This window comes from Sus scrofa, chromosome 3 (assembly GCF_000003025.6).
Source record: "Sus scrofa isolate TJ Tabasco breed Duroc chromosome 3, Sscrofa11.1, whole genome shotgun sequence".
NCBI lineage: Eukaryota > Metazoa > Chordata > Mammalia > Artiodactyla > Suidae > Sus > Sus scrofa.
Window position 1 is genome coordinate 67,507,762 of NC_010445.4, and position 144,179 is coordinate 67,651,940.

The window sequence follows — 144,179 nt, forward strand, 5'->3', positions numbered from 1 at the left end:
TTTTAAATACAAAAATAATTCAAACACGTCTGCATATTGATTTCAGCATCCTTTCTAAAAACTCTCTTGTAACTGCTCAATCAAAACGCATTTGAGAGATCTGTATAATTAGAATTTTTCTGTTGTATGTTAGAGACAAATTGGAACATTCTGCATATTTTCTTAATTTGAAAGACATATTTTAAAGCTGCAAAGGCAGTTGGGTCCTTCTGGGTAAACTTGCATTGGTGTTTTCTATTTGTTTTAACAATTCTCCCCACTTCTTTCATCACAGAGAAGAACAACATCTTGGGATTTCATTCTACAGAAAAGACCAAAAGTCCCTACTTCTTTCTCCCTTGAAGAAGGAGAACTGGCAAGATGGAGCCTCCTGTTTTCCTCCACGGTTCTGTGTCTGCTCCTTCCTAAGTTTTTAATTCCCCAACCCACCACCATGTGCCAGATTAGGTGAATCTGGCTGAGTGCTGTAGGATCTGGGCTCCTGTGTCTATATTCTGCACAGTGGCAGAAAAACCAGGGAAGGCAGAATTTAAGAAATTTATCTAGAGAGTAATCACCATATCATAACAGAGTTGGAGCTGTGATTTAGACTTCCAGCTCCTGATCTCATGCTTCTTCTAGATCAAAAGGAGTTGTATCAGCGATGTGCTTATAAAAGTAAGCCCTCAGGTACTCAGAGAAAATATGTACAAATGAGATACCTACAGAGAAATATGCAAATATATGTTCCTTCTGCAGTGCAAATGGAGAATTCAAAAAGAATTTTTATTAAAAATGATTAAAGGAATTCCCATTATGGCTCAGCAGGTTATGAACCCAACCTAGTCTCCTTGAAGACGTGGGTTCAATTCCAATCCTGGGCCTCATTCAGTGAGTTTCAGATCCAGTGTTGCTACAAGCTGCAGCATAGGTCATAGATATGGCTCAAATCTGGTGTTGCCTTGGCTGTGGCATAGGCTGGCAGTTGCAGCTCCAATTCAACCCCTACCCTGGGAACTTCCACATGCTGCAGGTGTCACCTTAAAAAATGATTAGATATTCTTGAACACAATTACTATTAAATGCTAGTTTACTATGATTTATTTCACTTTGTTTTTAATAATAGCTGTTTTTCCTGAATAAAATGTAAACTATAGAAAATACAGACAAAGCATATAGTAAAATATGTTATCTGTCATACATCCTGTAGGCATCACCCTATTTAAATCCTTTGGATTTTTTCCTAAATGTATCAAGGTACAAAGATTGGGATCCATATACACACATGATTTTGCCATGTGGGTTTTTTCTACCTAAAAATATGTTATGAGCATGTCATTAAATATATTCACAACAAAATATTGCATCATATGAATGCACCATGTGTAATTTAACCAAAACATATCAAAAGACATTAGATTGTTTCTAAATTCTTCCTTTTGTATCTATATAATTTTGAGATAAACTTCCCCATGAACTTTGGATTTTTCTCTATTTGCTTTAGGTGTAATGTTAGGTTGTTTATTTGAGACTTTTATTCTTTCCTAAGGTGAGACTGTATTGCTATAAACTTCCTTCAGAACTGCTTTTGCTGTGTCCCATAGGTTTTGGATCATCATATCTTCACGGTCATTCATCTGTAGGTCTTTTTTGATTTCCTTTTTGATTTTTTTCAATGATCCATTGGTTTTTTGGTAGCATTTTGTTCAGCCTCCATGTGTTTGTGTTTCTTGCAGTTTTTCCTTGGAGTTGGTTTCTAGTCTCATAGAATAGTGGTTGGAAAAAATGTTTGATATGATTTTGATTTTCTTAAATTTACTGAGGCTTGATTTGTGGCCCAAGATGTGATCTATCCCAGAGAATGTTCCATATGCCCTCAAGAAGAATGCATATTCTGCTGCTTTTGGATGGAATGTTCTAAACATATCAATTAAGTCTATCTGGTCTAATGCTTCATTTAAGGCCTGTGTTTCTTGATTGATTTTTCTGTTTGGATGATCTGACCATTGATGAGAGTGGGGTGTTAAAGTCCCTGGCTATTATTGTGTTGTTGTCAATTTCTCCTTTTATGTCTGTTAGCAGTTGTTTTATGTAATGTGGTGCTTCTATGTTGAGTGCATATATATTTACAATTGTTTTGTCTTGTTCTTGGATTGATCCTTTGATGATTAGGTTCTTGTCTCTTGTAACATTCTTTATTTTAAAATCTATTTTGTCTAGTGAGACACCGACATCATATGCTATCACTTACATGTGGAATCTAAAAAACAGGACACAATGAACTTCTTTGCAGAACAGATACTGACTCAGAGACTTTGAAAAACATGGTTTCCAAAGGAGATAGGTTGGGGGGGTAAGGGGATGCGCTGGGGGTTTGGGATGGAAATGCTATAAAACTGGGTGGTGATGATCATTGTACAACTATAAATATAATAAATTCATAGAGTAATTTAAAATAAATAAAAATAAAAAATAAAAATCACAAAAATAAAAATAAGAAAAATAAAATAAAATCTATTTTTCTGATATGAGTATTGCTACTGCAGCTTTCTTTTGATTTCCGTCTGCCTAGATTGTCTATTTCCATCCCCTCACTTTCAGTCTGTATGTGTCCCAAGATCTGGAGTCTCTTGTAGACAGCATATATGCGGGTCTTGTTTTTGTATCCATTCATCCAGTCTAAGTCTTTTGGTTGGAGCATCTAATTCATTTACACTCATGGTAGTTATCAATATATATGTACTTATCACCATTTTCTTAATCATTTTAGATTTCTTAATGCTGGACTTTTTCTTCCCTTCCTCTCTTGTTCTCCTCTCTTGTGATTTGATGACTATCTTTAGTGCTGTATTTGAATAGCTTTTTCTTTTCTTTTTTCATGTGTGTCTATTCTACTTTTTTGGTTTGTTGTTCCCATGAGGTTTTGATATAGCATTCTGTATATGTATGCAAAATTGTTTTAAGTTGATGATCTCTCAATTTCGAATGCATTTTCAACATCCTGCATTTGTACTCTCCTCTTCTCACCATTGCTGGTTTTGTTATCATATTTGTCAGTGGGTGATTTCCTACCTTTAATGTATGTTTGCCTTTACCGGTGAGCTTTCCCATTCATCTTCTATTTCTAGTTGTGGCTTTTTCTTTTCAACCTAAATAAGCTCCTTTAGCATTTGTTGTAGAGCTGGTCTGGTAGTTCTGAATTCTTCTAGCTTTTGTTTATCTGTGAAGCTTTTGATTTCTCCATCAAATATGAATGAGGGTCTTGCTGGGTAGTATATCCTTGGTTCTAGGTTCTTCCCCTTCATCACCCTGAATGTATCTTGCCACTCCCTTCTGGCTTGCAGAATTTCTGCTGAAACATCAGCTGATAACCTTATGGGGGTTTCCCCCATATGTTATTTGTTGCTTTTCCCTTGTTGTTTTTAATAATTTTTGTCATTTTGATTCATATGTGTCTCACTGTGTTCCTCCTTGAGTTTACCCTGTATGGGATTCTCTGAGCTTCCTCAATGCGAGAGTTTCCTTTCCCTTATTAGGGAAGTTTCCACCTATAATCTCTTCATATATTTTCTCTGGCCCTTTCTCTCTCTTCTCCTTCTGGGACCCCTATGATGCAAATGCTGATATGTTTATTATTGTCCCAGAGGTCTCTTAGACCCCCCTCAATTCTTGTCACTCTTTTTTCTTTATTCTTTCCCATAGCAATGATTTTCACTACTCTGTCCTCACCTCACTTATTCCTTCTTCTGCCTCCGTTATCCTGCTATTGATTTCTTCTAGTGTATTTTTCATTTCAGATATTGTGGTATTCATCTTTATTAGCTTTTTCTTTAACTCTTCTAGCTCTTTGTTAAACACTTCTTATAACTTCTCAATCAATGCCTCCATTCTTTTCTGATATCTTGGATTATTTTTACTATCAACACTGAATTCTTTTTCAGGTAGATTGCCAATCTCCTCTTCATTTAGTTGTTTTTGTATGTTTTTGTCTTGTTCCTTTGAAACATATATCCCTGTCATCTCATATTGCCTAATATCTATGTTTCTGGTCCCCTTGACAGCAGGTGTGTGGATGCAGCAGCTGGTGCCCAGTCCTACAGTCTTGATGGTAGTGGTGGCTCACATGCACCCAGAGCACAGGATGGGAGCAGTGGTATCACAATACCTCTCCTAAAGTTGAGTGGCTGCTAGGGGTAGGTCTGAGAATGAGGTAACAGTGATTCCCAGGACTGCTATTGGGGGTAGGCAACAGTGGTTCCAGTGACCCCTCCCAGAGTCAGGCAGCCCACATGACCACTTCCAGTCACTGGCTCTGCCAACAGCTGCTCCTACAGTCCCTCAGGTTGACAGGAGGCTTGCATGACCACTCCCTGTAGCTAGTGGTGCCAGCCCCTTCAACCCTTCCCAGAGCCAGGCAGAAGCTGCTTGTGCTTTCACTCCTGGAGCTGGTATAGACAGTGTCCAGCCGTCTAAGAGCATGCACAGGGAACCAGGCTGTAGCAGTGGATCCTGCCCCTTCCCTCTTGCACCCCCCAAAAATGCCACCTGGCCTCTGTGTCAGTCTAGGTTTTCTCAGCTTATTCCCTCAATCGTGGTTTCCCTAGATTCTAGGCCCTTTAATCTGTTTCTACTCTGCCAATCCATTTTTTCCTTGCTCAGCCAGTCCCAGTTCTCTCCCTGAGTTTGACCTCCAAAGCCCAAGTTTCCGTTCTCAGCCCCGATCAACCTGCAGAGTCTTCCAGGGCTAGGAAGTGCAGGATGATAGCACTGACCATTTGTGTGGGACTGTTCCCATTTTAATTGCTCCAAACCAATTGCAGTGTTCTCTGAGGCTCTCAAGTTCTTCCTCTGATCTCGGCTAATCTCTCTACTGGTCAGGGGACTTCCCAGGGTGCAGGACCTTTTCTTCTTTTCCAGCTCCCTCCTAAGGGCACAGGTCACATCCCTCTTCCTCTCTGTTTCTTTTCTTTTCTTTTCTTTTCTTTTCCCTTCTTTTCTTTTGTCCTACTTGGTTACACGGAGATTTTCTCAATCTATCAGAATCTTAAGGTCTTTTGCCTGTGTTCAGTAAGTCTTCTGTGCAAACTGTTCCACATGTAGATGGGTTTTTGATGTATTTGTGGGAAGACATGAGATTCACATCCTACTACTCTGCCACCTTAGTCCCTCCTTGAATTCAGTTTATTTAAATGGTGGGATATACTGAGAAGAATAAAACTAGTTGGTACTCGTATTCAAAATAGATATATTTGGTTAAATAAACTTTTCACTTTTCAGTTCTCTCAGAAATTCTAATTACACATCACAGGTCAATATGATACATTTATTCTTACATGGCTGCCTTTTCAAATCTGATACCACAAAGTTTAAGAAATTGAAGCTACATATAATGAAGCTACCTCACACTGTGCTTTTCCAAGGTTATAAAAGGTAGTAATCACTTTACAGATCTTTACCATAGCCCAGACCCACCACAAGGTAAAACTCAAATTGCCATTATTTACTCATTATTAGAGATGTGTCTTTTGTTAGAATCATTAAGCTCAAATATTATTCTCTCTAGGTCATTAATTTGGAAATTTTCTTATGAATGTTAATAATCTACTTAGGTTCCTGTGAGACTTTATAACTACATTAGTTATTTTACTTTCTTTGCTTTGGGCATTTAGGATCTTAGAGTTTAATATCTCTAAAAATTTACAATGCTTGTCTAAGGATATAGCCTTAGTGGTTTAACTTATATGTAAAATAGCAACCAGATTATTGTTAAATTCTCCTCTGTCCAGAACTTCTTAAACTTCAAATTTGTCATATTCCTACCAAATTTTTAAAACAAATCTTCTGTTCTTCAAACACTTGAGTCAAGTATGTTTTTTCAAAGCAATTTTAAAGTTCAAATATAGCACATTTATAACCATCTGCTTCTACAAAACTTCAATGGATATTTCAAACATTAGCAAGTTTCCTGTCTCCTGAAGCTAGGAGCAATATCTGCACATCCTTTCCATAAGAAATAGGCAAGGCTTCTATTTATTCAACAACGTAGAAGTAATGGGTAGGTGATAGGGCACGGAACTGACAAACTATATGTTTTATGACATAAAACTTATAATTATTTTTTCTCAAGATTAGTATTGCATTTCTTTTTATATATACATATTTTTTCCATTATAGCTGGTTTACAGTGTTCTGTCAATTTTCCACTGTCCGACATGATGACCCAGTTACACATATATGTATACATTCTTTTTTCTCACATTATCATGCTCCATCATAAGTGGCCAGACATAATTCCCAGCGCTACACAGCAGGATCTCATTGCTAATCCATTCCAAAGGCAATAGTCTGCATCTATTAATCTCAAGTACCCCATCCATCCCACTCCTCCTCCCCCTTGGCAACCACAAGTTGCCAAGTCCATGATTTTCTTTTCTGCGCAAAGGTTCATTTTGCTGTGTATCAGATTCCAGATATAAGTGATATCAAATGGTATTTGTCTTTCTCTTTCTAACTTACTTCACTCAGGATGAGAGTCTCTAGTTCCATCCATGTTGCTGCAAATGGCATTGGCATTGTATTTCATAATTTGCTAAAATTCAGTTTTACTCTCAAGGAACAGAAAACACCTCTAGAAATACCCTTTGGGTACCAATAGCCCTCCAGTGCTATTACTGAACTGTTCATGGACATTTTGAGTTCTTGACAGCACTCTGACTAGAAACGGCATAAACTGTGTACTAATTTTGCCATTCATTATGCAAGCCTCAAATTAATACGATGATGTTTTTCCACGATGATCTATAATTACAGTCTTTCACTAATCTAATTCATATTGATTTCTGCTATATTAAATACAAAATTGCTGCATTTTACTCTCTATGACAAGCAAAGCAAGGTCCAATCTCTCTTCCAGATAAGTCAGAAACAAGGCTGTGAGAATGGGATGATATGAGCATACTTGAATGGCAGAAACTTAGGGCTATGTTCTGGGAAAATTTTAAAGCCAAGCAGGAGTCTATCTGAAAGATCAATGCGAAAAGGCTAAGTAAATCTCTAGGCAATGGATAGCATCTACACGCTCTTTTTTATATAGCACTCATGGCCTTAATTAAAAATTTAAAAACCTCACCAAAATACGTTGATATTCTTTTTTAAAGATGAGGCTCAAAATTCAAGGTAAATCTCAGCCTAAATTTTCTGGATGTGGACCTAACACTAAAATCTTTGGAGTTAAGTTTTCTCACTTGAGGAGTTTCTCTGATAGTTATAAACTGAAATACACCCCTCCCCCTAAAATTCATATGTTGAAGCCCAAACCCCCCAAAGTGACTATATTTGAAGATAGAGCCTTTAAAGGAAGTAATTAAGTTAAGTAAGGTCATAGGGATGGGGTCCTAAGTCAATATGACCAGTGTCCTTTTAAGGAGAGGAAAGGACACCAGGGATACGAGCACACAGAGAAAAGGTCATGTGAGGGCACAGTGAGAAGGCAGCCATCTGTGAGCAAAGGAGAGAAGATCAGGAGAAACTAAATTTATCAAAACCTTGATCTTGAGCTTCCAAACTTCAGAAGAGTGAGGAAATTAATTTGTTGTTTAAGTCATGCAGTCTGTGTTATTTTGTTATGGCACCCCTAGCAAGCTAAGACATCTGGGCCTACCATATAGATAGTACCCAGTTTTCATATATCCTAAAAGAGATACACTTAAAATATGAGAGTATTTTTTTTATTTACTATTGTGACATGTAATTTCACAAATGTTCAGTTTATATACAAGCGGCTAGTGTTTGTAAAATAAAAGAATTTATTTATAAGCAGTAAAGAACTACATAAGCAAACAGCATTATTATTTTTAGTTGTATCTACATCCCCTGTAACCAGGAATGCTGTTGTAAACATTAGTCACTCTCAGAGTTCCCATTGTGGCTCAGCAGAAACAAATCCAACTAGGAATCATGAGATTGAGGGTTTAATTCCTGGCGTCGCTCCAGAGGGTTAAGGATCCGGCGTTACCATGAGCTGTGGTGTAGGTCACAGAAAACTTGGATGCAGCTTGGATCTAGCATTGCTGTGGCTGTGGCATAGGGCCGGTGGCTGTGGTATAGGCTGGCAGCTGCAGCTCGGATTCGACCCTTAGCCTGGGAACCTCCATATGCCGCAGGTATGGCCCTAAAAAAAAAAGGCAAATAAATAAATAATTTTAAAGATTAGTCACTCTTGCTGTTAACATAATTTTTAGTGGTATGCAAACTAGGGAGTATGTCATCATCACCGCCAGAGCTCTTTAGACAGTGGACAGAAAGAGACAGGATAGAAAGCCAAGGCCACTTTTTAAGCCCTTCAGCACAGAAATGACCACATCATTTCTACACACATTCCATCGGTTAAAAGTCGTCACATAACCTTATTCAGATGCAAGGCATGGTCTCTGCCTGGTCAGCCACTTCCCAAGACCTGAACACTATGAAAACGGAGCACAAATGTTGGCCATCTCTGTCATCACTTCTTTCTGAGGAAAAGACACTGAATAAGAGAGGTTAACAAAAAGTAAGACCTGTGAAGAGCTGTGGGAGGGTGGATCCAGCCAGAAGGAATTTTATATAAAAGCCAAACTCAAGATAGAAAGAGCCTTGGGTATTCAAAGTTCAGAAAGAAGAGGCTGCAGTGAAGTGGGCAATAGGAAAGAAGAGTTTACTGATATTGAGACAGGAAAGGAACAGACCTGTGGGCTTTTCTAGGCCACATTGAGGAATGTGGATTTTTTTTTCATTAATATATCAAAATTTTCTAGTAGCATAATAGTCTAATTTAAGTTATTTTTGAAAAATATTTATCTAGACATCATAAGAAGATTGGCAAGAGACAAGAGATGAGGTTGAAATAAGCATCTCTTATTGTCTAAGCCAAAGGCTCTTGTGCATTATATGAGTGGAGAGACTGTGACAATGGAAGGAACAGGGTCTGGCATCCCCAAGAAGCAGTGGGTCACGTGTTTGGCCAAATGCGCATGTCTTGATCATCTGATGGGAGGTATCTGGCATATGGGCAGCTGCTGAACTTTGCTTTTTAGCAATAGCCAGACATGCCTAGAAGTTCTAGGATTCAGGTGGCCAGAAAGGAAGACCCCACAGAAGAGACCTAAAGAGTAGATGTGGTATCACTGGTGCTCATATTTAGGAAGAAATTCTATATAATAGTGATTTTAGAACATACATATTGACAAACTAGAATGAGAAAAAATAAGATATTTGACTCTTTTCATGATGAACACAGACAAAAATCAATGATAATCTAAACTTCCAGAAGAGCCATGCTTATTTGGTACTTAGACTTAGGCAGAAAAACGTCTTCCTTTCACCCAAACTTTCAGAATACTACTGTGGATAAGAATTAAGTATGTTAGGGATGTGCAGCCTTTATTTGATATAAGACTTTGGTTTTGAAAAGTGAAAATGATAGTGTTCCTTTCACATGTGGAAATATCACATGAGAAAAACCTGAGTATCAAAGGATCTGAGAAAAGAAAGTGAATATATTTCCAAATTGAAGGGGTCAGTAGAAGATGCCCACTTAACAGAATTCAGTGTGTTTGTCTTCCAACTTACCTAGAGGATTATTTAAAAAATTAACTGCACCTGATGAATTTTCTGAGAAAAGAAACCAATCCTCTAGCCTATTTCCAAAATCCATGGATAAGGAGTTTGTTGGTGCTCCAATATATTTCTAGTCTGTTTTATACAACTCAGAATTCTACATGCTATGTGCATGGTGTTTTATAAGAACACAGAAGATTGGTTTCTTTCTTAAAGGGCTAAGATACAGGTGATTTGTCAGAATACTTGCTTACTTGAGACAGGGTTAGTATAAATAGCATAAATGGGAATTAGGAGATTGGAGGACTTTACCCAAGGCATGAAGACCACTGCCTTACACAGAAGCTATTCCATTCACAGCTCTAGGTATACAACAGAAAAAGGAACCCAAAATGGAATTACAGTAATAATAAAAGAAAAATAATCAGAATTTCTAAAAAAAGTCCACTGAAAAGTGAGGCTTGATAAGTCCTTTTGTGAAAATTCTGGATAATTCTACTGGACTTCCTCACTTAAATAGTATTAATGAGATGAATACTTAAAGGAATACTTTGGCAATTTTCATTGAAGCTATTAATGAGGATCAAAGCCATCAGTTTATGAACATGAGCAGATTCTGATTTAAAAGAATGTTTAACGTTTTTTGTTTTTTTACCCAGCTTCTTGGCTTCAAGGACCTCAGTCATTTCGCAAGGACCTTTGTTGAGCTGTTTTGAGAAGAGATTGATTTGCCAAGTACCATTAACAACTGCAAAGTGTTATAAAACACAGGCATTCCTATCTGCAGGCTCCAAACTCAAAGCATAAAGAAAAGATATTTTTCAAAATAAAAGGAAGAGACAAACTCTCTGCTTTCATTCACAAAGCCAGTGCTGTATGCTAGAACTTTTACCCAGAAGGTTTATATTGTCTTGCCAGCAGTGCTACTACACAGTCAGATAGCTTTGGCCAGGTGTTTAACCTCTCCTAGCCACACCTTTCATTTCTACAAATGAAGGAATTGGAATAAATGACCTCTAAATTGACTCTTTTTTGTTCATATCAGAAAGCCTCTCAGACATAGTAAAGGGTTGGAAGCCTCATGGTGAGTGGGCAAAGACAACAGCAAGTGCCACTTAGGAAGGTCATTAAAGACACCAGCAGATTTGGAGGCTTTGTTTTTGTCTCCCTGGATGGGAGAGCCATGGGCCAGCTGCTGAGTTGCAGTGCTGAGCTTCCACCTGCAGATCTAAGCCTGTTACCTATTCAGCATTCCAACCAGCATTAGCGGAACCCATGTGTACACATCAAGGCTAAGAATGGTTCCTATACTTCAGAACTCCCCGGTATGGAGCTAAAAGGCAAACTATAACTGTGATTTAAAGCTTGCCTTCTGAGCAGACTGAATTTTATTTTAGAAGGAATAAAATGTCCCAATTTTATTGCCTCCCTGAGAACACTTATACTTCACCTTATGGGGGAAAATATAATTAGAAATCTTGGTTTTAGTGAATTAACTCCCTCAAAATTATGGCCTCAAAGAACAAAAGAATCTCCCATGGTCTCCCAGTGTTTCTATTTTCACTGTATGCCTTGTCTCACTCATCACATGATGATAATCTGGGATGCCAGGTAACAGAAGAAAATGCAGAACCATTTAAATAATTGTTTTTGTTTGTTTTCACTAAAGTAACACTCACCAAATTAGGGGCACCCTGGCACAGAGCTTTGCAAATCTCAGTCAAGAAATCATTTCAATGGCCTTTGCAGTTTTTTATAAAAATTAATTTGATGATCAGGTGAATACCATCAGCACTCAAGATGCTCAGTTAATAGAATGTGATATGAAAAGATGAGGCAGAACATTAATAGCATTTCAGAGCTTTCTTGGGAGGAATATAATTTTTAAATAGATAGTGAAAAATAGAGAATACATATCATGTAGAAAAAGCTACGCTAAAAGATGTTTCTAGTTTATCTGAATATACAAAAGAGGCCATTTTCAATCTACTGCCTTTTAAATGTCCCGAATTTCTTCTTTTGAATGCAGTAGCAATGACAACTAACATTTATTAAGGGCTTCTCCGTTTAGGGTATCATTTTAAATATTTCATTTATTCAATCAAGAAAGAGTTATTGAGCACTGACTGCTTGCCTGGCACAGTATGAGGAACTGGGCATAGAGAGATAAATCCTACCCTAACTACATGCTCATGGACCACATACTCTAGATGAGGAGGTAGAAGCTGAGTAAATACACTCATCCATATATGATTATAAAATGTGAACTGTGATTTTTTTTTTTTTAATTTCAAGATGCTCTGGGACAGTGTAACCAGAAGAGAGAAGGGTAACTCTCCCTGAGAAAAATCATCATTTAAGCTGACATCTGAAAGTTTTATATCTGGCAGCTAGAGGGAAGAAGAGCATTGCAGAAAGACAGACAGCATGGGCAGAGGCTTTTGAGGGTAAATACTATCCCTATCCCTATTTAAAGAAAGGGTAAACTGATGCTTAGAGAGGTTAATTAATTTTGCCTAAGGCAATGCAGCTAGTAAACGACAAGCTAGGAGCCAAACATATGTTTAAGAGCAGAACTCTGATACTGGAAAATAATTCAAAATTTATTCTCAGTTACTACACTGGTTACTACATCACATCTCATGCTTCAGATCAAATGCCTCTTCCCTGAAGGTATCAGAAAAAAACTTCTCACATTGTATAGAGCATCTTACAATGCCTGGGCAAATCATTGTCATTATTAGTATCTGTCTCCCTCAGAAGCCCCAGGCATTGGAGAATTGCCAGTAACAGGACATATGAGGTTCACTGGACCAGAAGAATCATACCATAAATCCTGATGCCATTTGGAGAACAGTAAAAAGCAAACAACCCATAACATTATAAAGCAAAAACATGAACAAATATCACCTTCCTCCTGAGTATCACAATAAAGTACATTAGATAAATAAAAGGCTGACCATCAAATATAAAGGATACAGAGAATTGACAAAAAACATGTGAACAAAATTAATTCCATTCTCCTAACCGAATAAAACAGATTTCACAGCAAATATCTTTGGAGATTCAGAGGTGGCCTAACCAGGTTCCACTCCTGATCAGTATCTATTTTTACAATTTTTTCCTAACTAGCATCTAAAAATTTAATAACTTGTTAATAGGGGTCTCTCCAAGGTCACAGTCCTAGTTCAGAGCTAAGAATGGAACTTGAGGATGCTGATAAGACTAGATCTGTGCAAAGAGTTAAAGGGTAATTTTCAAAAAAGGTAAAATCCTGATTTTCATACAGATATGAAATGAACACGGGGTAAAGATTTTATTTAGCTGATTACTCACTGAGGGAACTAGTAAGATGGGAAAACTGGTTCAAATGAGAATCCAAAGATAAATCTATAGATAGGAAATAAATAGTAAAGTGAATGTGCAAATGGAGGCAAAACTGGCTTGGTCCCTGGGAGAGGAGGGGAGTCATTTGAACTTCTACTGGACAGGACAGAATTCACATGTCGATAAACAGGAATTATTCTGCATTGCTGTCAGTTATCTATGCGTGTTGAGTAGCAAGCAAAGACATTGGAAATCTAGGATTAGATAACCCTAGAAATGTACTCTGGAAAGTACATAGCTTTCCGTTGAAGTACAAATTTTACCCCTCGCAGACGAAATAACCACTATGACAGAACTGATTATTTCAGGCAGATACTTACATACTAAAAGGATAAATTAAAATTTTAAATAAGAGGCTTAATTCTCCCTATTTAAAATATGGGAAGAGATTGCTCTCCCCTCCTTTTTCTTAAAACATCTGACTTGAAAGAACTTAAAATTCTAAGTACTTTCTTCTCTCTTTGAAACCCATATAAATCTTTTTGAAAACTAGATAGGCCTTTTGTCAGGTTTATGACCCAGAAATATCTTTTTCAAGGACCTGGAAGCCATCTTTCTGAAATGCTAACATCAGTGGAGACAGCACACCTATTTCTATGGGAGGCTAGGAGTCTAACTTTGGTGAGTACTTTGCTCCAAATTTGCAAAACTACTTTTTGTCATAAAGATATGAGAAGTTTTTTTTTTCCCCTCTTTGGATAGAGCCAATTAGTTAACATAGATGATCACCTTAATTACATGATAAAAGTTAGTATGCACTATGTGTGACCAAGGGTGCTGTCAAGTCCTCTTGAGGACTAGTTACAGTTTACTTGAGAACATGGGTAGAATGGGTTTAAAGGGGTGTGGTTCCTTTCTGTCTTTGCAATCTCTAAGCAGATTGCCTGTGATGCACATCGCTTTCTGGCTTAATATTTATTCAGTAATAAAACCACTTTATTTATCTGATACTTTTGTAGAGAGGTTTTCGGGATTGATAGAAGATTCTGTTGTTAATTATATTTCCCCATCAATCATCAACCTACCCAGGTGTATATGAATCCTGGAAGCATCCAGCCAGATAAGAATCCTGTGAACCAAACCACTTGCTTCTGCTAGTCATTGCTTCCTTGCCTCTAGACACAACATGGACCTCTTCTGCAATCACCAAAACTAAAATAAACTAATTGCATCTGGAGTTCCCCTTGTGGCTCAGCAGTACCAAACCCAACGAGTACTCATGAGAAAGCACGTTCAATCCCTGGCCTTGCTCAGTGGATTAAGGATACCAAGTTGCCATGAGCTATGGCATAAGCTGCAGATGAGGCATGGATCCAGCATTGCTGTGGCTGTGGTACAGACTGACAGCTGTAGCTCTGATTCGACCCCTAGCTCAGGATCTTCCATATGACTCAGGTGTAGCCCTAAAAAGCAAAAAAAAAAAAAAAAAAAAAAAAAAAAAAAAAAAATCAAATTGCATCCATCTAAGCATATGATAGTGGGGGGGGGGGGGGGGGGAAGGCCTGATGACACAAGGAGATCCAGGAAAAGGGAAACATTAGGAGCAAAAATAACATTCTTGATTGCTGTTACTATGATCACTGAGCATGGAAAGTTGTCTCCCCAAGTATGACCAACACAGCCTCTTGAGAGACAAATCTGAGTTCATTTCTTACTCCAGTTCAGGGAGAAAATCACCTAGCACTGCTTTGGCAACATCTGAGAAGGGGGAAGGTAAGGTCAGAATGTATTGAGATTTGGTAGTTTAAGGTAGGTCTTTCCAGGAGATTGAGGGGGTAGCTTTGGGGCTTGATTAGAATTGTTAAGAATTATAATACAGCAGTCCAGGATTGGTGCAAACAGTAAGGTGAGGATTTTTGAGGAGACGGGTTTAAAAAATCATAAGGCTTAAACTGTTGATGTTTTCCCTTGAAGAGCTGATGGGTCTTTAGGGAAGTTCCTGTAATGAACAATGAAGCCATTCGCCTCAGTAGTAAAGTTATACTAATAAAGTCAGAGAAAAAGCACAAAGTCATTAATATACACTAAGGCACAACTTCAATTCTCAACTTTCATGTGAATTGGGGTAGATGGATTTAATTATTAGGAGTTCAGACCAAAACTCCAATGTGTAGGAAATACTACGCATCTAACTCGGTTCATTTTTTTGTTTGTTTGCTTTAATTTTGAATCTAGTTAAGTTTTAATACTCATACTTATTAATCTTATCCTGAATGCACACATAAGGTTTCTGAAGAAGAGCAGATTATACATGAACAACAAAAATACAGGGAGATTTATTTTCTCACAGCCTCTTATACTGGAAAGTAAATCTCAGCCCATTCGGTCCATCATGTTACCTTTCCTAGGACTGTATCTAAGTTCCAAAGACTTTCAAAGTATAATGCAAGAGAAGGGAGCCATTTCTGGTTCTCTATGCCATCTCTTCTCCAAGGAACTCTACTATCTGGCCCTGTCATTAATCCACTGGTTACCCCTGAGGGGTACCTCTTCTTCACCTCGCTTGTCTCCAAATCCTTCTCCCTCTACCCCATGCTAAGCGATAACTACAGCTTTGCACTGGGTGTGGACAGTGAGGCTGTCCAACTGTCCTTCTTGATCCAGACTCAACTTGTAGCCCTCCTCTACTACTGAAATGAGAATCTCGGCGATTCGACTCGGGGATCTATTTTAACAAGCTCTCTGCATGATTCTTATGCTGTGTAAAAGTAACTGAAGATTATCCAAATGAAAACAAGCAGAGTTTTAATATTTAGAGCTTATTATAGCAAGGAAATCAGCCACCATCACTTACATTTGACAGACACTCTGTTAGACAGGGGAGTGGAGAAACTTTTTCGAGGGGTGGGGAGGGGAAAAGCTTTATAGTGGGAAAAAAAAGGAAGGCTTAAGACATATCCTGATTGGAGGTTATTGACATGGGGAAGCTGATGGAGGAGCTGGTGATGTAAGCCTGACATCTACTTGAAGAATGAGGAAGAAGGCGACTTTTCCCCCTCCTCCACTTTCCTTAGATTATAAAAATGTAGCCCACCTAATCCTTGGGGCAGAGTCTTTTCCCCCACCTGTTCGTATCTCTCATAAGCATCCTATCTTAATAAATCTACTTCTTGCCTATCACTTTGTCTCTCACTAAGTTCCTTCTGTATTAAGACACAAAGAACCTGAGCCTCAGAAAGTCCAGACACCAGGTGAGTGCTTATAATTTAAAAAACAATGCGTTTGCATCCCAATCTGGGTATGGCTGGGTTCTAGTCAGAGGTGCTTTGGTTTCAGTTTCGCTTCCCAGGATGGGTGCTACAGAGGTGTGGGTCAGGTTCCACTGTCAGATAGAGACTGGCCATTGTCTGTTGGCATATTCCATCTCTCCGCACAAAGGTTTGAGAATCATTGCTCTTTCCTAAATGCTGGTTGAGCCAGGTATTACAGATTTAAAGAAGGTTCTCCTAAGGATCTGATAGTTTAGCAGAGCAAAATGACGTGAAAACTACCTGCCATGCAAACTAACTGAGGCAGAGGACCTTTAGAGAAGCCGAAACTAGGTGCCCCAAGAACAAAGAGGAGGGAGCAACCCCTGTGACAGGATATCAGGGAAGGCTCCAGGTGGTGCAGCCTGAGTGTTGAGACTTGAAGGACCAGTGGGATTTGAATACAAAAAAAGAGAACTAAAGTCGACCTGCTATTTCTAAAAAAAATAAAAGATTGTTAATCAAAAGAGTCTGGAGTTCCCGTTGTGGCTCAGTGGGTTGAGAACCCACAAAAGTGTCCACAGGGTTTGGTTTCAATCCCCGGGCTCACTCAGTGGGTTAAGAATCCAGCATTGCCACAGCTACAGTGTAGGTCACAGATACGGCTCAAATCTAGCATTGCTGCGGCTGTGGTGTAGGCTGGCAGCTGCAGCTCTAATTAGACCCCTAGCCTGGGAACTTCCATCTAATGAAGACGTGGCCATTAAAAAAAAAAAAAAAAAAAAAAAAAAAGGAACAAAACAAAAAAAAAGAGAGAGAGAGAGACCATCTGAAGGGCTCAAAAATACAATCTGGTGTCTTTAGATTGGAGTGGAGGGATTGGTCATACAATTCTTTTAGAATCCCACCTACAGTTCTTCACTGTATCTGGGTCTTTGTACCAAAAAAGACTTAAAGGCCAGAGTCAGTTACAGACCGCTAATTCAGATCCAATTGACCCTTGCCTTTTGGCAGGGAGCATAACTGCCCCCGGCCAGCCCTTAAAGACTACAGATGCTCAAATAGCAGCACAGGTGTAACAGGAGGAAACCTGGGAAAGAGCCAAATCCTAGAAAGAGAAAGAAGGTAAAACTGTCATATAAATAACTTGTGCAGAGAACGAAGAAGGGACAAAGAGGAGGGGTCAGAATGAAGAATGGAGCCAAATGGGGGACAAAAAAAAAGAAAAGAAAAAGAAGCAGCAGCAAAATGTGGAAGGTTGAGGATGGAAGGGCCAGAGAAGGAAGAGCCTTCCCAGAGAGTCCATCATGAGCTCAGGAGGGCAAAGGGAATGAAATCTCCAAGGGGAAAGTAAAGGGGTGATGGACTATGTTATACCACTGGGATTATAGAAAAACCAGAACAGCAAAATCATGTCTCCAGGGCTATATCTCCTCAGTGCAATGTATAAAGTCCTGATGTGCAGATCCTGTTAGACTCATTGGTCTGAGCTGCCCAATGAGTTCAGGAGCAGGGGAGGAGGGAGAAGGAGCAGCAGGGGCAATTACCACAGGGACCAGCTCAGGACCTCCTTCCAGGGAATAAAGAGAATCCGGGAGCCTGTCTCTGCCCATCTCCTCTCCAGAGCCCATAGTTCTTCTGCCTTTCCCCCTTTCATTCCTGAGTATTCAACTCTTATCTTTATAATCTGAGGAAAGCAAAGGGAGGATCCAACTAATCTTCTGAGTTTTTCTCGCCCTCCAAGGGATATGTTAAAAGACAGAGCCTCTTAGATTTTCATCAAAGTCCACATATGGATCCTGCCTCAAATCCACAGTAACATGTTTCCTTAATTCCTTTCTCAACAGAAAAATTCTGTGTCCAATTAAATTTCTTAGTGAGTATCCTCAAGCAAAGAGACACTGCACATTAGTCAGGCAGATCACTGAGAGAACTAGCCCTCAGCCAAGGGGTAAATTAAAAGCATTTAGTCCTTTGAGGGAAAACCAAGGAAGAAAATTAATATTTGTGCCAGGTACTAGGATAAGTGTCTGTATATAAATTCATACTTGATTTGGATAGCAACACTGACGAGTGGGCAATATTACCCATGACTGATAGCTAACTAAATAGAAGTGATGGAATTGAGGCCAGAACTCTGAATACCAATCTCCTGCTCCCTTTGCCTTTATGACAACTTAGCTCTGTCCACCTAGGCGCTTAGCCTCCAAAATGTGTCCTTTGATTTCCTTAGAATCCTGCTCTTTGGAAAGAATTTGTTTGCTAATCCTTTAAAACTGAGTATATTTTCCCAAATGTGTTCTAGAGAACAGTAGTAGAACTATGAGCTTCTGCCAGAGCCTGCTTCTTCCTCTTTATCCTTTTGTGTTTCCCCAATAAATCTCTTGTGCATCTAATCCCATTTTAGCACTTACTTCCTGGAAGACCTGCACTAGCATGGGCTAGTACAGCCAGGCATTCTAACACAAAGTTAGAATCCCTTACTCAGGAAGCATCTTATGGAACACATTCATGCAACACATCTTGGGAAATCAGTGAATATAGCCATATGTTAATTCTGCCTATAGGTAGAGGCAGTTTAGGCACTTGTTGTTGGGGAAAAGAGAGGGGGAAAAGAAGAGCAGAAGGATGGATCTTCGAGTTATCCAAAATCAAACTGGATACCAACTAGCTACCCAACACAGCACATAATGACTGGCTCTATATGACATAATAAATAGATTCTACTGTATTTGGAGACATGAAATAAGCTGTGAAACATGGATTACTCTTCCTGCCTTAGGACTCTGTAAATTTGAATTAGCTTCATGAGAACCCAATTTTCCCTGGTAAGACTAGGAATAAAATGGGGGGAAAGGCAAGGATTGTATAATACCAGTTATCAACCATCTATCCATCAGCTCATTTATTCATTTAACAAATATCGAGTTCTCACTATGCACTGGTTTCATTCCTAGATGAGGATAAAGGTGCAAGAGTCAGATGAAGAAATAACTTTATCAAATGGGATAAAGTCTATACGCGAGAATTACGCACTACAAGAGCACAAAGAAAGAACCTGACCTAACACTGGGAAGGAGTCTTTTAGGAAGACAGAGAGGAAAAGGTCACCCCACACAAAACGAACACTGTGTGAAGACTGGAAGTGTCAAAGAGGAAGCGCACATTGTTCAGAAAGCCAAAGCTGATCATAACGTCTAGAATGAGAGTTCATGACAGGGGGAGACTGTAAAGACAGGCAGAGGACAGATCCCAATCGGCTTCCTATAGCACATTAAGGATGTTGTACTCACACAGGGGTCCCAGTGAGCTTGCTAGACATGGTAAAATAAGTGATAAGGGTTTTGAAGACAACGATGGTAAGCATCTGCATAAATTGATATTTGGGGAATTTATAGGAAAAAACGATTTTAAAAACTGTTGGAAGTATCTACGAAATTTGTACATCTACAGGCTCCATAACACAACAGTCATGTATGCACCTGTATATCAAAATAAAAGTGAAGATTTTTATACTCCACCCCCCAAAAAAAGGATTTTGTACCTCCCATCTTCCCATGCTGAAGAGACAAAGAATCATGCAGTCCTGCTTATAGGTGAGGCACAAACACTTGATAGAAGGAAACCTCCCGAGTGGACTGGGCCCAAACTGGGAGTTGCAAGGCCCTATCGGTTCATGACACGGGAGTAATAAAGCAAGGATGCAGCACATGTGAATGTGCATGGGAATATAGGTGTATTATTGCTTTGTCCCTAGAAGAAGGTAGGCTCATTCCAGTTAAAATCATCAGTACAGAAATGACTTGAAGCACTTACAAGTAATAGCAGTGTCCATGTTTTCTATCATAACCGTAAAAAATACTAACAAAATATGACTTCAGGAAAAGCTGAAATTTCAGGGAGGCCTCTGAATTTTTCTAACAAGTACCAAAGGAAACTGCAGCTTACTAAAATAAGATAAAAGTTCTAAATTTGAAAAAAAAAAAAAAACTTTCAGGGTCCTTGAACTATGTGACTATTCTTTGTACCCTCATTTTACTCTGTGTTCAAAAACTTTTAATCCCCATTTTTAAAACCCTCACATATTTTATGAACTGAGCTTAAATGTCGCATCATCACAAATTCCTTAGATTCTTTCTGCTCAAGAGCTGATCATTAGTGAATTCATTTTGTATTCTAGTGGTTGTCAAAGGCAGTTCTGAAGGTGTTACATTGAGTTTTGACATTAATTGATGAACATTTAAACTCATCATAACTCTGCTCAGATTCAGTACTGCAGAAATTAGAAAGACGAATTTTAGGAGATGAATCTATTGGAAAGAAATGTGACTTCAGAGTCATTACTGTTGAACGCTCAATCAACGTCACACACCACATTAACAAAAGTCAAAAACCACATGATCATCTCAATAGATGCAGAAAAAGCATTTTGACAAAATCCAACATCCATTCATGATCAAAACTCTTACCAAAGTGGGTACAGAGGGAACATACCTTAACATAACAAAAGCCATTTATGACAAACCCACAGCCAATATAATACTCAAGAGAGAAAAGCTGAAAGCCTTCCCACTAAAATCAGGAATAAGACAAGGCTTCCCACTCTCACCACTTTTATTCAACATAGTATCGGAAGTCCTAGCCAAAGCAATCAGACAAACAAAAGAAATAAAAGGTTTCCAAATTGGAAGCGAAGAGGTAAAATTGTCACTGTATGCAGATGACATGATACTGTATATAGAAAACCCTAAGGACCCCTTACCACACAAAAACTACTTGAACTGATCAACAAATTCAGCGAAGTCGCAGGAGACAAGATTAACATTCAGAAATTGGTTGCATTTCTGTGTACAAACAATGAAACATTAGAAAAGGAATATAGCCACTTCAGTGACAAGGCCAAGTCCTTAACCTACTGCAGCACAAGAGAACTCCTGTATGAATTATTTTATATTTTGGATATTAATCCTTTATCAAATATATGATTTGTAAATATCTTCTCCCATTCAGTAGGTTGCCTTTTTATTTTGTTGAGAGTATTCTTTGTTGTGCAGAGCTTTCTAGTTTATTTTAGCCTCACTTATTTATTTTTGTTTTTGTTGCACTTACCTGTGATGTGAGAGTTAAAAATCTTTACTAAGACCTACCTCAAGGGTTTATGTTTGCTTCTGGAGTTTTATGGTTCCAGATCTTATGTCAAAACTTAAATCCGTTTTGAGTTAATTTTTGTGTATGGTATAAGACAGTGGTCTGCTTTCATCCTTTTGCATGTGGCAATTTTCTCAACATCATTTTTTTTCTTTTTATGGCCACACCTGCAGCACATGGAAGTCCCCAGGCTAGGGGTCAAATCAGAGCTTCAGCTGCAGGCCTACACCACAGCCACAGCAACACAGGATCCAAGCCAAACCCACATCCTCAGAGAGACAGCATCAGGTTCTTAAAGCTAATGCACAATAGGAACTCCCCCAACATCATTTATTGAAGATATTTTCCTTTCTCCATTTTATATTCTTGGCTCCTGTGTCATAATTTAATTGATCATATATGTATGGGCTTATTTCTGGCCTCTCTATTCTATTCCATTGTGTCTGGTTTTTTTTTTTTTTTTTTTTTTTTTTTTTTTTTTTGTCTTTTTGCCATTTCTTGGGCCGCTCCCGCGGCATATGGAGGTTCCCAGGCTAGGGGTCTAATCGGAGCTGTAGCTGCCAGCCTACGCCAGAGCCACAGCAACTTGGGATCCGAGCCGCGTCTGCAACCTACACCACAGCTCACAGCAACGCCGGAACCTTGACCCACTGAGCAAGGGCAGGGACCGAACCCGCAACCTCATGGTTCCTAGTCGGATTCGTTAACCACTGCGCCACGACGGGAACTCCTGTGTCTGGTTTTAAGACAATACCATTCTGTTCTAATTAGTACAGTTTTATAAAAGAGTTTGAAATCAGAAGTATGATGTCTCTAGCTTCATTCTTCTTTCTCAAGATTGATTTGGTTATTTGGGTTCCACAGATATTTCAAGATTGTGCTATTTCTGTGAAAAGTGTCAATGATATTTTGCTAGGGATTGTGTTGAATCAATAGATTGTCCTGGGAAGAATGGACATTTTAACAATATCAATTCTTCCAATCCATGAGCATAGAATATTTTTCCATTTATTTATTTATTTCTTCTTCAATTTCCTTAATATGTTACAGTTTTCAGTGTACAGCTTGTAATCCCCTTGGTTACATTTGTTTCTAAGTATTTTATTCCTTTTGATACAATTATAAATGGGATTGTTTCCTTCCCCCCCCCACCCCCCGTCTTTCTTTTTTAGGCCCACACCCACAACATATGAAGGTTCCCAGGCTAGGGGTCAAATCCGAGCTGTAGCTGCCAGCCTACACCACAGCCACAGCAACATGGGATCCGAGCTGTGTCTGCGACCCACACCACAGCTCACGGTAATGCTGGATCCTTAACCCACTGAGCGAGGCCAGGGATCGAACCTGCAACCTCATGGTTCCTAGTCGGATTCGTTAACCACTGAGCCACAACAGGAACTCTGGGATTGTTTTCTCAATTTCTCTTGCTGATAGTTTATTATTCATATATAAAAACCACAACAGATTTTTGTGTATTTATTTTGTATCCTGAACATTACTGAATTCATTCATGAGTACTAACAGGTTTTTGATGGAGTCTTTGGGGTTTTCTATATATAATATCATGGAAACTGCAAACAGTGAGAGTTTACTTCTTCCTCTTCAATACGGATGCCTTTTTTCTTTTTCTTACTTAATTGCTCTGGCTAAGATTTCCAATACCATGTTGTTTTTTTCTTTTGCTGTTCAACTTCAGTGATTTCCACTATTCTTTCAGCTCACTGATCCATTCCCCCATATAATCTATGGTTGATTCCTTTTAGCATATTCCTTTTAGCAGTAATATTTCAGTTATTATATTCTTCAGTTTTGTTTGAATTTTCTTTATATTTTCTCTTGTAAAAAACTTCAAATTTCACACGCTGTTCATCCATTCTTCTCAAAAGTTCTTTGATCATCTTTATGATCATTAACTCAAACTCTATCAGGTAGATTTCTTATCTCCATTTCACTTAGTTCTTCTGGGATTTTATCTTGTTCCTTCTTTTGGAACATATTTTCCTCTCACCTCATTTTGCTGAATTCACTGCTTTTATTTCTATGTATTTGGTAGATTGGTTACATTTCCCAATCTAGGAGAAGTGGCCTTGTGTAGAAAACATACTATGAGGCCCAGCATCACATTCATCTCTGGCAATTCTGTGCTTTAGAGGTGCCTTTTATGTGGTGTGCATGAATTCTTCGTTGTGGTGGACTGACGACTACAGGCATGGCTAACCCTAGGTCTGATTGGTTGCCAGGCCCTGCCTCATGCAAATGCTGCCAGCAACTGATCTGTAGGGCTGGATTCTGGCTCTGCTGACTATAAGGCCAGAGGAGTCCAAGTCTTGGTGCCTGCCTGCATGTAAGTAGACCAGGTCATGAGGCAACTGGTTATGGCAGCCCAGAGGTCCCGAGACTGGTGCTAGCCCAATGGCGGGCAAAGCTATGTCCTAGGGTAGCAGGGGTCAGGGGTCTTGGAACTACCATCAACCAGCTGATGGGTAAGGCTATAGCCCCAAGTAGTCCCAGGCTAGTGTCAGCCTGCCGGTGGGCAGGGCCAATTCCTAACATGGCTAGTTGCTGAGTCTGGAGTGGTCCTAGGATTGGTGTTGGCCTGCTTTAGAGTAGGGCTGGGACTTGGTGCATCCTTAGGTGGTACTAGTCTGCTGGTAGGTGGTCCAGGTCTTGACATAGCTGGGTGCAGGGTCACGGTAGTCTTGGGGCTGATTCCCACCCAATAGTGAATAAAACTAGGTCCTAGGGGCTAGCACAGGCCCACTAATGGGTCAAACTGGGCCCCCAGTTATCTGACTGCAGGGCTCTAGTGGCCCTGGCACTGGTGTCAGCCCCCAAGTAGATGAGACCAGAGTCCAGGGGGTTCTGGTGAGTGATTCATATCCTGACACAGCTGGCTGCATGTCCTCAGTATTCCCAGGATTAATATCTCCCCACCGGTGGGTGAGGCTGGGTCTCAGAGCAAGTGCTGGCCTACTGGTGGGCAGAACCAGTCCTAGGGTCTTTGGCTGCAGGGTCCAGAGGCTCTGATCTTGTCAGCCTTTTGGTAGGCAGCACTGAAGTTCAGAGGGTCCTGGAGCTAGTCCACCATTGGGTAAAGCCAAGCCCTGTAGGTCTTTAGCTGTAGGCCCCTACAGGGTCCCAGAGCTGGCAGTGACCTGACTGTGGGCAATGCCAGGGCCTAGGGATTCCCAGGGCTAGTGCCCACTCTCTGTGTTAGGCTAGGTCCTAGGGCTAAGGCTGGCTCACTGGTGGGAAAAGGCCATGTCCAAGGGCAAGCTTCAGGAGACTTGGGGATCCCAGAGCTAGTGCCAGCCCCACTGGTGGGTGGGGCTGCACCTTGAGGTGGGTGAGAGCACAAGGGATCTTAGGCAGCTGGTGTGAGGTGCCCCTGGACTAGTGCTAACTGGTTACTAGGTAGGGCTGGGTCCATCACTTATAAACTAGAGAGAATTCTAGGTCGTGGTGCAGTGGTTACCGAATCCGACTAGAAACCATGAGGGTGCGGGTTCGATCCCTGGCCTTGCTCAGTGGGTTAAGGATCTGGTGTTGCTGTGAGCTGTGGTGTAGGTCACAGACCCAGCTCGGATCCCACATTGCTGTGGCTGTGGTGTAGGCCAGCAGCTACAGCTCTGATAAGACCCCTAGCCTGGAAACCTCCATGTGCCATGGGAAGCGGCCCTAGAAAAGGCAAAAAGACAAAAGAAAAAAAAAAAAAAAAAAAAAAAAACTAGAGAGAATTCTAATAGGGTTCTTATTAGTACCAGTGTCCTCTTGGTAGGATGAGCTCCCATAAATGGCTGCTGCCAGTGTGCCTGTCCCCAAGGTTTCATTTCCCTCCTATCTCTCCAGGAAGCTCTCTCAGATCAGCAACTGGATCTGACCCAGGGTCCTTTCAAATTGCTGCTTTGGAGTCTCAGAATGTGTAAAATTTTGTGTGTGTCCTTTAGAAATGGAATCTCTATTTTCCACAGTCCTCTGGCTTTCCAGAAAGTAAGCCTCACTGGACTTCAAAGCTAAATGCTTTGGGGGCTCATTTTCCCAGTGCAGATCCCCTGGGCTGGAATGCCTGATGCAGAGTCAGGACCCTTTACTCCTTGGGGAGAACCTCCACAATTATAATTATCCTCCTCTTTGTGGGTACCCTCCACCCAGAAGAATGGGTCTTAAGTATTAGGGGTATTAACCCTAATACCAAAAAGGTTATTATAGGATTAAATGAAATTATGTGTGTGAAACTTCTGAAAATCATAAAGCACAAGAGAATTTAAAGAATCTTTTCATTCAAAAAAAATTTTTTTTAAAAGAACTAACATTTCTTTTTTTTTTTTTTTTTTTTTTTTAAGGGCTGTATCCATGCCACATCTGTACCACAGCTCACGGCAATGCCGGATTAATCCTTAACCCACTGAGCGAGGTCAGGGATCAAACCTGCAACCTTATGGTTCCTCATCAGATTTGTTTCTGCTGCACCACAATGGGAACTCCAGAACTGGCATTTCTAACGTATTCCCAGAAAATCCTGATGGTGCAAGGGCTGTTCTTTAAGATCCAGTGATGTAGATCTTCTTAGCTTCTCTGACATATGAACCTCCTTTCCCCCTGCTTCTGTCCTTCTGTCTCCAACTTTCCATTCTCCCAATTCTTTGCCACAAAAATAACCAAAAATAGAGGCCTGAAAGATAAATTAACTCTCCTGAGATAACAAAGATTGAATTTCTGGTGGGCACAGAAACACGGAAAAACTAAGTAATCTCATAATAATGATCATCATTGTGTAATAATATATATTTTGTGTAAGTTTGCAAACTTACACAGAATATGCAACACCATGGATGAATCTCAGACACATTAAAAGAAACACTAAGAGAAAGAAGTTAAACACAAAATATGACATGCTGTACTGTTTCATTTACATAAAATGCTAGAAATAACAAAAGTATAGTGACAAAACAGATTAATGGTTGCTCAGACTGGAGGCCTAGGGAAGAGGCTGACTACAAAGAGGGAAAAGGGAACTGTTTGGAATGATGTAAATGTCTTAAATATTGATTTTGCTGACGCATAAACTGCCAAGTCATTTATACACTTAAAAATGAGTGAAAGAGTTTACTTGGCAGTGTAGCAGGTAAAGGATCTGGCATTGTCACTGCTGTAGAGAGGGTCACAGCTGTGATATAGGTTCAATCCCTGGTCCTGGAATTTCCACACACCACAGGTGCCGCCAAAGAAACAAAAAAAAAAATGAGTGAAATATATTTCCCCTGATGTACTGAGGGATGATTTATATTAGATAATTTACTTATGTTTAAGTGAAATATACATTATATTTATATTTATTAAATATGTTTACATTTTAATTTAAATTCATACATTTTGAATATATATAGAGAGAGATATTTTAAATGGAATCTTTTATTTTTGGAGATCTCTCATTTCCAAAAATAAAAGATTCCATTTAAAATCAACTGGTTGGGGAGTTCCCGTCGTGGCGCAGTGCTTAACGAATCCAACTAGGAATCATGAGGTTGTGGGTTCGGTCCCTGCCCTTGCTCAGTGGGTTAACGATCCAGCGTTGCCGTGAGCTGTGGTGTAGGTTGCAGACATGGCTGGGATCCTGCGTTGCTGTGGCTCTGGTGTAGGCTGGGGACTACAGCTCCGATATGACCCCTAGCCTGGGAACCTCCATATGCCACGGGAGCGGCCCAAAGAAATAGCAAAAAGACAAAAAATAAAAAAAAATAAAAATAATAAAATAAAATAAACTGGTCAGGAGTTCCCATCGTGGCTCAGTGGTTAACGAATCTGACTAGGAACCATGAGGTTGCGGGTTCGATCCCTGGCCTCGCTCAGTGGGTTAAGGATCCAGCATTGCTGTGAGCTATGGTGTAGGTCGCAGATGGCAGCTCGGATCCCGAGTTGCTCTGGCTCTGGTGTAGTCCGGCGGCTACAGCTCCGATTCGACCCCTAGCCTGGGAACCTCCATATGCCGCCGGTGTGGCCCTAGGAAAGGCAAAAAGACAAAAAAAAAAATCAACTGGTAGATTCTGCCTAAATGTCCTCTGATTAAGAGGTTTTTTTTTGTTTGTTTTTCTGCCTTCTACCACATGTGTGAGAGGACACTTACTTAGACTATATTACACATAATCTGTGTCTGAATTAATGAAAGTAAATGAGGCTTACACTCCTCTCCCTGGCTCAGATTCAAAGAATGGCTATACAATTGCATTTGTGAACTAATGAATACTGGCTACCTCAGTTTTAGTTTGGACATGGTTTACCTAATGACGAACATGTAAGCAAAGCTCAACAAGGGAAAGAGTGGCATTTAGGGCAGATCGTCACAAATCTCTCTGTGTGTCAATGCTTGGTGTGGTTTCTTTTTTTCCATCTCCTAAGGAATAAGTACACAAATTCTCCTTTCTGCTCATCTGCCTCCTTGTGTCAGAAATGGCATCTCTATTGAAAGATAATTGCCATCTGGAATATTCAACTAGCTTTTAATTAAATATCACTCATAAGTATAAGACAATAAAACATATGTCATTTGATCAGACAAAAATTCAAGTATAAATTACATTTATTTTTATGCCGACCTGCACTTTGCCTAATGAGACATTTGTCACCCTGCTATAAAAGACTGTATGTGATCTTATTTCTTTTAGATTTTTTTAAACACCTGCAAGCAAAGTTTAAAAATATATGCAAAACTCATAGTATTTTCCTTATCTCTACATTAATTATTTAGATCAGAAACATTTGTGGTGGGGTTTTTTTTGGGGGGGATAGGGTGGGAAATAGGGTTTATCCTCTCAATTTTTCACTATTACAGGTAAAATTAAGGCAAATACATTTATGCTTAAATCTTGATCACATCCCTGGTTATTTTCTTAGGATTGATTTTCAGAACTTGAACTGTTAAATCAAAGCATTAAGGAAATACCGTAGTCTCAGCTTCTCTTGTCTTTATAGGGCATAGGCAGGCTGGGGGCACATCTCTCCAGGCCCAGTGTAGACCCTGACCATGATCTCCCCATAGGAAGGTAGAGTGACTTATACAGTTCAAGAATTGTGGAGAGTTGATACCCTCTAGCACAGGTATAGTTTCTGTGAAGCACATCCCATGTCTTGACATCTTAATTCACTTATCTCTTGAAAGTAAGATCACAGGGGGAGGGACCACACACCAACGGCAGCACCGCAGAGAAAAGTGACTGCTGTTTAAGCCTCAGGACCTGTAAGTTGTATAGACTGGGAATAGGCAGTAGGAAGTCTGAGTTATCTTATCCCAAGGGCTAGGACTGGAAGAAGAAGAGGCCCCATAAAATTCTCCAGTCACTGTTACTCTGCAGTCCTCTGCTTTAGAACATGTTGTACTCCTTGACTCCATGTGAGACTCCATCTACAAAAATCCAAGTGGAGTAATTAGCAGGATTCAGACAGCAAATTTTTCATTAAACCTTCAACAAAATGATAGAAAACAAGAGCTCAGGGAAGATAGAGCAGTAAATTCACACTTTAAGACACTCCTTATGCTTCAACTAAACAGTAATGATAGGGAAAAAAATGAAAAGAAAATAAACAACAAAACAAGTAAAAATTGTTCAAAAATAAGACATAAATATCTTCATGGGCCAGATATGGGAACAAAATACAAAATGGGAGCTAGGGTCTGGATTAAGAAGCAAACAGGAGCAATTAGGAGTTAAGTTCCTGTGAGGTAATGGGCAATAAAAATGATCCACTAGGCAAGGCAAGGAATCAGAGTAAGACCCACTGCCTAAGAGAGAGTTTAATAAAACATCTCCAAATCATGACAGCAGGCTGAAGAACAATACTATGAATTCTGTCCAGGACTGCAGATTATAGGAACCATTGGCGGCCAAAACACAAAAAGGAAACAAAACTCAAAAAAAAAAAAAATGATATCTAATGCTCAGAAAAACATTTAATAAACCTAATATGAACACATTCCTAAACATGTAAAAGAACAGGTACGTATAAAAAAGAGATATTTAGAAATATTTAAAAATAAAAATACAACTATTAAGAAGTTTTATAAATCTAGAATGAGATAATTCTAGAAAGGGCTTGGCTGGTAATGAAGATGGCAGAATAGAAGGACCTTGAGCTCACCTCCATTCATGAGCACCCCCAAAATCACAACTTACTATTGAATAACCATCAATAAAAAAGACTTAAATCTGGAGTTCCCGTCGTGGCGCAGTGGTTAACGAATCCGACTAGGAACCATGAGGTTGCAGGTTCGATCCCTGCCCTTGCTCAGTGGGTTAACGATCCGGCGTTGCCGTGAGCTGTGGTGTAGGTTGCAGACACGGCTTGGATCTCACGTTACTGTAGCTCTGGTGTAGGCCGGAGGCTACAGCTCCGATCTGACCCCTAGCCTGGGAATCTCCATATGCCGTGGGAGCGGCCCAAGAAATAGCAAAAAGACAAAAAAAAAAAAAAAAAAGACTTAAATCTACCAAACAAGATAGTCTTCATCCAAAGACATAAAGAAGAAACACAACAAAACAGTAGGGAGGGTGCACTTATGCTATAGTCAAATCTCATACCCTCTGGGTTCATGGCCCACAAACTGGAAAACAATCACATCGTAGAAGTTGTCCTATAGGAGTGAGAGTTCTGAGCCTCATGTCCGGCTCCCCAGCTTGCAGGAGGAGGAGGAGCCTCCAGAGCATTTAGCTTTGAAGGCCAGCAGGGCTTGAGTGCAGGAGCACAATTGGACTGGGAGAAACAGAGACTCCACTCTTGGGAGGATAAGCATGAGGGCTCATAGCACTGAGACTCATGGAAAAAGCAGTGACTTCATAGGCTTCTGGGCCAGACCTACCTGCTGGTCTTAGAGGGTCTTCTGGGGAGGTGGGGGGGTGGCTGTACCTCACTGAGAGGACAAAGACACTGGTGGTGGAGGTATCAGGGAATATTCATTGGGGTGAACTTTCCTGAAGACTGCCATTCTGAAACCAAGACCTGGTCCTCCCCAACAACCAGTGCTAGGATGCCTCAGGCCAAATAACCAAAAGGGCAAGAACACAGCCCCACCCATCAGCAGAAAGCCTGCCTGAATTTGTCTTGAACCCACAGCCACTTCTATACATACAAACACAAACACATGGCTAAACAATATGCTGCTAAACAACCAACAGTTCACTGAAGTAATCAGAGAGGAAATCAAAAACGCCTAGAGAAAGGTGTTCCTATTGTGACTCAGTGGGTTAAGAACCCAGCATCATCACTAAGAAGATGCAGGTTGGATCCCTGGCCTTGCAGAGTGGGTTAGGGATCTGGCATTGTTGTGAGCTGCATTGTAGGTTGCAGTTGTGGCTCAGATCCAGTGTTGCTGTGGCTGTGATGCAGGCCTCAGCTGCAGCTCTAATTTAACCCCTAGCCCAGGAACTTCTATGTGACACAGGTGTCGCCATTAAAAATATATATATATATATTTCTAGAGACATATAAATGAAAGCACAACGATCCAAAATCCATGGGACTCAGAAAAACCAGTTCTAGCACCAAAGTTTCTAATGATACAAGCTTATCTCAGGAAATAAAAACCTCAAATAAACAACCTAATCTTACACCTAAAGCAACTAGAGGAAGAACAACAAACAAAATCCAAAGTTAGTAGTAGAAAAGAAATCATAACGATCAGAGCAAAAATAAATAAAATAGAGATAAAGAAAACAAAAGAAAAGATCGATGAAATTAAAAGCCTGTTCTTTGAAAAGATAAACAAAATTAATAAACCCTTAGCCAGACTCAGCAGAAGAAAAGGGAGAGGGCTCAAATCAATAAAATTAGAAATGAAAAAAGAGAAATTACAACTAACGACACAGAAATACAAAGGATCATTATTACAAGAAACAATATGTCAGGAGTTCCACTATCTGGCATTACGGTGAACTGTGGTATAGGTTGCAGATGTGGCTCAGATCTGGCATTGCTGTTGCTGTGGCATAGGCCAGCAGCTATAGCTCCTATTTGATCCCTAGCCTGGGAACCTCCATATGCCGTGGGTGTGGCTCTCAAAAAGCAAAAAAAGAAAAAAGAAACTATATGCCAATAAAATGGACACTCTAAAAAAAGTGACCAATTCTAAGAGAGGTACAACCCCCCAAGACTGAATCAGGAAGAAAGAGAAAAAAGATGGATGGACCAATTACAAGTAAAAAAAATTGAAACTGTGATTTTAAAAGTCCCAAAAAATAAAAGTCCAGGACCAAATGGCTTTACAAGTGAATTCTACCAAACACTTAGAGAAGAGTTAACACCTATACTTTTGAAATTATTACAAAAAATTTCAGAGGAAGGATCACTTCCAAAAATATTCTATGAGGCCAGTATCACGCTGATACTGAAACCAGACAAAGGTAATCACAAAAAATAGAAAATTATATGCTAATATCATTGATGAATATGGTTTTAAAAATCCTCAACAAAATACTAGCAAACTGACGCTAATAATATATTAAAAGAATCAGGAGTTCCTATCGTGGCGCAGTGGTTAACGAATCCGACTAGGAACCATGAGGTTGCGGGTTCGATCCCTGGCCTTGCTCAGTGGGCTAAGGATCTGGCATTGGTGTGAGCTGCGGTGTAGGTTGCAGACACGGCTTGGATCCTACGTTGCTGTGGCTCTGGCGTAGGCTGGCAGCTACAGCTCCGATTTGACCCCTAGCCTGGGAACCTCCATATGCCACAGGAGCGGCCCAAGAAATGGCAAAAAAGACAAAAAAAAAAAAAAAAAAAAAAAAAAAAGAATCATATACCTGATCAAATGAGATTTATCCCATAGATGTGCAAGGATTTTTAATTATCCACAAATCAATCAGTGTGATACATCACATTAACAAATTGAAGAATAAAAACTGTATGATCATATCAATAAATGCAGAAAAAGCTTTTGATAAAACTCATCTACTTATGATAAAAACTCTACATAAAGTAGAGGGAGAGGGAACATATCTCAACATAATAAAAGCCATATATGGCTAATTTAGAGCTAACATCATACTCAGCAGTGAAAAGCTAAAAGCATTTCCTCTAAGATCAGGAACATGACAAGTCTATCCACTCATGCCACTTTTATTCAACATAATTTTGGAGGTCCTAGCCACATCAATCAGAGAAAAAAAAAAAGAAATAAAAGAAATCTACTCCCAAGGCAACAGAAATAAGAGCAAAAATAAACCAACGGGACCTAATCAAACTGACAAGCTTTTGCACACCAAAGGAAACCATTAAAAAAAAAAAAAAGACAACTTACAAAATGCGAGAAAATAGTTTCAAATGATGCAACCGACAAGAGCTTAATCTCTAAAATATACAAACAACTTATACAACTCAACAGCAAAAAAATCAACACCTCAATGGAAATATGGGCAAAAGACCTGAATAGACATTTCTCCAAAGAAGATATACAGATGGACAACAAGCACATGAAAAAATGCTCAACATCACTGGTTATTAGAGAAATGCAAATCAAAACTACTATAAGGTACCACCTCATGCCAGTCAGAATGGCCATCATTAATAAGTCCACAAATAAGAAATGCTGGAGGGGATGTGGAGAAAAGAGAATTCCTCCTGCACTGTCGGTGGGAATGGAAATTGGTACAACCACTATGGAAAACAGTATGGAGGTACCTTAGAAAACTATATATAGAACTACCATATGACCCAGCAATCCCACTCTTGGGCATATATCTGGACAAAACTTTCCTTGAAAAAGACACATAGGAGTTCCCGTCATGGCTCAGCGGTTAATGAATCCGACTAGGAACCATGAGGTTGCAGGTTCGATCCCTGACCTTGCTCAGTGGGTTAAGGATCCGGCGTTGCCGTGAGCTGTGGTGTAGGTCGCAGAAGCAGCTCAGATCCCACGTTGCTGTGGCTCTGGTGTAGGTCGGAGGCTACGGATCTGATTAGACCCCTAGCCTGGGAACCTCCATATGCCATGGGAGAGGTCCAAGAAAAGGCAAAAAGACAAAAAAAAGAAAAAGACACACGCACCCACATGTTCACTGCAGCACTACTCACAATAGCTAAGACATGGAAACAACCTAAACGTCCAATGACAAATGATTGGATTAAGAAGATGTGGTATATATACACAATGGAATACTATTCAATCATAAAAAAGAACAAAATTATGCCATTTGCAGCAACAGGAACTAGAGACTCTCATAGTGAGTGAAGTAAGTCAGAAAGAGAAAGACAAATACCATATGATATCACTTATATCTGGAATCTAATATATGGCACAAATGAACCTTTCCACAGAAAAGAAAATCATGGACATGGAGAACAGACTTGTGGTTGCCAAAGGGGAAGGGGAGGCAGTGGGATGGACTGGGTATTTGGGGTTAATGGATGCAATCTATTGCCTTGGGACTGGATAAGCAATGAGATCCTGTTGTATGGCACTGGGAAATATATCTAGCAAATTACGATGGAGCATGATAATGTGAGAAAAAGAAATGTATACGTGTATGTGTGACTGGGTCATCTTGCCGTACAGTAGAAAATTGACAGAACAGTGTAAACCAGCTATATAATGGAAAAAAATAAAAATCATTAAAAATGTAATCTAAATTGGAAAAGGAGAACTAAAACTGTTACTGTTTGAAGAGTACATGATATTATACAGAGAGAATCCTAAAGATGCTACCAGAAAACTACTAGATCTCATCAATGAATTCACTAAAGTTGCAGAATATAAAATCAATACACAGAAATCTGTTACATTTCTATATGCTAACAATGAAGGATCAGAAAGAAAAATTAAGGAAACAAACCCATTTATCATTGCATCAAAAAGAATAAAACACCTAGGAATAAACCTACCTAAGGAGGCAAAAGATCTGTACTCTGAAAACTATAAGATGATGATAAATGAAATCAAAGATAATATAAACAGATGAAAAGATATATCATGCTCTTAGATTGGAAAAATTAATATTATCAAAATGACTATACAACCCAAGGCAATCTACAGATTCAATGCAATCCCTAAATCACATTACCAATGTCATTTTTTACAAAACTAGAACAAAATAATATTTTTTTTTTTTTGTCTTTTTTCTGTCTTTTTGTTGTTGTTGTTGTTGCTATTTCTTGGGCCGCTCCCGCAGCATATGGAGGTTCCCAGGCTAGGGGTCAAATCGGAGCTGTAGCCACCGGCCTATGCCAGAGCCACAGCAACAAGGGATCCGAGCCGCGTCTGCAACCTACACCACAGCTCACGGCAATGCCGGATCGTTAACCCACTGAGCAAGGGCAGGGACCGAACCCGCAACCTCATGGTTCCTAGTTGGATTCGTTAACCACTGCGCCATGACGGGAACTCCAATATTTTTAAATTTGTATGGAAATTCAAAAGATCCTTAATAGCCAAAGCAGTCCTGAGAAAGAAAAATGGAGCTGGAGGAATAGGCTCTCTGACTTCAGACTATATTAAAAAGTTACAGTCATCCAAACAGTATGATACTGGCACAAAAACAGAAATATAGACCACGGGAATAGGATAGGAAGCCCAGAAATATACCCACACACCTATGGCCAGTTAATCTATTAGAAAGGAGCCAAGAATATGCAATAGAAAAAAAAAAAAAGCAGTCTCTTCCATAAGTGGTGCTGGGAAAACCGGACAGCTATATGTAAAAGAATGAAATTAGAACATTCACTTATTCTACACACAAAAATAAACTCACAGTAGATTAAAGACCTAAATATAAGCCCAGATACTATAAAACTCTTAGAGGAAAACACAGGCAGAACATTCTTTGACATAAATTGCTGCATTATCTTTTTGGATCCACCTCCTAGAGTAATAAAAATAAAAACAAAAATAAACAAATGGGACTTAACTAAATGTAAAAGTTTTTGCATAGCAAAGGAAACAATAAACAAACAAAAAAAGACAACTACAGAATAAAAAATATTTGTAAATGAAGCAGCTGACAAGGGATTAATTTCCAAAATATACAAATGCCTCCTGCAGCTCAATATCAAAAAAAATAAGCAATGCATTAAAAAAATGGTCAAAAGATATAGACATTTCTCCAAAGAAGACATACAGATAGCCAAAAAAATATGAAAAGAAGGTCAACATTGCTAATTATTAGAGAAATGCAAATCAAAACTACTATGAGGCACACCTTATACCAGCCAGAATGGCCATCAAAAAGTCTACAAACAGTAGCTCCTGTCATGGCACAGCAGAAACGAATCTGACTAGGAACCATAAGGTTGCAGGTTCGATCCCTGGTCTCACTCAGTGGGTTGCCATGAGCTGTGGTATAGGTCCAGAAGTGGCTCGGATCTGGCGTTCCTGTGGTTGTGACCTAGGCCGGGGGCTACAGCTCGGATTAGACCCTTAGCCTGGGAACTTCCATATGCCATGCATGTGGCCCTAAAAACACACACACAAAAAAAAAAAGTCTATAAACAATAAATGCTGGCAAGGGTGTGAAGAAAAGGGAAACTTCTTAACACTGCTAGTGGGAATATAAATTGGTGAAATGGCTGTGGGAAATAGTATAGAGGTTCCTAAAAAAACTAAATACAGAACTACCATATTGGAGTTCCCGTTGTGATCAGTACCAATGAGGATGGGGCTTCGATCCACAGCCTCACTCAGTGGGTTAAGGATCCAGCATTGCCATGAACTGTGGTGTCAAAGATGCAACTTGGATCCTTAGTTACTGTGGCTATGGTGTAGGCTGGCAGCTGCAGCTCCAATTCAACTTCTAGCCTGGGAACTTCCATATGACTCACCTGTGGCCCTAAAAAGAAAAAAAAAGAACTACCATGTGATCTAGCAATCCCACTCCTGCACATCTATCCAGAAAAAAAAAAACATAATTCCAAAAGATACATGCACTCCAATGTTCACTGCAGCACTATTTACAATAGCCAAGACGTAGAAGCAACCTAAATGTCCATCAGTAGAGGAATGGACAAAGAAGATATGGTACATATATACAATGGACTATTACTCAGCCATAAAAAAGAATGAAATAATGCCATCTTCGGCAACATGAATAGACCTAGAGATTATTATACTAAGTGAAGTAAGGCAGACAGTGAAAGACAAACATCATATGATATTACTTATATGTGGAATCAAAAAAAAGGATACAAATTGAATTTATTTGCAGCACAGAAACAGACTTACAAACTTTGAAAAACTTAAGGTTACCAAAGCAGATGGGTTGGAGGGGGAGGGATGGACTGGGGGTTTGAGATTGGGATATGAGCACTGGAGTATATGGAATAATTGGCCAATTGGGACCTGCAATATAGCACAGAGAATTCGACCCAATATTCTGTGATAATCTATATGGGAAAATAATATGAAAAAGAATGAATGTGTGTACATGTATAATTGAATCATTCCGATATACAGCAGAAATCATCGCAACCTTGTAAATCTACTATACTTCAACAAAACCTTAAAAATGAAAAAAATGAATGAAATAATGTCATTTGCAGCAACATGGATGGACCTAAAGAATATCATACTAAGTGAAGAAAGCCAGACAAATATCACATGATACCACCTATATGCGCAATCTAAAGTTAATGATACAAATGAATTTATGTACAAAACAGACCCACAGACACAGAAAGCAAACTTATGGTTACCAAAGGTTAAAGGCAGAGGAGGGATAAATTAGGAGTTTGGGATTAACAAACACACACTATTATAGACAATCAACAAGGACCTACTACATAGCACAGGACCTATAATAAATATTTTGTAATAACCTATAAGGGGAAAGAATCTGGAAAATATATAGGTAGGTATAACTGAATCACTTTGCTATACACCTGAAACTAACACAACATTTTAAGTCAACTAAACTTCAATTTAAAAAAAAAAAAAAAAAAAAAAAAAAAAAAAAAGAGTTCCCGTCGTGGCGCAGTAGTTAACGAATCCGACCTGGAACCATGAGGTTGCGGGTTCGGTCCCTGCCCTTGCCCAGTGGGTTAACGATCCGGCCTTGCCATGAGCTGTGGTGTAGGTTGCAGACGCAGCTCGGATCCCGCGTTGCTGTGGCTCTAGCGTAGGCCAGTGGCTACAGCTCCTATTAGACTCCTAGCCTGGGAACCTCCATATGCCGTAGCAGCAGCCCAAGAAATGGCAAAAAGACAAAAAAAAAAAAAAAAAAAAAAAAAAAAAAATACACAATGGGAAAGAAAAGTCTCTTCAACAGATGGTGTTGGTGTTGGGGAAACTGTATAGCCACAGGCCAAAGAATGAAACTGGACCCTTATCTTATACCTGACACAAAAATCAATTCAAAATTCATTAAATACTTAAATGTAAAATTTTTAAAAGAAAATAAAGGGGGAAATCTTCATGACATTGGTCTTGGCAATGGCTTTTTGTATATGAGGCCAAAAGCACAGACAACAAAACCAAAAGTAGAGAAATGGGACTACATCAAACTAAAAGGCTTCTGCCCAGCAAAGGAAACTTTCAGCAGGGTGAAAAGGCAACCTAGGGAAAGTGGGGAAAATATCTGCAATACATATGCCTGATAAGAGATTAATATCCAACACATACAAAGTACTACAGTCCATTTACAAAGCAAAACCAGCCACAACAAAATCAAATAACCCAATTTCAAACCGATAAAATATTTGAATAGGCTTTCTCCACAGAAGCCAACAAGTATGTGAAAGATGCTTCACATCAGTAATCATCAGGGAAATGCAAATCAAAACCAAGAAGATATCACTTCGAATCTATTAGGATGTCCAGTACCAATCAGCCAATCAATAGTCAACAAGTGTTGCAAGGTTGTGGAGAAACTGGAACGCTTGCACACTGTTGGTGGTAACGTGAAATGCTGCAGTTGCTATGGAAAACAATACGGAAAGTCCTTCAGAATTTAAAAATAAAACTACCATGTGATCCAGCAATCCCACTTCTGGGTATTTACCCAGAAGAATTGAAATCAAGATCTTGAAGACATTTGCACTCCCACATTCACTGCAGCACTAATTCACAATAGCCAAGATGTAGAAGCCACCTAAATATCCATTGTCCAATGAATAGATAAAGAAAACGTGGTATATACAGACAATAGAATATTATTCAGCCTTTAAAAAGAAGGAACCCCTGCAATATGCTACAAAATGGATGGACTTTGAAGATATTACTTTAAGTCACAGAAGGATAAATATTGCATGGTTCTACTTACATGAGGTATCTGAAAGGGCCAAACTCATAGAAGCAGAAAGGAGAATGGTGGTTGCCAGGGTCTAGGAGGAGAAGGAACAAAGAGTTAAATTACAACAGGTAAAACATTTCAGTTAAAATGACAAAGTTCTAGAGATGTGCTTTACAACAATGTGCTTATAATTCACAATACTGTACTGTACACTTAAAATTTTGTTAAGAGGGTAGATCTGATGTTAAATATTTTGAGTATATATTTTTTAAGTAATTTCCAATCTGTAGGGCTAACTTGGATGTACTAACTGATCATCAGGACCAGGACCTCCATGCATATTGCGACCCTCTGGTCCCAGGCCAAGGATCTCATCATAGTAAATGCAAGAAAAAAAAATGATGCTGAAAAAATGAAAGCACAAAGGTCCATACTTTTATAGATGCATTTCCACAAAACTGTTTTTAATTGCCAAAGAACAGTGTGATACTTTACTTACAAATAAGACTTATCAAAATTTTTATCTGATAAATTTTGACATAATTTGGCTTAACATGGCAATATATCCATTACTTATAACAAGACAGAAAGAAAAAATAGCTCTATGAGAAAGGAGGCATTTTCCAAAAGATTGACATAATCCTTTTGTAAGTAGCACATTTATCACTAGAGGGCGCTCAGAACCCACTAACCAATGCCTAATAACGCTGACTAAAACATTTCACTAATGGGAAGAAAAAAAAAAAAACAAAACGGCTTAAGTAATACATTGGTTTCCAAAAGTTGGAGAATATTTCATATGCCAATTTTCTTCAGTTACTAACCTCTGAAAATTTAAGTTATTTTAAAAAGGTGAATAATGCAAAGTCTCCTAATAACCAGCTAATCAATAAGTTAGTATTGTAAATAAGTATAGTGGGGATAGATAAGATATATGGCGTTATTCATGCTCTCTGGGGGGGGGGAAATCCTAATATTCATGAGAAAGGGCAAATAATATAAGATAGTGATGATTATGGGTACCTGGAAAGGCTTCTTGCTCTCTGGTTGCTCTTTACTTGTTTCTATCTGTAATTCTAAGAGGCCATCCTTTTTATCTCTGTGCTTTTCTTCTTGATTGTTGCTTACTTGTGCAGTATCATTTCTGTGTAGATGTTACTGTTTAGCTTCCAGAGACAATCTCTTACACAGTGTAGGCTTATTTGTTTTAATTCTTGTTTAGAAAGAGAACTTCACTTTCTCCAGAAAGTCGAAGAGTGGATCCAGTCCAGGATGTGGGCACAACGCCTGAGTCCCAGACAGGGTTTGCACAAAGAGAGCCTGTGAGTGCTGCTCTCCATAGCAGTTAGCTTGAGGAACCTGCGGTAATCTCTTCGCGAGCACCTGCATAAACTGACCTTGCAAAGAGAACGCCGCACATCCCTAGAAACCCCGGGAGACGAGTTGGGTCGTACAGAACGAAAAAAGAAAACTACGCATGCGCATGGCGAAGCCGGCGTCGAAGCCGCTTGGCTCCCGCGCGCTTACGGGGCGGCGAGGCGGGAGGCGGGAGCGTGCGCCTGCGCGGAAGCCGTAGACCTGGTGTGTCTGGGTTCGGTCATGGCTCACAGACCGCAGAGGACTTTTCGGCAGCGCCGAACTGACTCTAGCGACAGCGACAGCGGCCAGGAACCAACTGCCGAACCAGGGGTGCCCGGAGAGCAAGTAGCCCCGGGCCCTGCGGAGGAAGGAATGCTGTCCGAAGGAGGCTGCGCGGAAGTGGCAGAACGGCTCCGCCGGGCCCGGGGCGGGGGCCGGGGCCGGGGCCGGGTCTGGGCGAGTTCCCGGCGCGCGGCGAAAGCGGCTCCGCGCTTGGACCCAGGATCGGATGCCCCAGGTGACACAGGGCGGCGGCGTGGGTGCCCGGGGCGGGGGCGGGAGGAAGACCCCGAGGAGTTAGGGTGGTTTCGGATCTAACCCGGTGCTTACCAGGATGTGGGCTGCATCGCAGGAATAGTAAGCATGACAGCCTGCTTGCGAACACCCGCCCGCTGCTGGCATCTCCACACTGGGCTCCCAGGGGCAGTAGAATGAATCCTGTTAAGTTTGGGCTCCTCTGTTTTGCAACATCAAATGAACCTTCACCAATTATAGCTTTAGTGCTGCACCTGATGCTTATGAGGAACCTAAATCGCCCCAGAAGAGTTAAAAAATTTTCTGATATTTCTAAGTAAGTGGTAATACTTTCTGGAAACGTCCCTAATTGTTTTTCTAGAAAACATCTAACTGGATGGAATGGTACGCTGGAAAAATTTAGGTGACAGGCTTTGGGACATTTTACTTTTTTTAATTTAAACCATTATTTAAAGAAAAGATTATGTCACTAACAGTAGGTAAATGACACTGTAGACTGCCAATAATGATGTTAAATACAATGTAAATTTTGAGATACCTTTGTGTTCCTAAAAATAGGATTCAGGTAGCATCAAGTTGTTTACATAAGGTGTGTTCTTTTTTGAAATGGAGTTTAATAAGAATGGTTAGTCGAGGAAAAAAATTCTCACCACTCTTCGGTGATTTCTTAGTCAGTGTTATAATCACTTGTTTATATGAAGTGTGATTTTTTTTAAATGCTTTTGTATGTTAAGTCATCTGGTTAAACTATCAGGGAGAATTGAGGCCAGCACTTGCTGTTTCACTTGCTTTGTAAAACAGTGGTACTCAAGCTTTTTGGTCTTGAGTATAAAGGGTAAACCTTCATACTTTTAAAAATTATTAACGATCCCAAAGAGCTTTTGGTTCTGTAGATTATTCTGTAATATTTGCCGTATTAGAAATTAAGATTAAATTTTTACTCTTTTAAAATTAATTCATTACATGTAAGGAAAGAAACTTTTTTTATGAAAAATAACTATTTGCCAAAAAAGAGTAAGAGTATCATTGTTTTGACTTGGGGTTTTTTATTTTGTTCTGTTTTTGTTTTTTGTTTTTATGGCTTTTGAGGTTTTTTTGGCCAATCCCGCTGGATGTGGAAAAACTAGAGCCAGGAATCAAAATCTATGCCACAGCAGCGTTCTGATCCACAACAGTGCTCACATTGGGTCCTTAACCTGCTATACCACCAGGGAACTCCAGAGTGACGTCGTTTTGAGTTTGAATCTCTTTAACATCTAGCATAATGGGAGACAGCTGAATTCTCAAAACTATTTCTGTATTCAACCTGTTTAAATATATTTTGTTTTTGATTTTGAAGAAAAGCACAGATAGATGGTTACCAGTCCTCAATAGCCTTTTTGGTTTATGGAGGTTATTGTGCTTTAATGTGACAATGCAGCTCTCAACACGTGATACATTCTCAAAGGTTAGTTTGCAACATGGAAGCTAAAACTCTATCTTCTTTTTTTTTTTTTTGTACTCCATTAGATTAAAATCTTTTGGTGTGTTTTGTACTTTAAAAGAATCTTTTACCCAGGTATGAGTAGTAACATCATGCATTGATTCTTTGAGAAGTGTTGGTTCACTGAGTTGCAGTTTTTGCAGGTGTTGGTATATCTAATTACACGCTATCCAAAAAAACCCTCAATGCTACTACTATATCATCAGTCTTTTAGTATTGGAAAGCTATCAAGTTCTCAAGAGGATATAAGTTTTCTCAAAATTCCAGCCTTCATTTGAAATCAATAATTCTTGAAGTGATATTTTGCTCATTTTGAGAATGTTTGTCAGATATCCATGTCTGAATAAATAGTTTGTCATTCTCTGAAGGCAAATGGTATTCCTGCTCAAATGCAGTGGCAAAGTTCAACTTGCATCTCATCACACAGTGCTTTTTCTTGAGGCAACCATTGCATTTGAGTATGCCCCAGAAGTACTTTATGCATGCTTCCATTTTGATTTACAGAATATTAAAAAGATACGTCCTCAGGATCAAGATTTAATAAAATTTTGCATTGCTTCATTAAGAAACGTGAGTGAAACTGGATGTTTTTATTGCCACTGCATGTTAGCAAAGAAGCTACTACTGCTTCTGTGGTCATATCCCTGTTATGACTCAGACTGAAATATCAGCAGTTTTACCAACCCCTGTTTTTACTTCATTTTGTAAATATCAATGGTAAAGTGTGTGTAACATGTTAATAGTGTGATGGAAGCAGTTTTGGCTTATAGCTGTCTAAAAGTGTTCGAGAGACCTCTAAGGGTTGATGGACTATACTCTTAAGAACCATTGCTTTGGTGTAACTTTTCTTCACTTTAGGAAGATATAGGAGTTGTCATAAATAGCAGTAGCTAAGAAAGATGTAAACTGTAGCTATTTTCCTCTGTCTTTTAAGTTTGGTTTCTTAACTCTAGACTTTTTTGAAATGTATAAGGGATATAAACATCTAATTAAGGGATGTTTTTAAGGTAAAGAGTACTATTTATGTAATCTTGAGTTTTAAGGTTATTCACAAATATGACAAAATAATTGTGAATTAACAAGTCCTTTCTTTGTCAATAATACCATGAATTCCTTTACATTTTGTTCATTCAGTTCTTGAATACCTCTGTGAGAGTTATCATTGAATATTACCTTTAATAGATTAATTGACTGTGTCCTTTCCAGAATCGTACAGTGGAAATAGATTTATGATTTGGTTTGAGACCACAGTGCTCGTTATAGTACTCCTTAACCACCAGCCCTTGATATGTGTCATAATATTTATGAGAGCCTAAATTCCAGAGTTGGATGAAATTAGATTGAAAGCCCTGCTTCTGCATTTAATAACTTTGTGACACTTTGTTATTTAGCCTCTCCATTCCTTAGTGTCCTCATCAGTAATAGCATTTACTTTATAGAATTGCATTAAATGAAACATACCTTGTGAAACAGACTTCAGTATGCCTAGTACATACTAGTGTAGTGTATGTGAAGTGTTCTTTTCTTTTTTTACTTATTTGCTACCACTGCTTTCCTCACTGTCTTAAATATTCCTTCATTTCTTGTCATTTTGTTTCTCCTATGTTCCCTTTCCTCTTTTCATTTCATTCTTTAAGGGAGGATTTTACTAGTTAAGTAGATAGTGCAAATAGGATAAGCCCTTGTACATTTATCAGACCATCTGTTGATTTCAGAAAGAATGGAAGTTAGGGACAGATCTGCATTAGATCTACCTTAATTTAAGTATGTGGAGTAAAATGAAAACACCGTATTTTATATGTGCCATGTATTGTTCAGAATTTCAATTATTGATTCCAACGTCTTGACTCTTTCTTATTATATTTAAAAAATGTCCTCTTAGAATCCAGAACAGTTGATCTTTCAACAGACAGAGAGGATGGAATACATCATTCTTCAGAAAGCAAAGATGATCAGAGTTCATCTTCCAACAGCTCTAGCTCTCTGGAAGAAGAAGAAGAATTTTTATCAACAGGTTGGTAATTTTGGTTAAGAACTTTATTTCTAATACTAGTATTTTATGCTAGTGATTGTTATTATTGGTAAACTCCAGTGAAGTCTAAGGCAAGTAAGTCATTAATGATTGTCAAAGTGCCAAAATTGATTGCTCATTCCCATTGTGTAACATGCCGAAGGTCTGATGGCTTATAGGAGGCATAGCTAGGATTCAGACCCAGGCAATCCTCTCCAGAGGCAATGTTCTTAACTACTGTGCTATACTAGCTGATTCATGCCCTTGTCTGAAAGGTGTTAAGAATTTGTGAGGCTGTTTCAGGTACAGAATGTAGCATATGTAAAACTCTAGAGAAGATAGCATCGCATGTGAAAATTAAAAGTAGTTGTTGGACAGAAAATACTTGATTCAAGTTTAAAAAAGAGCAAAATGAACGCAGAGGAACAAATTAGAGTCAGATAATAGGTTTTGAGGGAACTGCTGAAAATGTTATGCGAAGCGATGACATGACCATTTTTGTGTTTTACAGAGATAAGCCCAATCCAGGGGTTGGCAGGTTACCTCCTGTGAGCCACATCTGGCCCATTATCTGCTTTTGTGAATTAAGTTTTATTAAAGCCATGCTTATTCAGTTATGTATTATCTGTGGCTGTTTTTGCACTATGATGGCACAGATGAGAAGACTTTACGACTTTATGGCCCAAAAAGCTGGAAATATTTACCTGACCTTCTACTCTAGCTCAAGTGTTGTTAACTTGTCTTGTGCTGTGGACTCTCTTCAGTTTCAGGAAGCCTAGACCTCTTCTAAGAAAAATGAACTACAAACTGCATTGCTTTATAAAGAAAACAAGTTAATTTGAAATGTAATTATTAAAATATATTTTTAAGGATTCGTAATACAGTAGTAAGCATTTTATTAACATATGACATAGTAGGAACCAGATGATTTGTCTGAAGTTCACAAGCTACAGGAGTACTTAGGGATGAAGCCAATATAAAGAATTAAAGCCTAGTGGACAAACGAAGCTTTGTCTAGACTGTAGATACAGTGCTGTCCAAGTCCCAGAGAACTCTTTGTGAAGGTTCTATATCTTCACTTTCTAGTACATTAGCCACTAGCCACATGTGGCTATAGACTTTTGAAATGTGATAGTGTGGCTAAGGAGCTGTGTTTTTAAATTTAAATACTCTCATATGGCTGGTCGTTACTATACTGAACAGTGCTGCTGTAGAAGATGGCAGATTAGATAATGTAAGGCAGTCATTGTAAAGTGTTGGTAGCACTGGGAATCTAAAGGAGAGAAGGCAATATTTGGGAGTTCCCATTGTGGCACAGCAGTAACAAACCCAACTAGTAACCAGTAACCAGGAGGATGCGGGTTGAATCCCTGGCCTTGCTCAGTGAGTTAAGTATCCGGCATTGCCATGAGCTGTGGTGTAGGTCACAGACGCAGCTCGGATCCTGCATTGCTGTGGCCATGGTGTAGGCTGGCAGCTGCAGCTCCAGTTCAGCTGCTAACCTGGGAACTTCCATATGCCACATGTGTGGCTGTAAAAAAAAAGCAAAAAAAAAAAAAAAAAAAAAAGACGATAGTCATACACGTTCATATACATTCTAAAAAAATCTATATTTTATATTCCCCTCCCCCATATTTGTGGTTGCCATAGGGTTCAAATATATTGATCCGTAACTATATCTATATGCTTTAAGATAATAAGTCATGCAAGTTCAAACATTCTAAAAACATATATTTTTATATTCCCCTCCCATATTTTGTGATTTTGATGTCCTATTGCTATATGAGAAATTTGCCAGTTTCCAGTTGGCTTTCTGTGAGGATTGTTCCACATGTAGATGTATTTTTGATGTGTTTGTGGGGGGAAATGAGCTCCATGCCTTCCTACTCTCCCATCTTCACTCCCTCCTGACCTCTGCCCCTAGATAGGACGACATGTGAAAATTATGTATGAGTTGTAAATCTGTGAAAACATAGTGTTTTCATTTTCATGAAGCAGTATGCTAACATTAATTCATCCCATGTTTGACCAGCATGTACTGTGTGGGAACCCTTGAGCTAGGTGTTGGATATAGATGGGACAGGATAGAAATCTCTTCTCTTTCTTGTTCGTTTCTTTTCTTTTTTTTTCTTTTTTGCTTTTTAGGGCTGCACCCATGGCATATGGAAGTTCCCAGGCTAGGGGTCGAATCGGACAGCTGCTGGACTTCACTGCAACCATAGCAACTGGGGATCCAAGCCATGTCTGCAACCTACACCACAGCTCATAATAACACTGGATCACCAACCCACTGAGCAAGGCCAAGGATCATACCCACACCCTCGTGGATACTAGTCAGATTTGTTTCCTCTGAGCCAAAGCAGAAACTCCCTGAACTTCTATTTATTTATTGTAACTTGAAAGAAGATTAGCTTTGTGTAACACTAGTATCTCACTAGTGAGTCCATTGCTTGTGATTCATCACTTAAACCCCACCAAGTCAGTCGCAGATAGAAGTTCAAGTATTTCTGTTTCTGTGTTCATACACTTGATTATTTGAACTTAACGTGTATCATCTTAACCCTGGTGGCACGTTAAAATCTCTTAGGGGGCTATAAAAACATACTTCTGGGAGTTCCCATCGTGGCACAGCAGAAATGCATGCAACTAGTATCCATGAGGATGAGGATCCATGAGGCCAAGGGATCCCTGGCCTTGCTCAGTGGGTCAGCGATCCAGCATTGCCATGAGCTGTGGTATAGGTGCCATTCGTGGCTGGGATCCCAAGCTGCTGTGGCATAGGCTGGCAGCTATAGCTCACATTCAACCCCTAGCCTGGGGAGTTCCATATGCCATGGGTGTGGCCCTAAAAAGCAAAAAAAAAGAAAAATACTGTTGCTCATCTCTGCCTCAGAACAACTGAATCTAAATCTCTGGAATGGGAGCCTAGTTGTCATTATCAGCCTTCCCGGGTGATTCTAACATGTAGCCAGGGTCAAGCAATGCTAACTTAACCTGTTGTGGTGGTTTTGAATTTTAATTCCGCTTTAGATTAATACTAGCTATACCTCCTAGCTTTATAGATGTCTTCTTGCCTGAATTCACATCACAATAAAATCATTAGAACAGGCAAGACAAAATTCAGGGCCTTCTTGCAGAACCCTACCATGATAATCTCAGAGCTTCCGGAAATGAGAAATAGCTAGCCCCCCCTCAACAAAAAGTCAGCAACAACACTTGATGAAAAAGAGATTTAAAGGATAAACTGGAGTGGTTTCAGTGTGTTTTCTGATATTTCTAGATTTGGTTCATTTCTCATATTTAATCTCTATCAAAGTAATTATCTTCTGTTATTGATACAGATTTTGAGTCATTTAGTTATTCACAAAAAATAGTGGAAAATGATGTTTTTTTCTTTTATTTAAATGTGAGGAGTGTCTCTTTCTTTTGTTTTCACCATTCTCCTCTTTCTTGCTTTCAGTAAATGTCCCTGATGCAGCTTTTATTCAGGCGGCCTACAGGAAACGTGAATTGGCCAGGGCCCAGGAGGACTATATTTCTTTGGATGTAAAACATGTCTCCAACATCTCTAATATGAAGAAAAACAGTGAAGGTTCCGAAAGTGAGCCTGATGATCATGAAAATATAATACCATTTACCCCGAAGCCTCAAACTCTTAGACAAAGAATGGCTGAAGAAACAAGTACGTTTTTATCTACAATATATGAACATTAAGACTTTTTTTTTCTGAGAATATAATATAGTAAAAAAACACCAAAAAAAAAAAACAAAAGGTAGTGTCTCATATCCTGTTTTTGAGGGTTTTTTTGTCTTTTTTTGCCATTTCTTGGGCTGCTCCTGTGGCATATGGAGGCTCCCAGGCTAGGGGTCGAATCAGAGCTGTAGCTGCCGGCCTACGCCAGAGCCACAGCAATGTAGGGATCCGAACCGTGTCTTCAACCTACACCACAGCTCACGGCAACGCCAGGTCCTTAACCCACTGAGCAAGGCCAGGGATCAAACCCTCAACCTCATGGTTCCTAATCGGATTCATTAACCACTGAGCCACGACAGGAACTCCCTAAGGGGTTTTAAGTTGTTTATTTGTTTGTTTCTTTTTCGGCTGCACCAGCAGCATGTGAAAGTTCCCAGGCCTATTATCACATCCAGGTCACTGCAACGCTGGAACCTTAACCCACTGTGCCAGATCAGGGATTGAACCGGCACCCCTGCAGAGACAAGCGGGATCATTAACCTCTGCCACAGCAGGAACTCCCAAGTTGTTGGGTTTTTTTAATACCAATTTAGTCACTGACATCGTGGCTTCTAAAATACATGTCTGTGTCAAAATGTTATCGTCACAGGGTATGTGTGTCAGTGTTTACTATGATTTGATCTCCACTTGATCTTTCTTGACAAGTTAAAAAAATTGTGGAGTGTCTTATTTTTAATATTGAAAACTCTCATTGTCAGAAATGAATCCGACTAGGAATCATGAGGTTGCGGGTTAGATCCCTGGCTTCGCTCAGTGCGTTAAGGATCTGGCATGGCTGCGAGCTGTGGTGTAGGTCACAGATGTGGCTTAGATCTGGTGTTGCCATGGCTCTGGCGTGTAAGCTGGCAGCAACAGCTCCGATTAGACCTCTATCCTAGGAACCTTCATGTGCCGCAGGTATAGCCCTAAAAAGAAAAAAAACAAAACAAAACAAAAAAAAAAAACTTTCACTGTCACTTTTTTTTTTTTGTTAATACATGGAGGCATGTAGGGATTTCAAGTGTCATATATTATAGTCTTCCCTGCTCTAGTGAAAATTTTCTTCAGCCAATAATCCTTAGATCTCAAAGAACTATCTTCACTTTTCCCATTTGTTAATAGTGTTTTACCAAAGTTTTTGTCACTTCAGGTAATATTATTTCAGAATGAGACTTTTGGTTCCTATTAATTCAGAAATTATTTTTGCCTATTTAGATACTCAGGTAGAATCAAGAATCTGATAAAATGTTTCATTTTTTTTTTCCCCCCAGGCTTTTTCCATATTTTGAGACCTTCATGTTTTGAGTTAGACAGTTTGGTGATGAGTGCAGATTCTGAAATCCAATTGCTAGATTCACGTTCTAGATTCAAAGAGAAGTTATTTAACCTCCTAATATGTGAATGTCCTTGTTTATAAAGTGGGGGTTATAATAGTGCCTTTCTCCCAGAATTAGTATGAAGAGTAAGTTAACAAATATAAAGGACTACTAAGCCAGCCCGTTATACACTTCCCAAAAATGTCTTCTGCTGCTGTTAGAATGGAAAAATATATACTATTTATACATTAACTTTTTTTTTCTAGCAAACAGAGATGAAGAAACAAGCGAAGATAGTCAAGAAGATGAAAATCAAGATATTTGGGAACAGCAGCAAATGAGGAAAGCGGTTAAAATCACAGAGGTAATACATTTTTTTCCTAGTTTTTTTGTTTTTGTTTTTGTTTTTGTTTTTGTTTTTAAGTTTTTTTGGTGGCCACACCGTAGCTTATGAAAGTTCCCGGGCCAGGGATCAAATCTGAGCTGTAGTTGTGACCTATGCCACAGCTGAAGCAACACCAGCTCCTTATCCCACTACTCTAGTCCAGGGATTGAACCCAAGCCACCACAGAGACAACAGCAAATCCTTAACTCAGTGCACCACGGTGGGAACTCCAGGAGTAATAATTTTTTATACCGTGTAATTAATTTCCTGTGGCCACTGTAACAAATTACCGTAACTTGATAGCTTAAAGCAGCAGTCATATATTCTGTCATCGTTGTCGAGGCTAGAAATCTCAAGTGAAAGTGTTGGCAGGGCTGTGCTTCCTTTGACGGCCCTAGGATGAATTCTTTTCTTTTTGTTCCTTCTTTGTCTTTTCACTTTTCTTTTTTCTTTTTTTAAACTGAAGTAGAATTGAAATACAGTATTATGTTACTTTCATGTATACAACATAGTGATTAACTTTTAAATACATATTATGCAAAAATCACCATGATAAGTCTAGTTACCATCTTTCACAAAATATGAATTTTGGACAAAATTTTTGGACAAAAATTATTACAGTATAATTGACTATGTTCCTTAATGATGTATATTACATCATTTTGGCTTATTTGTTTTAATACCTGGAAGTTTATACCTCTTAATCCCCTTCACCAATTTCACCCTACTCCACCTTCCTCCCCTCTAACAAGCACCAGTGTCCTCTTTGTATCCATAAATGGTCTGTTTCTGTTTTGTTTGTTAAGTTTTTTAGGTTACAAATACAAGTGAGATCACATGGTATTTGTCTTTCTCTGTCTTGTTACACTTAGCATGACAACTCTTAGTCCACCCATGTGGTCACAAATGGCACAATTTCATTCTTTTTCTTTTTCGTGGCTAAATAATATTCTGTCCTGTATATATTACCACATAGTCATATCCATTTGTATATCAGTTGACACTATGCATATCTTGGCAATTGTGGATAATGCTGCAATGAACATAAGGCTGCACTATTTTTAAATAGTGTTTTTGTTCTGGTAATTACCCAGAAGTAGAACTACTGAATCATAGGGTAGTTCTATTTTTAATTTTTTGAGGAATCTCCGTACAGTTTTCCATAGTGGATGCACTGGTTTACATTCCCACCAGCAAAGCACAAGTGTTCCCTTTTTTCCACTTCCTTGCCAACACTTACCATTTGTTCTCTTTGATAATAGCCATCCTGACAGGTATGAAGTGTCTTATTATGATTTTGACTTGCATTTCCCTGATGATTAGCAATATTGAGCATGTTGACCATTTGTACATCTTCCTTGAAGAAATGTCTTTTCAGATACTCTGCATTTTTTTTTTCTTTGTTTGTTTTTTTTTTTTTTTTTTTTTTGTCCGTGCCTGCAGCATGTAGAATTTCCCAGGCCAGGGATCAAACCCACACCACAGAAGTGACCTGGACTGCTGCAGTTGACATTGCCAGATCTTTAACCAGCTACCCCACAGGGGAACTCCACTCTGCCCATTTTTGATCAGATTGTTTTTTTAATGTTGAGTTGTATAAGTTCTTTATATAATTTGGATACTAACTCTTTATTAGATGTATCATTAGCAAACATCTCCTCCTATTCAGCAGGGGGCCTGTATGTTTTATTGATGATTTCCTTTGCTATGCAAAAACATTTTAGTTTGTGGTCCCCCAAAATTAGTTAGTTTATTCAAAAAATATTGCTGAGACTGATATGAAAGAACATTCTATGTTTTTTTCTTGGTGTTTTATGGCCTCAGATCTTACATTTATGTCTTTAATCCATTTTAAAATGATTTTTGTATGTGATAAAAGGAAATGATCCAGCCTCATTCTTTTGCATATAGCCATTGAATTTTTTTCAGCACCATTTATTAAAGAGGTTGTATTTTCCCCAAAGATTGCATTCTTGCCTCCTTTATTGTAGAATAATTGGTAATGTTAGCATCAGTTTATTTCTGAGCTCTTTATTCCATTCCATTGATCTACGTGGGGTTTTTTGGTTTTGATTTGGTTTGGTTTGGTTTTGCCTGTACCATACTGTTTTGATTACTGTAGCTTTAAAATATATTTTAAATCAGGGAACTTGATACCTTTAGCTTTGTTCTTTCTCAGTATTGCTTTGGTTAATTCAGGGTCTTTGCAGTTCCATATAAATGTTAGGATTATTTGTTTTAACTCTATGAAAAATTCCATTGGTATTTTGATAGGGATTGCATTGAACCTCCCAACAGAGAATTCTTTCTTGCTTTTTGTAAGTTCTTCTCATTCCAAATATTCCTTGCTTTTTGAGTGCGTAACTTCTGTTTCTGTCTCCATCTTCACATGGCCTTCTCTGTGCCTCTGCTTTGTGTGTCTCTTGTAAATCCATTTGTCATTGGATTTAGGGCCCACTTGGATAATCCAGAATGATCTCATCTTGAGATACTTCACTTAATTGCTATCACAAAGACCTTTCTCCAAGTAAGGTCATATTCAGAGGTTCCAGGGGTTAGGACATAGACCTATCTTTGGGAATCCATCATTCAACCAACTATGCCATGTAAATTATGTTTTTTTCCCAGTAGATTATAAATGCTTCCCACATATTGCAAGCCCCTTGAGGAAACACCTTTTATACTTTTAATTTTATAATAATTGACAACATGTATTATATGGTAGACGATTAAATGTGAAGTTTAAGCAAATGAATAGTGAAAGTTAAAAAAAAATTATACTTTGGGTTAAAAGTCCTGGATTTGGGATTCTGGCTCTACCACTAAAATAGATTCTCCATGAGGTCAAGAATTATTAACTTTTTTTTCAGTATTCTATAATACCTAATATTGTGAGTACTCAATAAATATTTATATAACTTTGAGAAAATCATTCTGTATCAGTTGCCTCATCAATAAAGTGGGAATGATAATGTTACCTACCTGGGTAGGTGGCTGGAAGGCCCAAAATTATAATCTAACTTCAAAATGCTTATAAATTTTATAAATGCAAGTTTTATTTTTAATCTTTTTAATAGCAGTGCTTTGAAATATTCTTTGCTCTAAGCAAGAAAGTATTGTACGATCTTCATGTTATTAAAACTATAAAGCTAAGTAAAGGTAAGTCTTTGATTGTAATTTAGAAATCTCTAAATTAAATAACTAAAGAAATGATTCAGAGGACTTTTTCTATGATTGTAATAGGTTTAGATTCCATTTTTAGTAAACTCAATAAACAGTATGGAGAGTCCTCAAAAAATTAAAAATAGATCTACCATATGATCTAGTAATTCTACCTCTGGGTAATTACCAGAAGGAAAAAAAACTTTTTATAAAAGTTAATGCAGCCCTATGTTCATTGCAGCATTATTCACAATTGCCAAGATATGGAAGCAACTTAAGTTGAATCTTAACTTAATCACATCTTTTGCCGGGTAAGGAAATATTCACAGGTTTGGAATATTAGAACCTGGACATGTCTTTTGGGGGTCACTGTGCAGCCACTATAGCCACTCAACAGTGATAGACCAAAGAGTGTACAATCTTTTCAGGGGAAAGACAGCTAAACAAAACAATTATAGTTAAATCTTACAGGAGTTCCCATCATGTCTCAGTGGTTAATGAATCCGATTAGGAACCATGAGATCACGGGTTTGATCCCTGGCCTTGCTCAGTGGGTTAAAGATCCAGCATTGCCGTGATCTGTGGTGTAGGTCACAGACGTGGCTCGGATCCCTCGTTGCTGTGGCTCTGGTATAGGCCACTGGCTACAGCTCCGATTCGACCCCTATCCTGGGAACCTCCATATGCCGAGGGAGCAGCCCTAGAAAAGGCAAAAAGACCAAAAAAAAAATCTTACAGATTTTATGACATATTTCTGTATAGGATCCTGAGATACCACAGAGAAGCATCTGAGTGGTCACTTTCATAGGCAAGAAGGTGGATGGCGAGGTTTAGGAAAGACTATATAGAAATGGCCAAATTTGAATGAGTCTTTGAATGATGTTTATGATATAAAGGCTTTGAGGATATCAGGAGTAAAATACTTAAGGTTTTGCAATGGTCTGATTAGTTTGTGCATTTGTAGGTATGATTCAAACTGAATGGGAGGCTTGATAAGAATTGATGTGAGAAATGATGGAGTCTCATGGAAAATATAAAAAGGATAGTTAAGCCAATGAGTTGACAGGTGTCTGGTCCACTTCTTCACATGTCCTTTTCTAAAACAGGTGCTTAAGAACATTTTCAATGTTTTAAGCATGATGGCGATGAGTTATGATTAGCCAGAAGACGGTAATGTGAAATGCACAGTGTTACAACATGTATTAGTTAAAAGTGCATTCCTCTGCAAGTAACAGAAAACCCAAATAATGGCTACTTAAACAAGAAGTTTTATGTAGACACCCTCTAGCAGACTTTGAGTTACTTTACTTTGACTACTTAAATTAGGTGGCAGCTTCTATCATGGAAAACAGGTATTGCTTTTTTTGAGAGTATATTACATCATAAACAAACCTAGCTTTAGGAACACTGAGAACCAAGCTTTTCTGAAAAATAAGTTTTTGTAATTTGCCTCTTGCATATGAATTTAAAATTCTAAATTTTAAGGAGTTCTTCTGTGGGGCAGCGGATTAAGGATCCAGCACTGTCACTGCAGCAGTTTAGGTTATTGCTGTGGTGTAGGTTTGATCCCTGGGAACTTCCACATGCCATGCATAGGTATGGTCCAAAAAAACTGAGAATTTTAAAAACATTTTATTACAGCCATGAAAACTGTCAAAGGCATGAAATTTTGAGCTGGTGAGACCTTGCTGTATCCAGTTTTTTTTCATACTATTAATATTTTTAAGATTAATGAATATTGAAAACAGCTTTAATAATAATATTCATATTATTTTTAGGGACGAGACATAGATCTGTCTTATAGCAGTGAATCTCAAACAGTGAAGAAGTTTGATGTTTCTATTTCATTTCCACCAATAAATTTAGAAATTATAAAGAAGCAACTAAATAATAGGTAAGTAATATTAATTTAAAATTCTGCATTTGCCGTAGACATTTGATAATGAAAAAATTTAGCACTATAATCTTTTTAATTATTAAATGTTAGTATTACATATATAGGGAAAAGTTAGCATCACCTGTGTTACCGTACTAACATAACTGGTCTCCTTTTTTGTATTTGTCTTTTAGTGTTTATTACATGTATTATATATTTAAAATTTAAAAGTAATAACAAATCTTGCTTTTTTAAATCATTGTTTTCATAAGCATTTATATACTTTTTGGGTGTGTGTCTTTTTAGGGCAACACCCACAGCATATGGAAGTTCCCGGGCTAGGAGTTGAATCAGAGCTGTAGCCTCCAGCCTAGGCCACAGCCACAGCAATGCTGGATCCTAGCTTCATCTGTATCCTACAACAAAGCTCACGGCAATGCCAGATCCTTAACCCACTGACTGAGTTAGGAATCAAAGCCACATCCTCATGGATATTAGTTGGGTTCATTACCACTGAGACACAATGAGTACTCCGTATTTATGTTTTTAAATAGACTTTAATTTTTAAAAATAATATGTTGGGATTAATGACAGCAAGATACCAGAATAAGAAGCTGCAGACCTCATTCACCACAGAGATACCAACTTAACAATAACGTACTATCCAAGAAGCTTTAATGAATATTCCAGAAATCTCTTAGGAAGTTGTAGTACCCCAGGCAGGACAATATGGCCACTATAAGTATATATGCATCCAACGCTAGATTACCTATTATGTAAAGGGAATGTTGGCAGAGCTGAAGGAAGAAATAGCAATACAATAATACTATGAAGGAGTTCCCATCATGGCTCAGTGGTTAACAAACCTGACTGGCATCCATGAGGATGTGAGTTCAATCCCTGGCCTTGCTCAGTGGGTTAAGGATCTGGTGTTGCCATGAGCTGTGGTGTAGGTCGCAGACTCTGCTCGGATCCCAAGTTGCTGTGGCTCTGGCATAGGCTGGAGGCTACAGCATACGGTGTTCCTATAGCGTGGGAACTCCGTATGCTGCAGGTGGGCCCTAAAAAAACAAAAAGACAAATAATAATAATACTATGAGACATGAGTATCACACTTTGAATAATTGATAAAACATTCAAATAAAAAACCATTAAGGAGCCAGTGATTTTGAACAAAACTAAATAGACCTTAGGAACAAATAGAATGTTCCACCCATCAGCAGTAGAATGTACATAATTTTCAAGCATACACAGTGAAGTCTGCAGGAGAGATTCCATGTTAGATCACAAACAAGTCTTAACAAATTTAAGATTGAAATATATCTTTTCCAGATACAGTGGAGTAAGACTAGAAATCAGTAGCAGAAAGGAAAAGGGAAAATTCATAAATATGTGGAAACTAAACACTCTTGAGCAACGAGTAGACCAGAGAAGAAATCAAAATTGAAACTAGAAAATATCTTAAGGCAAATTAAAACAAAAACACCCAAAGTTATAGGATGAAGCAAAAGCCGTACTGAGGGAAGTTTATAACAATAAACACATTAAAAAGGAAGAAAGAGGAGTTCCCGTCGTGGCGCAGTGGTTAACGAATCCGACTAGGAACCATGAGGTTGCGGGTTCGATCCCTGCCCTTGCTCAGTGGGTCAAGGTTCCGGCGTTGCCATGAGCTGTGATGTAGGTCACAGACACGGCTCGGATCCTGCGTTGCTATGGCTCTGGCGTAGGCTAGCAGCTACAGCTCCGATTCGACCCCTAGCCTGGGAACCTCCATATGCCGCAAGAGCGGCCCAAGAAATGGCAAAAAGACAAAAAAAAAAAAAAAAAAAAAAAGGAAGAAAGAGGGATTCCTGTTGTGGCTCAGCAGTAAGGAACCCAACTAGTATCCATGAGGATGTGGGTTTGATCCCTGGCCTCGCTCAGTGAGTTAATAAGGATCCAGTATTGGCCGTGAGCTGTGTTGTAGGTCGCAGACACCACTTGGATCCAAAGTTGCTGTGGTTATAGTGTAGGCCAGCAGCAGCAGCTCCGGTTCGACCTCTAGCCTGGGAACTTCTGTATGCCACAGGTGTGGTGCTAAAAAATGCAAAAAAAAGAGAAAGATATCAAATCAGCAATCTAACTGTACCTCAGCAAACTTTTAAAAAGAACAAAGTCCAGAGTTAGCATAAGGAAGGGAATAGTAAAGATGAGAGCAATAATAAAGATAATAGAGGAAAGAAAAACAACTGAAAAAAAATAAAAACTGAGTTTTTTTAAAGATTAAAAAAAAAAATTTTGACAAACCCTTAGGCTAAGTCAAAAAGAGTAGATTCAAATAACAAAAATAAGAAAAAGGAAACATTACAACTAATGCCACACAAACAAAAAGGATCCTAAGAGAGAGTTCCCATTGTGGCCCAATGGAAGCAAATCTGACTAGCATCCATGAGGACACAGGTTCAATCCCTGGCCTCGATCGGTGGGTTAAGGATCCAGCCTTGCCGTGAGCTGTGATGTAGGTTGCAGATGCAGCTCGGATCTGGCTTTGCTGTGGCTGTAGTTCCGATTTGACCCCTGGCCTGGGAACCTCCATATGCCGCAGGTACAGCCCTATAAAGACAAAAGACAAAAAAAAAAAAAAAAAAAAAAAGTTCCCTTTGTGGCACAGCAGAAACAAATCTGACTAGGAATCATGAGGTCCTGGGTTCGATCCCTGGCCTCACTCAGTGAGTTAAGGATCCGGTGTTGCCATGAGCTATGGTGTAGGTCACAGACGTGGCTCGGATCCCATGTTGCTGTGGCTCTGGCCTAGGCCAGTGGCTACAGCTCCAATTGGACCCCTGGCCTGGGAACTTCCTAACTGTCTCTGATTTTTGTATAAAGCAAGGAAGGACTTTGGAAGACAAATGCAATCAGTAGTCTTTGTTCCATGGAAACTTGAGAAAAGGACATTTGGCCTAATAAGCAAGTGCTTGTTGAGTTTTCATTATAGAGTAGGTTAGCAGGAGTTTAAAAATTGTTTGATTCAAGTTCAAATACTATGAATTTATTTCATTTGTAGTTAATTTTCGTGTGCTCACTATGTCAAATATTAGTGGAAAATACATTCCAGATATTTTTTGTTTCTTATTCCTCTTATTCTTATTGTCATATATATATAGGGGATAAATGAATTTTAAAATATAAGCAGATGTTGAATTACATTTGAGTTTTTCATGTTGCATTAGTTGATACACGCAATACTCACAGGAGCTGAAAGGAAGTGGGCTGTCTGAACATCAACAGAGAAGTATAGGGCCTACATCAGCAACAGGAAATGAAATATGTCTCAAGGAACATCAAATTCTAACACAAATAAAAGAGAAACTATGATGAGTCACAAAAGGGATATGTTACACCAAATGATAACATGTTCAAAGAAGTTTTAGTACCAGCTAAGATATCCATATTCCAAGGAAGATCACAGACTAATGTAAAAGTAACTCCAGGCAGACTCCTTTGTTTCAAATATTAAGACCACTGATTATTCTAGCAACTCACCTAATTTACACATTCTGATCAATCCACACTTACTAACTTCTCTGAAACTACTATATGATTGGCTCTAGCACCTAAAAACCTCTAAGTGTCCTTTCCTACCTTTATGTTTGAGACCCCTTTTATTGTGGTGTTTTCTTGGCTCTACAAGTTTGCAGGTCTCATAAACCTAGGTTTATATGATTGCTTTTTTCCATGGTTGTCTCTATTAGGTAGCTTTGGACAAGTTTTCATTAGAATGCTACTTACTATAGTAGAAATAAAAGTTTGAAAAATAAAGCAGTTTTTGTCTTTTTTTAATTTAGATTAACATTACTGCAGGATACTCACCGTTCACACCTCAGAGAATACGAAAAATACGTGGAAGATATCAAGACCTCAAAGAGTACCATCCAGAACCTAGAGAATTCATCAAGTCAAGCTCTAAATTTTAAATTCTATAAAAGCATGAAAATTTATGTGGAAAACTTAATTGACTGTCTTAATGAAAAGGTACGTGTCTATAAATATCTAATCATTCCCTTTTTATAGAAATTCTCTTACTATGTCATTATTTTAAACTCTAAATCCCACAACTAAATACTTTCTTCTGGGGTTTTTCCTACACATATTTGACATACTGGGATATTAGGCATTCCCTTAATGTTGGACAATTAGGGAGGGATTTTTTTGTTTGTTTTTAGTTTTGTTTTGTTTTTTGGCCGCTCCATGGCATATGGAGTTTCCAGGCCAGGGATCAGATCCAAGCCTCAGTCATGACCTAAGCCACAGCTGCGACAACACTGTATCCTTAACTCACTGAGCCGGACCAGGGATTGAACCTGTGTCCCAATGCTCCCAGGACAAAGACGTCACCCATCCCTTTGTGCCATAGCAGGAACTCCCAATTAGAGAGTTTTTTGCAAGCATTTTGCAATTATAAATAGCAATACAAAATTTTCTATGTAAGTTTTCTGTTAAAATTCCATCTCTTTAAAAAAAATTTCCTAGAAAGTGAATTAAGTCAAATTGAGGGGCTAAATATTTTTGAGGCTTATGAAACATTGCAAAATTATCCTCTAGAAAGATTGTATCAGTTTCTAGTTTACTACATTTAAAAAAAAAAAAGCTTTGTTTTGTTTTGTCTTTTTGTCTTTTCAGGGCTACATCTGCAGCACATGGAGGTTCCCAGGCTAGGGATCAAATTGGAGCTGTAGCTGCTGGCCTACGTCACAGCCACAGCAACACGGGACCTGAGCCGTATCTGACCTACACCACAGCTCATGGCAATGCCAGCTCCTTAACCCACTGACTGAGGCCAGGGATCAAACCTAAATCCTCATGGATGCTTGATGGGTTCAGTAACTACTGAGCCACAACAGGAACTCCTGGTTTTTGTTTTCACATATTTATTTTGATCTCTAACAAACCCTTTGTTTTATTAACTTATGTAGTTTTTCTTCTTTTGAATTATTTGTGTCCTTTGTGCTCTCCTTTTAGTTCATACAGGATGTTGTTTTTTTTTCCTTCTTTTTTTTCCAATAAATGATGAACAGTTCTTTATTGCTTAAAAATTTTAGTGCTTTCGGAGTTCGCGTCATGGCACAGTGGTTAACAAATCCGACTAGGAACCATGAGGTTGCGGGTTCGGTCCCTGCCCTTGCTCAGTGGGTTAACGATCCGGCGTTACCGTGAGCTGTGGTGTAGGTTGCAGATGCGGCTCGGATCCCGTGTTGCTGTGGCTGTGGCGTAGGCTGGTGGCTACAGCTCCAATTCGACCCCTAGCCTGGGAACCTCCATATGCCGCCGGAGCAGCCCAAAGAAATAGCAAAAAAACAAAAAAGAAACAAAAACAAATTTTAGTGCTTTATCTTGTTTGATGTGGATAAACTTCCCAATTTATTTTTTTATGTTTTTGCGATTTTTTTGACATTAGATGTGTTTTTTGGTTTTTTTTTAAATTTTATTGAAGTGTAGTTGATTTAGTCTGTTTTAAGTTAGTTTCTGGTGTACAGCAAAGTGACTCAGTGATGTATCTTCATATATATCTTTTTTTATTAACTAGGTTCATTATTTTAAAAGAAAATATATTCTTATGGTTTAAAGACAAAAAAGTCAAACAGTGCAAAAGCTTATAGAGAGAAAAGGAAGTCACCTTCCTCAGAAGAAACTGTTGCAGGAAGATTTTACAGGGTTATTACAGGATATTGAATATAGTTACCTGTGCTATACAGTAGAACATTGTTGTTTATTTTATATATAGTAGTTTGTATCTGCTAATCCCAAACTCTTGAGTTAATTTATTCTCCTCACTTTTCCATCAGTAACCATAAATTTGTTTTCAAAGTCTATGAGTGGGTTATGTTTTGTAAATAAGTTCATTTGTATCATATTTTAGATTCCACATATAAGTGATATCATATGGTATTTGTTTCTCTTTCTGACTTAACTTCACTTAGTATGATCATCTCTATGGCTACAAATGGCATTATTTCATTCCGTTCTATGGCGGAGTGGTATCCCGTGGTGTGTCTGTATGTGTGTGTGTGTACCCATATCTTTTTAGTATCCCATTGTGTGTGTGTGTGTGTGTGTGTGTGTGTACCCACATCTTTTTAGTCCATCAGTGGAAATTTAGGTTGCTTTCATGTCTTGCCTATTGTAAATAATGCTACTATGAACATTGGAGTGCATTTCGAATTGAATTGAGTTACTGGATCATAGCAGTTCTATTTTTAGTTTTTTAAGGAACCTCTATAATGTTCTCCATAGTGGCTGCACCAGTTTGTATTTCCACCAACAGCGTAGGAGGGTTCCCTTTTCTCTACATCCTTCCAACGTTTGTTCTTTGTAGACTTTTTTAATGCTGGCTCTTCTGACTGGTGTGAGGTGATACTTCATTGTAGTTTTGATTTGCATTTCTCAATAATTAGCAGTGATATCAGATATTTTGAATTTTTGTGTTAATCAGATTTATGAATCATTCTTTTCCATTGTAATTTCTGGTTTTGTTCTATATGTAGTAATTGAGGTCTTGAGTTGTCCTTTTTTTAAGGTAGACCAATCATTTTAAAAAATATGCTCTACTTTCTGCATCACTTTTTAATAACCTTTAAATTATTACCAAATAATTGGGTATTATATGTCCCCCATTGGGTTTTTTGTTTGTTTGTTTTGGTTTTTTTTGCTATTTCTTGGGCCCCTCCCGAGGCCTATGGAGGTTCCCAGGCTAGGGGTCGAATCGGAGGCTGTAGCCGCTGGCCTACGCCAGAGCCACAGCAATGTGGGATCCGAGCCGCATCTGCAACCTACCCCACAGCTCATGGCAACGCCGATCGTCAACCCACTGAGCAAGGGCAGGGACCAAACCCCGCAACCTCATGGCCCCGCAACCTCATGGCTCCTAGTTAACCACTGCGCCACGACGGGAACTCCTCCCCCATTGTTTTAAGTTAACTACATTTAATATCACTTGGTAGTTACCCTTTCTGAAGTTTTTATTACAGGGTAACTTTCTTCATTCATTCTTGAAGAATTATACTGTCAAAGGCTTGAATCCATAGCAGTAGCTATGGAACATCACTGGCATGGGTGAATTGTTACCCAAGAAATATAAGAATGCTATGAATTAGAGTACAATTCACTCAGTTCACTCATTTCTACCTCACAGCATTCTTACTTGTCTTTGTCTTTTCAAATTTTACCAGTGTCCCCTAAAGTCTGCCGCACTTAACCTGTGAAAAATAATTGCATTCATTATTTCCTCCTCCTCTTCTGCCTCAGAAAAGATTCCTTCTTATCTCTCCACTTTACCCATGTTCCTGACTCCAGCCCATTAGGTTTTATTGTTTATGACATTTATAGCTGTTTAGAACAGTAAGTTGATTTTCTGGTTTTATTAGTTTTAAGTTTTGGCAGGTAGGTATGTTCCTCACGCTGTTCTTTTAATTGATATGTGATGATATTAAAATGTTCTGTATATGAGAACTGAGCATATAATATGCTTATATATAAATATTATTTTTATAATTCACTAATAATGACCCACAGACTTTTACTTATATATGTATTTCAGATTATCAGCATCCAAGAAATAGAATCAGCCATGCATGCACTTCTTTTAAAACAAGCCATGATCTTTATGAAACGCAGGCAAGATGAACTAAAACATGAAGCAACGTATTTACAACAATTATCACGTTAGTGTATTTCTTGTTCAATGCAATTTCTTATTCGTTAAGCTAAACTATCAGGTGGAGGATAATAATATTTTTATTCCATGTAAAAAGTGTTTTTTAAGTATTTTCTTACTAATGTTTATCTACCCCTTCCAAAATTCTCAAACCACTTAAGCTAGGGCTTCAAAATGTCTTAAATTGAGTATAAAACTAGAAAATAAAAATTACAACTTCTAATCATTTACATGACCATTTAGTGACTGTTTTGAGACGACTTAACGTAAACGTAAATATATAGACTGTGTCAGAAATGTAACTTTAAAGTTTCCATGGCCTTCCACAGATTGGTTACGGTAGTTAAAGAAATGTTGGTGGCTTTCAGTATAGAATCATCTGTAAGATCTCATTACAAAAAAATTTGGGTGCTGCTCTTTGGTACTCACTCTGACTTTGTATTTTAAGAGATGTCTGGGAGTTCCCATCGTGGCTCAATAATAGCAAACCTGACCAGTATCCATGAGGATGTAGGTTTGTCCCTGACCTCGCTTAGTGGGTTAAGGATCCAGCATTGCTGTGAGCTGTGATGTAGATCACAGATGCAACTCAGATCTGGCATTGCTGTGGCTGTGGTGTAGGCAGGCAGCTACAGCTCCGATTTAACCCCTAGCCTGGGAATTTCCATATGCCACAGGTGCAGCCCTAAAAAGACTATATACAATGTCTTCCTTTGATTAAGGTGCTGCCAGTGTACAGTGAAATGAAACCATGACATCAAATAGCTGATAAGAGAAAAATGAAAATGATGCAAATACATGACATTTAGTTGGTCATCAATTATGGTACATGGTAAAATAGGAAATAATATGAAAGACTTACTGGTAATGTAAATGTTTCTAGCATTTGAACATTGGGACAAAAATCCTGATGAAAACTGCTGAAAAAGAATATGAGGGAAAGAAATTTTATAGTAAAACTGTTATTGTTCTCGAGTGCTGAACTATAATTCACCACACAGTACATTTTCTTAGGCTAGCAAACTCAATGCTTGTTAGTATTTTGATAGGGAGTTATCACTGCAGTTTCATTGCATGATGAAATATATAATTTAAGGATATTCTAACCTGTGTGTGTTTATATATACAGATGCCTGTATACACCTAAGATACAACTTTTGTTTATTAACAGGCAAGGCTGAGGCATCAACAAATAGAGGCTTGGATGTAGATGAAAAAACTCAATGGATTTTTGAGGAGATTGAATCTCGAAGGTAATTATATAAAATAAAGACAGTATCATTGAGCAAGCATTTTTCACTACTTAAATACAATGAACCATATAGTATAATTAATCATAACCTAGCATATTAATTTGTGAGAATGATATAGAACTAAAATTTAGTTATTCAGTCCTCTACTCCATGATTTAAAGACACGTTATATTTGGATCAGTCAGAAGGAATGGGTAAAATGTCATTTGTCAGGCTGAGAATGGCTCATAACTAGAAGCCAGTCCTAAATATATTGTTAGTACTTCCTGGTCCAAATCTGAATAGCCTATAGGGATGGCTTACAGAAAAAAAAGATGGGGGACCAATTCAGGTTAATAAAACTAAAAATGTCAAAGTATCAAGTGCAATTTATTCCAGGAATGCAAGGATATTTCAGTATCCACAAATCAGTCATACACCACATTAAAAAATTGAAGAGTAAAAACCATATGATCATGCAGAAAAAGCTTTTGACAAAATTCAACATCCATTTATGATTAAAAAAAAAAAACCTCGGAGTTCCCGTTGTGGTGCAGTGGTTAACGAATCCGACTAGGAACCATGAGGTTGCGGGTTCGGTCCCTGCCCTTGCTCAGTGGGTTAACGATCCGGCGTTGCCGTGAGCTGTGGTGTAGGTTGCAGACATGGCTCGGATCCCACGTTGCTGTGGCTTTGGTGTAGGCCGGTGGCTACAGCTCCGATTGGACCCCTAGCCTGGGAACCTCCATATGCCGCGGGAGCGGCCCAAAGAAACAGCAAAAAAAAAGACCAAAAAAAAAAAAAAAAAAAAAAAAAAACTCCAGAAAGTGGGCATAGAGGGAACCTATCTCAATATAATAAAGGCCATATATGACAGACCCACTGCTAACATCATTCTCAGCAGTGAAAAGCTGAAAGAATTCCCACTAAGATGAGGAGCAAGACAAGAATGTCCACTCTCACCAGTTCTATTCAATATAGTTTTGGAAGTCCTAGCCAGGGCAATCAGAGAAGAAAAAGAAGTAAAAGGAATCCAGATTAGAAAGGAAGAAGGAAAACTGTCACTGTATGCAGATGACATGATAGTGTACCTAGAAAATCCTAAAGATGCTCTCAGGAAGCTGTTGGAATTCATCAGTGAATTTGGTAAAGCTGCAGGATACAACATTAATACACAGAAATCTGTTGCATTTCTGTACACTAACAATGAAAGATCAGAAAGGAAAATTAGGGAAATAATCCCATTTATCATTGCATCAAAAAGAATAAAATACCTAGGAATAAAAAGTACCTAAAGAGTCCTAAAGAGACAAAAGGTCTGTATTCTGAAAAATAAATTTCACTTATGAAAGAAATCAAAGATCATGCAAACAAATGGAAAGATATACCATGCTCTTAGATTGGAAGAATCAATATTGTCAAAATGACTACTACCCAGATTCAGTGCAATCCCTGTCAAATTACCAATGGCATTCTTCACAGAACTAGAACAAAATATTTTTAAATTTGTTTGGATATACAAAAGACCCCAAATAGCCAAAGCATCCTGAGAAGGAAAAATGGAGCTGGAGGAAATCAGGCTCCCTGACTTAAGACTATACTACAAAGCTATAGTCATCAAAACAGTATGGTGCTGGCACAAACACAAATATAGATCAATGGGAATAGGATAGAACACCCAGAAATAAACCCAAGCACCTATGGTCAATTGATCTATGGCAAGGGAGGCAAGAATATACCATGGAGAAGAGACAGTCTCTTCAATAAGTGGTGCTGGGAAAACTGGATAGCTACATGCAAAAGAATGAAATTAGAGCATTCTTTAACACCATACACAAAAATAAACTAAAAATGGATTAAAGACCTAAATATAAGACTAGATACGATAAAACTCTTAGAGGAAAACATAGGCTGAACACTGTACATAAACCATAGCAATATATTCTCAGATCTACCTCCTAGAGTGATGACAATAAAAAATAAATTTAAAAATGGGACATAAATAAAAGTTTTTGCACAGCAAAGGAAACTCTAAACAAAACAAAAAGACAACCTACAGAATGGGAGAAAATATTTGCAAATGAAGCAACTGACAAGGGGTCAATCTCCAAAATATACAAACAACTCATGTAGCTCAATATCAGAAAAACTAACAACCCAATCAGAAAATGGGCAAAAGATCTAAATAGACATTTCTCCAAAGAAGATGTACAGGTTGCCAAAAAAAAAACATGAAAAGATGCGTAACATCACTAATTATTAGAGAAATGTAAATAAAAGTATACTTTACATCAGTCAGAATGGCCATCAACCAAAAAAAAAATATATATATACCTCCAGAAAGTGGGCATAGAGGGAACCTATCTCAATAAATGTTGGAGAGAGTGTGGAAAAAAAGGGAATCCCTCTTACGCTGTTGGAAGGAATGTAAATTGGTAAAACCACTATGGAAAACAGTATGGAGGTTCCTCAAAAAACTAAAAATAGAACTACAATATGATTCACTAATCCCAATCCCGGGTCTCTATCCAGAGTAAACTGTAATTCAAAAAGATACATGCACCCCAGTGTTCGTTGCAGAACTCTTTACAATGGCCAAGAACTTAGAAGCAACCTAAATGTCCATTGACAGAAATGGATCAAGAAGATGTGGTACATATTGTATGTGGACTATTACTCAGCCATAAAAAAGAATGAAATAATGGCATTTTCAGCAACATAGGCAGACCTGGAGATTATCATACTAAGTGAAGTTAGTGAAAGATGAACATCATAGGATACTGTTTACATGTGGAATCTGAAAAAAAGGATACAAATGAACTTATTTGCAGAACAGAAACAGACTCACACCTTAAAAACAAACTCATGGTTACCAGAGAGGACAGATTAGGGAGGGATGGACTTGGGGTTTGGAATTGGTATATGCACACTATGATATATGGAATGACTGGCCAGTGCAGGCCTGCTGTATAGCACAGGGAACTAACTCCACCCAATATTCTGTGATAACCTATATGGGGAAAGAATCTGAAAAAGAACAGATGTTTGTATATGTGTAACTGAATCACTCTACTGTACAGCAGAAATTATCACAGCATTGTAAATCAACTATATTTCAATAAAACTTTAAAAAAAGGAAAAAATAAATTGGTTAGTACAGGTCTGAGACCTCTAAAAAAAGTGTATGCATATATGATGGTTTATTTCTGGGCATTTTAAATAAATGATGACTTTTTTACTTTTTTTAAAGCCTTTATTTTCAACAGGAGCTATTTTTCATTTATTTTTGGTTTATTACTAAATATAGGGCACAAAGAAGACAAGCAAGGGCTCTTTCTGGGAATTGTACTCACCAGGAAGGGATGTCTAGTGATGATGAACTGTCTTCAGCAGACACAATTGACTTCCAGAAAAGCCGAGGTAGTTACCTAGTTTCTAACGGGTCTTGATTTGAAGTATTGAAATGATGGGTAATGCTTTGCTATGACTGCCCTTAAATACATAAATAGCTATCTAATAAATGGGAAAATTCAGTGAAAGGGAACAACATTTTTTTTTCCCTTGTAAAACTTGTCCTTACCTCTGAAAAAGTGGGTAAAATGAAGGAGCATCGTAAGTAATCCTTCATCTTTATAATTTTTTTCCTCAGTGTTTTTCATCTCCTTTTATAAAAGAACCATGAACCATTTTTGGTTTCATTTCTCTACTACATACTTTCTATATTGTCATTTTTTATTTAAAATAATTGAATTTAACAAAGTCCATTTTTAGCATTATGAGAGGGTGAAATATGTACAGTTGAAAGAGTGTGGGCTTTGCAAATAGATGAGTTCAAAGAGGAAATCTATTCTGTGTGCTCTTAGGCAGATTCCCTGACTTATGTTTTTTATGAAATATAAAATTTATGAAATTTTTATGAAGTTTCTTTATGGAACACTGTATTTCATATTGTTGTTTGCTTATTCTTTGTAAAAAGGTAGGCTAGTAACACCTACCTTGTAGAGAAGATACTTATGGTGATGTAGTGAGATAATGTAATGTTTTGGCATATAGCAGGGGCTCAATACATGCTAAAATTTATTGGTATCAGTTGTTAAGGTGATTTTTTTTTAATAAAAACTAACATATGTTAATGTCAAAGGAAAGTTTTCAGCTCAGTTGATTACATAAGTTACTATTACATAACTGCATTTATAGAAAGCAAACTTACAGATCAGAAATTTAAAAATGCATAAAATACAAAGACTCATTTTGTTCACAGGTGACATTTTACAGAATCATAAGAAGATTTTTGAAGATGTGCATGATGATTTTTGTAATATCCAGAATATTTTATTGAAATTTCAACAATGGCGAGAAAAGTTTCCTGATTCTTATTATGAAGCTTTCATTAGTTTATGCATTCCGAAGCTTTTAAATCCCCTAATACGATTTCAGCTGATTGATTGGAATCCTCTTAAGGTATTTAAGCTTAACATGTGAAAAAAATGATCCTTATCACCTTAGTTACTTAAATTCTCTTGTTATCAGGTTTGCTATAAAATATCTCACCTTTAGAGTTACAGTTGGTCGTTAGTGCTTTGGAGTAGTGGTCTCCATTTATCTTTTCTTGGGGTCTCTGTTTTTAAGGCTGAGTGACACAACATCAAAGTGTTATAGGAAGGAAACATATTTTTTTTTTATCTTCTATAGTAAGTTTAAGATCACTCAAAAAGTAAAGGGAGGTGCTCTCTTATAGCACAGGAAGTTAAGAATCCAGCATTGTCACTCAGGCTTAGGTTGGTGCTATGGCGCAGGTTTGATCCCTGGCCTGGGAACTTCCACGTGCCATGAGTGTGGCCAAAAACAGTAAAGGTAGTATTAGACCTTAAGAATTTTACAGTCTGAGTGAAATTCAAAATAGGTATCAAGAGTTCTGAGGTTGGATATGACACATTGGGAATGCTTGGTTAGGAAAGCTACAATGGTGAGGAATTTAAATGAAAATCTAAATTGTATGTAGAATTTAAACAGGAAGAGAGAGGAGGGAAATGGTATTTTGTAAAGGAAAATGTATAGGGAGAAATAATTAGTTCAGTAAGCTAGAGACTGCATAGATCCTAAAGTAAGAAATGTGAACTTGTTTTGGTAGATAATGGGAGGAGTGACATGATGAAGGAAATGTTTTAGGAAGCCCTGAGCAATAGGCTAACTTGGAGGGAAGGGAGAAAGAGATGGAGATGTGTACTGAAAAGCTGTTGCCGTAACCCAAGTCCAAGGTGATGAGTTCCTCACATGGGGGGATAGTGACAAAGGGAACGGAAAGTGGTGTTAGGAATTAAGAGTCAGTAAAATACTGAGAATACCCCTAACATATCTCATCAAAAGATGAGCCCAAGGCTGGCCGGTAGCCCAGTGGATAATGCATCTGACTGTGGATGAAAAGATGACCCCAAGTTTTGGATTGAGTTATTAGTACAAATGATAGTTCCATTAGTAGAAATCGTGACTTTTCAGAGGGAAAACGTTTTGAAGAAAGTTTTACTTTAGAGATGCAAAATGATAATAGGATAGCCACGCCTGTTAAGCAAACAGAGATGAGAAAATGAAACTCTAGAAAGAGAGGGGAGTTGAAAATAAAGATTTAACAAAGGGTGAATCCCTGTTGTTTAATCTTCCTCTGCCCCAGTCAGGTGTGCCCATAGGTTCAGGGCCGTACAGTGTTCATAGTATAGGATTCAAGCATATACCTAAGTGGTAGGTAGTTGCTCAGACAGCAGCCTAGTTGTTAACCACTCAGGTCGAATTGAGTACTCTGTTATGCCTGACAGAGAGCTGTTCAGTTATTGAACAAATAATTGGCCGTCTGCTATTTGCTTAGTAATAAGCTAAAGCACATGCAAAGTATACAGTTGTGCCTGAGAACTGAGAGAGCCAGAAGTGAATTTTGCATGAGGTAAGTACATCTTTATAAACAAATTTCATGGCTATTTTAACTGCTATTGTTATAAATGTCTGTTTTGCTGCTTAGGTACTTGCCATGTAGTAGGCTCTGAACACACAGTGGGTATTTCTGGATATGAATGCATGCATGAAATGCAGTTTCTTGTCCTATTGCCTAGACATCAGGTCTTATTCATTCTGCCTAGCCTTGGTGGTCTAGTGCTATATACATTGAGTTAAAATATGGAATTATTCTCCTTTGAATCTTAGAAAAGCTCTTGTAATTACTGCAAAAAGTTAACTATTTATAAATAAATTAATGTTTAAGAATTTACTCATAACTTGGATAATTTTATTTATAAGTTTGATTCCATAGGTTTAAAACAGATGCCGTGGTTCACATCCATAAAAGAATTTATAGATAGCAGTATGGAAGATTCAAAGAAGAAAAATAGTTCTGATAAGAAAATTTTGTCTGCTGTTATCAACAAAGCAGTTATTCCTCGACTTTCAGGTACTGTTTTGTAATCTTGATAAAATTAAATTGTTCTTTGGCAAAGTATAAGATCATTAATTTCTGTTACAGTCACAAATTTTTTTATAAGTTTTTGAACACGAACTATAAAATATAGTAAAAAATCCACAGATGTTATAATTTAAGCTGATTAAAAAATGCTTATTTGGGAGTTCCCCTTGTGAGTCGGTGGTTAACGAATCCAACTAGGAACCATGAGGTTTTGGGTTCCATCCCTGGCCCTGCTCAGTGGGTTAAGGATCCGGCGTTGCCGTGAGCTGTGGTCGCAGATGCGGCTCGGATCCTGCATTGCTGTGGCTCTGGCGTAGGCCAGTAGCTATAGCTCTGATTTGACCCCTAGCCTGGGAACCTCCATATGCTGCTGGAGCAGCCGTAGGGGGGAAAAAAAAAAAAAAAGATATAACTTAGGGTTGCCGTTTATCCAGACAAGTTCAACAAAGCCCAAAAAGGACAGGAAAATTGAGGATGTATGCAAATATGTAATAGTACTGATTGGCATGGATTTTAAACCACATAAAGCGGGAAATAGTCTTTGCTAAAGCCTCAGTTGTTTATATGTGACAAGCAAAGCAGTCTAGTAAGTAAATTGTGCACCAATAAAAATTTTTGTTTCAGACTTTGTAGAATTCGTTTGGGATCCCTTGTCAACCTCACAGACAACAAGTTTAATAAGGCAGTGCAAAATGATTCTTGAAGAACATTCCACTTGTGAAAATGAAGATAGTAAAGGCAAACAGGTAATACTTTCTAGATTTATGAATTTCTTAATTCGTTATAAACCACTACAATTTATTATAAATCTTTATTTATAGAAAAGCAGAGGAAGTCATTTTCAGAAAACTATTTGGGGAAAAACATATTTACCTCTGATGTACAGAAACTAGAATTGACCATTTTTTGCTCTTTAATATGAAAGAATATACTTTATTCCACAGAATATTTCTGAACATTTTAAAAGGAATAGTAATCATTATAAAAGGATACATATACATGCAGTAAGATGCAGATTATTACTTTCATTCTTACTAGATTATTTCTTTATGTTCAGTGGCCTGATTTGTGTCCTCGTGGCTCTTTCAAGTTTCTGAGTATACATTGGCCCTGCAGAGATGAACGGGCACAAATACAATAGTGTAAATTCATTCCTTCAAAACTCATTATCTTTGTTCTTTTGGCAAAAGTCTAATGGTATTCTGGCCTTACCTTAACAATGGTTTTTAAATTAGGCTAACCTTCATTATATTAACTCATCTGTAATCCACCAAAGACAAATAATCTCTTTGAGGATTCAAAGTTCAGTAGAACAGATTCTTATCTTACCATAATTTAGAATTGACTTTTATAAGACATAAAAGAGGAGGGAAATTTTCAGAGGCTATGATGAGAGTCTGTTGAATCTTTTATTGTGTGGTGCTTTGGGTTTTTATTATTATTCTGTTGGTTGGTAATAATATTGTATACTTACACAGTTAAATCAATTTCATGTTGAGCTTTAAGGAACTTAAGAGTGAGATTGACAGACCGTAAGGTACCCAGGGTAGAATCACCAAAGTGGTTGAAAAGCAAGGAGGCATGTCATATTCATATTCTGACCACCAGTAAATTTTAGCACTTGGAATTGTGATCATGAAGGAGGGAGGCTATAAGAAGTAAGATGGAGAAAGATAACAGCATGATTCTGCCTTCAAGAAACATGTAGTCTTGGAGGAAATAAGATGCACATGAACTGTTATTTCAAATAGGAAGTAAGTGGGAAGAAAGAACACTTATCTAATTCCTGCTGTATTTTAGGCACTCTTAGGTCTTTTTCCTATGTCATCCCACTTAATCCCAGCAATTCTATTAAAAATAGTGATGAGGGGGTCCTGTTGTGGCTCAGCAGAAACCAATCCGACTAGTATCCATGAGGATGCGAATTTGATCCCTATCATCACTCAGTGGGTCAGGGATCCAGCATTGCTGTGGTGTGGGTCACAGCCGCAGCTTATATCCCATGTTGCTATGGCTGTGGCGCAGGCTGGCAGCTGTAGCTCCAATTCAACCCCTAGCCTGAGAACTTCCATGTGCTGCAGGTGCAGCACTAAAAAAAAAAAAAAAAAAAAAAAAAAGGGGGTGATAGCTTCATCTTATTAGAGATAAGACTCTGAGTCTCAAAAACTTATTTACAGTAATCCTAAAACTAGGATTTGAACCTTGGTTGGTCTTATTTTAGAGCCCAAGCTCATCTCATGGATCACATTCCTCTGATAAGTGTCCCAGATAAAGTGCTAAGAAACTTCAAAAGAGAGACGAGAGACTCTGCTTTCTACAGTGAAATAATATTTGTTAGAGGTGACTTTTGAGCTGGGACCTAAAGGAAAGAATAAGATTTGAACACAAAGCAACTGACAAAGAAAGGGCATTCTCCACTTAGCTCCAATAGGATAAAAACACAAATGAGATATGAAAATACAGAGATGCAAAAATAGATTCAACTTAAAAAATGTTCATGGAGATAGTAGTTATATTTGAAGAAGGGACAGATTTATTCTGTGTTGTTATAAAGCATAGAACCAAGTTTAGTGGGTAAAAGCTATAAGGAAGCAGCTTTGTAATCTAATCCTCTGTTTTCTTTCTATATGAGATTATGTAATTATAGTCTAAGTGTAAATAGTGCTTTGCCATTTTTAAAACACTTTCACATTATCTCATTTGATCCTCACAACCTTGTAAAATATGTTGACTTTAATTGCAGATAAAGAGGCTGGGGCCTAGAGGGCCAAGTCACTTATAATGATCACTTGGGGACTAAGTGGCAGACCTGGGACTTTGTAACTGCTAAAGTCTTTCAGTAGTATTATGGATTCACTCATGAAGTTTTTATACTAGTAGTTGTTTTGTTTTGTTGTCGTTTCTAGGGCCCCACCTGTGGCATATGGAGGTTCCCAGGCTAGGGGTCCAATCAGAGCTGTAGCCGCCGGCCTATGTCTCAGCCACGTCTACGACCTACACCACAGGTCACGGTAACACCAGATCCTTAACCCACTGAGCGAGGCCAGGGATTGAACCCTCAACCTCATGGTTCCTAGTCGGGTTCGTTAACCACCGCGCCACGACGGGAACTCCATGTACTGGTAGTTTTTATTCTGGGAGCCTTCCTGCTATGAGTGTTGAAAATGTGTTCTTGGAGTTCCCGCTGTGTCACATTGGGATGGGTGGCATCTCTGTGGCACCAGGATGCAGGTTCAATCCCTGGCCTGGCACAGTGGGTTAAAGGATCGGGTACTGCTACAGCTGTGGCATAGGTCACAGCTGCAGCTCATATCTGATTCCTGGCCTGGTAACTCCATATGCTATGAAGCGACCAAAGAAAATGGGTTCTTTGCTTTAGTCGGAGACTAGAACTTTTCTACTTTGGCACTTTTGGCATTTGGAACAGGTAGTTCTTTGTTGTGGGAGACTGTCCTTTGCATTAAGCTTCCCTGGCTTCTACTCAGTAGATGCCAGTAGCACTTCCCAGTCTTCGCAACCAAAAATATCTCTAAATATTGTAAATATTCAAGGCATGGCAAAATTACTCTGAGTTGAGAATCAGCATACTGCCTAATATTTCAGGTTAATAACATAGTTTGCCAGAGAAATCACTCTTTTTTTCAGTGATGTTCATCCTACTAGGTGTCTGCTCTTTTGAGTAAAAATGTTATATGTGCTTTCCTCACAGGCAAGACTTCCCTTGGTATGTTGCATTAATTCTAGATTAAAATATACTGAATGGAGAGTGTCTAAGGTGGTATGGGAAAGATAAAATGTAGAAAAGTGAGATGGAAATCTGAAGAATTTTCATATGGAAAGGAGATGATATTTGTTCTGCATGATCCTGAGAAGTAAATTAGGACCAAGTGTGGAAGGTGTAAGAGAGAAAAGTTTGTTTCTTGTTGTTAACTGAAATCTAGCAGTCAATAGCTGCCGAAACTTGTGGGCAGCCTCAGGAGATGGTGCATACATTGGTTGACTGGTTAGTGGAAATGTGAAAATGACATCATATGGATGTTTAGGTAGATTGGTGGTTTTCAAACTTTTTTGTATCCCCAGAACCTGTTTCATATAAAATCTTACACACCCCTATACACAAACACACACAGAAAAATAAAGCTCCTCTTGCTGTGGTGAACACCCTGCCCTCATTCTCTCCTGACAGCTTCAACATCTGCCCATGCCACCCAGGATTATCTCCATGGATATACATACAGAGCAACATAAAAACTGCCAGCTAGAGCTTTAAGTGCCTTTTAAAGCTATTTTAAAGTTTAAGGGAACTGGAGTTCCCGTCGTGGCTCAGTGGGTTAGCGAATCCGACTAGGAATCATCAGGTTGCGGGTTCAATCCCTGGCCTTGCTCAGTAATGATCCGGCGTTGCTATGAGCTGTGGTGTAGGTCGCAGATGTGGCTCGGATCTGGCATTGCTGTGGCTGTGGTGTAGGCCGGTGGCTACAGCTCCAATTTGACCCCTAGCCTGGGAACCTCCATATGCTGTGGGAGCGGCCCAAGAAATGGCAAAAAGACAAAAAAAAAAAAAAAGTTTAAGGAAACTATATTCAATATCCTATATTATATATAATGTTTTACACATATGTAATAACATATACTACAGTATATAACCATAATGGAGAAGAATGTGTGTGGGGAGGTGTATCTGAATATCTTTACAGCAGAAATTAACATACCATTGTCAATCAGCTGTACTTCAGGAAAAAAGAAAAATAAGAGTCTAATCACAATGCTTGCTTTGGCAGCACACATACTAAATTGAAACGGTACAAAGATGAGTGTGGCCCCTGCACAAGGATAACACACAAATTCATGAAGTATACCACGTTTTTATTATGTGTGTGAAATTTTTGAAAATTTTAAGCATTACAGAATTTAAAGAATCATTTAGGAAAAAATAATGAAGTCTTTATACAGAAGTTGTATGTAGTTAAAACTTGAGAGAACTTTTTTTTTTCACCAAAGAATGTATTTTAATACTTGGAAAAGTTAGTGAGCTCAGAGTTTAAAATATGTGAATTTAGGTTTTCTTCTGTTTTAAACAATTATTTGGAAATAATGGCAAACTTAACAGAAAACCCTCGTGAATGAAAATAGCATATTCAAGAGTTCTTGCTGTGGTGCAATAGGTTAAGAATCCAACTGCAGCGGCTTAGGTCACTGCAGTGGTGCAGATTGGATCCCTGGTCTGGCACAGTGGGTTAAAGGATCCAGCATTGCTGCAACTAGATTTGATCCCTGGCTCAGGCACTCCGTATGCTGCAGGGCAGCCAAAAAAGAAAAAAATTAAAATGGAAATAAAATATGAGTACATACTTTGCAAAATTACAAGCATTTAAAAACCAAAAAAAAAAAAAAAAAGGAGGTCCCCTGTGGCATAGCAGGTTAAAGATCCAGCATTGTCACTGCAGCAGCTTGGGTCACTGCTGCAGTGTGGGTTCACTCCCTGGCTCAGGAACTTCTGCATGTTCCAAGCATGGCCAAAAAAAAAAATAAGTAAAATTAAAAAATAAAAGCAAACAACAAAAAAAGCATAGTTTAATAGGGGTGATGTGCAACAGCACGGATGAGTGAAGTTTTCTTGTACATAATGGATCGTTATTTTGACACCTAAGTCTGTGAGTATGTACAAATTTGCGCTACAGGTTGTTTCTTTTGGTAAATATACTTCTATCTATGACTGCCAGTGATGCTTTTAAATTTTTTAAAAATAGGATTTACTTAAACGCATTGTTTTAAGAATGAAGAAGGCAATAGAAGATGATGTTTTTATTCCTCTGTATCCATTGAGGTAAGGGTTGCTATCTTCTGGATTTTATAAGTTAATCATGTAATACAGATTCACTAAGAGTGTAGTGTAGAAGAAACTAAACATAGTAAGTGTTTGCAAAACACACATACTGTTAAGATGCAGTGGTTTGTTTTTTATTGTGTATTGTTATTTTTTAATGTCATTTATTGTCATGTTTCTAAGAACGTGACAGTAGACATAGCAGAGTGGTTATAAGCACAGATTCTGGAAAGCAGATTCACCATTACAGGATACTTGACCTTAGGCCTTTCTGAGCATCAGTGTCGTCGAATATAAAATGGGACATTAAATCAATGCCTACCTCACAGGACACTGTGAAGATGAAAAAAATGCTCAGAACAATGCCTGACACAGAAAGCCCAACATAAGGCCTGCAACATCACTGAGGGGCCAGAAACTGCATCTGCAAATTCTGTACTCACTTTAAATGATGCAACAAGTAGTATTTGATATATAGTCGTATATTTGCTGAGAAGGTAACAGTTATAGATAATGAGTTGAAGCTATAGAGGACTTGCAGGATGGAAGAGTGCTATGGAGAGAAAAGAAAAGAATTTCTAAGCTTTCTAGTTAATTTGAATCCTGAAGAAATATCTGCATATAAAATGTAATGTTTTAGATAAGTAATGTATTCACATGGTTAAAAATGTGTATGAATGTGTATTTTTAAATTTTATTCATGTTTAAAATGAAAAGTCTTATCATTCCCTCCCCCTCCTGACCTCTCTCCACCCAGTTTTTGCCCTTTCTATACACACACATACCTGCAATAATACTCTCTGTTACTATTTTTTATGGAATTAGAATTAATGCTTATGGAATACCCATCGTGGCGCAGCAGAAACAAATTCAACTAGTAACCATGAGGTTTCAGGTTCGATCCCTTACCTTGCTCAGCGGGTTAAGGATCTGGTGTTGCTGTGAGCTGTGGTGTAGGTCGCAGACACGGCTTAGATACTGCATTGCTGTGGCTGTGGTGTAGGCTGGCAGCTGTAGCTCCGATTAGACCCCTAGCCTGGGAACCTCCGTATGCCTCAGGTGCGGCCCTAAAAAAAAAAAAAAAAAAAGAATTAATGCTTATAAATAGAATGAATACATTTAATACAATTAGAATTAACCTTATTGCCCCTCCTTTTTATAGCAAAGTATATTGTAAACAGTCTTAACTGTTGTTTTCTGCCTTATTTTTTAGACTTCGTACATCTTTGAGATTTTTTTATGTTGTCACATAAGTAGTTTCCTCATTCTCTTTTAAGATGTGCAGAGATGACATTACATAGATATACTGTAATTGGTGAGCAGTAAGTGGTAAACCGTTGCTAACAGTGTGATTATTATTATTCTGTGCATGTGCAGATGTACCTACCAAAGGCATTCTGAGAAATGGGTTTGTTGAGTCCAAGTGTGCGTACATTTGTAATCTTAGATATCATCAGAGAACCTCCATTTTTATTCTGTTAAGGCTAAGTTTGGTTTTAAAAAAAAACAAAACAACTCAATCTTTTAAACTCCCTTTCTGAAAGATGTTCAAAGTCGTTCACATTTTCTCCCTCTTTTGTTTGCTTCAAATTAGTGCTACAGAGAACAGAACATCACCACATGCAAAGTTCCAAGAAAGACAGTTCTGGTCAGGTCTAAAGGTAAGCAGAAAACTGCCAAAATAAGTTTTTGCTTCTTTTAAATCAAGTTTACTATAGAGTGAAGATTGGCAAAATTCTTCTGTAAAGCACTAGAGAGTAAATATTTAGGACCTGTAGGTTATATAGTCTCTGTTGAACTATTCAGCTCTGCCACCGTAGTGCACATAGTCATAGACAAATGAACAGGTCTGTGATTCAGTAAAACTTTATTATGGAACTCAAATTTGAATGTCATATAATTTTTGTATGTCACAAAGTATTCTCTCTTTTTTCAATCGTTTAAAATTATAAAAACCATCTTAGTTCACTGGTTCTACAAAAACAGGCAGTAAGCTGGATTTAACACACAATCCATAGTTGTTTAATCCCGGTCTAAACAGTAAAGGATGAAGTCAGTGGCAATAGGGATGGTTAAGAGAAGATGGATTCAGAAGGTAACTTAGGATGAAGCATTCAAAGAACCTGATGACTGATTAATTACACGTGAAGAATGTAGGGTTCTAGCCAAGTTTCCACCTTTGGCAACCTGATAACTTAGGATGACATTCTTTAAGGGCATTGGAGGGGTTACAGAAGAAGAAAAGATTTGGGAAGAAAGAGAAGATCTGTTTTGGACAAAATGAATTTAAGATAACTGTAGGACAAACAGAGGAATAGAAGTCTTGGAGGCAGTTGGATATACGAGTCTGAATTGCAGGGGACAGATCTGAGCTGGAGATTTGGGAGTTAGCCACATGGAGGCAGTATTTGGAGGATGGTCAGGATTGACTGCCTCTGAGGCGATTAGGGGAAGCATTAGGAGAAGGCTAAGGATAGATGCTTGGGAAATACTGACATAAGAGGCAGGCAGGGAATGTGGAGTCTTCAAAGAAGCCTTAAAATGAATTGTGGGAATTCTCGTCGTGGCTCAGTGAAAACAAATCTGACTAGCATCCATGAGGACGCAGGTTCAATCCCTGGCCTCACTTAGTGGTCAAGGATCCGGCATTGCCATGAGTTGTGGTATAGGTCGCAGATGTGGCTCAGATCCCATTTACTATGGCTGTGGTGGAAGCCAGCCACTACAGCTCCGATTTGACCCTAGCCTGGGAACCTCCACATGCCACAGGTGTGGCCCTAAAAAGACAAAAAGACTGAAAAAAAGAAAAAGAATTGTGAAGCTACGGCTAAGAATGGTCACAAGGGAGTAAGGGAGTGGCATCACAGAAACTAAGCAAAGGGCTTTCAAGAATGAAAACAAAGTATTAATGCCACTGAAGAGAATTAGGAGAAAGTCTGAAAATGTTTACTAGTCTTGACAGTTAGAAGGTCATAGGTAACCTCAGCAAGAATAGTTTTGATAGGTGAATCAGTATTTGTCATGTGGTTCAGTCAAGAAAAAAACTTCAGGGAAGAGGGAGCAACATCGACAATGACATAAAGTATGAAAAAGCATTGCATATTAATACAATTGGATGTAGCTTAGCAATGAGAGCAGTAAGTATAGTACTAGAAAGATACCATGAAAATCACAGAAAGATCTGGATTTAGAGGAGGGAAATGTAACCCATATTAATATTACTAGAATTTCTTAAAAGTATTTTACCCAAGGTACCTCCCAACTTATAGGTTATTATTAGTCTTATTTTCTATATCAGAGTAGTGAGGTTCTTAGGTCTGGTTGAATTCTCAAGGTCACACATTGATAACAGTTGCACTGGCTTTCAAAGTCAGTCCTTTACGAATCGGTGGGTCCTACATTCTTGTATCCAGTGGCCCCAGTCTTTAGGAGAGTACAGATTGAGGAGGAAAATTATTGATCTAGGAAGGCTTCAGCAAGGTTACTTGTTTTTTTGTTTGTCTTTTTAGGGCCGCATCCTCGGCATATGGAGGTTCTCAGGTTACGGGTCTAATTGGAGTTACAGCTGCCGGCCTATGCCACAGCCACAGCCACAGCAACACCAGATCGGAGCCGCGTCTGCGATGTACACCACAGCTTACGGCAACGCCAGATCCTTAACCCACTGAGTAAGGCCAGGGATCAAACCCACAACCTCATGGTTCCTAGTCCACTGAGCCAAGACAGGAATTCCCAGCAAGGTTGTTTGACACAGATTTTTGAACGGTTATCCTAAATAATGAAAATGGATGAGCAAATATATGGAGATTGGGAAGAATCAAGTGTTCATTTAGAAATGTCTTCTATTCTAAAATTGCCAATTGTAGCGAGAGTTTAAAACAGTTTGACCAACTTTTGTTTGTTTGGAGACTCTTACTGTTTCCCTTTGGAAAAAAGATACATAGTCACTTGACATTTCATTTTATTTTAGCTCTTCCACAATATTCTTCTTTGGAATGGACTCATCCCAGAAGACACCTTGCAAGAGCTAGGACTAGGGAAGCTGCTAAACCGTTACCTTATTGTAGCTCTTAACGCCATACCTGGGCCAGATGTTGTTAAAAAGTGCAACCAAGTAAGTTGTATCATTTTATCATTTTTAAAATGTAATTATTAAAAATCAGTTTTGTGGCAAAATAATTAAAATAATAACAAACAATTTAACTAGAAACCCAGAAGCAACCCAATATTAAAAGAATTAGTATACTTGGAGTTCCCATTGCAGGTCATCAGGTTAAGAACCCAACATAGTGTCCATGAGGATGCTGGTTTGACCCCTGGCCTCGCTCAGTGGGTTAAGGATCCAGCATTGTTGCAAGCTGCAACTCCAATTCACCCCTTAACCTGGGAACTTCCGCAGGTGTGGCCCTAAGAAGGAAAAAAAAAAGTTAATGCACTGGTAAACTGTTTACAGAATGAATGTTAGATCCTTCACCTCTAATACCAAAATAAACTTCAAGTAAAGTAAAAATAAAAAATATTGGGAATTCACTGATGACTAGCAATTAAGGATCCAGTGTTGTCACTGCAATGGCACAGGTTTTATCCCCGGCCCAGGAACTTCCACATGCTGTGGGAACGACTGAAAAAAAAAAAAAAAAAAAAAAAAAAAAATTAAGTGTAAAAAATTGAAGCTATGAAATATTGTACTAGGAAGATAAATGACTGTGTCTGATGTTAAGGGAATCCTTTCTGAACATAAAATCAAAAAAAAAAAAAAAATGGGGAAAAGTGCTAGATTTAGCAAAAATGTGAAACTTCAGCCAGCCAAAAAGCATTAACCAAATCAGTGTCAGAATTGTTTATGATTGTTAAAACTGGAAGATGGGTTCATTGGGCTCACTATACTTATTTTCTCCTGTTATTTATGTTTGAAATTTTCTATAATAAAAAATTTAGGAGTTCCCATCGTGGCGCAGTGGTTAACGAATCCAACTAGGAACCATGAGGTTGCGAGTTCGGTCCCTGCCCTTGCTCAGTGGGTTAACGATCCGGCGTTGCCATGAGCTGTGGTGTAGGTTGCAGACGCGGCTCGGATCCCGCGTTGCTGTGGCTCTGGCGTAGGCCGGTGGCTACAGCTCCGATTCAACCCCTGGCCTGGGAACCTCCATATGCCGCGGGAGCGGCCCAAGAAATAGCAACAACAACAACAACAACAAAAAGACAAAAGACAAAAAAAAAAAAAAAAAAAATTTAAAAGGAAGTTGAAAATGGAGAAATTAAGTTATAATGCATAACAAGGATTAATACCCATGTTTTTAAAAGCCCTTTACAAATGAGTTAACAATTTGAATATTCTGATTGAAAATGACCAAAAAGATATGCAACAGACAACTCACCAAAAAAAGAATATGCAAAAGTAACCTCTAAACATGTAGAAAGATTAATAGTACTAACAATCAGAGAACTGCAAATAATACAGTAAGAATATTATTTTACCTATTGTGCTAGCAAACTTTTTTTGCTGTTATTTTCATTATAATTCCCAGTATTGTCCTAAACATAGGGAAACAAGAGCCTCACATCATTCCAGCATCTAGAATGTGTGGTGTGCAGTTCTGGGAAACTGGTCTTGCACTGTGGAAAGAGGAATACAACTCTGGAGACTATTTTGCCATGATTGATATAAAACCTTTAAAGTTCATACCCTTTTACTCAGCAACTTTACTTCTAGGAAATTATCCTAAGTTAAAACGTCAGATGGGGGAGTTCCCGTCATGGCACAGTGGTTAACAAATCCGACTGGGAACCATGAGGTTGCTGGTTTGATCCCTGCCCTTGCTCAGTGGGTTAAGGATCCCGTATTGCCGTGAGCTGTGGTGTAGGTTGCAGACGCAGCTCGGATCCCACGTTGCTGTGGCTCTAGTGTAGGCCGGTGACTACAGCTCCGATTCGACCCCTAACCTGGGAGCCTCCATATGCCACGGGAGCCGCCCAAGAAATGGCAAAAAAGACCAAAAAAAAAAAAAAAAAAAATCAGATGGACATAAAGATTGTAAGTACGAAGAATATCATCATAGCATTATTTATAATAGAAGATAGTAGAAAAGAACCTGAATGTCTGAAAACATTATCATCTATCCATAAGATAAGTCACGGAAAAGTCTTTAAAGAATGTGGGGAAATTGGGAGTTCCCTGATGGTCCAGTGGTTAGGACTCAGCACTTTCACTCTTGAGGCCCAGGTTCAATCACTGGTCTGGGAACTGAAATCCCACATCAAGCCACTCACTGTACACCATGGCCAGAAATAAAAAGAATCTGGGGATATATTTATAGTATTTTTTTTTAATATATACATGTATAACATTAGAGAGCAATTCCTAGGCAACCATCATTTTTCCAGCTGTGGTTTTTACATCCTCTAGATTTTTGTGGATCTTTCCTTTCTTCCTTCCTTCCCCCTTCCCTCCCCGCTTTCCTTCCTGTCCCTTCCTCCCTTCTTTTGTCCATGCCTATGGCTATAGATTTTCCCAGGCCAGGGATCAGACCCCCATGACACAGCAATAACAATTCTAGATCCTTAACCTGAGCCACCAGGGAACTCCTATCATGTAGTTTTAAACTACATTATCTACGAGAAATTTAAAACATCATCTTCCTGTGTGTTTCAGGTTTCAGTTTAGTTCCCTTTGACCATAAGGCCCTACTGTGCAGAAGTAAGGAAGAGGATAGATGACACTGTCTCCACAGCTTGTGGCTAGAAAACCAGGTCAGGATGATGTGGCTTTAAGTCCCAGGATCATTAATGGAAAAGTTAGGTTGATTCCTTCAGAATTTTATTGAGACTTGTGATACAAAACAAGGGGAAAAGCAAGTGCCGGTGACATTCAATTCCAAGCCAGTAAGGCCTCGTTTTAAAACTTAAGAAAGATATAGTTTGTAACAAATCTTATAGGACTTTCTGCCTTAGGCAATCAGTATGTCTCCATTTTTTTTCTGGATAATTGGAAAAGGTGATTAAGAAATAGCATAAACCTTTTTCCTCAAACGTGTTTTCAGTGTTGACCAATAATCAGGTTTATTTTAGAAAGGGTGCATTACAGAACTTTCATTTAACATATTTTATAATATATATGTGGTGCAACTTTCTAGAAGTACTGATCATACCAACTATAACATAACCTGTTGTCCAAGAATTTCTTTGGATAGTATGATCTCAGGTTTTTCCTACCTCCCATTCTCACTTCTTTTTTTTTAATGCTTCCCTCTGCTATGAGGAAGTTTTTCTTCTTCATTCTGTTAACATTTTTCTGTTTTACCAAAACTTCCCTAAAGCATGTATTACCTTTAGCATGATGATAATCAATGTTGTTTTGGGGTTTTTTTCCCCCAAAAGAAAAAAAATGAACACACATACATTGACTGTTTATGCTGCCATGGACATTTCAAGCAATGTATTAAATTAGAAGAAAATCAAAACCATGCTTTTTTTTAATTCAGTATATCTTAGATTATACATGAGGTCAGTTTTATTGTGATACAATTCTAAATGTATCTGTTTTATACAGTTGACCCTTGAACACCACAAATTTGAACTTCATGGGTCCACTCTATATGGATTTTTTTCAATAAATACATACTACCGTACTACACAATCCATAGCTGCTTGAATCTGTGAATGCAGAACCACACAGATACAGAGGACTAACTGTAAAGCTAATACAGGGATTTTCAACTGCCAATGGGTCACTGCCCCAACCCCCCACATTGTTCAAGGCTCAAATGTAGATATGTTGACTAAAAGTGTTTTGTGTCTAAGCATTTCTGGTGTTTAGTTATAAATTATTTTTATATGATTTAATTGCTCAGGAATATATAGTATATAAAAAATACTACAAGTACTAGGAGTATTTATAAAAAGTAGTCTATTTTAAGCTCTTAGTACCAAAATATCTCTTGTTCTTAAATATAAAACTTTGACAAAGAGAAGAGAAATTCTCAGAGTTCCTGTTGTGGCTCATTGGCAACAAACCCAACCAGTATCTGTGAGGATGTAGGTTTGATCCGTGGCTTTGCTCAGTGGGTTAAGGATCTGGTGTTGCCATGAGCTGTGGCTGTGGTGTAGGCCAGCAGCTGCAGCTCTGATTAGACCCCTAGCCGGGGGAACTTCCATATGCCATAGGTACGATCCTAAAAAGTAAAAAAGAAAGGGGAAATTCTCAAAAGTTATGTAACCATGAACTATAAAATGCAAGAATAATACTCAACCTGCATGAGTACTGTGAGGATTGAATGAGATTAATTAGTAGAAGTCCTTAGGTAATAACTAAGGACTATTATTACTAAAATCAGCCATGTTTTTTGATTATCAGATAGCAGCATATTTACCAGAAGAATGGTTCCAAAATTCTGCGATGAGAACATCTATTCCCCAGCTAGAAAACTTCATCCAGTTTTTACTGCAGTCTGCACATAAATTATCTAGAAGTGAAATCAGGTAATGCATATTTTATTTGTGCCTTCATAAGCATAGTTTAGAATTCTGTTATATTCTCAACAGTTTTTAGAAAGATTTGTGCTTTGTGCTTTTTTTTTTAAATGGAAGTATAGTTGCTTTACAATGTCGTGTTAATTTGTACTTTACTTTTAAAAACTTTGTTGAGGCTCAGTGGAAATAAAGCCAACTAGGAACCAGGAAGTTTCGGGTTCAATCCCTGGCCTCCTTCAGTGGGTTAAGGATCCGGTGTTGCCATGAGCTGTGGTGTAGGTCGCAGACGTGGCTCAGATCTGGCGTTGCTGTGGCTGTAGCCTAGGCTGGCAGCTGTAGCTCTGATTAGACCCCTAGCCTGGGAACCTCCATATGCCTCAGGTATGGCCCTAAAAAGACAAAAGGCAAAAAAAAATTAAAAAAAAAAAATCCTTGTTGGGACTGTTTATAGAGTTAGGAGATATTTTCACAGGTTACCTTTAGAATCACTCAGTATTTTGTACTCATACCTCATGCATTTTAGTTCGTATTTTTAAATGTAAATCTTCTCTAAAATAAGCACTTCCAGAAAACTGTATCACAGAGAAATTTAGAATTAAAACTATACATTAAAAGCCTCTTAATAAACACCCATGTTTTTTAGGGAGTTCCCATTGTGGCCCAGCAGGTTAAGAACCTGGTGTGGTGTCCCTGAGGATGTGGGTTCAATCCTTGACCTTGCTCAGTGGGTTAAGGATCTGGTGCAAGCTGTGGTGTGGGTTGCAGATGTGGCTTGGATCCACCGTTGCTGAGGCTGTGTCATAGGCCAACAGCTGCAGCTCCCATTCAGCCCATAGCCCAGGAACTTCCATATGCTGTAGGTGCACCTCTAGAAAGAAAAAAAATAAAATTAAAAAAAGACAAAAAATAAACATGTTTTTAATGTGTTTTTAACTTTCCCGGCTATCTCAAAAACACTTACTAAGTACAGATCTGCATCCTGGCATTTACCCAACAGTAGCTAGATCTCTGTTTTAGATTCCTCACATTCACAGCACTAGATGTTTAAGGACTTAAGTACAGTGGTGATATATGGTAAACCACCTCTCCAAGAAATTAAAACCTCAAATTTTATAGCATTTTGGTGACACCTGTGGGGTAAATACTCCCACTGTAATAGCCCATACAAGCTGTTGCTAACAGCATACCACAACTCAGATTTCTGATGACAGATTTGCTCCGTGCTTTCCGCTTCATATGAAAATCTGCCAGAATACATCCACTAATCATCTGTATTTGAACTTAATGACTGTGTGGGAAAGGTAGCTTCTAAATATTTTAGAGCTTTTTTTGTTTTTGTTTTCGTTTTTGCTTTATAGGGCCATACCCATGGCATATGGAAGTTCCTGGGCGAGGGGTCGAATCAGAGCTACAGCTGTTGGCCTACACCACAGCCAGAGCAACGCAGATCAGGCTGCATCTATGACCTATACCACAGCTCACGGCAGTGCCAGATCCTTCACCCACTGATCGAGGCCAGGGATCAAACCACATCCTCATGGATGCAAGTCTGATTAGTTTCCACTGCGCCACAACTGGAACACCTGTGCCATTTCACATATTGGCGTAAGATAGTTTTTGTTTCAGATTACCAGCTGATGATTCACTGTGCCCTTATACATTGCATTTCTAAGAGGGAAAATGCTTTTTTTTTTTCAGGGATGAAATCAAAGAAATAATCATTATTCTGGTGAAAATAAAGGCTCTAACTCAAGCAGAATCCTTTTTAGAAGAGTATCACCTAGACCATCTTAAATCAGTAATTAAAGAAGTTTGAGTAAACTTTATAGGAAAATACTGAAATAAGATTTTAATGTAGTCACATTTGGCTCTTTTGCTTAGATGTCCACCTTCTGACATCATGAAAGGCTGCCCCTCCTTATTTTGTGGTGTTTGTAGGAATTAAGCACACAGGAACAGTAAGAGTTCAACAAATTTCTGTTTGATTCTTCTGACAACTTTTCCAGCTTAAGAAAGGAGTTGAAGATGGTAACTAAATTTCTAACATTGAGCATGCTGTAAAGTATAAAGAAGTAGAAATACAACGTTGTACACTTAAAATGTATATAATATTATAAACCAATGCTACCTCAATAAAAAATAAATATAAAAAAAAGAGGAGTTGAAGAAAACTTGCTTATAGCTGTTTTGGCTTTGGTGAGTCTTCTCTCCTGAAACATAAAAATATCTTTTAGCCCTCTCGTTTTAACTATCTCTGCTTACAAATATCTTAAAATTTTAACTGCAGTGAATTATTTTTTAACTATGTACTGATTAAGGCATTTTTAAGGCTTTTGATGAGTAATGATGATTGTTCTTCAGAAATCTGTATCAATGTATTGTACCAATTCAAGTGTGAGAGAGGCCAGTGAATCTTCACCAGCAATAGGTATTATCCTTTGTTTTAATTCATTTGCACTTAATAGGTGAAAAAAAAATCTCTTTTTAGGAATTCCCATTGTGACTCAGCATGTTGAGAACCCAATATAATGTACATGAGGATGTGGGTTTGATCCCTGGCCTCACTCAGTGGGTTAAGGATTCTGGCGTTAGCACAAGCAGCAATAGGGGTCACAGATGTGGCTCAGATACTGAGCTGCTGTGGCTGTGGTGTAGGCTGGCAGCTGCAGTTCTGATTCATCCCCTAGCCTGGGAACTTCCCTATGCTACAGGTACAACCCTAAAAAGAAAAAAAGAATTTATTTTAATTACTCGTTTTGTCCATTAGAGAGGTTCTACTTCTTATTTGGCCATTTGTAATTCATTTAAAATATCTATTCATCTTTTTCTTATGGATATGTAAAAGCTTTATATTTTACTAAGATATTAATTTTTGCCAGTCCTGGGTTAATTTTCCTCATTTGCCATTTTCTTTAAATTAGTATATGATGTTTTTGGTGTACTAAGTTATTGCTTCTTAGGTAGGGACTACTATGTTTTTTGTTACTTTTTTTTGTCATTGGTGTTAAGCAGGAAACAGGTATTTTAAATATTCATTTTCTGATAAAAATCATACAAATGTATGATTAGAAAGTCTGAGGCTAGGTCATTTAATCAAAAAGAAATAGAGAACATTTTTCAGAATATACTAAGAGTTTTTCTTAAATCTGTTTAAATAACTTGAGGGCAACCCTAAATGTGTTATACAAATTGTTACCCAAAAGATAATCAGGAAAAAATTGATTATATTGTAGGATTTAAGGTTGTGGCTTCTGACATTATCACCCCTAGTTTTGAAGCTGCGTGTAATATATTTTAACAGATTAGTATTTGATTTCTACTGCCACCACAAGGACTCATGATTCATTTGTATGTATGAATAGTTTTTTTTTAAGTTTGGTTACACAATTATACAGAGTAGAATCTCATCTAGAAATTTTCAAGCCATTGCTAAAAAAGACTTAGAATTTCTACACAATTATTGTTCCCAGAGGTAACTGCTGTTTTCATTTTGTTACCCTTTCAGATCTTTTCTCTACTTAAAAAAGTATGTGTGTGTGTGCATATACACACACAGCTTTGTTTTTTATATAAGTGTCAGATACTTTATCGTGTTTGAAATTTGTATTTTTTTTTACTGTTAGTGTTTGCAATTTCCCTCTCACTTTTGCATTTGTAATTAAAGGTGTGTTAGATGATCCCTTACATTTTTAACTTTCATTTTTTTTAAGTGGAAAATATAACTGCTTTTAAAACTCTTAGGTTGCTAATGGAAGTCTAAAATAGAACAACAACTTTGGAAAATTGTTCATCAGTTTAACATTTAACTAACCATACAGCTCATTAATAGTACTTCTAGCTATTTACCCAAGAAAATAAAAATATGTTCACAAGAAAAGCTTGTACAGGTGTCGATAGGAACCTTATTAATGAGTCCAAAACTGTATACAAAATGGGAAAGTACTCAGCATTAGAAATAAATGAATGTATAGAATAAATAAACCTCAAAAGCATGAAGTGAGAGGGGTTAGAAAAGAATACATACTTCATGATTCAGTGTATATTAATATAAGAACAGATGTAACTAATATAAAATGATTGAAAAATGAAAAAAGATAAGGAAAAAAGATAGTAATGAAAATGTTTTGTTGTCTTGATTTGCATGGTGGGTACATAGGTATAATCAGTCAGCTGTTAAAAGTTCAAAGAGAAAACCTAAAATCTGTCTGTTTTATGGTACATTAATTATGCACTAACTTTTCTAAATACCTTATAAAGTCAGACAAGTATATGGAATAGTGAACTATCCCATTGTGTTACTGATGGGCTGAGCACCATTGAAGACCATATTAATTGCCCTGCACAATACTGTTTTCAGAGGTCATCAGTGGATGGTAATAGAATAAAACTGATAAGGCTATCCAGAGACATTTTTGCTTTTAATATATAAATTCCATCAGACCAGTGGTTCTTAACCCTTTTCTGCCCAAACCTAACCCTAACGAGTTTCCATCAAGAAGAGTGCCATAGGGAGTTCCTGTTGTGACTCAGGGGGTTAAGAACCCAACTAGTATCCATGAGGATGCAGGTTTGATCCCTGGCCTTGTTCAGTAGATTAAGGATCTGGTGTTGCTGCAAGCTGCAGCATAGGTCACATTCAACTTGGATCTGGTGTTGCCTTGGCTGTGGCATAGGCAAATTCTAGAAGACAGAAGTCATACTGTCTTCTCTGAGCACAAGGGCATGAAACTAGAAATCAATAACAGAAAAAAATTGGAAAACTCAAAAATACAGGAAAATGAGACAACATTCTCCTGAACAACCAAGAAATCAAAAACATTAAAGGGAAATAAAAAATTATCTTGAGATAAAGAAAATGGAAACACGATATACCAAACACGATATACCAAAACTTACAGGATACAACAAAAGAAGCTATGGAAGTTCACAGCAAAAAACACCTACATTGAGAAGTAAGATCCCAAATAAACAACCCAACTATACACCTCAAGGAACTAGACAAGGAAGAACAAACTGAGCCCAAAATTAACAAAAGAAAGTAAATAATGAAGATCAGAGTAGAAATAAATGAAATAGAGAACAGAAAAAATGATAGAAAAGATTTTAACAAAAGAGCTGCTTCTTTGAAAAGATAAAATTGATAAACCTTTAGCTAGCCAACCGAAGAAAAAAGGACTCAACACAATTATTAATGAAACAGAAGACATTTAAGATTGATCCCCGCAGTTCTGTGGTGCAGCAGGTTAAGGCACTGTCACTGCAGTGGCTTGGGCCACTGCTGTGCCAAGGGTTTGATCCCTGGCCTAGGAATTTCCACAAGCTGCAGGTGTGGCCACAAAAAAGAAAACTGATGCCATAGAAACACAAAGGGTCATAAGCAACTATGAATAATTATATGCCAATAAACTATATAACCTACAAATGGAAAAATATTTAGAAACATGCAACATAATAAGACTGAGTCTTATTTTTGTTTGCATGAAGAAACAAAATCTCAGCAGACCAATACGTAGTAAGAAGACTGAATTAGGAGTTCCCGTCGTGGCGCGGTGGTTAACGAATCCAACTAGGAACCATGAGGTTGCAGGTTTGATCCCTGCCCTTGCTCAGTGGGTTAAGGATCCGGCCTTGCCATGAGCTGTGGTGTAGGTTGCAGACGCAGCTCGGATCCTACGTTGCTGTGGCTCTGGCATAGGCTGATGGCTACAGCTCCGATTCGACCCCTAGCCTGGGAACCTCCATGTGCCGCTGGAGCAGCCCAAGAAAAGGCAAAAAACACACACACAAAAAAGAAATAAGACCGAATTAATAATCAAAAATCTAAAGAGAAAAGCCTAGGACCTGATGGCTTCACTGCTGAATTTTACCAAGCATTTAAAGAAAAATTAATACTAATCCTCAAACTTTTCTCAAAAAATGAAGAGGAGGAAGTATTCTCAAACTTGTATTATGAGGCCAACATTACCCTGATACTAAAGCCAGAAAAGAACACGACGAGATAGTAACTACAGGCCAATACCCCTGGTGAATATGGATGCAAAAAATTCTCAATAAAATACTAGTATACTAAATGCAGCAGCATATTATAAGGATCATTCACCATAATCAGGATATATCCCTGCAAGGATGGCCCAACATCCACAAAGAAATGTGATAGATCACATTAACAGAATTAAAGAAGAGACACAAAAAGACAAGGTAAAAACTCCTAGCAAACTAGGTATAAAAGAACTAAACCTCAACATAATATAGTCCATATAGAATAAGGCCACAGCTAAGATCATACTTAATGGTTAAAGAGTGAAAGCTGTTCCTCTAAGACCAGGAACAAGGGAAGTTTGCCCACTCTCATCATTCCGATTCAACAAAGTACTGGAAGTCCTAACTGGAAGAATCAGGCAAGAAAAAGAAAAAAAAAAGTCATCAGTATTGAAAAGGAAGGAGTTCCCTGGTGGCTTGCTGGGTTAAGGATTCAGCATTGTCACTGCTGTGGCTTAGTCACTGCTGTGGCATGGGTTCGATCCCTGGCCCAGGGATTTCCACATGCTGCAGGTGTGGCAAAAAAAAAGAAAAAACTGGAAAGGAAGAAGTAAAATTAACTTTATCCACAGATGACATGATTTTATACTCCTAGATTCAGAAAACAAAAACAAAACCTGTTAGATCTAATCAAATTTAGCAATGTTACAAGATACAAAAGTTAACATAAAAAAATCTGTGGTGTTTCTATACACTAATAACTATTATCTGAAAAAGAAGTAAAACAAACCCATTTATAATAGCATCAAAAACAATACAACTTAAGAATAAACTTAATCAAGGAGGTAAGTGATCTCTCACTTAAAACTATAAGATAATGAAGATGCTGAAGAAGACATAAATGTCTTAATTATGACATTAATTAAAATAATGGGTTGAAAGAATAAATATTGTTAAAATGCCCATAATAACTCGAAGCCATCTATCTATTGATTCAATGCAATCCCCTGTTAAGATCCCAATGGCATTTTTTTTTCAGGAGAAAAAAAAAAAATCCTAAAACATACATGGAACCACAAAAGAGCCAACTGTCAAAGCAGTTCTGAGAAAGAAAAAGCAGAGTGTCACACTTCCTGATTTCAAGCTATATTAAAAAGTTAGAGCATGGGAGTTCCCTCATTGCTCAATGGGTTAAGGATCCAGTGTTGTCACTGCTATCTATGGCTTTGGTTAGGGCTGTGGAGTGGGTTCAATCCCTGGCCCAAGGACTTCCACAAGCCACGAGTGAGGCCAAAACGAAACGAAACGAAAACACAGCATGGGCCCAGCATATCAACAGACAACAGACACTGATGGAACAGAATTGAGAACGTGGAAATAAACCCATGTATATACATCCACTAATATATGACAAGGCAGCCAATAAAACTCAGTAGAGAAAAGACAATCTCTTCAATAAATGGTGCTAAGAAAATTGGATATTCACATTGAAAAAATAAAACTAAGCCCTGTCTTTCATCACTTACAAAAATTAACTTGAAATGGATTATAGACTTATATCTAAAACTGGAAATCTTAAAACCCTAGAATAGGAGTTCCCGTGGTGGTGCAGTGGTTAACGAATCTGACTAGGAACCATGAGGTTGGGGGTTCGGTCCCTGCCCTTGCTCAGCGGGTTAACGATCCGGCCTTGCCATGAGCTGTGGTGTAGGTTGCAGACGCAGCTCAGATCCTGCGTTGCTGTGGCTCTGGTGTAGGCCGGTGGCTACAGCTCCAATTAGACCCCTAGCCTGGGAACCTCCATGTGCCGTGGGAGCAGCCCAAGAAATAGCAAAAAAAAAAACAAAAACAAAAAACCCTAGAATAAAACATAGGAAAAACCTCCTTTACATGGATCTTGGTGATGATTGTTTGGCTATGACACCTAAAGCTTGAGCAACAAAATTAAAAAATAAAACTACTTCAAACCAAAAAACTTCAACAAAACAAAAGAAACTGTCACAAAATGTAAAAACAGCCTACATAATGGGGAAAAATATTTGCAAAGCACATATCTGATAAGGGGTTAATACCCAAAATATATAAAGAACTCATACAACTCAATAGCAAAGCAACAAATACTCCAATTTAAAATGGGCAAAGGGAGTTCCCATCGGCTCAGCAGTAGTGAACCTAATATCCATGAGGACTCGGCCTGGCCTTACTCAGTGGGTTAAGGATCTGGCATTGCCATGAGCTGTGGTATAGGTCACAGATGCAGCTTGGATCTGGTGTGGCTGTGGCATAGTTCAGCAGCTGTAGCTCTGATTCAGCCCTAGCCTGGGAACTTCCATATGCCTTTGGTGTGGCCCTAAAAAGCATAAAAATGGAACCACCATAAGACCCATCACTTCTACTCTTGGGTATGTATCCAAAGAAACAAAAATACTCTTATCAAAAAATTATCAATACCCACAAGTTCACAGTAGCATTATTTACAAGCCAAGATGTGGAAATAACTTAAGTATCCATTGTCAGAGAAATGGATAAGAAATTGTGATATCTAATATACATATAATGGAGTATTATTCTACCATTAAAAAAAGAAGGAAACTCTGGCATCTGCAACATGGATGGACCATGAGGGCATTATGCTAAGTGAAATGCATCAGAGAAAGACAAATACTGTATGATCTCACTTATATGTAAAACTGAAACACTCAAAAATACAGCATATTTGTGGTTACTACAGGCAGGGAACAGGAGGTGGGAGGATTAGATGGTGTTCCAAAGGTCCGGGCTTCCCGTTCTAAGTAAGTACCGGGGAAGTAATAAACACTTGATGACTGCAGTAAACACTTGCTCTACACTATAGAGTGGTTAAGAGAATAATTTCCTTTTTTCTTGGCCACATCCACAACATGCAGAAGTTCCGGGGCCAGGAATTGAACCTACGCCACCAAAGCAGCCCAAACCACGACAGTGACACCAGATCCTCACCCTGCCACACCACAAGGAAACTCCTGAGTACACTCTAAGTTCTCATTACAAGAAAAAAAAATATTTTCCCCTTTTTTTCTATAGATATGAGGTGATTGATATTAACTTATTTTTTATTTTGGCAGTCATTTCACAATATATCAAATCATCAAGCTATACACTTTAAACTTACACAATGCTCAGTTATATCTCAATAAAACGAGAAAAAACATTAAAAACATTAGCAAAGCTTTGTGGCATTTCTGCGTGCCGTTCCCTCACCCCTTTTCTTGATGTGGCAGCTGTGTTGAAAATGACAGCTTCATTCAGTGTTGGTCTTGGTTCCTGTCTCTGGATGGAGCAAAACAGACCTCATTCACAGATTATTGTTTATGTCTGTTCAAGCCTGTCTGGGAATAACTGAAGGACTGGAGCAAATCACTCATTTCTGTTTTGCCTAACTTTCAACTTGGGGTAGAAAAGCAGAAGGCATTGTCCAAAACTAGTATAAGGCAAACCAACAATCCACAAATGCCTGGATCAAAAGATTACAGCTGAGATACACAATAGACCATTTTAGGACTTGGGGGGAAATCTGAGGGTGGGGAGTTACTCTGGGCAATTAGGACATTCAAAAACATATATAGGAAAATTCATCCAAGACAAAAAGCAAGCTTAGAAAAAACACAGAAGACCCTAAGCTTTCAACTTAGGCTAATTGTTAGCTTAGTTCAAGCCTGGATTAATGTTGAAGGAGTACCCTAAAAAACTGACAATCTGCAAAAACTGGGAGAAGTGTTTTGGTTTAGGTTTAGCTCCTAACTAAAATCTATCAAAATACCAAAGAAACATATTTCAGTGATCACACACAAGGACTATATTCTTTGCAAAAATCATTTGAAAACATTAAGCAAATAGGCTTCCTATGCCTCAGGTGTGGCGGTAAAATGAATGAAGAAAAAAAAATTCTTTGAGTTCCCATATGGTGCAGCAGGATAAGGATCCAGTGTTGTCTCTGTAGCCATGTGGGTTTGGTCCCTAGTCTGGTGTAGTGGATTAAGGATCCAGCATTGCTGCAGTTGTGGCTCAGATTTGATCCCTGGCCCGGAACTTCCTTATGCCCTGGGTGCAGCCAAAAAAAAAAAAAAAAAAAAAAGAATTCTGTATCTAACAAAACTGACCTTCAAAAATGAGGGAGAATACCAACATTCCATTTGACATTTGGGTCTCTTAATTTTCCATTATTCCAGATAAACCTTGTAACATATGCTTGCAGGTATCTGACCATATTTATTAATAATTCCATGAATTTATTTGAAAAAATGCTCTCCTCCCCTCACCCCCAACACACACACCATCAGACTCAGAGCTATTTGAGCTATGAGGTTAAATTATGGGAAATTTCTTAAATCCTTGGCACCCTCTTCATAATTACCTATTCAGAAGTTTGCTCATAAGAACTAAGCATATTTTCTTCACACACAGCCCCAGCCTCAGGAGCAAAATTACTGAGAGTTGTTCCCAAGCACGAAGGAGTGTGACTGTCTGCTTTTCCTTTTTTTTTCTTTTTATGGCCACACCTGCAGCATATGGAAGTTCTCAGGCCAGGGGTGAAAAATCAGAGCTGCAGCTGCAGCGTGTACCACAGCCAGAGCAACACTGGATCTGAGCTGAATTTTTGACGTAAGCCACAGCCTGCAGGAATGCAGGTTCCTTAACCCGCTGAGCCAGGCCAGGGATCAAACCTGCCTTCTCACAGAGACAACGCAGGGTACTTAACCCACTGAGCCACAACAGGAACTCCCATGCCTGCTTTTCTTACCCTGTGTTTCATGGACCTGGCTGCCCTACATTAAACCCTCTCACATTCCACTTGCTTGAAGGCAGGAAGTTGAATGCTGCCTTATTACCATTGAGTGAACCATAGTGTGTTTGAGACGGGTTTTGAAAAAACAAAACCCTCCCCTGCAGCACCTATATGGGCATTAGTTTCCTGGGGCTGCTTTAACAAAATAACACAAACTTAGAAGTTCCCTAGTAGCTCAGTGGGTTAAGGATCCAGCATTGTCACTGATGCAGCATGTCCTGGCCTGCGACCTTATGCATGCTGAGGGCACAGCCCAAACAAACAAAAAAAGATTCCAAACAAACAAAAACCCCCAAAATATAACAAAATTTGTGGTGTAAAACAACAGAAATGTATTATCTGTTATGGAGGCCAAAATCATCATCACTGAGCCAAATCAAGGTGTCAGCAGGGCCTCTTGTGCTTTGGAGGTTCAGGGAGTGTGTGTGTAAGAAAAGGGCCTATTTCTTGCCTCTTCCAGCTTCTGGAAGCTGTTAGCATTCCTTGAATTGTGCTTCCATTACTCCAATCTCCAAATTTCTCTGTTTCATCTTCACATGTGTGTGTCAAATCTCCCTTTCTCTCCTTAGAAAGATACGTGATTACATTCAGTACCCTCTGAGTAATCCAGGATAAATTCCTCATCTCAAAATCTGTAACATAATTGCATCTGCAAAAACCCCTTTTCCAAATAAGGTCACATCGAGAGGTTCCAGGGGTTAGGATCTGATTAAGTCTGGAGGCGTCACTCAGCCTGCTACCATGGGACTTTCTAATCTTTTTCCAGCATACTTTAACTTACTTTTAGGGCACACTTGATTATTTCCTTTGACCTTTGGAAGAATGTATTTTTCATTAAGACAGAAAGAGCTGTTACTTCACTGTATACACTGAAAATGGGCTAGAGGAGTTCCCGTCCTGGCGCAGCAGAAACACATCCAACTAGGAACCATGAGCTTGGGGGTTCAATCCCTGGCCTCGCTCAGTGTGTTAAGGATCTGACGTTGCCGTGAGCTGTGGTGTAGGTCGCAGACGGGGTTCGGATCTGGCATTGCTGTGGCTATGGCGTAGGCCAGCAGCAACAGCTCCGAATGGACCCCAAGCCAGGGAACCTCCACATGCTGCAGGTGAGGCCCTAAGAAAGACAAAAGAAAAAAAAAAGACAAAAAAAAAGAAAAATGGGCTAGAAAGTCAAAATCAGACAGAAAATCTCTGGCTGGCAACCTCTTCAACCTGGAGACTACATAGCATGAACCACATATACAAGTGCTATGAATCAAGTTAAAATAAAGAGGAGTGCCCGTTGTGGCTCAGCAGTAACCAACCTGACTAGTAACCAACCTGACCAGTAACCATGAGGATTCAGGTTGGATCCCTGGCCTTGCTCAGTGAGTTAAGGATCCAGCATTGGTGTGAGAGGCAGTGTTGGTCACAGATGTGGCTAGGATCTGGCACTGATGTGGCTGTGGCATAGGCCAGCAGCTACAGCTCCGATTAACCCCTCTCCTGGGAACTTCCATATGCCACAGGTGCAGCCCTAAAGAAACAAACAAACAAAAAAAAAGACATTCCCAGATAAGTAAAACTTGAGGCAGTTCCTTGCAATTAGACCTGTCCTACAAATGATAAAGAGGATCCTTCCGACAGGAGTGAAAGGAAACCAGGCAGTAACTTGAATCTAGTTAGTGATGAAATAAAGACCTCCAGTAAAGGGAAATACATGGGAAAATATATTAGCTATCATTATTGTAATTTTGTCTTGTAACTTCACTTTTTATCTCCTATACAACTTAAGAAACGAATGCATACAGGAGTTCCCACTGTGGCTCAATGGGTTAAGAACCCAACTAGTGTCCACAAGGATGCAGGTTTGATCCCTAGCCTCACTCGGTGGGCTAAGGATCTGGCGTTGCTATGGCTGTGGAGTAGACCAGCAGCTACAGCTCTGATTCAACCCCTATCCTGGGAATTTCCATATGCCATGGGTGCAGCCCAAAAAGACCAAAAAAACAACAGACAGACAGAATGGACATCAGACCAAACTTGGCATGTACATTTTTCTTTTTCAAGTAATAAACTGGTGTGCTAATTTTCAAAAAATAATACCCATAAAATGATGAATGCTTAGTTGATTTAATAACTATGTCCTTATGTATATGAGATTAAATTGGCTTCCAAATAAATCCAAGTCAGTACATTCTCTGCAAACAATTAAATTCGTTCTCAGATCAGGAATTTTTTGATGCTTCAATTTCATCCCATATCGCAGCTTCAATTTTTGAAGTGTCATATTCCCTCATCATATCAAACTCAAGCCATGGCTGACTCCACTTCTGGGCTTCTCTCATTTGCTCTTCAGTTAAACAAAGGTCAAATCTGATCCCCTTAATATTAAATTTTGGACGTTCCCAGCGTTTAGACCAGGGCTTAGGCTTCATTTTTACTTTCAGCTAAGGAAGACAGAAGAAAAGCAACAAATCAGGCTGACAGTCTTAAGCAAAAATTCTTCTAAAAGTTTTCATTAAAATTATTCTTTCTTAGAGCTCCCGTTGTGGCGCAGCAGAAACAAAACCGACTAGGAACCATGAAGTTTCGGGTTCCATCCCTGGCCTCACTCAGTAAGGATCCAGTATTGCCGTGAGCTGTGGTGTAGGTTGCAAACTCGACTTGGATCTGGCATTGCTGCGGCAGTGGCAGTGGTGTAGGCCGAAAGCTGTAGCTCCAATTGGACCCCCAGTCTAGGAACCTCCACATGCCACGAGTGCAGCCCTAAAAAGCAAAAAAAAAAAAAAAAAAAAAAAAAAGATTCTTTATTTTATACTTGAACTTCCAGTTCTATTTGTACAACTTATACCTGATTAACAGGAACTTCTTGGTTAAATTCTTGTGTTATTGGCTTCATGTTCACATCAAAAGTGCTATATTCAGGAAGGGCATCTCGCAAGTATAGCAAGCTATTATCCAGCCGTTTCTCCAATTTGACTACTTGAATCTCCTGGATTCGAGGATTATAAAGCTCAAAACAAATCTCAACTCCTAAAAAGAGAAGAAAACATATTCTCACAATCTAAATTCAGATTCCTGAATATGCTTCATACAACAATAAAAGCTATTTCATGAAGGAATGAGCTCAGCATTTTGCATGTAGGAAATATAATAAAATTTGTAATCTTTGAAATGAATATTATGGAAAGAAACAGAAGTAAACTAAAATTCATGTAGATTAAAAGATGAGAAAACCACGGAGTTCTCGTCATGGCACAGTGGTTAACAAATCCGACTAGGAACCATGAGGTTACGGGTTCCATCCCTGGCCTTTCTCAATGGGTTAAGGATCTGGCGTTGCTGTGAGGTGTGGTGTAGGTCGCAGACGTGGTTCAGATCTGGCATTGCTGTGGCTTTGGCATAGGCCGGTGGCTAAAGCTCCAATTAGACCCCTAGACTCAGAACCTTCATGTGCCGCGGGAAGCGGCCCTAGAAAAGGAAAAAAGACAAAAAATAAATAAATAAAAAATAAAATGAATATTATTGAAAGAAACAGAAGCAAACAAATCCATATGGATTAAAAAATGAGAAAACCATGGAGTTCCTGTCATGGTGCAGTGGAAACGAATCCGACTAGGAACCATGAGGATGCGGGGTCAATCCCTGGCCTCACTCAGTGGGTTAAGGATCCGGCATTGTCTTGAGCTGTGGTGTAGGTCGTAGACGCAGCTCAGATCCTGTGTTGCTGTGGCTGTGGTGTAGGCCGGCAGCTGTAGCTCCAATTAGACTCCTAGCCTAAGAACTTCCATATGCAGTGGGTGTGGCCCTAAAAAGCCAAAAAAAAAAAAAGAGAAAACCTGAATTAGAATGATAAAGTCTAAAGAAAAATGTCTCCTGTAAACACACTGATCCACACAGCTCTTCAATTTTGATAGTATTAACTTAGTTAGAAGTTTGAATAAATTCTTCACTCCGTCATGCTCTTGTTTATTTCCCAATTACCTACATAAACTCTATCTTCTGCATTAAGAGCAAGAGCATTACCGATGGAAAAAGAGTAAATACATTTTTAACTTCAGTTTAGAAATCCTCTTAAGATAGCCTAGGTTTTGAGTTCCTTTGTAGTACAGTGGGTTAAGGATCCAACATTGCTACTGTAGCAGCTCAGGTTCAACCCCTGGCCTGTGAACTTCCACAAGCTGCATGTGCAGACAGAAAAAAAAAAAAAAAAAAAAAAAAAAGATGGCCTAGGTTTGTTAACACTCTGGAACCTTCTATATGAAGCAAGTTAGGAACAGCTTTTAGTGTTTCTAAGATGCTCCATGTAATAGGTTAATATATATCATTTGTATCATTGAACATTTAAGAGGAGGTGTACATTCTGAGGTTTCCTGGAATAGTATCGAGAGAAATAAAAATAGTAAAATATATGGTCAATGTTAACATCTAGTGTTTAGCATCAGGATGTAATTCACTGTACATCTATTCTGTTATAGGCACTGATTTAGGAGCTCTGTCTACAGCAAAATCAAAACAAGTAATATCGTTCTCTCATAAAGCTTAAATTCTAGTAGATGACAAACAACAAATAAGCCAACAAGGTAATTTCAAATAGTGAAGACAATGTTATCACAAGTAGATGCCACTGTGACTGGGGAGGGAGCAACTTTAAATAGAATAGTCAGGGAAAGCCTCTCTGAAAAGATGACATTTAAAAAGGGCCAAGAATGCTCCAAGAGGAAAGAACAGCAAACACAAACACAAGGCTCTGGGGTCTTAACAAACCTGCCATGTTGGAAAAAAAAAAACAGAAAAAGGTTCATTTGGCCGGTGGCTACAGCTCCGATTGGACCCGTAGCCTGGAAACGTCCATATGCCATAGGTGTGGCTCTAGAAAGACAAAAAAAAAAGCAAAAAAAAAAAGAAAAAGGCTCATTTGGCTAGAGCATAGTACCTTGGTTGGCCAAGAAAGTAAACCAGAGATACTGCACCATTGCAGGCAGGAGATGATTGATGGTGGCATGGACAAGAGTGATAACAATGGAGATGGATAAACAGACAAAACTGGGATAAAATTTTTTGAGACGGAGCCATGAAAACTTGCTGATTGATGGATGTATGAAAGAAAATAATTAAAAACAGCTCCTGGAGTTCCCCTGTGGCACAACAGGTGAAAGATCTGGCGTCATCACTGCAGCAGCTTGAGTCACTGCTATGGGCTCAGGTTCAATCCCTGGCCTGAGAACTTCCACATGATGCAGGTGCGGCCAAAAAAATTAAAAGATAAATTAAAAAAATAAAAATAGCTGCTAAGTTTTGGGCTCAAGTAAGGGGGTGGGGAGTGGTACAACTTACAGAAATAGAAAAACCTGTGAGAACACATTGTGATGGAAATAAATAGAGTTCTGTTTTGGGATTTCTCTTGTGGCGCAGTGGGTTAAGGACCCAGTGTTGTCACTGCAGTGGCTTGGGGTGCTGCCATGGTATGGGTTTGATTTCTGGCCTGGGAACTTCCATATGCCATGGGCAGGGCCAAAAAAAAGGAGGGGGGGGTCTGTTTTGAATTTGTTTTATGCTTTAAGATGCTCAAATGGAGATGTCAAATAGGTAGCTGTGGGTGCAAGTCCAGAACAAGAAAAGGGTCATCAGTCCTTGAGATATAAATCTAGGAATTAACACCACATGGATGGTATTTAAAGCTAATGGACTAGCAAGAATCGTCAAAGTAGGAAGGCTCGATGGGGTAGGAATGGCTTCAAAATGTTAATGGTAGAAAATGGCAAAAGGGAATTAATTCCCTTCTGGCAGAGCTAATACTTTTAAGAACTGTATGTCAGATACTTCATGTACAACATCACAATCAACTGACCACAAGCCTGGGAGGCAAAAACTATTATCTCAATTTTAAGGGAAAAAAAAAAATCATACTCAGGTCTGTCACATGCCTTTCTATTACAAGAGTTCTCCAACTACACGACCTAATTGGAGGCACAAGTTTCTGTAGCTAGTCAAGTCCTGCTGAGTTCCTACAGGCACAGCACCACGGACCTTTGGTGTTAAGGAAGACGGCAACCATTCTCACATGTGCAATGTCTTTCAATAAACTACTTCACTGGTGGAGATCATGAAGCATACAACATTAAGCATAAAACATTAAGTATGAAAAATGTGCTACTCTTGACATTTTGATTCATAATTTTCCTAGAATTTTACCACTTGTTCCCATCATAGCAAACATAATGTTGCCTCTTTTGAAGTTCGTAGAGACAGAAAGGAGAAGGAAGGTTACCAGGGGCTGGAGAAAGAGGGGAATGGGAAGTTGTTGTTTAATGGGTACAAAGTTTCTGTGTTGGGAGGATAAAGTTATAGAAATGGAGAGTAAAGATGGCTACACAACATTGTAAATGTACTTAATGCCATTGATTTGTATACTTAAAATACTTAAAATGGTAAATTTTATACTATGTACGTTTTACCACATAGCATAGACTCCCCAAGGCTACTTGCCACTGGATGGAACGATTTTTCCCTAGCCATTCAGCCATGTGTCAGTAAAGGATAAACATCAAAAAAAAAAAAAGGGAGTTCCCGTCGTGGCGCAGTGGTTAACGAATCCGACTAGGAACCATGAGGTTGCGGGTTCGGTCCCTGCCCTTGCTCAGTGGGTTAACGATCCGGCGTTGCCGTGAGCTGTGGTGTAGGTTGCAGAGGCGGCTCGGATTCCGCGTTGCTGTGGCTCTGGCGTAGGCCGGTGGCTACAGCTCCGATTCGACCCCTGGCCTGGGAACCTCCATATGCCGCAGGAGCGGCCCAAGAAATAGCAACAACAACAACAAAAAGACAAAAGACAAAAAAAAAAAAAATTTGCCTCTTTTGAAAGTCCTCTCATTTTTATAAAACTACTAATTGTGATGATTATTGTAATATACAGCAAAAGAGGAGCCATTTATGTTAGGAAAAAGTAACTTACAAGGACATCATTATGTTCATCTTAATGTTTTCAAGGATTATTTGCTCCTAAAATGAATACTCCCACACTGCTTTAGAGTCACTCGTCGCCTCCCTTGATGGTACCATGATTTGGAAAGTCTACTTCATAAGGTTGTTGCCCTTGTAACAAAAGAAACTTTCAAGAGAAAGCAAAGCACCAACTCTATTTACTCAGCAACCTCAATTCTCATACCATTCTTAGGCCACAGGCCCTCAGAGCTCACATTCACTTTCAAGTTCCAGATGTCTTGTGCAGAAAATAAAAGACGCAGAAAATAAAAGACTCTTCGAGAATACTTTCCAGAAAATCAAAATAATGAAATGAAATCTACCTTGTCCTTCAATAGTATTTCTAAGGATAAAAGTAGCTCCAAGTCCTGATCCTGATCTCTGGATACAAATCCCCAGAAACTGGCTGGTTTTTGCACTGGCATATGGGTCAGCAGTAGTAACACGAAGAATGCTTCCTACAAATTCAAGAGGAATTTTACATGAGATACAGAAACAAATAACAGTACTTCCAGGTAATTTCAAAACTCCCAAATGTTGTAATATAATATTAGGGATAAGTACCTCATATAAGCAAAACCCAGACAGGTGAAAAACAATGTTCTCTATACCAAGAAAACTACCCCTCCACAACCACTAATAACAAAAGCACCCAGCTCTTACTGACCAACATAGAACTCTGGAATGTGGAGTATTTTTCTCCTTTCTAACATATCTTTTCTTTCTATTTGAAATTTCAGAGGATTTGTTCTTCCCCTTGGAGGAATGAACTCAGGACTCAAGAACCTGTGAAAAATACAAGTTTTAAAAAGTTAAAAGCAAACTTAAAAGACCACTATAGGAGAAACCACTGCTTTACCCCAAAAGTGAAATTTCAGGATGTTACCAGGAGTTCCCACTGTGGTGCAAAGGGATCAGTGGCGTCTCTGGAGCCCTGAGGCTCAGGTTTGATCTTCAGCCCAGCACAGTGGGTTGAGGATCCGGTGTTGCTCTAACAGCGGCATAGGTTGCAACTTTGGCTTGGATCTGATCACTAGCCCAGGAAATAACCGTTCCTTAACATACGCAAGTAAAACACGAGGTACTTAAGAGAAAAACTCCTGATACAAACCAGAGCTTCGCATCTGGGGAATCCCTACTTGAACTTCCGATCTAATAGGACTGCGAAGAAATTTTAATGCAAGCTTGGGAGAAGCGAGGAAGACAAACTTGAGTGGGAACAGGGGATTCATGAATCCTGCACACAAGCTCTTGCCCTGTGGTTTCCGGACCCGCTTTAGAGCTATAACGGGAGTACAGGTTCCAAAGCGCGTGTAGGTAGAGAGCCTCACCTGGTTTCCGGGCGCTGGGGACGGCGCTTGTCCACGATAACCGGTTTCGGCGGCGGCTGAAACGCGCCGGGCTCAGAAGATCCAGTGACCTGCTGTCTGCCCGACCCCGCGAGGGTCCCTGAGGGAGCAACCTCAAAGGTCAAGGCTACATGTGCCAGCCCAGAAACCCCCAGCTCCCCCAGAAACCTCACAATCTCCTTCAAGTAGCGCCCCAGGCTCCCAGGCTCGCCTCCCCGTAGCCTGACCCTGACCTGCTCCCCGGGCTCCCCAGCCCCGCTGCACTTACGGCAGATGACAGAGGCTGGTGCAGGAAGCAGAGCCCGGGTAGGTGGAAAACTCTGCCCCAGGCCCACCGCAGCCCAGGAGCCCCTTGTAATAGAGGCCGCCATGCCTGCTCGCTGGGTAGAGACTACAACGCCCATCAATCAGTGCGAAGAAGGCGTGGCCACCTGTGCGAGATGGCGGCCGCCACAGGCCAAAATAGACAAGTTTTTTTCCCCCAACCCCACCTGGAATTGTTAGGGAAAGTGCACACACACTCTCTAGTTCTGTTACTCGAAAACTGGCTCACTTCTTGGAGAATGTGGAGCCAGTTGGCACAACCAAGCCAAAGATCAGGAGAAGGAAGGACTTATTACTTGCAGCAAGTAAGGAGAATACCGGGATCTTTCCCAAAGCAATGTCTCCCCAGCCAGCAAAACTGGGGAAGGTTTAAGCTAAAGAGGCCATGCATATTCATGAAGGAGCTTGAGCAGAGAAGAATTCAGCATGGAATTAGGGCAAAGGTCAACAGAGCAGACTGAGGTAAGGATCAGAAAAAGTCCACAGCATCATCCCTCAGTTTGTAGTTGATGTGGTTGTTCAGCTCTCAAACGGAAAGTTTAAATTCTGCAAAACAGCTCTAAAAAGTGCTTTCAGCTAATCTCTACCATTAAAAGGGAACTGGGAGCCTTTATCATCTGATTTATAATCTTTGCTGTTGTTAATTCTCTTGCCCAGTAACAGTTTGTTCTTTTGTTCCCTTAAGATATGAGACCTATTCAAGGGCAGGCATTGTGGCCATACTTAGGTCATAAAATGTTGGCTTTTTTTTTTTTTTTTTTGGTCTTTTTGCTATTTCTTGGTCTTGGGCCGCTCCCGCGGCATATGGAGATTCCCAGGCTAGGGGTCCAATCGGAGCTGTAGCCACCGGCCTACACCAGAGCCACAGCAACGCGGGATCCGAGCCGCGTCTGCAACCTACACCACAGCTCACGGCAACGCTGGATCGTTAATCCACTGAGCAAGGGCAGGGATTGAACCCGCAACCTCATGGTTCCTAGTTGGATTCGTTAACCACTGCGCCACGACGGGAATTCCGGCTTTTTTATTTTATTTTATTTCCAGCAAAAATGCCTATATATCCTGGATCCTTCTTTAACTCTTTGGAACAGTTTCTCAGAGTTATTTGAGAGGCTATATCTGGTGCTGTGGTCTTCAGTCCACTGAATAAAACATTCTCAACTTTAGGTTGTGCTTTGCTTTTTTTTTTTTTTTTTAAGTTGACATTCCCAAGAGAAGACACTCAATACCTATTAAACATTAAATCCCAGTACTGTCTCTTCCAAGCCCTGATTATCCTCAAGTACCTTTTTTTTCTGTATGAATTTGTCTATATTAGGCATCTCAAATAAGTGGAATCATATAATGTGTCCTTTTGTGTCTGGCTTCTTTCACTTAGTACAGTGTTTTCAAGGTTCATCCATATTGTAGGCGTGTATCAGAATTTTATTCCTTTTTAAGGCTGAGTAATATTTCATTTTATGTATATGACATATTTTGTTTATCAATTCATTTGCTGATGGACATTTGGGTTGTTTTCACATTTTGGCTATTGTGAATAAAGCTGCTATGAATGTTACCATCCCAAGGGCCCTTGACCTTCTTAATCAATGGTAAGAGGCCAGACAGGAAAATTCAGGCAAGGCTTTATTGGAGCCCCTGCTGCAGCAGAGAGTAGAAACAAAAAAGAATTTCCTTTGCTTGCTTGCTTGCTTGCTAGGGGCCGGGGGGCAGGGGGCTAGCTGGTTCCTTACAGGAGTCAAGGGTAGGGGTGGTATAACCCAGCTAGGCCCTCTTTGGCCTTCTCTGAGTTCCAAAGGGCAGTTTCAAACATTCGTTATTTATCAGGGAAGGAAAGGGATGCAGAAATGAAGAAGAAGCAGTCAAGAGACAGTAGTGTAGGCTTGGGGCATGGTCCTGGTTCCTCTTCAAGGAATATACACAACAGTATCTTTGAGCCCTTCTGCAGAACTAAAACCCACAACAAATGGAAGATGTTATCTGCTTGATAGAGCATTCTTCGTTGGAGAAAGGAGGGCAGCCCGAGCCAGTCCTGGGGCCACACGATGCAAGCTTTGAAAGACAATGCAAGGTTGCCTCTACCCTGATCCTTATCTTCGGCCCTATCTTCCACTCCCCAAACTATAATCTCTCCCAAAGGGAGGCACAGTGTTTAAGGCATTAGCCTGCTGTGGCCCCCTTTGCCTGGCAAAGCAATAAAGCTATCTTTTCTCCTTCACTCAAAACTCCAGTTTGTATTCAGTCTCCGCATTTCTATTCAGCACCAGCTGACAGAGGCCAAGTTTCAGCAACAGCGGATCCAGGAATCTGGGCAGAGAGGTGGCTTTAGTGGTCTACCCACCCCTCTAGTGGTGGTGTGTGCCTGGGGTTTGTTCAGTACCCTCCTTTTGCTCCTAACACTCTGCTTTTGGTCTCAGCTCTTCAGAAGTGGCAGTTGGGTATTTAGTTTTTAGTATCTTCTTGCCCATAATTTGCCCCAAATATGCTTGTTTTTTTAGTCCCTTATAGTATCTTTGTATTTTGTTGCTTGAGATGTTTGTCCGGATGCAAGCATTGCCACCAGTGTGGCAGAGGGTCTCAGGTCCCAGGCCCCAGCCTATGTCATGAACACTGATGTGAAAGTGTCTGTATGAGTTCTTGGTTTCCATTCTTTGGGGAGTGGAATTGCTGCATCATAGGTTTCACTTTGAGGAAACTCCAGACTTTTCCACAGTTGCTGCACAATTTCACATATTCACCAGCTATGTGGGAGGGCTCCAACTTCTTCACATCCTCAGGAGCACTTGTTATTCTCTCTCTCCCTTTAAAATAGCCATCTTTTAATGGGTATGAAGTGGCAGTTCACTGAGACTTTGATTTGCATTTCCCTAATGACTAGTGATGTTGAGGGTCTTCTCACGTGCTCATTGGCCATTTATAAATCTTTTTTAGACAAATGACTGTTCGAGCCATTTGCCCATTTTATCTTAATTTCTTTTTGGCTGTGCATGTCTAGTTTGCACCATTTTTGCAAAGACTGTCTTTCTCCCCTAGAAAAGAAATGTTCTGGCTGCCATGGTCTTACCACATTCTTACCAACAAACCCTTATTATTATTATTATTATTATTATTATTATTATTATTATTTATTATTATTTTTTTTTTTCGTCATTTCTAGAGCCGCACCTGCGGCATATGGAAGTTCCCAGGCTAGGGGTCTAATCGGAGCTGCAGCTGCCAAGCCTATGCCACAGCCACAGCAACGTGGGATCCTAGTCGCATCTGCGACCTACACCACAGCTCACGACAACGCCGGATCCTTAACCCACCGAGCAAGGGCAGGGACTGAACCCGCAACCACATGGTTCCTAGTCGGATTCGTTAACCACTGACCCACGATGGAAACTCCTTGCAAACTCTTATTTTTCTCCAAACTCTTGTAACTAAGCAGGACCTTATGGGTCCTTTTGGGGGCAAGCCCTTCCCCCTTATCCTCTGCTTTAGCTCCTCCCTGAAGTATAATATGTATCTTGTTGGAGGTTTACAGGAACTTTGTGGTCTGACCCCTGAGGACAGCTACAAGAACAAAGGATTTCTGAACCAAGAATTTTGCAACAAAGAACCACACCCCTCCCTCACCTTGCGTTTAAAAATACTTTGCAATTTTTGGATCTAGGAGCTCCATATTTGGGGGGCAGGAGCCACCCATCTCTTTACATGGCCCTGCAGCAAACCTTTCTCTGCTCCTAATTCTGCTGTTTTGGTTTGTTTGGCCTTGCTATGCATCAAGGCACTCGGACTTGCGCTAACAATTTTGGCAAAGCCAGCCTAGGAGTCTGTGCCCATGGGGGGCCAACCCTGGCCCCAGGAGCCCCTTCACTGACCCCTCAGCAACTTCCAGAGGAGGGAGCCCTTTTTCCTCCAGGAATCTTGAGGGGACTGTCCCCAACAGGCACAGGCTGCCCATGGCTTGAGGATGTTTGGAGTCAAGAAAAGTCCAGAGCTGTGGTCCACATTCCGTGTGGCTTGGCGGTAAGTTGCTCCAGCTTGCACAGGCTGGGAACTCTCTCCACTCCATTTGGGCTGCTACCCTTGCAGGAAGGAAGCCACTTTGGGTCCACTCTCTTTTGAGAGCTGGGCTAAGCTGGAGATGGTTCCTCCATCTGGGAGTGGAAGTGGAATTTTAGACTATCCCTCCTCTGATTGCCGTTTTGTGTGTATCGTTTGGGGTGAGCCATGCATGGTCCATTCTCCTTCAGGACCCAGGCTGCTCTGGAGGCCTCCATCTGGGAATGGAAGCGGAATGTCTGGGTACTCCTCACCTGACCCTTTGTGTGCCATTTGTGTGTATTGTGCTTGCATTGATTAGTTGAGATGTCTTTGGTAACGGGGCTCATGTGTGAGGACACCAGGTATCCTTCCCTATTACATTGGGTTTGGCCTGTGGTAGAGCATTGGTTGGCATTTCCCCTTTGCCATGGATGGGAGTTTCCCCTTTTGGTGCTAGGGACAGGTGGTCCCGAGAGACCTTTCTGCATTGCATTTGTTTGTTTGATATTTGATAACACCTACTGTGATAATCAGAGCTCTACTCCATTTGATAGTCCCCTTTAGGGTACATTTGGCAAAACTGAGAAATCTTTAGTATGCTTCTAGAAAGACAGAAAAAGAATTTTTTTTCATTGTCTTTTTAGGACCACACTCGCAACATATGGAAGTTCCCAGACTAGAGGTCACTTTGGAGCTGTAGCCGCTGGCCTACACCAGAGCCACAGCAACGCCGGATCCCTGAGCTGTGTCTGTGACCTACACCACAGCTTACAGCAACGCCGGATCCTTAACTCACTGATCGAGACCATGGATCAAACCTGCGTCCTCACAGATACTAATCAGATGCGTTTCTGCTGAGCCATGATGGGAACTCCTGGAAATAGAAGATTTTTTTTTAACACAGCGTGGCCACTATATTCTTTAGACTCTGGAGAAAAATGGGTAGGATGAAACTCTTGAAATTACAAAGTTGTTTTTTTTTTTTTTTTCACATTTGCAGTTAGAGAAACCTGGCTTGATGATTTCACCTAGTGTAAAAGAAATTAAATAAAATCTTGTCATATTTGTTACCAATTTGTCAACAAGAAAAATAACTTGGTATGATGAAATCTTATGAGCGAGTTAAATGCAAACAAGAGAAAAGGCTTTTAGGTAAACTCTGTGGGAATAATTAGGTTTAAAAAATGTCTATCTAGGAGTTCCCTTCATGGCTCAGTGGTTAACAAATCCGACTAGGGACCATGAGGTTGTGGGTTCAATCCCTGGACTTGGTCAGTAGGTTAAGGATCCAGCATTGCTGTGAGCTGTGGTATAGGTCACAGACACAGCTCGGATCACCACGTCGGCTGTGGTGTAGACTGGTGGCTACAGCTCCGATTAGACCCCTAGCCTGGAAACCTCCATATGCCGTGTGTGCGGCCCTAGAAAAGGCAAAAAAAAAAAAAAAAAAAGAAAGAAAAAAGAAAAATGTCTATCCAAAAACAGTCTCTCCAGATTTTGGTAGCAATTACTTGCTTCTTGGTTTTCACCAGAAAATTAAGGTTTTTAAGAGTTGAGGATTCTAATCTAAATGTATAATTAGGCAACTGAAAATGTAAAGATGGTAGGTTCCTTGGAGGAGGAAGACAGACCCCCCCCATACACACCCCCAAATGTGGCTGTTCACCATGAAGACCTGCGAAGGACACTCTCTCCTGGAAGGCCCATGCTCAGTTTGGGCAGCAAGAAACAATGCCCTTCAGGAGTTCCCATCTCAGCTCAGCAGTTAGCAAACCCAACTAGTATCCATGAGGACGTGTATTCAATCCCTGCCCTCCATTAGTGGGTTAAGGATCCGGCATTGCTGTGGGCTGTGGTGTAGGTCACAGATGCAGCTCAGGGTTCTGGTGTTGCTGTGGCTGTGGTGTAGGCCAGTGGCTACAGCTCTGATTTGATTCTAGCCTGGGAACCTCCATATGCTGTGGGTGTGGTCCTAAAAAGACAAAACAAACACACAAAAAATAATGAGCTGCAGAAAACAACTGCCTACATTGATTAATCACCTACAAGCTCATGGCAATGCCAGATCCTTAACCCACGGATCGAGTCCAGGGATCAAACCTGCAAACCTCATGGTTCCTAGTCGGAGTCTTTTCTGCTGCGCCACAATGGGAACTCTGGGTTTTGCATTTTTATATTCCTTTTCTAAGATTTCATTTTTAGTATACAGAGATGCAACTCATGTCTGAATGTTAATCTTGTCTCCTGCTACCTTGCTGAATTCATTGATCAGGTCCAGTAGTTTTTATGTGGAGTCCTTAGGGTTTTCTATATATAGAATCATGTTATCTGCATACAATGACAATCTTACCTCTTCTCTTCCAATTTGGATACCTTTTATTTCTTTTGTTTGATTGCTGTGGCTAGGACTTCCAATACTATGTTGAATAAAAGTGGTGAAGAGAGGATATCACTGTCTTGTTCCAGATTTTAGCAGGAAGGCTTTCAGCTTTTCTTTGCTGAGTATTATATATTGGCTGTGGGTTTGTCATAAATGTCTTTTATGAGAGATGTTCTCTCTATACCTTCTTTGGTAAGAGTTTTGATCATGAATGGATGCTGGATTTTGTCAAATGCTTTTTCTGCATCTAGATGATCATGTGGTTTTTGACTTTTCTTTTGTCAATGTGTTGTATCACATTGATTACTTTGCATATGTCGAACCATCCATGTGTAATGTAAGGGGAACTTCAGCTTTTCCTAACTTGCGAACTCTTATTAATACTGCTAAATATCCTAAATATCAGCTATTGGTTTTGCTGATACAGTTTTCTCCCTGCTCTTTGAAAGTTGAGCATGTCTAAGAAATCTTCCATGAGACAAAAGGGCATAAAGCTAAGAAGCAATTACCTTAGGACACATCTTCCTAACAGATGCACAATATAAATCAAGATAAACCACAGATGCTCAGGGACACAGTAGACAGCATGGAGGCTTGATATTGAGATGCTGCAGCATCTCAACATCAAGTGGTTCCCAGGGAACCAGTTTGGTGGTGCCCCCACTCACATCCGGGGAGCTCACTGCTTCTACATAGGCTCAATGCTATTTTCACTTTGACTTTTTTTGAAAAAGCAAAAAATCCTCTTCAGATGTCTTTTGGTTAGTGAAAACAGATACTAATGTAGGTCTTTCATAAAAGCGAAGTGACATAAAGCGAACTTCCAAAAAGTTAGGGTTACCTGTACTCAGAGTTGTTGCTATGACGCACCATGCAACTTTCCCAAGTAATTAAGCCCACACTGAGTGGTGAGACTCAGAGGGTCTCATCTTTTCAAATTTTTCCATCTTAATATTCTGTGATTAGTGTGTGTGTGTGTATACATATTTGTCTTTTGTCTTTTCTAGAGCCACACCCACGGCATATGGAGGTTCCCAGGCTAGGGGTCTAATCAGAGCTACAGCCGCTGGCCTACACCACAGCCACAGCAACGCCAGATCCGAGCCACATCTGCGAACTACACCACAGCTCACGGCAATGCTGGATCCTTAACCCTCTGAGCAAGGCCAGGGATCGAACCCATAACCTCATGGTTCCTAGCCGAATTCTTTTCTGCTGCACCACGACAGAAACTACATATTTTAGTTTTACAAAGTAAAAGCAATCCACTTTATTTTCAGAACATGACTGCACAGCCTATAGCCAGTTCCTCCTTTACACAATTTTCTTTCCAAAAATGACTGAAAAGCTTGAGCTAATACCTGCGATGGCAGATAATGGTGAAACTCACAGGAAAAAAATTATAACAGTCTGTTTTGTGGCTAGAAGATAATGTAATATACTTTCTAAAGATTTTCATCCAACTGGCCGGCCAAAAAATATTTTTCTCAGGAATCTGGAAATCATAGCATTCTCAGGGCTCAAAAAGACAGCCTTGACCACAGCATTGATGTGTTAGGCTGCCCTCTGGTGGATACAGTACCACACATCAAGGCTGGAAGTTGTAGGTCCACCTTTTACCATTTAAAGACATCCCTTCAGAATGCTTGTCTTTTTACAATTGAATGAAAACCTCTGTAATCACCCCAGAAGATAAACTGGAGAAGAAATTTTGGCGTATTTATACTAGGTTCTGTATATCACAAAGTTCTTTGCTTAATGATCAAATTCTTATTTCTAAAATGCATAAAACAATCAGTTAAGACATCATAATATTGTATGTTGTATTGCCCTGGAACAATGAGAAAACTGAGACTTACAGAAAGCAATAACTGGTCAAAGGTCACAAAGTATCATTATGTATTTACATAGTTACAAATAAATATTGTGTATCTGCAATGAACTAGTCATAGAGATGGACAAAGAGAAATAATTTACTCTGAGAAAAATTACAGGGTAGAGTGATGACAGCTGGGATGAAGGTATGCAGCCTTGGCAACATGGTAATGCGTTTTCTCATATTAGTGCCTTTTCTCAGAAGAAAGGGGAATTGAACTGAGCTAAGAAGAGATGTTGTATATAACTGATGAAGTCAGGAGAAATTAGGATTAGTCAGAAGAAATTGCAAAAGGATACTCCCACACACTGACACATAAATGAGACTCCGTGTAGAAGATGGATGCTCAATGCTGTGTTCTGTAGGCAGTTCTGGAGTCTTCACTGTATTGAATGAGAATTTTCTGAAAAGCTTTGAGCAGTATAAATATATTTTCAAAACTGCAGCAAAAACTCTAAAAAATGTATTGTAGATATCCTTATTGTAAAAACAAATCTTTATCAGTGTTCTTTCTCCTGGTTCTTTTTTTTGGTGGGGGGGCAGCAGGGGGGCATGCCCACAGCATGCAGAAGTTCCCGGGTCAGGGTTCAAATCTTCGCCACAGCTGTAACCAGAGCCACAGAAGTGAAAAAGCCAGATCCTTAACCCACCAGGGAACTCCTTTCTCCTGGTTCTTGATCTCAGAAAATAGCAAACCAAATATTCTGACCACTCTCTCAGTGGAGTCTCCAATTATTCCTGCCCTTTGTTTTCACAGCATTTAGAGTAAATGATAGAATTTTTTTTTGTCAGTAGTTTCTTTTTCATTTGCTTCCTCCACCAAACTCAGATGTATGAAATCAGGGATCGGATTTGTCTTATTCATTTGCATTTTACCTAAGACGAGGATGGGGATATGGGCTAGGACCACTGGCTAGATGAAACTGACAATTGGCCTTTATATACTTCCAGAGAGTTGAATGATAAATAACCTTAATGAGAACTGTTTGTTTAACAAGAAGCCATATTTCTGGTTTCTATTTGTTTGTTTTTACGTTTTAGGGTGTGTGTGTGTGTGAGAGAGAGAGCTGAGGAATAGAAAACAATGAGTGTAGATATTACAAAGGAACTTGCTGAGATGTAGCTAACTGGCCTTAATTGGCCTTAGTGCTTCCTTCCCCCACCCCCACCTCCTAGGCAAGCTCCTTCCTATCCTCAGGGAAGGAATGCATGATGTGCAAGCGGAATCCCATGCCCACTGTTAGGCATTTAGGCGGATAGGTGGAAAAGTCACGGTAGCATGACAGCTATGGAAAGAGATGGCTGCAGGGATCAGCCCTAGATTATCCAGTTATTTTTACTAGCCAACTGAATTTTGCTGAGATTCGAGAAGTACTAGCTTTAGAGTATGTTTTATCTGAAAGGAAATACTAATAAGATATAATGACTCAGAGTCCCCTTTTCTGTCTTAGGTGTTTATAGAACCATATCAATGCATTTTAATCAACATTACCTAGAGAATCACAGAAGGAAAATCACAGTTTTCTAGAGAAGAAGAATTTCTAACTGTATAATAATGTTGCTTGGTGTGCTGTCAAAAAGGTAACATATACTTGAAGGAGCTGGGATCTGATTTTCCCTTGCTTACAAGTGAATAATTTAGCCTGTTTTTTTGTTTTTTCTTATAAACATTGGTAGAAGACATGAGACTCCTGAGACAAAGGACTTGATGACTCACAGCACAGGAAGTGATGTGAGCATCAGCATGTTTGCAAAAGTTTCCTTTGCCCCCAAATCCCACATGTGTGACAACACGGGCACGGATGAATGGTGCATATGCAGTGGGTTTGCTTCACAGCCAACTCAGTAAATCCTTTACTTTTATAACAAGCAGTAAACAAGCCTGTTCTTTGTCTGGATGAGACATGACTTTATCCCACAGGGCTGTGCATTGTAAACTCAATCTTGAGAAACGGTTGCATAAAGAGCAGTCAGAGCTCTGCAATCTTAGCATACCCAATAAGACGCAAAGGAGCTCTAGAGACCCACGGAAAATTCTCTCCCCATGATACTGTGGGAAATGTGAAAAAAAGAAAATAGCAAGGGGAAAAAAAAAATCTACCTCCCACTTATATTTCCCAGAAACCTCGTTGTTTTTGTTTGTTGGTTGGTTGGTTGGTTTTCTGTCCTTTTAGGGCCACACCCGAGGCATATGGAGGTTCCTAGACTAGAGGTTGAATCCCTAGCAATGCCGGGATCCAAGCCGCGTCTCTGACCTACACCACAGCTCGTGGCAATGCCAGATCCTTAACCCACTGAGAGAGGCCAGGGATGGAACCTGCATCCTCGTGGATGCTAGTCAGATTTGTTTCTGCTGAGCCCTGATGGGAACTCCAACCTCACTGTTAATGTAATTTTACAAACTAGATCCAAAGTTGAGAAAGGTTTATGGGCAGCGACTGGAGTCACACTTAAAGTTCAGGTGATAGTATTTTGAAACTGTGACACACATACTCTGATTAGGGATAGCTAAAACTTCTCATACACTCTCGGCCTCACAATTTGGGATCGGGATTAGTCTCTCCTGTGGGGTCATAGAGGGGCCTCCGTTACCCACATTCTCAAGGACAGTTCTTCACCTTCAGCCCAGAGAAGGTGCTAATGTCCACTGTCTTGGAATAGGGTGGGAGTTTCCTTACAGAGCAGAGCCTGTCCACTTCTCACCTCGTCCCAGCATGCTGTCAAAACAGAGCAAGTCACACACATACACAAAAGACCTGGATGAGGACAGATCTCCACAGCAAAGCATGCAGACTCTCAGTGTGGTGGATCCCCAAGCCCACAGGCAGCCTTCGGTGGGGAAGCATGTAACACGGTGACCTGTATGTGTTAGTGGGATGTTTCCCACAGATGCTTCTAATCCATGTGGATAGATAGGCCATGAGCTCTTCCCAAACCTGGCTGTTTCCTCTCTGTCTCTTTCATTGGGTTTTTCTTGGTACTTGTTTCCTCGCTTGCTGGCTATGCCCTTCCCAGTGATGCCAGAAAGATGTTACCAGAATCCGGGTTCTTATTCACGCAGTCGAAGAATGAACTCCATGAACACACAGGCAACAAGCAAGCAAAGTCTTTTTTTTTTTGGTCTTTTTGCCTTTTCTGGGGCTGCTTCAGCGGCATATGGAGGTTCCCAGGCTAGAGGTCGAATCAGAGCTATAGCTGCCAGCCTATACCAGAGCCACAGCAACGCGGGATCCAAGCCGCGTCTGCAGTCTACACCACAGTTCACGGCAATGCTGGATCCTTAACCCACTGAGTGAGGCCAGGGATCGAACTTGCAACCTCATGGTTCCTAGTTGGATTCGTTAACCACTGAGCCACGACGGGAACTCCAAGCAAAGTATTTATTACAGGAAAGCAAATAGCTCTCAGGGCTGCTGGGAGAGGGGAGAAGAGCCCCCTGGTCTCTGTTGTCCTATAGAGGTTTTTATCCCTTAAAGATGGGGGGTACCAACATGGGGTCCAGAAAGATATGGTTTTCTCCCATTGGCCTTGCCCAGTTACCTCTATCAGTCCTTATCCAGTAGAGGTTTTGGGGGGAAATATCCCATAAGTGTTATGATTTCTTTGCCCTTCTCTTTCCTTAGACTAAGTCACCTTTCCTCTCATTCCTTTTCTATCAGTTGAGGAGTGGGTTAGAGATTAAGGCCCATGTGGGGGAAGGTACATTTTCTATAGTAAACAAGGCCTGTGGGGAATTACTTTCTGGGGCCCTTAAACCATAAATGTTAATCAATAACCATATCAAAGAATGCATCGAGGAGTTCCCATCGCAGCTCAATGGTTAACAAATCCGACTAGGAACCATGAGATTTCAGGTTTCATCCCTGGCCTCGCTCAGTGGGTTAAGGATCCGGCGTTTCCATGAGCTGTGGTGTAGGTCGCAGACGCAGCTCGGATCCCGCATTGCTGTGGCTCTGGCGTATGCTGGCGGCTACAGCTCCGATTAGACCCCTAGCCTGGGAACCTCCATATGCCACGAGAGCGGCCCAAGCAATGGCAAAACAACAAAACAACAACAACAACAACAAAGAATGCATCAAAGCCCATGCTCCTACACTGACTACCTGAGTTATTATTCTGCCTCACCATCTCCACAGGTATTTCAGATTCACCATGTTCCACATTGATTTTATCCTTTTCCAGCCATCCAGATCTGCTCCTGCATTTTTTTTTTTTTTTTTTTTTGTCTTTTGTCTTTTTGTTGTTGTTGTTGCTATTTCTTGGGCCGCTCCCGCGGCATATGGAGGTTCCCAGGCTAGGGGTTGAATCGGAGCTGTAGCCACCGGCCTACACCAGAGCCACAGCAACGCGGGATCCGAGCGCGTCTGCAACCTACACCACAGCTCACGGCAACGCTGGATCGTTAACCCACTGAGCAAGGACAGGGATCGAACCCGCAACCTCATGGTTCCTAGTCGGATTCGTTAACCACTGCGCCACGACGGGAACTCCTGCTCCTGCATTTCTCTCTTAATGGATGAAATATTCAGCCACCTGATGCCTCTGATACAACCTGAGGCATCTTCATGGACTCCTCCATCTTGCTTACCCTGGATCATCCAACCAAAACTAACTCTTGTTGATTTGACTGGATAAATAATCCTTATACCCATTCTTTCCCCTGGATTCTTTGCCACTTCCCTCACTCTGCTCTTCATGATTTCTCCAGTAGATTTGCAATAGCTTCCTTACTAATCTCTCTTCTAGGATTTCTCAAAGGAAATGCTATTGGCATTTTGGGAAGGACAGTTGTACTTTTGGGCAAGATCGTTACAGCATCCTATGATTGCATGCATGACATGTCAGTAGTGCCCCTCTAGTGGTAAGAATCAATCTCCCACAAGTGGTGCTGGAAAGCAAGTAATGTTGCTCAGAGACCCCAAGGATATCCAGGGGCAAAGTAGAGCCAAAGAAACCATCTAACCAATCTGAGCCAAATCTGAAGGTAGGAACCTGTGTGCCCTTGATGGGGCTCCTAGGGTAGGGATGCAGTTCCCCTTGAGAGGGTTTAAATGCAGCAGACATTGCATCTCTACCCCATGCCCTGTCCTTAACTTGTCTTTTTTTTGGGGGGGGGGACAAATTGGAGCTACAGGTGCCGCCCTACACACACCACAGCTCATGGCAGTGCTGGATCCTTAACCCACTGAGCAAGGCCAGGGATTGAACCCGTAACCTCATAGTTCCTAGTCGGATTCATTTCTGCTGTACCATGATGGGAACTCCTGTTGAGGTTTTTTTTTTTTCTTTTCTTTTGGGAAGATTTGAATTCATCTCCTCCCACAGATACACTGAGTCTAAAGCTACACATGGGACAATTTCCCCTGGAAAAAACCTAAAGGCTAGTGAATTGACAACTACACACTGGCAAATGAGAAGAAAGCCACATCAAAGTGGGTGTGAGAAGCTGGGATACAATCTCATGATAAACCTCATCCCTGGCACAGCAACTCACAGTCAAGAGGGAATTCAAACCTGGAGCTTCTCCATGAAGAGTGAAGGGTTTGAACCCTATGTGAGCTTTCCAACTTTTAAGACTTGCACCAGAGAGGTGAGTCCCCAAAACATCTAGGGGACTTTGAAAACCAGTAGGACTGGCATCCACAAGACTAGTGATCTGAGAAATGGCTCTTCAAGGACTCACCTGCTCCAGAGTCTAGGGCAGAAGCAGCCTGTCATACCTGAACTGAGAGTCTGCTGGTCCCTCCACCAGGATGGAGACTGGTGGGCTCCATCTTTGTACTCTTCCTCTCCCTTGCTATTATAGCCAGATGGGTGGATGGGAGAAAAGGGTGTGAAGGGGGTCAAAAACTTTTCAGTTACAAGATAAAAATTAACAAACAGATTTGTAAATGTCCTTACAACAAAATGAAAGGGATTTCTCATTGTGGCTCAGTGGGTTATGAACCTGACTAGTATCCATGAGGATGCAGGTTTGATCCCTGGCCTCACTCAGTGGGTTACTAACCTGACTATTATCCATGAGGATGCAGGTTCGATCCCTGGCCTCACTTAGTGGGCTAAGGATCCAGCATTGCTATGGCTGCGGCTTAGGCTGGCAGCTGCAGCTCTGATTTGACTCCTAGCCTGGGAACTTCCATGTGCCGCAGGTGTGGCCCTGTAAAACAAAAAAGCAAACAAAACAAAACACAAAAATGAAAACCTGTGAATGTGATAAATCTCATTATAACTGTACCTCATTTTATTGTGTGTTGCTTCATTGTACTTCACAGATAATTGTGGTTTTTAGAACCTGAAAGTTTGTGGCAACCCTGCATTGAGCATGTATGGTGTTGCTTCATGTCTGTGTCACATTTTGGTAATTCTCGCAATATTTCAAACCATCCGCCAGCGAAAGAATTAGGACTTGCTGAAGGCTCAGAAGGTGGTTAGCATTTTTTAGCTCTAAATTTTTGTTTTTTGGGGTTTCATCTGTTTGTTTTGGCTATGCTCAGGGCATGCAGAAGTTCCTAGGCAAGGGATTTAACCTATGCCACAAGCCACAGCAGTGAAAACACCAGATCCTTTACTTCCTGCACCATCAGGCAACTCCAACTATAAAGTATTTTTAATTAAGGTATGTACATTGTTTTCTTAGACATAATGCTATTACACACTTGATAGACTACAGTATAGTGTAAACCTAACTTTTCTATGCACTGGGAAACCAAAAAACACATGTAACTCACTTTATTGCAATATTCACTTTATTGTAATGGTCTAGAACAAAATCTGCAATATCCATGAGGTAAGCCTGTACATCCATATATATTGATATGAATAACACCAGAAGTCATAAACAAAATTAAAGAATGTGTAGTAAAACCAAGGACTAATATCCAGAATTTACAAATAAATTATATCTATAAAACACACACAGTTTAACATTGAACTGTATAAAATATATTAATAAGACTTCACAGAAGAAATATAAATTACTATGAAATATGAAAATTTTTTATCTAGCTTGTAACTTGGGAAATTAAAATTAGAGCAACAATAAGATTATTTCCTTTCTCTAGATTGAAAGAGAAAGAATATGTGTACAGATAAGGTATTTACTCCACATATTGTTGACAGGGTATAAAATTTCAGTGCTGAATTGACAGGAAATTTGGCAGTATCTTAGAACGTAAAGTATACATACTCTTTGACTCAGTAATTCCACATCTTATCTACTCCCAAGGAAAACACACACATGCACAACACACGTAAGAATGTTCATTGCAGGAGTTCCCGTCGTGGCTCAGTGGTTAATGAATCCGACTAGGAACCATGAGGTTGGGGGTTCGATTCCTGGCCTTGCTCAGTGGGTTGGGGACCTGGCGTTGCCGTGAGCTGTGGTGTAGGTTGCAGACCCAGCTTGGATCCCGAGTTGCTGTTGCTCTGGCGTAGGCCGGTGGCTATGGCTCCAATTAGACCCCTAGCCTGGGAACCTCCATATGTCCCAGGAGTGGCCCTAGAAAAGGCAAAAAGACAAAAAAAAAAAAAAAGGAATGTTCATTGCAGATATGCTTGTTAGAGGGAGTTCCCATGTGGCTCAGTGGGTTAAGGATCTAGTATTGTCATTGCAGTGGCTTGGGTTGCTGCTGTGGTGCAGGTTCCCTGGCCTGGGAACTTCTGCATGCTGTGGGCATGGCCAAAAAAGAACAGAAGGAAGGAAGGAATGGAGGGAAGAAGGGAGAAAGAAAGAAAGAAAGAAAGGCTTATTATAGCTGTGAACTGGAGTTTAGCCTTTGCCACCATCCTCTACATGGATTAAATCATGAACCACTGCATCTGCCAACCCACAACACCCCCTGAGCAGGGCTCAGGGTGGAAATCAGGAGTGAGGTACTCTGTGCTCTAGGAAGACTGGAAGAACATGTCTTCAGATAGTTAGATATTTTTAGAAGATTTTATTTTAGAAGATTCCTGCATCTCCTCATATCTAGAAAAACACTAAAGGAAGTTCCCATTGTGGCTCAGAGGAATTGAATCTGACTAGTATCCACAAGGATGCAGGTTTGATCCCTGGCCTCACTCAGTGGGTTAAGGATCCAGAGTTGCTGTGAGCTGTGGTGTAGGTTACAGACGCGGTTCGGATCTGGCATCGCTGTAGTTGTGGTGTAGGCAGTGGCTACAGCTCTGATTCGACCCCTAGCCTGGGAACCTCCATATGCCAAGGGTGCAGCCTTAAAAAGACAAAAAAAAAAAAAAAAAAAAGAAAAGAAAAACACTAAAATCCTTCATGGTGATGTCTGCTCCTCTCTAGTAGTGACTTTCACAATACCAGCAGCAAACTTTTCTAAGATGTGTGCATGGCTGCATGCACCTCCCCTTCACCTTTAATCACATATACATTGATGTTATTTCCCTCTGCCTGTTTGGGGTGGTATTTCAGAGCTATCTGAAGTGTCCTGCCCCAGCTATTCTTTTAAACAAAAACCCAAAAGATGTCACAGTCATCAGCAATGCCGCCACCTCCAAGGGTGAGCCAGTGAGCCCTGAGGGAACTCGGAAGGAAACAAACAATACCTGCCGTCTAGCAGACATCGGACTGGAGCTGCCACTCCTGACAGCAAGCCCTGAGGAAACTAAGGCTTTGAAACATAGGATATGGTCCAGATAACTGAGGTGGATAGCAAAGAAATGATTTCTATGAGTCCAGACCCATAGAAAAGCACTAAATTCCTTAACCTGAGATATCTGGTTTTCTAACATTAGCAGTAATCTTTTGTCCCTATGACCTGCCCTTTGTTGCAAAAAATACTGTATATCCTAACTGCCCCCTTGCCTCCTCAGAGTGGTTTTCTCAGGGCTACTTGATAAAAGAATATATACCAGATTTAAACCCTTTCCTTTCCTCTGGAAAACATAAGCCGTTAACATGAGAAAGGAATCCCTCAGCTTTGCTCCCTATTATCCTTCCCAAAGGAAGGAAAAAACAGTGAACAGGAAGCAGTATGCCCACCAGATGGCACCACTGGCCAACCTCACTCTCAGAAGAAAGTACTGCAGTTCATCAGGGTGTCTGATGCCCTGCACTGTTGGAAACACCGCTCAGGTAACATGAAGGTATAGTCTTAAGACTACACTGAACATAGAAACAGTCCCTGAAAATGTAGCCTTAAACCTCTGGCATTGACTACTAGGTTTATTCCCATTTTGTCGATGGAGAGATTTCTCCTACTCACCACGGGGAAACTGCCCCCATCATTTTAAATGGCAGTATATGGAACTTGCCTGGCTAGGGATTGAACCCAAGCCACAGCTGTGGCAAAGCCAGATCCGTAACCTACTGCACCTGGTCAGGGATCGAACCCACGCCACCGCAGTGATCCAAGCCACTGCAGTCAGATCCTTAACCACACCATAGTGGGAACGCCAAGAATATGTTTCTTAGCATTACGTTCCACAAATTGAACAAAGCGCGTTGGACTCCATTAATATTTCTTAAAGTTTAAGTCACAGAGTTCTTAATTAGCATAGTACCACCCAGCTACCCAATCAGAAACCACTTTCATCCAGCTGATAACAGCCTGTAACCCTCTAGCTCCTTAACACACAAGAACCACATTCCCTGTCGTTGGTGGGCTCCTCTACTGTGAGGAGGATACCAGAAAGTGAACGCTCCTTTGGAGTAAACCCGATATGGCGTAAGTGTAGACTTGAGGTTATTTTTAATCCTACTTTGTGTCAGGGGTTCATTGTCAATAGAGATGTGTGTTGCTCAAAACAACACAATTTGATGCTCATTGTGTTTCTTAGATATCCAATTGGAGGTGGTGAGTTGACAGTTTATTTTCCTTTGACAGTATTACTTTTTTTTTTTAGCCGTGCCCAAGGCATGTGGAAGTTTGTGAGCCAGGGATCAAACTCGTGCCACCTTTTGTGACCTCTGCTGCAGCTTTGGCAATGCTAGATCTTAACCTGATGCTCCACAAGGGAATGTCCACACAGTTTTACTTTTTTCTTGCCACTAAAATCAATGTTGTGCTTAAACCATCAACTGAAAGAAAGGAAAACAAAACCAAAAACACCCACCCAACATCAGATCTGTAAGTTCAGTTTTTGTTTTGTTTGGGTTTGGTTTTGGCTGTGCCTACAGCATGTGGCCAGGGATTGAACCCGTACCACTGTAGCGACTCGAGCCACTGAATTGACAATTCTGTATCCTTGACCGACTGAGCCACCAGGGAGCTCCAGGTTCAGTTTTATTTAGGGTTTACTGAGGACTATAGCTCAGGAAACAGCCTCTCAAGTATCTATGAGAGAGTGCTTCAAAGAGCTAAGGGGGCAGGTGTGTACATATGATTTTGGGGAAGGGGGATACAGGTGGAGAAGTGGGGTGGGTAGGGTGGAGGATAGGAAGGGGTAGCTGTGGCCTGCTACTGCATAGAATTCAACTTCCTACAGTGGAACCGGACTGTAACAAAGTGGGTACTGAGAGCCCACTTCTGTGAAAACCTCAGATGCACATTGGATATTGGGCTAGAGTGGCCATTGCCTCTGTTTCTCCAAATGACAAACCAAATGGAGAGAAGGAAGCATCAGAGCACCCCATCTCCAGAGCTGGAATCCTTTCCTTGTTAGTGCTCATGTGTGGGCGCTCAGCATTTTCCTACACTTAGAATTGCATATGATAGAAGAGGCTGCATTTGCATTTCCCGTTTCTGTTCCCTCCTGAGTACCAGCAATACTTGTTACTTTCCCAGGTGTAGAGGTTGGGCCCCCGAGCTCTGCCCCTGTCCACGGTGCTGGAGATGCTCTTCAGACACTTGCCTTGGGATATAAACCTTGACAGACCCTGGGCCATTAGGCAGCCCATGGGTCAAACTATGGATGAACAAATCACAATTTCTGCCTGACCTTAACTGACCATGTGTGAAACTGGGTTCCACCAATGAGCAGCTCTTGTTCCGGAGATGCATGAGGCACCCATAGGGAGTAAGTATAGGGAAGGAAGCCACAGGCTGCTGTGGCTGGTCACCTGTTCCTGGAACTGTCCCTGTTCCTTTGCATTTACAACCTGGAAACCCACCCTGTAATTTTAAAGATTTGAACCTTTTGCCATGCTATGGAGTAATATAACTCTGTCACAGAATGTTTGGCTCTTTGGGTCTTATTCCTAAAATCCTACACGAGAATCTTATCTGGGGTGTTTCTGCAACAGACCTCATGAGAGGTCATCGCAAATGACCAGCTTTGCTCTCCCCTAACTCTTTGCCTTTCTTTCTTGCCTCAAGTCTCCCTTTAGGACACACCTGGGCCTTGGAACCCTCTTTAGAGCATGATGCTTTTTTATTTTTCCTCCAGATCCATTTGCATGACAAAATTTGGGCAAGAGTTGTGCCCATAACCAGCTCCTTAGCATCAGCTGACCATGTCTGCTTCCCGCCTAGTTTGGGGAAGAGGTTTATCACAGGGAAGGGAGAATTTTCGAAGGTGGCAAAGGCAATGGACGAAAAAAAACAGGAGAGCCTAGGAACCAAGGGAAGGGAAGAAGTGGAAGTTCCCTATGCTTGGAAAAAGAGATCTCCCTGGCATAGGTGATGAGAAACATGGACATTTCAAGGTGTCTGCCCATTTCATATACCTAAAGGAACAACATCTACCAAAGTGGGAGCGATGTGGAGTGGAGCAGGCCATGTAAGAGGGGTATTTTATCATGACATTGTTTAGAATTACTGGGGCATGAGGATAATGGAAAGCAGACCAATTTTTAGGTAGTTTTATTATTGTTTTTCAATTCTGTACCAACAGAGTGCTTAGTTAGTACGTGACCCAGGACAAACCACTTCCATCCTCCATCATCCCTTTAATCTGTCACTGAGATGGAGGAACCCATTATGAACATTTCCATTTGTTTGAATGAGTTTGGGACACAGAGAGGCCCAGAATTGCAAGGGAGGGGGACTCTAAAGTTATCTGCATAGGGAGTTCCCGTCATGGTGCAGTGGTTAACGAATCTGACTAGGAACCACAAGGTTGCAGGTTCAATCCCTGGCCTTGCTCAGTGGGTTAAGGATCCGGCGTTGCCGTGAGCTGTGGTGTAGGTCACAGACACGGCTCAGATCCCGAAGTTGCTGAGGCTCTGGTGTAGGCTGGTGGCTACAGCTCCGGTTCGACCCCTAGCCTGGGAACCTCCATATGCCGCAGGAGCAGCCCAAGAAATAGCAAAAAAAAAAAAAAAAAAAAAAAAAGTTATCTGCATAATAAAGCAAGGTATTGATTCCTAAGACATGCTTAAAGGGAGCGTCGTGCCTGATTTAGGAAACCGAGAAGCACTTAATAGTCTGGAGGAGAATGCCTAGAGATAGGGTGATGTAAACACGCTCCATCACTGCCAAGTTTGGGGAAAAGCCTTGTGGATTGGCCTCAAGTTGGGATGGATGACAGATATAGGAAATGGGGCAGAGAACAGAAGGTAATCTATCACAGGAAAAAAACACAAGTGGTATCAAGCAAACCGTTATATTTGGAATGGATGGGCAAGGCATCAGTCCCACTGTACAACATAGGGAACTGTGTGTGATTGGGTCAATTTTGTGTACAACGGAAATTGAAGAAACATTGTAAATCAGCTATACTTAAAAAAAAAAAAATTCATGGAGGCTGGGACACGGAGCCAAAGAGACCATGAAGACCTCTTTGCTTATCTATCAACCCCAAACTCCCTGTCCATCCCATTTCTTCCCCCCGCCCCAGCCTTGGCAACCACAAGTCTATTTCTGTCTCTTAGATAAGTTCTTTTGTGCCATATTTTAGATTCCACATATTAAGTGATACCATATCATATTTGTCTTTATCTTTTTTTTTTTTTTTGTCTTTTGTCTTTTTAGGGCTGCACCTGCAGCATATGGAGGTTCCCAGGCTAGGGATCTAATCGGAGCTGTTGCCATTGGCCTACGCCAGAGCCACAGCAACACCAGATTTGACCCGCATCTGCGACCTATACCACAGCTCACGGCAATGCTGGATCCTTAACACACTGAGCGAGGCCAGGGATTGAACTGGCAACCTCATGGATCCTAGTTGGATTCGTTTCCACTGTGCCACAGTGGGAACTCCTATTTGTCTTTATCTTTTTGACTTACTTCACTTAGTATGATCATCTCTACTTGCATCCATGTTGCTGCAAATGGCATGATTTCATTCTCTTTATGGCTGAGTAATATTCCATTATATATATGAACCCCATCTTCTTAATCCATTCATCTGCCGACGAACATTTAGGCTCTTTCCATGTCTTGGCTATTGTAAATAGTGCTGCAATGAACATAAGAGGTCTCACTTCTCAGTACAGGGAACTCTATTCAATCTCTTGAGTTACAACATGATGAAAGATGGTATGAGAAAAATAATGTATATATATGTCCAACTGGATCACTATGTTGTACAGCAGAAATTGACACAATACTGTAAAAATTAACCAAAAAAATTAAAAAAAAAAGAGACCATGAAGAATCTGCAAGAATCTTGGAAAGGGAGTTGGGTTTCATACAGCTTTTCATAAGGAACAGAGCATTATTGGTCAGTATTAGTATAAAGTGGCAGAAATAAATGCCTTCCACATTGGCTTCAGTGTACTAAGAGGGAGAGGAAGTGGGTCCAGGGTGCATTCAAGGAAAGGAAGTGTTGAGCAGACAGCTTGCCTGGCCTCTCTAGGCCTTAAGCTCTTGGTATTTGGTCTTTGAGACTAGCAATGGAAGACCAGATGAAGGGATTCCAGATGAAAGATTAAGGGCTATACAGTGTGGACTTGACTGGTGGGTCCCAATGAAAGAATTTCTGGAGTTCCCATTGTGGGTCAGCGGTAACAAACCTAACTAGTACCCATGAGGACATGGGTTAGATCTCTGGCCTTTCTTGGCAGTTTAAGGGTCAGGTGTTGCCCTGAGCTGTGGTGAATGTTGCAGATGTGGCTCAGATCTAGTGTTACTGTGGCTGTGTTCTAGCTCTGATTTGACACCTAGCCTGGGAAACTCCATATTCTGCACATGCAGCCCTAAAAAGAAAAAAAAAGGGGGGTGGTTTCTTAAGTACCGAATTGGGCAGATAAAACACTAGAAACCAGTTATGGATTTTTTTTTTTTTTTTTTTTTTTTTTTGCTTTTTAGGGCTGCACCTGTGGCACATGGAAATTCACAGGCTAGGTGTCAAATCAGAGTTGTAGCTGTCGGCCTACATCATAGCCACAGCAACGGCAGATCCTTAACCCACTGAGCAAGGCCAGGAATTGAACCTGCATCCTCATGGATACTGGTCGGGTTCATTATAGCTGAGCCACAAAGGGTGGTTCAGGCCTGGAATGGCCATGTCAGCCCTTTCCCTGGGCCCTGGAGGGCATTACCAGGCTTAGGGAAGCCCCAGGAGGGCAGGGCAGAGGCCTCCCAGGACAGGCCCTCACCACAGGGTCTTCAGGGTACAGAGGAAAAAAGAGAGGCAATCATTGCCTTCAATGATCTCCAAAGTCAAGAGCACCCAGTCTGTAGTGACCCTCAGGCCCTGGACAACTTCCTGTTCTGAATAAAAGTCCCAGTGGAGGCACCAGACTTTTCTCCAAAGTGACTGGCAGGCCCTTGAGGGCAAGGACTCTAGTTCCTCCTCCTCCTCTGCATTCCAAAGCCCCAGCCAGGTAACACGAAGAGAGAGTGCCTAGGAAAGAGTCAAGTCTCATTCAAATAGTTAGAAAGTCTAGTTTGTGTAATGATAAAAATTCAGAACCACAATTAGCATTCAGTCGTGTCCCTTCCTCCTAGCTCTAGCAGAAGAAAGGTGAAAACCTGCTGTCTTAGAGCCCTGGGGTGGTCAGCTTCTCCTTCCCCCAACTGGTCATCAGGGCACAAGGATAGGATCTCCTGTCACGGGACCTGTGTCTGACAAAGCCTCCTTGAGAAGCAGACATCTGTACTTGCAGTGCACTTGTGGGCTCTTCAGAGATGCCCTGCTAGTTCTTCTCACCTCAGGCCCTGTGACATGGATGGAACATTCTGTCCCTTTGGATGTCCTTCCTCCAAGTTCCTGGTTTGCTCAGGCCTCCTTCTGCATCAAACCTCAATGAGGGGGCCCCCCTCAGGCTCTAAGACTCTGCTGTCAGGCAGGGCTTAAAATCTCTTCAGACAGGTTCTTCTACCTCTTCATGGTCTGGGAAAGTCACAACAGTCTTACTCTTTTATTTTTTTATTTTTAAATTATAAACATTTAAATTTTATTTTGGAGTATAGTTGATTTACATTGGGTTAGTTCTAGATGTACAGCATAGAGTTTCAGTTATATATATATATATATATATATATATATATATACAGAAAGAGAGAGAGAGGGAGAGAGCCATTGCTTTTCAGACACTTTTCCCATATAAGTTATTAAAGAGTATTGAGTGGAGTTCCCTGTGCTCTATAGCAGGTCCTTTTTAATTATCTATTTTTTATATATATATATATAATATACAGTGTGTATATGTTAATTCCATACTCCTAATTTATCCCCCCCATCCCCTTTGGTAACCATAAGTTAGTTTTCTATGTCTGTGAATCTTGCTGTTTTGTAAATAAAAAACATCCTTCTTCTGACAAATTCTGGGAGTACAGCTCAGTCCCAGGCAGCCTCCTCTATCCTGCTGCCTGGGCAGCCTTAGCTGTCTCAGCATTTCCTGCACCCCTGGCCTGTGGGAACGCAGTGCAAGATCTGCTACTGCAATCATGGAAGCCCCCCTCATAAAACTTGAGGCTGCCCCTGGACACTCTTCAAAAGGGAGTAGGGCATGCCACCAGCACCCTCCAATAGATTTTTTGAAATGCCTCCCCCTTCTCCCCTCACTAGAGGCTTCTACTTTCTCAAGGAGGGGACAGTGCTTGACCGTCAGAGAAACAGATCTAGGAAATTTCCTTTGTGAATTCTGCACATTGTGAGCTGGCCTGCACTCGACCCATGCCCAGGCCTTAGTTGAGACTGAGGCTGAAAAAGTCCCATCTAACCGAGTCTGTGACAGAAAGCTTCTCGTAGGGTAGGGTGAGGTGTCAGTTCAGGGATTCTCATCTCATTCTCTCATTTGCTCACTCCCTAGTCACTCACACAGCACCCTGTTTTGTTTTGTTTTGTTTTTAGGGCTGTACCTGCGGCATATTGAAGTTCTCAGGCTAGGGGTCAAATCAGAGCTGCAGCTGCCAGGCTACACCATAGCAATGCCGGATCAAAGCTGTGTCTGCGACCCACCCCACAGCTCACAACAGCGCCAGATCCTTAGCCCACCGAGCCAGGCCAGGGATCAAACCCCCGTCCTCATGCATACTAGTTGGGTTCTTAACCCTTAAACCGATGAGCCATGATGGGAAATCCCAGCACCTGTTTTTTTTAAATCAGAAACTGGAAACACCCCGGACGGAACAAACAGTCCTTATTGCATTCAATTCTGACTGTCTTTAAGTCAAGGTGAGGTTACTCACCTGGCTGGGACTAAATTCAGCAGAGTATGAAGTGGTCACGATTGCACCACAAACTTGGAGTGCAAATGTGGGCATGTCTCTCGTTACTCCAAATGCATGGCAAGTAACCTCTGTCTGGTCAGCATCTCCTTGATGTCGCCCTTCTCACCTATCCAAGATGATCCAAGAAGGTCCAGGGTGTCCGAAGGGGAGAATACTGAGATCTGCGGTGTGTGCTGCATGCACTTCCAGGAACTGCCACACAGCGGCGCTGTTAAAGGTCCCTCAGCCTCCCACAAAGCGGTTTTTGTCCCTGTCCCTGCACAGCCGCACAGCGGGCAGGTTCTCTGAGGGAGGATGACCCCATTCCCTCAGTGGTAACTTCAGCCAGGGGTAAACTCCCCCCACCACCACTTGAGCTCACGAGGTTGCAGCTCAGCCACTCTTTCACAGCCCCGTGCAGGTGCCAGCTGGTCCCAGGGCAGCACAGGCTTCCAGGAATCCCAGCTAGCAGAGCTTTGTTTTCAACTCAAACACAAAGCGTCCTGTTATCACTCCCCTTCCTAGACAACGGGGCTACTTGCCAATCTGAAATCTAGAATTCTGAAAAATAACCCTCAATAATTGGCTAGGGAATTCCAGGATGCCCTGTCTCTTCCCTTCTCCTCCCTCCACCTCAGGTTAGCAGCACATGGAGGCCAAATGTTTTTTCTGTCAGAATCTACAGGCTGAAAAGAAAGGGACTACGCATGTAATTTTTTTTTTTTTTTTTTTTTTTTTTTTGTCTTTTTAGGGCCAAACCCACAGCATACGGAGATTCCCAGGCTAGGGGTCAAATCAGAGCTGTAGCTGCTGCCTACACCACAGCCACAGCAATGCCAGATCCGAGCTGTGTCTCTGACCTATACCAATACCAACAGCTCATGGCAATGCCGGATCCTCAACCTACTGAATGAGGCTAGGGATTGAACCCACATCCTCGTGGATGCTAGTTGGATATGTTTCCATTGAGCCACGAAGGGAACTCCTTTTTTTTTTTAACACATGTAATCTTTTAATCTCCCATATGCACCTCTCTTGTAAGTCACTCTGCCTCAAAGTAAAAGCGTGTCTCACCTGCTTTAAGATCTGGAACAGTCCACAGCTCTGGCCCTTGGAGCAGACCTCTGGGAATGCATTGGAAAATAGTGCCACAGTCTGACCCCTCTGCCTGAAGGAAATGATTTTAGATTCTAAGAGATTGTTCATGCCTGGCAATTAGGTTTTAAAGCTTCCAAGAACAAAGGGTGGTCTCCATGGCAATGCGGGGGTGGGGGGGGGGAGGGAAGCTAGTGTTTTTGTTGCAGGGATGAGAGTCCTGGAGCCCTGGATGTCACACCAGTGACTAAGCCATGTCTCACCTTTACCGAGCAGGAGCTAGGCACTAAGGGGAGCAGACGGCTCCTGGCTGGGGTGAGAGGGTGAGACAGTGCAGCCCACAATCATGGATAACAACATGCCATCTCTGAACGTGGGCTCTATGCAAATCATTTTGGGGGGGTATTTTACACATGTTATTTCTAATCTTCATGATTACTCCTTTTTTGCTTTTAGGCCTGTGCCTGAGACATATGAAAGTTCCCAGGTTGGGGGTCGAATCAGAGCTACGGCTGCTGGCCTACGCCACAGCCACAGCAACTTGGGATCCTAGCCTCGTCTGTGACCTACACCACAGCTCACAGTAACACTGGATCCCTAACCCACAGTGAGGCCAGGGATTGAACCCACATACTCATGGATACCAGCCAGATTCCTGAATTCCCAACCCACTGAGTGAGGCAAGGGATTGAACCCACATCCTCACAGATACCAGTCAGATTCATTTCTGCTGTACCACAACAGGAACTCCCTATAATCACTCTCTTTGGTAGATATTTATTGCTTCCATTTTGCAGACAAGGAAATTGTGGCTCGGAGGAGTGAAGTCACCCGTTCAGTGTCATGCAGCTAGTTAGGGAAGTTGGGATTCAAACCCAGTTCTTAGGACTCTACACTCATTCTCTTTCCATAATCTTATGTTGTCTCTCGAGAATACTGTCCATTTTGGACGATAGATGGCAAGGAGAGGGTAGCTGGGAATGGATCTTGCCATATTGCAGTGTTCCTTGTGAGATTTCAAGTTTAGACAAGTGATATTTTCCTGTGAGTCAACCATGAAAATTATTCTGACCTACAGTCCTTAGCAGAAAGAATGGTCGAAGCAAAGGACACAGAATAAAAATCGCCTTTTCTTTTCCTTGGTAGTGGGTGGGCATTTTGTTAATCTGGCATCCTCTGCATGTCTCCGTGCCTTTGCCTCCACTGCTCCTCTGCCTGGAGTTACCTTTATCTCCTACCTTGTTCCTCTTGGGGAAAGTCTGTCTGTCTCCTCATGGGCCCCCCAACAAACAGGTATAGTTAGGTGCTCTCTCATGTGTGTTCCCATTGTTCTTTTGCAGACACTAGTTCAGCAAGCATTATTCAAGGGAGAGTCACTCTTTTTTTTTTTTTTTTTTTTTTTTTGGTCTTTTTAGGGCCGCACTTGCGGCATATGGAGTTTCCCAGGCTAGGGATTTAATTAGAGCTGTTGCTACAGGCCTACATCAGAACCACAGCAACGCCAGATCTGAGCCACTTCTGTGACCTACACCACAGCTCATGGCAATGCCGGATACTTAACCGACTGACCGAGGCCAGGGATCAAACCTGAAAGCTCATGGTTCCTAGTAGGATTCCTTTCCACTGTGCCACAATGGGAACTCCGAGAGTTACTCTTTTGGCCTAGGGCTAAACGTGATGGCAGGAGAGTTAGTTTTTAGCCAAGACAAAAACAGATGCCAGGAATGCTCAGCGCCCCAACCATTCAAGAATGAGGAGATCTGAAAGGAGTTTGCACAATCCCCAAACCAAAGGCAACTGTAGTCAGGGGTAAAGCTGGAGCCAGGGGCCGGGAACCTGGAGGGGGTGACAGAAGCATGCACCAGCAAGTCAAGCCAGAAGATGCAGCATCCAGTGAGGGACCTGCATGTAGGTGGTTGGTCCTCAGGAAGCAGATGATGAATCGGAGAGGAACGAATGAAGTATGATGAATGGCCTTTCTTAAGCCAAACCTGAGGCTATGTTTGTCACCAGTGGTTACTGCAGTCAGGGGCGACATTGTAATTCTCTGAAGAACACGTCATGCTCCTGGAACTTTGCTCTGTGTTTCCCAACTGACTTCCCAACAGATTTGACCAAAGATCTGGAGCGCTTGAATTGGTAAACCACACCAACCATCCTACCCAGCCACACTGAGCAACACCTCCCTCTCTAGGCGCCTGTTTGCAGAGCTGAAAACAGCTAAGCCCCATGTGGTTCAGGATAACTCTGTCCCCTCATTTGGGAGCTAGCACTTACTCCTGGCCATGAACCTAGTCGTGTCCAGCATGGCTTTATTTTTCTGGGTGTTGGGAATTTCCTTGGTGAAGCTTCCAGTTCCTCCTTCTTTCTGCATTTGATGAGCTCATTTCTTTTTCACTTGGTAGGCTTGTGTGCTCCTTAAGGATGGTGGGTTCCATCTAACAGCCAAATGGGGCCAAGCCTGGGGCATTTTTCTTGCCATTTCCAGCTTTCAAGTCCCGTGTCTCTTGCAATCTCTCCCCAATTCTGGCAGTTACCCTCCTCAGTACAGTTCCAATCTGTGGAAGTTTCTGAAGTGCAATGACATACACAGAAAATGGGGGTTTGGTTTTGCTTCTTCCCACACATTCCTAGGGAGAGTTATGTCAAGATGAGTTTTTTTGTTGTTTGTTTGTTTGTTTGTTTTCTGTCTTTTCTAGGGCCGCACCCGAAGCATATGGAGGTTCCCAGGCTAGGGGTCTAATCCAATCTGTAGCCGCTGGCTTAGGCCAGAGCCACAGCAACGTGGGATCCAAGCCACGTCTGTGACCAACACCACAGCTCATGGCAACGCTGGATCCCAAACCCACTAGCGAGGCCAGGGATCGAACCCGCAATCTCATAGTTCCTAGTTGGATTTGTTAACCATTGAGCCACGACAGAAACTCCAAGATGAGCTTATACTTTCTAAAAAGAAGAAGCTGTTGAAGCATCAGGGAAAAAGATTTTTTTTGGCCCTGCCCCCAGCATGCAGAATTTCCTGGCCCAGGGACTGAACCTGAGCCACAGAAGCAGCAACGCTGAGTCCTTAGCTACTAGGCCAGAGGGAACTCCAAAAGTTTCATTTTTAAATACAGAGTTTCTTTTCTGGGCTCTGTCTGAAGCTTTTGGTAGATTTTGGGGTGGAGGGGGCTTATTGTGAATTCTGGGGAGGTTGCTGTTTCAACCTCCTTTGTGTGAAGCTGTTGTAAAGAGCTGCCAGGAGGGAGCACTAATGAAAAGGAACTTGGAAGCCTTGCCAAGGTGATTGGCACCAGAGAGCCTTTCCGTCCAGAGAGAATGAGAAAGAATATAGGGTCGGCGTGGCAAGAACAGGCATCTGCAGTGACTCAATAGCTGACTCAGTTCCTAGAGCTCCTCGTGGTAATGACATCACATCTGCTTTGTTGAGTCATGTACCATGGAACGTTCAGCCCAAAGAATCTCCTTATGTGTTTGCCTATCTCTGTCTATCTATCCATCCATCAATCTTCCATCCATCACTCTTCTATCTATCCATCCATCTATCCATCCAATAAATGAAAACTGAGCCCTTACTGTGAGGCAGGCATTGGGCTAGGAACTGGGGCAGCAGGGGGAATGATAGGACACGGCCCTGATGAATAACCACAGGTCATCTTCCCACATTTCAGCGAGTGAGGGTTCTTGTGCAATAGAGGCCAATAGACAGTGGGGAGGCACTGGAAAATAAGTGACAGGAATCTCAGCATGCTGTGCCTGGGCGGCTCACAGAGTGGTTGTTAACTCCTTATCTCCTGCTGAACCCCTGAAGCCTGGGTGCGGCTTTCCTCTCCTGAGCGCCGCTCCCTAAGTTCCTTTAAATTTTAAGGAAAAAAAGATCTATAAAGTCAAAGGACGAACTATAGACTCTGATAAATACTTGCAGCACATATAAAAAGTTATTTTTTTATTAAAAAATTTTTTTTCTTTTATAGTTGGTTTACAGTGTCCTGTCAGTTTGTACTGTACAGCAAAGTGATCCAGTCACACACACACACACACACACACACACACACACACATATACATTATTTTTCCCACGTTATCCTCCATCATGTTCCATCATAAGTGACTAGAAATAGTTCCCAGTGCTACACAGCAAGACCTCATTGCTTAGCCACTCCAAATGTAGTAGTTTACATCTATTAACCTGAGACTCCCAGTCCACCCCGCTCCCTCCCCCTCCCGCTTGGCAACCACAAGTCTGTGCTCCAAGTCCCTGAGTTTCTTTTCTGTGGAAAGTTTCATACATATGAAAAGTTTTTTGTTTGTTTGTTTTTTGCATAGAATTTTTGCAATTCTATTTGTTTGTTTTTTTACATAATGATTTTTATTTTTTTCCATTATAGATGGTTTACAGTGTTCTGTCAATTTTCTACTGTACAGCCTGGTGACCCAGTTACACATACATGTATACATTCTTTTTTCTCACATTATCATTCACCATCATAGGAGACGAAACATAGTTCTCAGTGCTACACAGCAGGATCTCATTGCTTATCCATTCCAAAGGCAATAGTCTGCATCTATTAACCCCAAGCTCCCAGTCCATCCCACTCCCTCCCCCTCGCCTCTGACAACCACAAGTCTGTTCTCCAAGTCCATGAGTTTCTTTTCTGTGGAAAGTTTCATACCTATGAAAACTTGTTATCCCTAATTTACCCAACGTTCATATAATTGGTAATAAAATGGCAAAATGCCATGGGAATATAGGAAAAAATATTGAGACAACTCACAGAAATGAGTTTTAAATGGGGTTGAGAAGGGTTAGTCAGAGAGTCTGATTGTTTATTCATCAGACTGGCAAAAATTAAAAAGACCATGACATCCTGTGCTAGAAAGAGTGCAGGAAAATCAGCACTTTTATACCTTGCTGTTGGGAGCATGAACTGTTGAAACCTCCAGGGAAAAAAAAAATCTGGCAATGTTTATTAAAGTTCAAAATTCACACCATTGACTCAGCAACCCAATTTCAAGCCATCATTCCAGTAGGTATAAAAGCAGCAATACCTAAGAATATATGATAAGGGTATTTACAGAAGCACTATTTGTTGTGGTAAAATATTGGGCAATGCATACTTATCCCTCAATGATAAAATGGCTGAATAAACATGGTGCCTCCACGCTGCGGGAGATTATGTAATTATCACAAGGAATAAATAAGTAAGATCTATCAACATATTCTCATGGAAAAATGTTAATGCCTTAAGTGCAAAAGCAAATCGTTTCCAAATGCACATATTACAATCACATTTTTTGTAAAAAACATTGAATAAGTAAATAAAACCCAGCACATAAGCCTGTTCTATGTTTGCATGTATTTATAACAGCTTGGAGAAGCATGACTTAACAGCATAAATTGCCTCAGGAAATAAGAAGAGAAGGAATGATTTTTAACTTATTGTTTCTATACTTTTGGCTGTTTTGCTTTTTACAAGAATCATGTTTTTGCTTTTTTTAATTAAAAGCAATTAGATAAAGGCAATTTTAAAGGGGGGAAAAAAGGACAAAATGCTTAAAACATTTCCATGACTCATTGGACACTCAGGGTAACGTCCACTCTCTAATGGACACGCAAGTCCCCTGGGATCTGGTGTCTGCATAGAGCACCAGCCTTTTCCCCCTGTATTCTGCCCTTTCGTCTCTGTTCTCCAGCTATGCTGGACCAGGAACATTCTTGGCAGCACCCTGCCCTCCCCACACAGCTGGATCTCACTTCCCATGGGAACTCCTGAGACTGAGCACAGTACCTACCTAACTGTTTTTAAATTTTTTTTTTTTTTGCTTTTTTTAGGGCTGCACTCGTGACATATGGAGGTTCCCAGGCTAGGGGTCAAATCAGAGCTACAACTGCTGACCTACGCCACAGCCACAGCAATTCGGAATTCAAGCCATGTCTTGACTTATACCACAGTTCACAGCAAAGCCGGATCCTTAACCAACTGAGTGAGGCCAGGGATTGAAACTGAATCCTCATGGATACTAGTCAGATTCGTTTCTGCTTCGCCACAAAGGGACCTCCCCCACCTAACTATTCTTATAGCTCCTTGTGCCTAGGTCCCTGATGGTATTGCTGTCATTGCTTGTTTTAGTTTTATCTTTCCAAGAAGGAAGGAGTAGTTTTGTCATGGTGTTCCTAGTGCCTTGTCTGGCTCATCATGGGTACTAAATACAATAAATGTTTGTTGAGTGAATAAAGAAAAGAAGAAAAAATGAATGAGTGTTAGGCATTAGAGATACAAGAAAGAAAACATAGTCTGTGGCCTCAAAATTACATGGTAGAGAGATAGACATGTAAACAGTCCAGTTATAATAGAAAATGTCATAAGACAGTGGGGACAAAAGCTACCCAAAATTGCCTGGAAAAAGTCTCAAAGATTTCACAAGCTAGGAAACATTTAATTAGAGATTTGAAGGAGGAATAGACATTTCCCAGGAATGTAAGAGGAGGGAGTGATGTTTCTGGCACAAGGACCAACACTTGTAAGGGCATGGGGGCATGAAAAAAGCCTGGCATATTCTGAAAAGCCTCAAGAGATTTAGTATTGCTTGAGTGTACTGATCAAGGTTGGGAAAAGGAGAATATTAAAGGTCATACATGCATGCGGTTTTATTGGAACCAAATCACTGATGAAGTCCCTGCTTGGCCACACCCATGAGTTTGGAGTTTACATAGGAAATACTGAGAAAGATTTTAAGCAGGTGTAATATGAGAGGTTTTAGATCACACTGACAATATGAGAAATCTGGGTTACAGTGAGGGCAGGAGATGATATCAGATAAAGGAAGACTGACCAGGAGTATAACAGTAAGGAGGTTACTATAACCTTCTACTGGAGAAGTAATCTGGGTTGAACCAGAAGAGACTAGGCTTCAAAGGAGGGGTGATTCCTGAAGTATGAGGAGGTCAAGTTGACATGACTCAGTTCCTGGTGGGCAGGAGTGGGCAAAAGTCAAAAGTGAACCGTCAGATTTCCGATTTGGCAACTTGTTTCACTTATCAAAACAAGAAGTGTCAGAATAGAAGCAAATCGTAGAAAGGCAGAAACCAAACTTGCTTTGGGGCAGGCAAGTTTGGTTTGAGAGTATTTAGCTTGGGGCTGCTAAATTCCATGACTGCATGGCTGAAAACAAGACATTAATAAATGAACAAATTTCATAGTTTTGGAGGCTGAAAGGCCAAAACCAAGATGTGAGCAGGGCCATGCTCCCTCTGAAAACTATAGAGGAGAATCCTTCTTTTCTTGCCTCTTCCTGCTTCCCGGTGGTTGCTCTCAATCCATCAAGTTCCTTGGCTTGCAGCTCCAGTCTCTGCCTCTGCCATCACACGAACTTCTCCCTGTGTTTTTTTCTCTGTATGGCATTCTCTTCTTCTTATAAGGACTAGTCATATTTGATTAGGGCCCACCCTACCAACGTCATCTTAACCTGATTATATCTGCGCAGTGCCTATTTTCAAATAAGGTCACATACACAGGTATGGAGAGGTAGGACTTCAAAGCATATTTTTTGGAGATGCCATTCAACCTGTTTCCATGTGTTTAAAGGGTGGTGGATATTTTGGTGGAGGTGTTCAGGAGGCCTCTAGTAGAAGGCTCAGGGGAGAGGCCTGGGCTGCATATCTTTAATTAGAATCTATCTGTAGGAATTCCCATTGTGGCTCAGCAGACTAGTATCGATGAGGATGTGGGTTCGATCCCTGGCCTCACTCAGGGGGTTAAGGATCCGGCATTGCCGTGAGCTGTAGTGTAGTCTGCAGACGCGGCTTGAATCCTTTGTTGCTGTGGCTGTGGTATAGGCCGGCAGTACAACTCCAATTTGACCCCTAGCCTGAGAACTTCCATATATCGAGGGTAGGGCCCTAAAAAAAAAAAAGAAAGAAAGAAAATAAACAAGATCAGTTTGTGTATGTTTTTCATTTCTTTAGAAATGAGCTGGCAGCTTTATAATAACACCGAGGACTCACACCAAAGTATTCCCATGTGGCCATAAAAGTGTTGTCAGAGTCTACGCAGTCCTTCCTTTTCCATCACACCCCTCCACTCCCAAGAGAGGCTGTAAAGCCAGCTTTCAGTTAGCAGAGAAAGTTGCAGATTCTAGAAAGTGAGACTGAAGGTTAGGGCAGACCAGAATGAGTCAGCTGAGGGTTTTGAAGAGGTGTGTGCCTTTCAAATATGGTAGAATGTGCTTTTCATTAGGACAGAGTTCTTGGCTCGCTTGTTCAGTGCTATAGCCAGCTTCTGGTAGGCTTGTGGTAGATACTCAACAAATATCTCCAGGCTCTGGGTGGCCTAGGATGTGAGATGATTGTCAAGAGTGGGATCAGTGCATGACTGACCAGCAATGTTCATCTAATGTGGGACTCCTACCCTGATGCTGGGGGAGCAGGCTTGCAACACTCACCTTTTCTTTTCCATGGTGGGGAGGCCAGTTGTCAGTGGACAGGCCTACTGCCGAACGGCCGTTCTGAGCCTCATACTGCTGGCTCAAGGAAGATTCATTTTCTCTGGCCCTGGAGACTATTGCGTTTTGACAATAAAAACAATGACTAATATTTATCAAATACCTGCTATGGATCAATCTCTGTGTGAAGTGCTTTATATGCATTACCTCGAGTAATACTTGCAACAGTGTATAAAATCGTGGGGTAGGTGCTTTTTTGTTGTTGTTTGTTTTTAGGAGAAGTAAGTCCTTATTTTCTTGTTTCACAAATAAAGCTGGGTGAATCAGTTGGGGGTTTTTTTGGTTAGTTAAAGAGAGCAAAAGTGGTTGCTTTTTATATCACCATTGAAAATGGTAAAGCCACTTTATCCAAGTTCTCACAGTTAGAATGTGGCATTAAGAGTGTTTGAACCCAGACTGTCTGGAGCTACAGCCCACTCACTGAAGCCCTTCATGGTACTTATGAGCTCTGCCAATCTCTTGTTGAAATTTTTTGTCTACTCATAGCAAGTTTAGCCTAAGAGATGGGACAAGAATGATGTGGACAGTGCAGAAGCCCTCAGGGCAGCTGCTGTCAGGTTCCAGGAATTAGGATATGACTTTGGCTTTGGGGAGAAAAATAGCAGTGAGTGGTTAAACGCAGAGGAGCCTGTGTGCCCCAGGTCATCACTGCTGTATGAGCTCCACGTGTCCGTTGGGTTGAGCTCAGCTGCCACCATGTACAGACATACAAAGGGCATGGACCCATTGAGAGAGCTTCTTTGTCAATCAGCAAATTATGCTTAAGTAACTTCTGGCCCTTGGGCATTGGAGGGGCCCTCAAGATAATCCAATTTGAGGAGTTCCCATCATGGCTCAGTGGTTAACGAATCCAACCAGGAACCAGGAGGTTGCGGGTTCAATCCCTGGCCTTGCTCAGTGGGTTAAGGATGCAGCGTTGCCATGAGCTGTGGTGTAGGTTGCAGATGCGGCTTGGATCCCATGTTGATGTGGCTCTGGCATAGGCCCGCACCTATAGCTCCTATTAGACCCCTAGCCTGGGACCCTCCATATGCCACAGAAGCGGCCCTAGAAATGGCAAAAAGACAAAAAAAAAAAAAAAAATCCAATTTGAGACCTTGATTCCACAGGTAAGACACCTGAGGTCCCAAAGGCAGAGCAAGGACTATGGCAGATTAAAGATGGCTACATGTTCTTTGACACCTGTTGCACTGTAAGAGAGAACTATGTCCCTCCCCATGACTCTGGACAGGCTCTGTGACTCTTAGCTAATAGGAAGCTGCCTAAGTGACACTGGGCCAGTCTCTAGACTTGAGCTATAAGATACTAGCCGCTTCCACTTCCTGCTCTGTGAACAGGGACTCTTAGAAACACAGATGCCTTGCTGTGAGGAAGCCCAAGTAACCCCATAGAGAGGCACATGGAGAGGAGTTGAGGTCCTTGGTCAACTGTCCCTGTGACAGTCAGCATTTTGTGGCCAACTTGGAAGTGGATCCTCTAGCTCCAGTCAGGTGTCTCTACTGAAAACTCATGGAATAAGAACAGCCATCTCTTGGAGTTCCCATTGTGGCTCAGTGATAACAAACCCGACGAGCATCCATGAGGATGAGGGTTTGTTCCCTGTCCTCGCTCAGTGGGTTAAGGATCCGGCATTGCCCTGAGCTGCGGTGTAAGTTGCAGACATAGCTGGGATCTGGCGTTGCTGTGGCTGTGGCATAGGCTGGCAGCTGCAGCTCTGATTCGACCCCTAGCCTGGGAACTTCCATATGCTGCGGGTGTAGCCCTAAGAAGCTGGGGTGGGGGACAACAGCCATCTCTGCAGAGCCCTTCCCAGAATGCCAATTCATGAACAAATTAAATGACTGTTGCTTTTTAAAGCCCCTAATCAGAGCAAGGAGCTCTGAGCCTCAAGCAGTGTTTCTTTCACTCCACTGCACTAGTAGTGCTTGCTGTCTGTCTTTGGGTCACCCAGGTCACTCACCAGTCTCAGTCGTCTGTGAAGCTGGAAAAACTGGTGCATGAGGACTGCCAGATGATTGCAGGTCGTCAGCAAAAGTCACCAAGCCTAACGATCATGAAAATCTCTGGGGTATAAGTGTTTAAAAAAAGTATATATATTTTTTTCTTTTTTGACTGCCCTGTAGCATGTGGAGTTTCCAGGCCAGAGATCAAACCTGTGTCCCAGCCCTCCAGAGACACTACCGATCCTGTTGTGCCACAGCAGGAACTCCGAGTGTGAAGATGCTTAAGGCCTATCCCAGTTGTATACTGAATTAGAACCCTTACAAGTGTGACACAGACGTTTCTACTTTTTTAAAGCTTCCCAGGTGATTCTGATGATCAGCCCACTTTGGAAACCACCAATCATGATTTATTTGTAAGCAGTTGAGAGAAATGTCCTAGCATCACTGACATACAGATTATCCTAAAGCGAACATTTCTGGATTTTGTTTTTTCCATTAATGTTAAGCTTCCTGGGAAGAATGAGTTGTTTCTACTCCCTGGTTAAGCCCATCTGTGGCCAAGTTCTTAGCACAGTTATCTTTCATTTAATTTGGGATTGACCTGGGATTCTCAGCATACGTATTTCTGATGACCCTGGACCAGGCTAATGTGTGTAAATAAAAGGAAGGAATCTATTAGTCATTGGTGGTGTTTGCCAAATATTTACTTGAAGAGGCTCTCTCGTCTCAGCTTATAATAGGATTACATTTTCTGGCCCCCGTGGTTGAGTAGGGCCATATAAGTAACACTGGACAATGAGCAGAAGGAACGTGTGATACATTCAGGCCGACGCATTTTATTACAAGTGCAAGACCCTTCAGAATTCTCTTTTCATCTGCATCATGAGTAGCAATGTTCTAAACGGTAGTTATTCTATCAGCATGGGCTCCTGAGTGACGACGAAGTGCAGGGCCTCTTTGTTTAACTTGTGGAGGACAGAGGATGTTAGCAAAAAAGGAAGTTTGTTGGAAGCCACCGAAATTGTGAGGATATGTGTTACTGCAGCATAATTTAGGGGAGTCTGACTGATATAGCCAGAAATGGTAAGCTTATCACCCTGAATCCTCCTCTCTATTCTGTGTCTACTGGTTAGAAGCATACCCTGTAAACAATTTGAATACTTATGTTTTTCCACTTTAAAGACTTATTAATCATAAAATTCTATTCTTGTTCTTATGAGAACATTTTCCTTCCCAGCAAACTTGTTAGAGACCTGTCTGCATTCTCAGAACAGGCAGTAAATATTAAGAACATGATGTGGCGTTCTTGCTGTGGCTCAGAGGTTAACGAACCTGGCTAGTATCCATGAGGATGCGGGTTTGATCCCTCACCTCACCCAGTGGGTTAAGGATCCAATGTTGCTGTAAGCTATGGTGTAGGTTGCAGACATGGTTCGGATCCCGAGTTGCTGTGGCTGTGGTGTCGGCCAGCAGCTGCAGCTCCAGTTTGACCCCTAGCCTGGAAACCTCCATGTGCTGTGGGTGGGGCCCTAAAAAGACAAAAAATAAAAAATAAACGAAGAACATGATGTTATCTGTTGAAAGGTAATGGATTTTGTTTGCCTATCCCACAGGATTCCGATCATTATGAATGCTGGGGCATAAACTAACTTATAGAACGTTTTACTTAAAATTTTAAAATATGTTAGGGAATATTATTAATTTTTTAAATTAATATTAATTTTTATTTTTAAAATTAAAATATTCCTTTTTTAAATTTCTTGAAAAGAAATTTGGAGTGTGAGAGATTCCTTAGCTGGTCTTGAAAAAGAGATTGCCATGGTGTGAGAGGGGCTGTGGATGGGCCCATGTGCCAAAGACCGGAGAGCTGGCCCCAGCTGACTGGTAGGAAGAGACAGTGACCCAGTTATGCAGCCGCAAGGAAATGAACTCTACCCACAGACTGTGAGTTTGGAAGACAGCCTGAGCCTCAGGTAAAAATACATCTGGATGAACACCTTGATTTCAGCCTTGTGAGACTCAAAGCAGAGAACCTAGCTGACCCATTCAGCTGACTCCCTGAAACTGTGAAATAACAAATTTGTGGTGTTTTAAGCCACTTAGGGATTTTTGTTTGTTTGTTTTTGTCTTTCTAGGGCTGCACCAAGGCCTATGGAAGTTCCTGGGCTAGGGGTCAAATTGCAGCTGTAGCTGCCAGCCTACCTCACAGCTACAGCAACTTGGGGTCCAAGCCACATCTGTAACCTACACCACAGCTCATAGCAGCACCGGAACCTTAACCCACTGAGTAAGGCGAGGGATCGAACCTGTATCCTCGTGGATACTAGTCGGGTTCCTTATTGATGAGCCGCAACAGGAACTCCTAAGCCACTTGGTTTTGACCTCTAGCCTGGGAACTTTCATATGCTGTGGGTGCAGCCCTAAAAAGACAAAACAAACAAACAAACAAACAAACCCCAACAGATAATTAATTATCTCCCTACTTGATCTATAGTTGTTTATGGCTTCTGAATTTAGAAGTTTAAACAATTTATTTAATTAATATCTGTATATATTCTGTTAAAAATGCAAACATTGCTGTTAATGCTGAAATCCCTCTTTGCCACATCCCATTTCCCATTCTTCTCCCCAGAATGATTGCTCTTACCCTTCAAATATGTGTATCTCTACAAGTTTTTAGACACATATTTATATGCAAGAAATGTACCTTTACAATTATATAGTATTTTTGTGTGTTTTAACTTTTTTACATACATAGAATTTGTGCTAAATGCTGTCTGCCAATTGCTTTCTTCGCCCAACATTATCTTTGAGAGTTTTCCATGTCAGTGTAAACAGAGAAAGCTCATCGTTCCTGTTTAATTGTTTTCTATAATGTGGATGTGCCTTAGTACATTTAATGATTTCTCTCGTTGAAGCCATTAAGGTTCTTTCTCAGATTTTGTATTACAAATAGTGTGACCACAAATATCTTTATAGATGTGGCTTTTGGGCACCTATGTGAATGTTGCCCTAGAGTTGATATGGAAAAATGCAATAGCTTTGTCAGAGCTTTTATTTCATTTTATTAAAAATGTGATTTGGAGCTCCCACTGGGGTGCAATGGGATTGGCAGTTTCTTCGAAGCACTGCCAGGGATTGACCACCATAGGTCCCAGCTGGTGCTTGGATCTGATCTGTGGCCAGGGAACTTCCATATGCTGCAGGGACAGCCGCAAAAGAAAAACAAGTTATTTTTTTTTGAAAATTTTGTAAATAAAATATACATAATATGAAATTTACAGGTTTTTTTTTTTTTTTTTATCTTTTTGCCTTTTCTAGGACCACACCCATGGCATATGGAGGTTCCCAGCCTAGGGGTCTAAGCAGACCTACAGCTGCCAGCCTACACCACAGCCACAGCAACGCCAGATCCGAGCTTCATCTGCAAAGTCATCCTATACCTGATTTATACTGTACTATTCAGTCTGATATTTCTGAAATATTAAATGTCTCTCTCTCTCCCCTTTTATTTTTTTTGGCTACACTGGTGGCATGTGGGAGTCCTTGGGTCAGGGATTGAACCTGTGCCACAGCAACCACCTAAGTTGCTGCAGTGACAATGCTGGATCCTTAACCCACTGCACCACAAGGGAACTCCTAAATGCATCTCTTGAGCAAGAGAGAATAGAGCAATATTAGAGGGTTTGCCTCATTGATGTAAATATTCTCATCTAGCCATAGTTATGCTAGACTACATAAGATAACGAGTGTAACTAAAAGGAAGGAACTCAGCGTTTATAAAAGAAAAAAATGAAAAAAGTCGATTGGAGTTCCATCGTTGAGCAACGGAAAAGAATCTGACTAGGAACCATGAGGTTGCTGGTTCGATCCCTGGCCTCACTCAATGCGTTAACGATCCTGTGTTGCCGTGAGCTGTGGTATAGGTCGCAGACACAGCTTGGATCTGGCGTTGCTGTGGCTGTGGTGCAGATTGGTAGCTATAGCTCTGATTGGACCCCTAGCCTGGAAACCTTCATATGCCGCAGGTGTGACCCTAAAAAGCAAAAAGAAAAAATCAAAAAACCAAAAAAACCCCCCCAAAACAAAATTATCTTCAAATTTATCTCTGACAGTATTATCTACCTGAATTTCCCCAAGTCCCAATCCTTGGAATGTATAGGTGGTATGTATCCTTTGTGTCTGAATATAATTTACTTATTCATATCCATTACATTTTTATATTTCAGACTGCAACAGTCTACAGCCCTCACTCCCTGGTAAGTCTTCTGGGAACAAAACTGTCCTCCAGCAAACCTGGCTGAGTGAAGTGGAAACAGACCATAAATCTCGTAGAATAGCCTTGGTATGTGGCTTGTGGCTCATGGGCAATATTTTTATAACTTGTTCATGGCCATGAC

The 144,179-nt window shown here is 40.2% G+C and overlaps 2 protein-coding genes, 1 long non-coding RNA gene and 1 other non-coding gene across 11 annotated transcripts; 2 read left to right on the forward strand and 2 right to left on the reverse strand.

Annotated features, from left to right (window-relative positions):
- On the reverse strand, positions 27,253-39,980 carry LOC106509776. Its single transcript, XR_001307629.2, has 3 exons — positions 39,524-39,980; positions 38,531-38,591; positions 27,253-28,695 (listed from the first exon to the last, which is right to left on the reverse strand). It is a non-coding gene; the product is annotated as an uncharacterized LOC106509776 (long non-coding RNA).
- GCFC2 (GC-rich sequence DNA-binding factor 2) lies at positions 40,042-101,391 on the forward strand. 8 transcript variants are annotated; one of them, XR_002342552.1, is made up of 18 exons: positions 40,042-40,376; positions 43,759-43,890; positions 47,348-47,569; positions 49,203-49,300; positions 54,262-54,377; positions 58,184-58,370; positions 61,933-62,056; positions 63,221-63,302; positions 66,589-66,701; positions 67,543-67,742; positions 69,567-69,717; positions 70,354-70,475; positions 75,480-75,556; positions 77,151-77,217; positions 79,527-79,670; positions 82,209-82,306; positions 83,910-84,034; positions 85,724-88,218. XR_002342552.1 is itself a non-coding variant. In XM_021087315.1 (18 exons), exons 4-18 carry the CDS (start codon positions 47,461-47,463, stop codon positions 85,839-85,841), a joined length of 1,833 nt encoding a protein of 610 aa, XP_020942974.1. In that variant the 5' UTR covers positions 40,289-40,376; positions 41,733-41,840; positions 43,759-43,890; positions 47,348-47,460; the 3' UTR covers positions 85,842-88,218. The 8 variants fall into 8 exon arrangements, 5 of the variants coding, with proteins under 5 accessions (XP_020942971.1, XP_020942970.1, XP_020942972.1 ...); XM_021087315.1 differs by lacking the exon at positions 82,209-82,306 and adding an exon at positions 41,733-41,840 and having other exon boundaries at positions 40,289-40,376; XR_002342553.1 differs by lacking the exon at positions 82,209-82,306 and having other exon boundaries at positions 69,580-69,717.
- Positions 81,729-81,800, forward strand: TRNAE-UUC. The gene has a single exon. It is a non-coding gene; the product is annotated as a tRNA-Glu (tRNA).
- On the reverse strand, positions 96,852-103,562 carry MRPL19 (mitochondrial ribosomal protein L19). Its single transcript, XM_003354755.4, has 6 exons — positions 103,410-103,562; positions 103,124-103,241; positions 102,460-102,578; positions 102,116-102,250; positions 97,663-97,844; positions 96,852-97,258 (listed from the first exon to the last, which is right to left on the reverse strand). Exons 1-6 carry the CDS (start codon positions 103,543-103,545, stop codon positions 97,037-97,039), a joined length of 912 nt encoding a protein of 303 aa, XP_003354803.2. The 5' UTR covers positions 103,546-103,562; the 3' UTR covers positions 96,852-97,036.

What these genes read in the sequence shown, in the direction of transcription:
- GCFC2 (XM_021087311.1), top strand. Translation starts at nt 40,100, where the DNA reads ATGGCTCACAGACCGCAGAGGACTTTTCGGCAGCGCCGAACTGACTCT. An exon ending in AAGAATGGCTGAAGAAACAA is followed by an intron (nt 47,570 to 49,202) that starts GTACGTTTTTAT and finishes TTTTTTTTCTAG; the next exon opens with CAAACAGAGATGAAGAAACA. An exon ending in GAGGAGATTGAATCTCGAAG is followed by an intron (nt 63,303 to 66,588) that starts GTAATTATATAA and finishes TACTAAATATAG; the next exon opens with GGCACAAAGAAGACAAGCAA.
- MRPL19 (XM_003354755.4), bottom strand. Translation starts at nt 103,545, where the DNA reads ATGGGCGTTGTAGTCTCTACCCAGCGAGCAGGCATGGCGGCCTCTATT. An exon ending in CATTCCAGAGTTCTATGTTG is followed by an intron (nt 102,251 to 102,459) that starts GTCAGTAAGAGC and finishes TTGAATTTGTAG; the next exon opens with GAAGCATTCTTCGTGTTACT. An exon ending in AAGAAGTTCCTGTTAATCAG is followed by an intron (nt 97,259 to 97,662) that starts GTATAAGTTGTA and finishes TGTCTTCCTTAG; the next exon opens with CTGAAAGTAAAAATGAAGCC.